The following is a 144179-nucleotide window of genomic DNA, read 5'->3' on the forward strand; positions in this document are numbered from 1 at the left end:
ACAGATTAATTCAACTCCTCAGGCAGCTTCCCCACAGGGATGTTCTTCCTCCAAGCACAGTGCTCATAATTACCCAGGGAACCTGTCTGTTCAAGTCACAGCTTAAAAAATTAAAAAAAAAAAAAAAAAGCAAAAGTTGTGAACTGGGGAAGAATGAAAATTACCCTTGTATATATTGTCTAACAGATGCAGAAAGCAGTTCATCGAAGATTGAAATATAAGATCTGCCTAGTGCAGAAACAGGGTGATTTGGAGGTTACAGAGAATCAGATTAAATTTAAAATGATACATAATACATTAGGAAAAAATCTATGTACTATAAAATAATTTTAAAATATAATTATTTTTAGTCAAGCTTATAGTATCTATTCTTATAAATTTCATATTCCAGATGTCTTATCCAATTCAAATTCAAAGAATTTTATCTTAAAAATCAATTAGAAGTTATGCTTTTCTCTCCCCAGACAAGTATTTGGTTAAAAGAACCAGCCAGTGTTATTTAATAACACTTTCCTGCTATGCCACAAGATGGCAGCACATGCAAGTGTCCTATTTACAGTAATAGTGAATGTAGCCTTTGGTTTTGGGATATGTAAAGAATGATTCAAAAGCTAATTTTCCACCATTTGGTATAATCAGTTTATGTCATTGCTGCGACTGATGTTCTTAAGTTCAAGAGCAACACACAGTTTTCACTCCATAACATCAGATCAAAATTTGTTCTTTTATGAGTTAAATTATCTGGTGAAACTTTTTTTTTTTCTTTTTGGTGATGTAGATGGAACCCAGGATCTTGGCATTCAAGGCAAGCACTCTATCAACTGAGCTATATCCACTGCCCTCAAAAACCTTTTTGACCTTTCTTCTCATATACTGAGTTAAGAGAGCAATACAATAATCTCAATTTGCTGTTGCATCTTAAAGATTTCCCTCAGATTCTATTTATATTGTATTTATATAGGCCTCTGCTGAATTCATTTCCATGGAGCCTTCCATGACTACCTTGTAAAAAATAATGACCTAATAATACTCCTTTCACCTCTGGTATCCTTCCCAATTTCATTTATTATTAACAAAACTTATTGTCAATCAAATGACTATACATTTACTAATTTATTTATTGTTGTCTCTCCTACTAAGATGTAAACTCCACTAGAGAAAAGGTTTTATCAGTTTTGCTCATTGTTGAATCCCCAGCTTCCAGACTAGTTTCCATACACAGTGGGTGTTCTCCAAAAGTGTGCAGAATGCATTGCCTTGGGGGCTTGAACACAAGTACAGCAAGGTGCCAGGTGGGTTTAAACAGGACAGGGGTTGTGAATAGAGGAGCTGTAACCTGAGAATGAAGACATAGAAGTTCACATTCCCTTTCTGCTCCACTAGTGAGTGAGTGCATGCCATTTTTCAAACTTTATAAACCTTGTCTTGTCATTTAGTGAATGTACATAATAAAACCAATTTTTACTCATATCTCAATATAATTTTGAAGTTATGGTTAGATAAATTAGGCAACTGTGAACCAAAAAAAATGATTTTTCTAATTTTTAGTAACCTGAGATCATCCAGAAGAAAATTAGTTCCTTCTCTTCAACAGCAACCATGATTTTCTGGACATTCCTAACCACCAAAGACTAACAAAAATACTTCCCTAGGACACTTTGTTCTCTCCTAATTAAATACTGTATTTCTCTTCTGAGGTTCTTTTGTAGAGCATTTTCCTGAAACTTAACAGTTTTTATTAGGTTACTGGAGATAGCAGAGCATGTGTATAACACAAAAGAAAGGACTACACAGCGACAGACCCTGACCCACGTTTCTCCTCATCTAGAATTTAAGGTAAACTTGGTGAGAAAATATCTTAAGAAATTAATTCACATGTTATCTCCTATTGTATGATACCTCGTCAGCTCAGACAAAGAATCCTGACTACCTCAGGAATCTTTACAGAGTGGAGTAATCCTGCTGCTTTCTTTAGCGTTTAAGATCAAGGAATATCACAGCTCATGAAACTTTTAAAAATATGATGGAGATGTGACATGATTTGAAAGAACAGGTTTATAGTTTTGTTGGCAGGTTAGATAAAGTAACTCTGAGAAGGAATTGTTAACAGGTGGGGAAAGATAAAGTGTGTTCCTTCTGATGGAAGCTACCTTCTGATAATTTCAAATAGAGTATGCCATCATGTAATCACACCACATTCCAGTCTCATTCTGCCTCATTAGCACTTGAAAGCATTCACACATCATCCTTTTGCTAATAAATGTCAACTCATTCAATAAGGTCAAAATGATTTGGAGGTTAATATATGAACACCCAGGTCTTCTTGGACAACTCATTTCATCATAGTTGGTCTCAATTTTCTTGTATGGAAATTTAATCAATTTATCTTTAAGCAAATTTGTATGTATATGTGTAAGCAAATATGCACACACTCTAGATTTATCTCCAGTATTCTATCTTTTGTCATTTCCATTTCTGCTTCTTTATTCTTTGTCTATAGCATGCTCTAGAAGACTCCTTTCCAAAACAAATCCACATTACCTAGATGCCTTCAACCTTTTTCCTTTTCTCATCATCAACTTATTCAAAAGAATTTTCCAGACTTACTGCCTTCATTTTCTCATTTCTTTTTTCAGTCCTAGTAAACTCTAATTGCTTTATAACATCTAATCGGTGTTATCCTAATTGCCAAATCCAAGGATCTGTTCTCAATCTTCATCTTACATGACCCCTTTCGCGTATATGAAATTGAACTTTGATTTCATGTGGTGTATCTTTTCTTGGGTCTATGACATGTCTTTATCCTAGTTCTGAATACATTTCCTTCTTTTTTTTTTAATTAATGGCTTCTCTTTTCACATCCCCCAGAATTTAAACGTCAACGCATCCCAGGTTTCCACGTACCGGTTATGACACACTTCATTTCTTTCATACATAGTGGCTCACCCAAACCAAGGATAGTCATGTAGTCCAAACTCTAGCCCAGGTACCAGTGACTCCTAGTCATTTACATTGCCTCTGGCCATGCTTCCTCACTCTGCATCCACAGATGTCCTTTACTGTCTCCTCTTTATCTTCCTAACTATTAAATACTAGATTTTCTCAGGGCTCAATCATTGGTTTTACCCAATCCTTTGTCTATCTCATCCAGTTTCATAGCTTCAAACTATGTGATTTTTTCCTGAATTTATATCTCTAATCAAACTTCTTCCCTCCCCTCCAGACTTCAATGGCCACTCAAGATCTCTATTTGAAGGTCTTTATAGACTTTTAAAACCTAACATACCTAAAATCAAACTCCTGGCAGTTCTTTCTGACAATTCAGATCAGAACCTTCCTGTTGTCCTTGGCTCCTTCTTCCTTTCACCACCTAACCTTTAATTCATCAGCATGTACTGTTGGCTCCACTGTCCTAATAAGTCCAAATGCTCCATTTTATCTACTGTCAGCTAGGTCCAAGATACTCTCATTCCTAGAGTAGAGTAGAGTAATACCAAACTTCCAAGCTGATCTCCTGGTCTTGCCCTTGTCTACTTGCCCAGATGATCACACTTCAATTCAAGATCATCCAGATCATCTCACACTTTGGCTTGCAAAGAGTAATTAATGGTTTCTCATCAAATTAAAAAAAAGAAGTGGAAGCCTTAAAATTGGCCTCAGTGCTTATGACACATGCACTTGTCCTTACTTCTCCAATCTTTTTCCCTAGGAATACTAGGAAATACTTTTTTCCCTACATCCTGGCCAGTTTTCCCTGTCCTCTTTCATACATCGGCTCCTATTTCTTACATGCCAGGTTTCTTGCTGTTCCTTAAGCATGCCAATAAGCTTCCCATCAGGGTTTTTTCACCTGCCTGGAATTCTCTACCTCTACGTCCCTGCTTTGCCTATGCCCACACTTTGTTCCAATTGATCTCGATTTTCACCTTTTCTCAGTAGCCTCTTTGTCCACCATATTTAAAATATTAATTATCAGTACCACTGCCCTTATTCCCTGCTTCATTATTCTATTATTCATGCTACCACTATCTAATATGGTATATATTTTGCTTCTTAGTTTTACTTATTGTCTTCCTTCTTCTAGTGGGAAATAAATTCCATAAGGATAAAATGTTTCTGTTGCTATATTTAAAATTTTTGAGGCAATTAAATTTGAGTAAAAATCACATACATTCATTCATCATATGTCATTTCAATGGGGCTAGACAGAATTGACATTTTTTCACAGATAATATGTTTGAACTATTTAATAGTTAGGAAAAGAATATCTGTAGGAATAAGGATATTGAAGTATATAATGCATGCTTAATGTTGATGCTTTATACACATATTTTATTTATACATATACATAATTATTTACTTATAGAATATTTTAAGTGGTTTTAAAAAAATAAAATTATAGCTTGAAAGATAGACAGCAATATGAAGGCAAAGAATATACTATAAAAGAGTGCAGATGGAGGGCTGGAGTTGTGGCTCAGTGGTAGAGCACTTGCCTGGCATGTATGAAGAAGCCCTAGGTTTGATCCTCAGTGCTGCATATAAATAAATAAATAAATAAACAAGTAAATAAAATATCCTTTTACAACTAAAAAATATTTTTTAAAAAAGAATGCAAATGGAACAAATAATAGTATGTCTACATTATTGCACAAACATTCTCACATTTTTTTAGTCTCTACCATTGCAATTTTCTCTTTGCATTTCTTCTAGAGAAAGTTCTCTAGTTTGTGATGCAATGGCTTCCTTACTTAACCCACTTCTGTGAGGTTTGCTTTTATAACAAAGCGCTTGTGATCCCGAAAAATGTTAACACTCTCTATTTCCTTCATCTGCCAAGGATAACCACACATAAAACATTAGAGATTCCCTTGTACAGTTGCACCTATAACATTTAATTATAGATTGCTTTACACGCTTATATCTTCCTGGCCAGATGATAACTACTTGAAGTGCTTTATTTCATTTCGATTTCTAGCTATAGTATGGTCTTAGAGGGTGATAGATATTAAGTATTTTAGCTGAAAAGGACCATATAAAAATAAACACATGCATTGTATATGATTGGAAGTAATAGTGCTAACGTTATTAACAAGCACACCACAGAACCTATACAATTCAGAGATTAATTTTAGGGGGCGCTGGGGGTTGAACCCTCCATCTTATGCATGCTAAGTATGCACTCTATCACTGAGATACTCTCCCAATCCCAAAAGGGTACATTTTTATATTCTTCAAAAGTCTCCATTGGAAGCCAGAAATATTGGCATGATTTGCATTGTTGTTTTTTTATTTTCTGTACTTCTTCTTTGTGATTGCCTTCAATATCTGAGCAAATTTTAAAATATCAATGACTCAAATTATCCTTTGAAGAAAGATTTGTTTTGGGGAAATTCAATTTGCAATTCAGTTTAGGAAATAAAGTGGGTATTATTTGGAATACAAAATAAATTGTAGTGATAATATAAGATTATTTTTCTTTCATGTTACTTATAAACTGGCTTTGATTGTAAGTTTCAATAAAATATTTCAAATACGACAGCTAGGTAATTATAGCCTTCCAGAAAAATTATGTGGCAAAAGTCTCCCCTAAACCAAAATATCAAAAACAAAATCCCCAACTTTATTTGGATGTAAATATCTATTTTTAAAATGTTCATGAAAATATCTCAGATTCATTTTGAAATAATTTTACTTTTCCAAAAAGGCAAATTGAGATATCAACCATTATTAGATATTCTGCAATATCATCGGAAGACTACTTTAAAGAAACACACACTGGGAAAAAAATAGTCTAATCAAATCTTTATCTGAGCTGGGCATGGTGGCACATGCTTGTAATCCCAGTGATTTGGGAGGCTGAGGAAGGAGGATCACAAGTTCAAAGACAGCCTCAATAATTTAGCAAGACAATTTGTTGAGATTCTGTCTCAAAATTTATTTATTTTATTAGTTGTTCAAGACAATACAATGATCTTGACATATCATACATTTGATTCAAATAGGGTATGAATTCTCATTTTTCCACGTGTACAGATTGCAGGATCACATTGGTTATACATCCATGTGTATACATACAGTAATCCTAGTGTCAGTTGTACTCTGCTGCCCTCCCTATCCCCCACTCCTCTCCCCTCCTCCCCTCCCACCCCTATTGTCTACCCATACTACTGTGACACTTCTCTCTCTCTCTCTCTCTCTCTCTCTCTCTCTCTCTCTCTCTCTCTCTCTCTTTTTCCCTTCCCTTCTCCCTCACACCATCGTATATGTATTTTGTGAACCCATGAGGGTCTCCTTCCGTCTTCCGTGCATTTCCCCTTCTCCCTCCCTTTCCCTCCCTCCTCTTTTCCTTATTTCATGGTAATCTTCTTCTCATGCTCTTCCTTCCTACTCTGTTTTGAGTCACCTCCCTTATATCAGTGAAGACATTCGGCATTTGTTTTTTAGGGTTTGGCTAACTTCGCTTAGCATAATTTGCTCTAGTGCCATCCATTTCCCTGCAAATGCCATGATTTTGTTATTTTTTTACTGCTGAGTAATATTCCATTGTGTATAAATGCCACAATTTCTTATTCCATTCATCTGTTGAAGGGCATCTGGGTTGGTTCCACATTCTAGCTATTGTGAATTATGCTGCTATGAACATTGATGTAGCTGTGTCCCTGTAGTATGCTCTTTTTAGGTCTTTTGGGTATAGTCCGAGAAGGGGAATAGTTGGATTAAATGGTGATTACATTCCTAGCTTTCCAAGGAATCTCCATACTGCTTTCCAAATTGCTGCACCAGTTTGCAGTTCCACCAGCAATGTATGAGAGTAACTTTCTCCACATCCTCGCCAGCACTTGTTATTGTTTGACTTCATAACGGCTGCCATTTTACTGGAGTGAGATGGTATCTTAGAGTGGTTTTAATTTGCATTTCTCTGATAGCTAGAGATGGTGAGCATAATTTTAAAAAGAATTTTTTTTAAAGTTCTAGGTTTGTGGCTCAGTGGTTAAGTGCCCCTGGGTTTAATCCTTAATACCCCAAACAAAAAACTTTATTGAAGTGAAGATGTGTTACAATAACTGTTTTGGTTTGAGTTGGAATGTCTCCCAAAGTCTTGTGTTGAATGCATGGATCCCAGTGCAGCAAGGTTCAGAGCTTCAGAGTTGCAGCTTTTAGTCAATAATTGGATCATGTGGTTTCTGACCTCATCAGTGGATTAATCCATAGTAACTGAATGAACTATTGCCTGGAATGGTTTATCTGGTCCCTTCCCCCGTTACCCCTATCTACTCCCTCTTTCTCTTTCCCGGTTGGCAGGAAGTGAAAAGTTTCCCTTTGCCTTGCCCTTCTGCCATGGTGCTCTGCCACACCTCAGGCCTAAAGGAATGAAATTGACCAACCATGAATTGAAACCACTGGTAAAAGAGCCAAAATAAATACTTCCTCCTATAAGTTCTTTTTGTCAGGTATTTTGGCTACAGTGACACAAAGCTGACTATTATAACCACATCTGAAAGTAATTTCCTGCTAGTATATATTGTCTGATATTGTCAGAGGTGAGAAACCATTAGCTTTTGCTTTTGTACATTTCTTGTATATTTCTTAAGTAATCAAGAGACCTAATATTATTTCTGATTTCTCTTAGGTCACTGTACTTGATTTTCCTCTACCAACACTCATCCACTTACCAGATAAAAAAAATACCTGGTATTAGAAAACACTTTACTAAATGGGAAACTTTAAGGTCTCATATGCAGCAATGATTATCATCTAAATAACTAATTATAGAAATCATATTAAACTTTGAGATAATAATTAATAAGATATAGATGTATATAATTAGATGCCAAAAAAGAAGCACACAGGAAAGAAATATAAGAATTCAGATGTATGACTGCCTAAGTAATATGTGACAAACAAAAGATCTTGGGCTCAAGCTAAGTTTTTAACATGTTGGAAAGGGGAAAGTGGCATGAAAAATACATGGTAGGTCTTAAAGTTGGAAATGGGACAAAGAGAAGTATTGGGAATTTATGGGATGAATAATTAAATAGTTGGGAATGTGAAGTAGGGAGTATGATATAGTTCAGATATAAAGTTTCCATTCTGTCTTATGAGATCTGAAAGACAACTGAGCATTTGTGGGGATGGTATAACTGGGAATTGGTATTTTAAAAGCATTAACATGTCTACAGAATGAAAAATCGATCTGCGTAGAAAGAAATTATAAAAATAGAATACCAAATAAAAGGCTATTGCTGAAACCATCCAATATTCTTCTCTGACTAAGCCTTTGGAGCCTCCACAGCTATGACTTCACACATTTGGATTTTGTCTCCGTCATAGCTGAAGCATGGCAGAGTCATTTCCAGGGCCTATATGAGATATAACTAGCACAGGTAGATTTTTTAAATGTGTGTTAGATTGAGACAGCACCTCGGACTAGGTCAAAGGGAATATTCTGTGTTGAAGCTGATTCTTCACAATTAAAACTTAAAAAACAAACAAACCAGGACTCATCTTTATTGACTAATTTATTAAAAGGAGCTCATTGTGAGATATATATATATATAGATATATATATAGATATATATAGATATATATATATATATATATATATATACACACACATATATGAATGAAATCAATATATTCAGTTTTTAATGAGATTATTTTCTACAGTCCTTGGACTTACCATTGCCTTGTTATGCATTAAGCCTGATCACCATTTTCATAACCCGAGGCTTATGATTAAATTAACAATGATAAGTTTTAGTAAGAAATAAAAAAGGAAAGAATGTGAGATACAGCAATACTGATTAGATAAGTTGTCAGATAGCTATTAAAATTATAGTGCTTTTTCAGATTCTTACAATTAAACTTGATCTGGTCAGAAAAGATTTTCTTACAGGTCTTTTTTCTTGAGTTTCTCAGATATATCCAACTAATAAAGTGGCCCAGAGATATTATACAAACAAGATTATTTTGTTTTGGGGACTCCCTTCGAACACTTGAAAGTAGTATTGTCTTCATAAATTTCTAATGTTCCCAGTTAATGAAACTTGATAGTCATGTAACATTTTTTTTTAATATTGCTTTTCTAACCCAGCCAGGATTATTTTAGCCTCCTTCTTTGCCAAATTGAAAACTGCAGAAATTTGGCTAAGTTTTTCATCATGGATTAATAGGCCTTGAGTCTGCCTGCCTGCCAGTATGAGGTTTAGATAATGGAGAACCTCCCTCAGGAGGTAATTGACACTGAATTATTAGAAGAATGAGATTAATTATGTTGTTAAAGCATCCTGGGATCCATCTGTGACTTTCAAAACCCCTGGTCTGTCTAGTTCAGTTATGGGATCAGACACAAGGACAGTCCCAGGTGGGTGGCACATCAAGGAAGGTAACTTTCTAAACACAATGTTAATGTACGTGAAAAAGAATGACAAATCATAGGCAGTGCTTCTTAAGATGGGCCAACAGACATGAGAATATGAAGACAGGAGAAACATCGAAATCACCAGTATTAATAATTTTTATTGACAACTCTGACTCACCTCATTTCTTTGGATAATTTAATAGCAGAAGTTCTTTTTCCTAAGAGTGTATAAAAATACGTACCAAGTTTAGACTTGCAAAGCAGTTGTAATATACCACTAATCATATTTTGTGCCTTCAGTGTTAATGAAAATTTCTACAGTTCTTTTTCACTAACTTCCTGACCTAAAATTGGACTTTCTTCATCCTAAAGTTGTATGTTTTGGTAAAAAGCAAATACTGCCTGCTGTATAATATTTCATAGGGTGCCTCCACTGCATTGCCACTAATGATCAGTTCTTCAGTGCCCACATAGCACTGCAATTAATATTCTTTGTAAACTCTGAAATTTTGGGGGATATGGTCCTCATAGATCCCACCAACCTAGGAGTTGCTGTGAATTTCTTCAGTGTGATGAAACAGGCAATGATTTTTCATCAGCAAAGAAGTGAAAAGCCACCACCTGCTTCTGCCAGGACACTACTGCCTCATTCATTCACTGGACCAGTTCACGGCAATCTTTAGTCTCCCCAGGCAAACTGTTCATTCTGCAGTTTCAGCAGAGTCCATTCAGAGGAAATGAGTCAGAGACATTTAGCAAAAATCAAATACAATTCTTTGGAAGTTGTGTTAGTCAGGGTTCTCTAAAGGAACAGAATCAACAGGCAGTATGATTACAAAAAGGGGACTTATTAGGTTGGCTTATGCACCCAGAAGCTGGAGAGTCCACAGTGGCCGTCTGCATCCTGGGGAGTTGGAAGAACCAGTAGCTACACAGTCCAAGAGGCTGAAGCCCCAGAACAAGAAGGATCAATGGTGCTACCCTAGTCTGAGACCTAAGCCTTCTGGAGAATCAGTGTCAGAGTCCTCTTTGGAAGAGTGATGAAGTGAGAGTACAATATCCTCAGATGATTGCTTTAGCAATCAAGAACCCCTTCAAGAAGAATAGAGGGGCTGGGATTGTGGCTCAGTGGTAGAATGCTTTCCTAGCATGTGTGAGACACTGGGTTCAATTATCAGCACCACATATAGATAAAATAAAGATCCACTGACAACTAAAAAATGTTAGAAAGAAGAAGAGCAATGGAACTCGCACCAGCTGCTGCTGCTTTGTTCTTTCAACTTTTATTCAATCCAAGCCCTTTTCCCATTAGTCCATGCTGTCCACCTCAGAGAGGGTCTCCATTTCAGTTGGCTTCCACATGCTGATCGTTCCTAGACGCACCTCACTGCCATACCCATTATCCTCTTCATCCTTGGCATCTGAAACTCAATCAAGTTGACAATTCAAATTAGCCATTAGAAAAGAGGTACCTCTTTCCTTACCACAAATTAAGAGGAAGCTCACACCATGCTCCCTGCCAGCTCTTGAGATGGGAAGAACCTCTGTCACCATTTCTACCTGCCCTTGGACATCTAAGGTGAACAGATACTAATTATAATTAATGCTTGACATTTAGTAAGGTTTAAATGTCATTTTAAAATCACCAATAGTTCAACACTTTCACAATCAGGTAAACTAAAAGAAATCAATTAAAACAATTAGGACAAAGTGCATCTGCATTGATGCTATTTTGCTAAATCTCATTATAGTATTAACCAAAGAAGAACATTACCATTAAGCCAGAGCACTGAAGTTTTAAGAAAAACTTACTGATACCTTTGCAAAATTTATTATCAAAATTGTAAGCATAGAAAGTTGATATTAAATGACATCAATAAAATTTCAAATATCAAGAAGAAACAATTTCTAATTCACCCTCTATAGGAATTCAAATTCCTACGTAGACTATTGTGTATTGCTTAACAATGGGGATACTTTCTGAGAAATGCTATGTTAGGCGATGTCATTGTTGTGTGAACACCACAGAGCAGACTTACACAAACTGAGGCGGTGGCGGTGTAGCTAGTAACCCCACACAGTCCCTGGATGCAATCAAGAGCTGCAGTGAACACAAGACATGTGTGACTGTTTCTGATATAAGATGGCATACCGTTTTACAGTACATTTTTTATTGTTTTTTTTAAACAAGAGTATTTTCTAGAATGATGATTAAAAACTATTAAAGTTGACTCTTGAAAAACATAAGATCACTTACATAAGTATTTTTTTAGATTTGCAGCAATTTGAAAAAAACTGCAGATGAACTACAAAGACTATAGAAATATCAAAACAAATAAGAAAATTTTACAGATCGTGAGTACATAAAGTCCACGTAGATAAGACTGTTTTATCATTTACCACAGAAAATATACATAGATCTATTACAAAGTTGAAATTTATCAAAACTTACCCACCTACTTATAGACCATTCATGGCACCATTCACAGTAGATAGAAATATAAATAATGTAAACATACAATAAATATCAAACATATAATAAATAACTGCATAAATGAGCTGTAGCAATACTTTGCTACTATAATAATTTAGTAGTCACCTCCTGTTTCAATTGCAGGGATTTAAAGGGTTTGCCTGGTTTTTCATCTTCATGAGGGTTTTTGGACCTCTACCATCTGCATTGTTTGAGGGTATTGAAGAGTAATGTGTTTACTGTATAGTACTACACAATCCAGGAATAAGGTCACATATTATCAAGTATTGTTTACCATACATAATTAAATGTGGTAATTTTTATACAACTGGCAGCATGGTAGGTTCATTTTAACCAACATCACCAAAAACATGTGAGTTATATGTTGCATCACAATGATGTAACAGTGGTGATATTAGATAATGTTAGGAGTCTTTCAGTTCCATGATGATTTTCTGGGACCACCATCATACATACAGCCTGTAGTTGTGAAAAATATCAATATGTGGTATATGACTATACTTTGTCCTTTTGGCAACATTGAGTTGCAGCCCTTTGGTCTGTTTATATGGTTAAAAAAATAACTGAATTCTGAAACTTAAATTGCATCTTGTCTTGTAGTCACTCCATGTACCATGAAACACTCCAGTGTGATAATGACCTCAGAAGCTTCTACACCTGAAATACATTCTCCTTTCTGGCTAAGTGAATGGGTAGTAGACAGAAAGTAAGTATTTTGGCCAAAACCTGAAAGCTTTCTTTCAGACAAGTTATTTCATTTACATATGCTCATATACTATATCTTAAAATTTAAAAGTTTATTAATTTCCAGAAAGTAGAAATAAAACCTTAATCAAATTTTCCATTAACTATTATTCAAATGATCTCATTTCTCTCCTTGAGAAAAGTATTATAAAAGAAAGAGACAGATTGTGTTTTCTTTAAATTACTTTTTAAAATATAAATATACATTTCCAGTGAAGCTGCAATCAAGAGATCTAAGATTTAACTTGAATGTGGAAAAATAGGTTGACCAGTGTCGGTGACAGTCAGGAAGAGACCCAGTGGCTTCCAGATAATGAAAGACAAAGGTAAAGAGGCAGATCTTACAAGCAAATGGAGGAAATGGTGCCTCAGGACAGAAAAAGAAAGAACAAATAACATGGTTTTCATTGAAAAAATATTCTTTGAGTTCCAAAAATATTTGAATTTTGGTTTGGAAACTGCATCCTAAAAAAAACACACACACACACACAAATTGACTTCTCTTAGTGCTGTTTTTTAAAATACACATTATTCAAACTATAGAGAGTCTGCACTAATCCATTATAAAGAATAATATTCATCATGGCACAGTTACCAGTGTGAAGAATGCCCAATTACAACTTACCACAAATGCAAAGATACTGAAGTACAAAATGAATCCAAATTAAACCAAAACACACACATACAACAACAAAATCCAAAAAACCAAAGCCTTAATTGCACAATGATCACAATCAAAGGACAACCATATGGCCAAGAGTTCATATTGGAAAGATTATAGTTTAATCTTTAGCTTAGGCACAGCATGTTAAATGTAATTCTCAAAAGGAGCACAACGCCATTACTTCTGTAAGTTGTTTCTGAGTATTTATTTCCTCAGTGACTGAACCTCATCTCTGCTTTTTCAAAAAATCCATTATCTGTATTAATCCCCATACAGTTTAGAAATCCACCTTGGGCCATCAAGAACAGGGCCCCAGATTCCTCACAGTGACCTACTTTTATTGGACTGTTGTTTAGGAGTTTGAGTTTAGTAGCCTTTTCATTTATGTTGTATCCCAGAATGGCTTGTTTATAATCACTTGGGATACAGAAAAGCAACGTCTCCTGAAGGATATTCTGGAAGGAAAACGATATTTGCCCCACTCTCTCCATGACACAAGCACTATATGTTGACAGTTTGGAAATATATTTCTCTCTTTATTCTTAAAGGAGCACTTGCCAGTGTTACTGGTAGGAAATATTACTTGTTCAAATGGTATTAACTAAAGTGTAGAATTACAAATAATCCCAGGTTATATAATATGATTGCCCTAGCCAGAAAACCAACTGGTTCATACATATACACACCTTCAGCACAACTTCATATCCATACCCACTAGGGATAGGCTCATTATAGTGGTTACATCTCCTTTGGAAAGTAGGTCATATCTGAACAAGCAGCATTAACATGCATCTATAATGGAGACAGAAAGCATTTTGAAAGTAAGGGTGAAACAGTAGAAATTCTCAAGGTACTCTTAACCAGTGATTCTTTTATTCATCTGAATATCCTCTAGGGAAAGATGTCAGCCAGAATTTAGGGCAACTGGAATATTTCCCACACACTGTGGAATATTTCAAATTGTTCAGTCTTGTTTATTGGAAGCTATGTATTGATTAGGAATATTGAATTGGGGAGGGGGTTGGAATGTACATTCATTGCTTAGAGCTGTTGTAACATTCCACACACTTGGTTGCTTAAAACTATAGAAATTTATTCCCTCATAGTTTTGGTGGTCAGAGTCTAAAATCAAGATGTGAGCAGGACTTTCTTTCTTTCTCAGTATGAATTTTTATACTTAGTTTGTGCCTAGCTATGGCAGGTATAATAATTTGTTTCTATTAGTTACTTTCCTGTGGAGAACACTATTCTTTGGTGATAATGAGGAATATCTGAGGATTATCTCAGAACACAGTGACTTTGTATGTCTCAAAGTTACTCTTGGACTTTGAAATGAGGATTTTATAGGTGAAGTCAAATGGGCACAAGAAAGATGTCATATATACCTCAACACTGCCAGATCCCTGTTGGGTTATTGACCAAACTTCCTCTAGCAGAATTAGCAAGGAAGCATCTATGTAGCTTTTATAATGGTGATATTAAATGTTTCTATTTTATAAAAGCTTCTACTTAGAACCATTCTACAAATATCCCGTTGACTGGTAAAAATGAGAATACAGTATAATCCTTTTATTATGGCCTGCCAAATTTAACAAAATGCCAGTTTTATTGTATTAGAACTAGTGTCCCTTGGTTTCAAATGTGCTTAGCATGAGCTAAAGGTGCCCTTCTCCCTCTAGGTGGTTTTTCTAACATGAACTTCTTTTAACAAGTCTCTAGGGAAGTTCTCTTGTTTTACTTATTGTTCTGTTTTATCTTTTCCTCAGTTTGTCATTGGTATTTATTTTCCCATAAACAGTCAGTTCACAATATCAAAGAAAACATTTATGAGTTTTTTAAAATTAAGGATGTTGGGGCTAGGGTTGTGGCTTAGTGGTAAAGTGCTTGCCTAGCACATGCAAGGCCCTGGGTTCGATCCTCACCACCACATATAAATAAATAAAATGAAGGTATGTGTCCAACTACAAATAAAAAATAAATATTTTAAACACAATTAAATTAAATTAAAGATGTTAGCCGGTGGTGGTGCATACCTGTAATCTCAGCAACTCCAGAGACTGAGGCAGGGGGATCATGAGTTGAAAGCCAGCCTCAGCAATGGCAAGCCCTGAGTAGCTCAGTGACACCCTGTCTCTAAATAAAATACAAAATAGGGCTGGGGATGTGGCTCAGTGGTTGAATGCCCCTGAGTTCAATCCCCAGTACCAAAAAAATAAATTAATTAATTAAGAATGTTTGTTTTTATATTTACATATACAAAAATTATAGTGAAAAATAATGCTACATGACACCAAAGTAAAGGGTTTTTGTATTCTTGCTATTATATACAGTTAGGAATTATTGTGGATATGTCCAAGGACGTATGAGTCTGAAAGAAGGGCCTTTAGGCAATGAGGAGAACATCCATATTCAACCTAAATCTAAAGATGCTAAATATCATTCCTAAGTTGAATTTAAAAAATCTTTGTTTAGTGGGGAAGGTTCCTATTTTTAATTTAAAGTATTATTAATGTCTAGCTAGTAATTAAATATAAATAGACATTGAATCCTAAAATTTGGGCTAAATTTCTATTTGTTTTATAGCAAAACCAGAGTTATATCATGTAGAAAATTGAAAGGTGCTCTTGACATGGAGGTAGTAGGAAGTATTTATGAGGATCTAAATAATAATAAAGATATCTACTGTTTTCATGATAATTGTTTTATTCCATCCTGATCAGTTCCCTAAGCTCTTTTTGATGTTAATTTTTCAGTGGATCATAATAATTTTGCACATTATTGCATCAGATGATCATAAGACATGTGTCCTCCATAACATCACAGATCAAGTAAATGTCCCCATGAGTCTCCCTTTAATCAGTTTTAATGACTTGAAGAAAGGAAATCCCTTTGAACTAGGGTTATCTGAAAAATGTTCAAGTGCAGTTTTTTAAAAAAATGATATATTTTCTTCTAACCCTTAACATTGTGGGAAATAATTTGCCATTAATATTTAGGTGATATCTTATATAAGCAGAGATGAAGGCTGCTTCATTTTGAATTTTCAGATATCATGCATATCTGGATCTTTAATGACTTGGAATCACATGTTAACAGCATATACTGGCCATCATAAAAATCTTCTTGCTCACTCATACTTTGTTTTTATACCAAACTACAACTGAAAACTTACTTTCCTATAATCTGCCTGTCTCTACTTTTCTTCCATTCTGAATTTACTTGTTTCATAATGCAGAACTCTAAAAGCTTTTTTTTTAATCTACTTCATTTCATTTCCCTTCCCTCTCCTCTTCCCTCCTCCACTTCCTCCCTGAATCTACTGCTCTCCCTTGTATTTATTATCATAAAGAATCCCACTTTATGTATAATTATGATGTACCAATTAAAAGTGGAGCTCTACAACCTTATTCTTCATCTCTCACAGCTTTTAAGAGAAAGAGAATAATTTCCAGGATGATCTAAGTCATGCTTAAAAGTGGATGAATACACTGCCGTGCTCACAAAGCCAAGGCAAAGTGCTCACTAGCAGCTTGGTCCACAGAGCAGATATATTTTGATTTCTGTGCACATTTAAAATATGCAAAGCCTAATACAACTGTTGGGGCTCATGTGAAAAACAAAATTTGCAAGATCCATGCCATGTTTAGCATTTTCCTGTTGAATCTAGCGTAGTTAGAGATGGAATGAAAACTTCTAAGTATGGAATCATCTTATGCTAGAAATGATGTCTTTAAAATAATTTGAAATCTTGAAAATTCTAAAACCATGTCAGTTTATGGCAGTTTAATAACATTAAGATCAGAGCAATTCATTAATCATTCAAGTCCATTTAGCAGAGAAAATTGGTAAAGTGAAATTAATCTTTTATATCTTTATGCATTATCTTAGATTTCTAACTTAAAATGACAAACAATGGCAATGATTTGGGAAGTGAGGGCCATTTCCATGCCTAATTACATTACAATCAAATCACTTTTTTATTTCTGATTTTCTAGACTCTGCTATCACAAATTTGTAAATTAACTTATGTCATGTGGCTATAAGTTGTTGGAGAGGCTGTGGATTTGGAGAGTTAGTCTGGATTTGGGTCCCTATTTAGGTTTGGTTGGTTTCTCGTGCTATAGATTTGGGCAAACTATTTTAACTAATTACTTCAATTCAGAAAAATACCTAACTTGCATGGGAGAGCTAAGAATATATATATATATATATATATATATATATATATATATATATATATATATATATTCTTGTTTATATATACATATATATTATGTGTGTGGATGTATGGCTGTATATATCTTCAAATAGTTGTTTAATTTCTAAAATGTAAGGGCAAGCAAACTGAAGTAAAATATATATTTAGGATAGCAAAATACTCTGTCTTATATTTTCCTGAGTGATTCCTGTGTGTGTGTGTGTGTGTGTGTGTGTGTGTGTGTGTGTGTGTTGCTGGGGATTGAACCCAGTGCCTTAGGCATGCAAGGTTAAGTGATGATTGTTTTTTTTAATACATACAGTGGAATACATTACAATTCTTATTACACATATAGAACACAATTTTTCAGTGTATATAAAGTATTTTCACACCAATTCATGTCTTTATACATGTACTTTTTTTTGCATTACAATTCTTATTACACACATATACCACAATTTTTCATATCCTTATTTGTATATAAAGTAGGTTGACACCCAATTTATGTCTTCATACATATACTTTGGATAATGATGTTCATCACATTCCACCATCCTTGCTAATTCCCTGCTTCCTCCCTTTCCCTCCCTCCACTCTTCCCTATCTAGAATTCATCTATTTGGGGAAGAATTTAAAAAGTGTTTTGTCATATGATGTTTGCTTTTACAGATATATATTTTTTATTTCATTATTATTGTTTTTGAGTGAATAAAACTTAAAAAATACATTAATAAACTGTTAAACCGTTTTAAAGAATAAAATCAGTTAAGTCTGCTGTAAATTGTAAAATAAAAGCAAGTTTTCTAAAGACACTATTTAGTAACTTCATATGTATCAGATGCATATATTGGAGCAGATTGTACTTTTAATTTTTTTCATGAAAGTAGAAAAATGATTTAAAACTGGGTAGAAAGGGATATTTTTGATATGATCATGAGGGAGAGGATAATATTCTCAGTCCTATGTAAGCCACTTATAAACCAGATCGATACAATACGTGGATTATTATTTTATTTCTACTCAGATTTGACTCTAAATAAGTTGGTGGTTTATAGAAAATATAGCAAGAATCTTTTAAATTTCATAAGTAAAATTAGAACTAAAGTTAGAAATTAAAAAAAACAGAGCTCTAGGAATATGAAATTAAGTCAGCAAAAGAATTGATTTTTAGGATGAGAGGAATGGGAAAAGGTTGGTTGATAAGTATTAAGTTACAGTTAGAGGAGATTTTGTTGTGCTGTTGCACAGTAAGGTGACTATCAATAATGATAATATACTGCACATTTCAAAAAACTAGTAAAAAGGATTTTTAATGTGCTTAGCATAAAGAAATGACAGATGTTACAGAAGATAGATTTTAATATGAATTAAACATTGCACAATGTATACATGTATCAAAAATCATGTGGAACTCCATTAATATATACAATTTTCATGTTTTCAAAAGTGTCAGTTAAATACAGTTTATTTAAATGAAACATAAATGTATTTATAAAATATTATATGTTTCTAAAGTTGGGAAAATAATTTAGCAAGAAGTGAACAGTACAAAAATGAAATAAAGAAAGTGATCCTATTTAGAATTTCATCAAAAAGAATAAAATATTTACAGTAAATTTAAACCAAGAAGTATAAAATTTATACTTGAAAAATTAGAAAGTATTGTTGAAAGACATTAAAGAGGACCTAAATAAGTTGAGGAACATTCCATGATCTGTATTTAAAGATAATATTGTTAAGATACAATACTCCAAACCTATATACAGATTAAATGCAATCTCTGTCAAACTCTTGGATGATTTCTTTGCAGAAACTGACAATGTGATCCTTTAATTCAAATGGATGTCCACAGAACATAGAAGTGCTAGAACATTCTTGAAAAAGAACAATGTTGACATATTCACACTTCACAATTTCAGAATTTACCACAGAACTACAATAACCAAGACAGTGTGGTGTTGGCCTAAGAATAAATATATTTAGAGAAGTGCAATAGTGCTAGATCAATATTCACAATTTTAGAGTGGTTAATAATTTACTTGAGATGGCACCCCCAGTACCAGAGTGGGATTCCAGTTGCCATTTTTCTTACCACAAATACCATGACTTTAATGATGACCCTGTATCATAGCTAGTAGTCAGACAGGTACTACTGGGGCTTGGAGATGTTGGAAAGTTCTCCAAGAAGGAAGGATACTTTTCTATGGGTATGAATAAGCAAGAATTCTTTCCAGGTGGTGAGATGGCAAACCATCCACAAATGTGGGGAGAAGAGCACATAGGACTTGTAGAATGCAGTGAATTTGTTTGGCAGGAGTCCAGGATGAACTATATTCTTAGAAGAGGGTTGGAGAATGAGATGTATATTATGATTACTTCGCTCTGTTTTCCATAAATAACTGAGCCATGTCTTCACAGAGTATTCAATTTTTTTTCTTCTTTATATAAGATCTAAAGATCTTCCTAAGTTTCCTAGAAAATATTTTCAATATCTCTTCAGAATGTAAGACAGATAAACATTTTAAAATGGGCTCATGGAGAAAAAAAAAAAACCTTAGTAAATAAAGACTTGTGAAAACAACAAGTTATGTCAAGCTTGCTCCTTTCGTTAAAGACAGAACACAATGTATGCTTATAAGAGATTAGACATATTATTAATTAAAATGTCAACCACCTCAGGAACTTACACACTGTGCCTATACGTGATTAATGGCTTAGAGTGTTTGACCAAAGAGAACATTCTGACCTGACCTCCAGGTACAGAGTGCTTGCTCTGGGAATTGGTTACCATGAAACTTTTTTTCAAGAAAGAAAACATTTTCCAAATGAGCAAAAATCTAACAATGATTCACCAGCTTGTGATTCCACCCAGTCCCTAAAACTATACACATAACCAGAGACTTCAAACCTGGGCATTCACTTTTCTTTTCTGAAAATCAAGGGGTCATCCACATTCCTGAGTATGAATTCTGAGCTGTCCTTACATAAATCTTTACCTATGGCTTGCTTGCTGATACATCTGCAATTCTTTCTGTGACAAATGTCAAGAACCTCTCTTTAGGATCTCCTTGGACCCCCTCCAGTGACAGATGCATCAATAATTCCATTACAGTGCTATTTTATTTCTTGAGATTGGAAACATAAATCCACTTAATATACAGCAGTGAAACTTTTTAACTGTTTTTCTTAAAGGTACACAACTTATAAATAAAGCATCATTTGGCTCCCATAGCTGTTGACAATGAATTGATGAGTAAAAATTAAAAAAGTATACAAAATAATAGACCAGTGACAGAGTTTTCACTTTGTATTTCAAGAGATGATATTGTAAACATGTTAACAAAGCTTAGAGAATAAGAGTAATTGCCTGAGAGTTGAAGCCAAGACAGAAAAATAAGAAGAAAACCCTGTACCTTATCATATATTCAATAGCTGAATCAAATTTTGTTACTGAGTTTAGGACTTATACAGTATTTTTGGCATGTCAGTTTAATTTTTTTCTTTTGTACAGTATGGCTCACATATGAAAATCCTATTTTATTTACATATAAAAACCATGGTTGGTTTTATTTTTCCTTATTAAATGGAAGATACTGTTATTGACCTCTGTTTCCTCAATTAAGATAAACTGTGTCTGTTTTAAGAAGGATGATTAAGTGTAGTTACCATTGTATTAACTTTGTGATGAAATCACATATAAGTGTATCCTATGCATTTATAGGATTTTCCTAGTCATCCAAGCCCACCCTAACATTTTTAATTCCTCTCCCTTTGAATCAAAGTCATTGACAAGTTCTTTGTATATGTTTTCTTAGTAAGTTCCTGCTGTCATAACAAAAATACTATAAACTTCACAATTTAAACAACAAAATTTTCTCACAGTTCTGGAGGCTGAGAAGCTCAAAGTCAAGTTTCCAGTAGATCAGGTGTTTGGTGAGGGCCTGCATTTTCTTGACTCTTCACAAGACAGAGAAAATGATTGAAATAAGCTCTCTCACATCGCTTCTGATAGGGGCACTAATCTAATTTGTGAAATCTCTTCCCTCGTAACCTAAGAACCTGCTAAAATTCCCATCTTTCAAACTCATCTCCTAGGAAATTAGATTTAAACATATAGATTTGGAGGGGGCACAAAATTCAGTCCATAGTACAGCCTTTACCTCTGTTCCATATCTTGTGCTATCTGTGTACTGCAGATCACCTTTCCCTCTGACATAGATCCCAGCAAAAGCTTTGATGTTCACCAGCTATGCCCGTACTTTCCTGTTTCCATGTAGACATCTCAATGTCCCTTTTGCCTAGAGCTTCTAGCTTGAGCCATATTGCCTTACATCCACCTTCTGTCTTCCAGGCTCTTCTGAATGACCATTGGTTCAAGATGTCTTCCTGGATGCATCTCTCAGTAACCATGTTTGCTAAATACAATATGCTCTCTTCTTTATATGCCATTATCAATGAATCCACCATCTTTAGTTTTTCTGAAGTCAGCTTCTGAGGAAAGCTTCTGAATCATTTTTGTGGTATTTTCTCCTAAGTTTTGTGTTTCTATTTCAGATAACACTGAGGATTTGCTCATATGGCAAATTTATTTGCATACCTTTTAACCTCTTTGATTAGAATTTCCCAGAAGTAAGGGATAATGATGATGATTATAGACTCATAATTTGCTTTCTCTTTGTTATTCAAATGTTCAAATGTATTTTTTATGATGCAGTAGAATTATCTCTATTACTTAGCACTGTTCTTAGGTATAAATAGAAGCTCAGATAATTCAAAGTTTTTAGAAGACCTGTAGTCTTATTGGCATGTTGGAAATCATCTTCATGTTTTATATTAATATGAGTTTTGCTTATGACCATTTCCCTAAATGGTACGTAAACAAACAAGATTCAATTTGTACTTTCATTGATCACCTATTCAGTGTAAGGTTATTTTCTTGGTACTGTATGGAATGGATAAAAGGACTGAGAATGTCTGGTTTCAAGGATATAACCACCAAATTGCATAGAAAAGGCAAGAGTATAATGCATTACAGATAATACGAACTAATTAGAAGCACACACAATGTGCTGTGGAATTCAAAGTAAGGAGAATTCATATCCAATTAGAAGTTACAAGAAGGATTTCATGGAATAGTTGACAGATAGTACACAACTATATGTTTGTGTACTTGTCATTACAGCTTTGATATTCACTAGCTATGCCCATAATTTCCTGTTTCCATGGTAGATGTCTCAATGTCACTTTTGCCTGGAGCTTCTAGAAACTACTAGCTATCCACCTGAATATTCATAGGCATTTTTCTTTTCTAGTAATAGAATCCTGAATTTTGGTTGAACACACTGAAAGAAAGCTTACATTTCCAAGTCTCCTTTTATGTTGGGTTCAACATTTGTGAAATTTCTTCTCTCATAACCTAAGAACCTGCTAAAATTCCCACCTTTTAAACCCATCACCTAGGGGATTCGATTTAAATATATAGATTATGTGTGTAAATGGGGAGATGAGAGAGGTTAAACATATAGACATATGAGTCACTAAGGACTGGCCAATGAGATGCCAGCAAAACTACTATTTCAGTGAGTGTTAAATGTCACTGACTTGCATAGAGAAATCTCCTTTATCATTCTGCTTTGTCTGTCTTCTGGTCTGCAACCCAATGTTACTATGGTTTGAATGTGTCTTATCAAATTTCATGCTAGAAACTTTGTCACCAAAGTAGCCATGTTGAGAGAAGTGGACTTTGAAGAGGCAATTGGATGAATGCTGTATTATGAAAAAGACTTTGTTATAAATGCGGCTCTTTCTGGCTTGCTTGCTTCACCTCTGCATGTGATGCCATCTGCTATTCTGTGATGTAGGAAGAAGGCCCTCACCAGATGCCAGTACCACTCTCTTGGACTTCCCAGCTTCCAGCACCATAAGCTAAATAAACTTCAGGTCTTTTTAAGTAACACGGTCTGTGATATTCAGTTACAACAAGAGAAAACAGACTATAACAGACATAATGCTGGAGTTCCACAGACATATTGGGTCATGAGGTGACTTGAAGATGCAAACCTTATTCTAATGTCATAGATCGGAAACATAGGACTTGGATTGTGATGAAAACATGGGATGGACTTCCTACCTCAGGATTATTTTCCACAAGAACAAAATAGCATCCTAATTTATTTAAGGCTATATTACTCAGGATTATTATAGTCTATACAGATAAAGCATCATGCTGTACATGCCCTAGAGGGCTTCACTAAAAGGAAGCAGAGAACACAGATACTGTAACAAAGGTAATGGTACTCTCATGGGGGATTTTACAGTTTTACCTTTATTCTCATTTTGTAATCTCTGCATAGCCTCTGGTAATATCCTGTTTTTTTCCTGTCTTTTCAGCCACACTTCAGCATCGAGAAGCAGTGGAGCTCAGTGATCAAAGATGTGCATTCCGGGATGAGACTACGTGGTTAAGATCCCAGCTTGGTCTCTTCTTCTAAGCTGTATGAGCAATTGTTTAACCTCTCTCCTCTCCCCATTTACAAAACTGGGAGTTCCAGCCATCTGGGACTTGAGCAAATAACAAGAAAAGGAGTGTTCAAAAGTTCTTGGTTCTATATCAGTTCCTGATGACATTTCTCATAAAGCCTTGAGAGTAACTCCCATATTTCCAGTCTTTCTCTCCCATGGATTGTCCCTTTCCCAGGCCACTGCCCTTACTGGGAGAGGAATGATCCACTCACAGATGTAAGAATGTAGTCCTTTTGAGCTGTGGTTTTCAATGTTTTATTGTTTTTACTATGATTCACAGCAATAAAGGCATCTGACATCATAATTAAATAAATATGTCCCTCTGCAGTTACATGTTGAAATAAAACTGATATGCATATCAATATTTTCTATTTCCACTCTATTCTATTAAAATATATTAATCATACCTCACTAAATTGACTTCATGGCTGATTTACAGCTTAAACCCCATAGTTCTTTGAAAGGTGCTTTTTAAAAACTTTTAAATAATGAAAATAAAAACAAATAGCCTGAAAATAACACAATAATTTCAAGTCATTCCCAAAATGTCAGTGTATTGTGCATTTATTTTACTTGGAGTGTTTAGGCTTTGAAGCTTCTTCCTATGAGAAAGTCTCTACTTCATATATTCTGGACACACAGGACCCACTTACACCTAAAATTTCACTGTCTGCACATTTCTTTCTCTAGAAAAGTGAACAATGAGTACATCTTTAAGCCCTTGATATGGAGCAAGAATCCACTTGAGCAGCATAAATTAATTCTGGTCACAATGAGAATAGTAAGTAGTGTATACTCCCCATGGCCAAATGGCTCTGGGTTGCCGATGTCACATCAGTATCTAGTAGGAAGGACAATAGTACTTGCATCCAATGCCATTTAATGTTGGGTTTCAATGTCATTATTGCACTCAACCCCCTTTCATTCTTGCTTTTATTTTTGGTTTAAATTTTTGTTTGTTTGGTTTTTTCTTTCTGTTTAAATCTGCTGTGACACAAACTATTTTCTCTTATTTGCAATCACTTCCAATCAATTTTCTCCAGGTTTGACTACATATTAGGGATTTTATCTTTGTTTATGTAAAAGAAGGCTATCTTGGCAATTCCTTTCAAAATTTACATTGAAGGCCCAGTGAAGAGAAGGATGGGGAACCCTAAGAAGTGAAAGTTGGATTGGGGGATTGAGAACATGAATTGCTGGCAAGATAATAAGTAGAGGAAGATGTCAATGTTTTGGGGTTTTCCCACTTTCCTTCCTTTCTTAACCAGCCTCCTCATTACTTCCCTTCTATTGTCAAAAACCTTATTTGGGGGACATAAAAGACTGATTCAATGGGGAGAAAACAGAAGGGAACACTATTTATGTCATTGACAAAAAAAAACATGTCATCATGGCCCGTTCCTTCTACTTGCAAAACGCCAATCCTGGGTAGATATGAGCAAAGAATCATGTATAAAACAAGAGTACATCTAATGCCTATGAGTAGGCATCAGAAGACCAAGGAAAAGAAGCATGTATTTTAATTCATTAATATCATCATCATTTTATTACTTGTCTACAGACTGAGGTCAAATTTATTTCTTTCTAGTCAAAGGATTAATATCCAATATAATTTTCCTGTTTGATTTATTCAGATGGCACCTTAGTTTCTGCATAGTTTCTAATGACAAAGATTGGAACAAGGGGTCCTTAAAAACAAAGACACAGGTTTGCTGGAGCAAACACTCATTAAGTTTTATTCTTGCTTTCCTCTTTGGAATATTATCTTTTGACAATTCAACCATCCCAAATGCCCAAGAGATTTCAGACTACATGTTTACTGAATAAATCCAGTGCAGAAATGTTGAAAACTGTCACTCAATGTGTCACCAGTTTACCAAACCTGCACTGAGTTAATACACATGAGTAAACAGCATGACTTCTTATGTCCGATACCAAGCCAAGTGAGGACAATTGTGAAATATTTAATGAAACAAACATGAACTACAGTCTGCTAAACAAAAAACAAAAGGAGATATAGCAAATAATTTCATTTAGACTCTAATTTTCTTAGCTGGTGGACATATAGAAACAATTAATGTAAATATTATTTTAATGTCAAAGTATCAATTTTGATCTTAAAACTTTTTGGAAGTCTGATGTTAATAAGCATTGACATTATGAATTTCCACTTAAAAACAAAAACAGAGAAACTTTCCTTGGAAAATTTTCTTCATTGTATTATGACAGCAAGAAATTAATGTAGGTTCTAGATAACTATGCTTTCTCATGTAGTAGGAATTTTAAGCAATATGAGCAAATCAGTAAAAATATTGGTTTCAAATCTGGATATGACTAAGGTTGGGCTGCCTATACTTGTTGCAGTTGAGCTATAAGGGGAAGGATCTTCAATGTGTCATCAACTTTATCCAAATAAGTGTTTATGTTTTAGAATTCTTACTGGTGACTCAATAGTAACATCAGCTTTCAGAAGTTGAGAACAAGAAGGAAAATGCTTCTAATTTTTTAAAGTTAGAAAAAAGAGTTCTAGTCTTTGATAAAATTGCTTAAAAAGCTGAAGGCTTAATGCAGTTAAAATACTATGAAGATGTTAATATTTCATTCACTTTATCATTCATTTCTAAGTGCTACTTTATTTAGAAATGGTAACTCCAGAATCTCAGCATATTTGGAATAAAAAATGGAAAATAAGATCAGTTTCTCCTTCCAGAGGGTCAGAGGTTAACTTTGGGAATAATTTCAGGTGATTGAGTTCCTGTGGCCAACCAGTCTCTCTGAATCTATTTTCCTTATTTAGAGTTCTGAGCCAGATGGTATGACCCTCATAGCTAGTGTGACTAACAATAGCAAAGAAAGCAAGATTAGGTCTTGTTTACTAGAAGATTACAATGTGGTATATGATGATGTTCTTATCTATGTAATCTCATTTAATACCCACGGTAGCCCTTGGTAAAATAAACTATGAAGAGACTGTATCACTTTTCCACACCACAAAACCAGGGGAACTCTTGTGCAAGTGTCTGGCTTGCCTCTGCTATTCAGTATGAGAAAATTCAAAAAGCTCATTTCGAATATCACTTCTTCTAGAAAGATTTTTCTGACTCTCCCAGGCAACTCAAGAACCTTTTCCATGTAATGCATTCAGTTGTCATTTATCTAAAAAAAAATCCATAAAAAATTAAGAAAAATCTTTTCCTTTTGCTGCTTAATATATTTTGTTTATTATATAAACTAGCATACTAGTTTCCCAAGTTCTCCTCCCTTTCCTGAGATGAGACTATGATATTTCATGTTGTCTCCCCAGATTCTATTGATACCTGGTTCAGAGTAGGTACTAAATATATACATTAAATGAATGAATTACATACTTAACATGCTTCTATAGAAATAGAATTCAGTATGTTGACCATTTATATAAATAAGACATGCCATCACTCAATACCAGCAAATTGGCTCTAGTAGAGAATTGGGTTGAGCGTTGATCTGAGGAAAGCTTTTACCTGGTTCAACTTGGCTAGTCCAAGCCCTACATAGATGAAATTTGGTATATTTCTCAGCTGCAGAACAACTGTGTTCCTCTTTTAAAGAGCTCTCAGATACAGGAAGACATGGAAGATCGAAATGCTTCTATGTCCACATCCTGATAGGATATGGACATATGGACATTTTTCTCATACAGAATAAACACTTTATCTGGAAATATCTCCACTTGCTGAGCAAGATGGTCTACCAATGTCAAGTGGCTCTTATTGATTTTCTTAGAAGTTTCCCGTTCTTGTTAAACTATCTTAAAAACCGATTTCCCCCAATATATAGTGAAATGCATCTTATTAAAGCATATAGTATTGCTGTCCCAGCTAAAATTGCCAGTTGGCACAGTGCACATTAGGGCTGATAAAACAAAATAATAATGTTTAATTTGATTTCTTTATCATGATAATGTATGTATAAAAACAGTAATATTTAGGTGAGAAATTAAGTTATATAGAACAAACATTATTTAATAGCACGGTAGTGCATGTCACTTTTAATTTATTTACAACAATCTAGAAAGGCAAAAAGGAAAAATGATAATATAATGACAAACCTAAGGCTTTCATTGAATTGAGAAACTCATGTAATAAATAGCTAAACAGTATGACAAGCTAACAGACATTTTGCTCATTAATAATGTCTCTGATTTTTCAATTAATTCTTCATATTTTACAAAGTATATTTTTACACATCCACTCCTTAAATCTCCACAACTTTGTCCTGTGGGAGTCTTATTCTTATTTACCAGAAAACAATACAGCAGCTCCACGAGGCTGGGTTCCTACTTTATATATATGACTTTCTCACCATCAAAAAATAGAGGCAGCACAGCTGACAGAGCTTTGATGTTCTTAAAAACCTTAAAAAAGTTAAAGAGAAGAATTTTTATAAAATGATATTTCAAGAAAGTGAAAATAGAAAAATAAATTTTACCACATATGCTAAGTAATTATATTGCAAAAAAAGGAAAGTCAATGTGGGTATTTAAGAAAATAACACTATTACATTTAATAATAAGAAATTTACCATATAATTTCCCAACATTATCTTATTAGATTTCCTATTCATCCAAATTTAAATTCCTAATTATAGTAGTCTCTTTATTCTAGAATAAGAGATAAATGATAATCTTATAGAATTTCACAATAAAGCAAGTGTTGATCTTTCTAAAGATCAAGAATTGATCATCTACTGAAGGGCATCTAGGTTGGCTCCACAATTTAGCTATTATATATTGTGCTGCTATAAACATTGATGTCACTGTGTCCCTGTAGTATGCTGTTTTTAAGTCCTTTGGATATAGACTGAGGAGTAGAATAGCTGGGTCAAATGGTGGTTCCATTCCCAGTTTTTCAAGGATTCTCCGTACTACTTTCATTTGGCTATACTAATTTGCAGTCCAACCAGCAATGTATGAATGTGCCTTTTTATTTGCATTTCTCTAATTGCTAGAGATGTTGAACACTTTTTATATATTTGTTGATTGATTGTATATCTTCTTCTGAAAGTGTCTATTCAGTTCCCTGGCCCATTTATTGATTGGGTTAATTGGGTGTTTTTTTTTTTTTTTTGGTGTTAAGTTTTTTTTTTTTTTTTTTTGAGTTCTTTACATATCTTTGAGATAAGTACTCTCTCTGATGTGCATGTGGTAAAAATCTGCTCCCAAGCTGTGGGATTTCTGAGAAGAAACTTTTCGATTTGAATCCATATTGATTCTTGACTTTATTTCTTGCACCCATAGGAGTCTTGTTAAGGAAGTTGGGGCCTAATCCAAAGATGGTGGAATCAGATGGACATCATTACCTTAAGTACATGTATGAAGACATGAATGGTGTGAGTCTACTTTGTGTACAACCAGAGAAATGAAAAACTGTGCTCTATATATGTGCTATGAATTGAAATGCATTCAGCTGTCATGTATAACAAGTTAGAATAAATAAATAAATCTTTTTTTAAAAAGAATTCATCAGCTTTTTGTTTCAAGACTGTGCTAAAGAGAAGAGTGTTGGGGACATTTGAAAGCAATCGAAAGGATTTTGAGAAGGGAAGATAGAATTATTTACTTTATAGCAATGAGAAAAATCATTTTCATCAGGAATGCTCATTCTGATTAACATAGACTAATAATATTGTATTAAAACTTATGGCTGTGACCACTTAGAAACTGGAAAAATGTATGAAAAAATGGTTTTCAAGACACTGAGCATCTGACAATGAAGAACAATGCTCCCTGAGACATATGGAAATAAGAAGTGAGCACTGTAGCTGTGCCAGCTCACAGACTAGAGAAATTTTTGAAACACAACAGAGCAAGAGAACTAGGAGGAATCTGGCAATTTCCCTGAATTAAGGAGTTCAGAATTAAGAGAGCACAGTGTGGCTAGAGGTTGCAAGATATCAGAGAGGAGAGAGCTACTTAGAGAAAATTCTAAACTGTAGAGAGTACTTCTTAAATCTACAGGTAAATTGAGATCAGTGCATGCATGTGAGCAAAGTGCCCATGGCTGAGTAGAATCAACCAATGTGATAAGGAAAGAGTATTTAAAGTTCCCACAGTGGTGGGAATGCTTACCATTCAACACCTAGAGTGGAAACCCTCATCATTTGTAGAGTATAATGTAGTCAGAAAGGCTTTACTCCAGTGTTAAAACACAATTGACCATATACTATTCACTACTCTGTTTCTGCCCAGCAAAGATTTAAAACAAAAATTTTTTTTTTAAAGAGAGAGTGAGAGAGGAGAGAGAGAGAGAGAGAATTTTTAATATTTATTTTTTAGTTCTCGGCGGACACAACATCTTTGTTGGTATGTGGTGCTGAGGATCGAACCCGGGCTGCACGCATGCCAGGCGAGCGCGCTACCGCTTGAGCCACATCCCCAGCCCTAAAACAAATTTAAAAGAGTTAAAATTGTATCCATATATTTTAACAGCATGTCAAAATTGGAAATACTTAAAGGAATTGAAATGTATAATAAACTAAGTAAAATTAACAATATCTAGCATCTGATAAGAATTAGCAGGTATTTGAAGAAGAATATGATCCTTTTTGAGGATAGAAATCGATCCATTGAAATTTACACATAAAGTACGTGTGAAAGGGTTGAGGAAGGACAGTGAAGTAGTAAAGCACAATTGTTTTTCATAGGTTCAAGAAACTAAAAGACAGACTGGGCATAAATAAAAACATTGAATATACAAATGTCAGTATTTATGTTAATGTTATGTTAGTATTATTTAAAAGAAAATAATGTTAGGAAGGTCATTTAATAATGATAAAAGTATGAATTCATCAAGACAGCATAATGGTTCTCAATGTTTATGTATCTAATAACATATTTAAAATACTTGAAGCAAAAATTTGTAGAATTATGAGAAGTAGATAAATGAGCAAATATAGTTAAATATCTCAACATCCTTTCTCAATAAATTATATAGAATATATTATTACATTAGAACATTTTAATAGGGCAATTAGTAAAAAATCAGTAATGCTGTAGAAGATGTGAATTTTGCTACCAACCCAATTGATCCAACGGATATTTATAGAACACTCCACTCAACAACAGAAAACACATTATTCTTGAGTGCCCTCGAAGCATTCATAGACCCATATTCTGATCCATAAAATGAGTCTTAATAAGTTTCAAATGATTTAAATCATAAAAGTATGTTCTCTGACCACAATAGAATTAGATTAAAAATCAATAAGAGAAAAATACATGGAAAATCTGCAAATATTTAGAAACTAAACAACAACTTTTTAAACAAACCATGAATCAAAGAAGAAATAAAAAGGGGATTCTAATGTATTTTGAGCAGAATGAACTTAAAAACACATTTCACAATTTTTAAAATGTAATTAAAACAGACTTCACAGAATAGGAAGGAACGTGAGTCTTCTTTTAAAATACTAAACATAAACAAGACTAAAGTAAACTCAAACAAGCATAGTAAAAGAAATAAAACAGCAAAGGGAAAATTAGTGAAAAAGAAAAAAAAGAATCAATGACACTAAATATTGGTGTGTGGAGGAGAGTAATAACATGGCCACATCTTAGTTAAGACTTTTCAAGAAACAGATTTGAAGATGCAAATTACCAATATCAACAAGGGGAAGTTACATCAATACAGATTCTATAGATATTAAAAAGGCTAATGGGTACATTTGTTTCCTCTTGTCATGATAGATTACCACAAATGTAGTAGCTTGAAATGACATATATTTATTATCTTATAGTTCTAGAAGTCAGAAGTCAGAAATGAACTTTCCTATGCTAAAAGGAAGATATTGGTAGTACTGAATTCCATCTAGTTGCTCTAGAGGAGAATATGGGCCTTTATCTTTTCCAGATTACTGAGGTTGTTGAGTTTCTCAGTTCAGGGGCCCTCCCGCCATCTTCAAAACCAGCAGTGAACTATCCTAAGTCTCTTCTGACTCTGACTCTTTTGCATTCCTTTTTTACTTATAAGGGCTAGTATGATAAATTACATTGGGCCCACCTGGATAATACAGAAATATATTTCTATCTCAAAAATCTTTAACTTAATCATGTCTGCTGTAAAAGGAACCATATTTAAAGGCTCTGGGGATGGGAAGTGGGCATTTTGTGGTGGGCCATTACTCTGCCTACCACTATGCAGGTGGGTAATACTGTGGGCAACACTATCCCAACAAGTTAGAACATTTAGATGAAATGAACAAATTCAATTAAAATTACTAAAGCACATTGATAAAGAAATAGAAAATATAAATAACCTTATGTCTATCAAGACATTAAATATGTAGATATAAAACCTCTTATAAATAAAACTCCAGGCTAAGATCATGTCCCTGATGAATTCTACCATTTAAAGAAAAAATATGCATAGTGATTGTACATAAACTATTTCAGAAAATTTAAGATCAAAGAGTGGTTTCTAATTTATTCTATGAGGGAAGCATTCCCATATACAAAACCAGGAAAGACACTGCAAGGAAAGAAATAAAAGTGTAGACCATTATTCTTCAGAGTAAAAGCAAAAAAATTTTCGAACAAAATGTTAGCAAATCATTTTGATAATACGTATAAAGAATAACCTGACCAAGTGAGGTACATCTCGGGAATGCAAGATTAGTTTTTATTAATGAATATAACTCACAATATGAATTGACTAAAAAGAAATACCACCTAAACAGATGTAAAAAAGCACTTGACATGAAAATCCAACATCACTTCCTGATAAAAACTCTGATCAAACTACATATAGATGAGAAATATATATATATATATATATATATAAAATCTATGGTTAATATGGTTAATATTATACTTAGTGGTGAAAGACTAAATGCTATACCCCAATGTCAGAAATGAAGCAAAGATGTCCTCTCTTAACACCTCTGCTCAATATTGTACTGGAAGCTCTTGCTGACATAGTACAAAGTGAAGCAAATGATAAAAGCATTCAAATTTGAAATGAAGAAGTAAATCTGTCTTATTTGCTATCAGCATGATAATCTGTATAGAAAATTTTTTGTATTATGCAAAAAACACTAATACCATTAACACGTTAGTTTAGCAGTAGTTCTAGGATACAGGAGCAACATAGAGAAATTCATTCTGTTTCTGTGATTTTTATATGATAGAAATGCCAAATCAGATGTTGAATCTAACAATATGATTATATAATAATATATCAATATTTATATAATAGTATATCACTTATAATTTATATAATAGTATATTAATCTAATAAAAGCTGGCCAAATATATGTACACTAAAAACTACAAAAATATTGACACATATTTAAAGAGAATAAGAGAGAGCTATTATGTTCCTGAATGGAAAGAGCAATATGGGCAAAATGTCAATTTTCCCCAAATTAATCTATGGATCCAAAACATTTCTTTCTTTTTAAAATTCTAATGTGTTATATATGACAGCAGAATACATATTATACATATATCTCTGGCTGTATACAATGTATATTTACACCATTCATGTCTTCATACATGTACTTAGGGTAATGATATCCATCTCATTCCATTGTCTTTCCTAACCCCATGCTCCCTCCATTCACCATATTTAGAGTTTGTCTAATCTTCCCTTGCTCCCCCTCCTGACCCTACTATGAATCCCTCTCCTTATATCAGAGAAAACATTCATATTTGTTTTTTTAGGATTGGTTAACTTCACTTAGCATTATATTCTCCAGCTCCATCCATTTACCTGCAAATGCCATGATTTTATTCTCTTTTGTTGCTGAGTAATAGTCAATTGGGCATATATATCACATTTTCTTTATCCATTCATCTACTGAAGGGCATCTAAGTTGGTTCCACAGTTTAGCTATTGTAAATTGTGCTGCAATAAACATTGATGTGGCTGTGTCTCTGTAGTATGCTGTTTTTAAGTCCTTTGTGTATAGACTGAGGAGTGGTATAGCTGGGTCAAATGGTGATTCCATTCCCAGTTTTTCAAGGAGTCTCCATACTGCTTTCAATATTGGCTGCACCAATTTGCAGTCCCACAAGCAATGTATGAGTGTGCCTTTCCCCCCACATCCTCACCAACAGTTATTGTTTTTTGTATTCTTAACATCTGCCATTCTGACTGGAGTGAAATGAAATTTTAGAGTAGTTTTGATTTGCATTTCTCTAATTGCTAGAGAGGTTAAATATTTTTTCATATATTTGTTGATTGATTGTATATCTTCTTCTGAGAAGTGTCTGTTCAGATCCTTGGCCCATTTATTGATTGGGTTGTTTGTTTTTAGGTGTTTAGCTTTTTGAGTTCTTTATATACCCTAGAGATTGTACTCTATCTGATGTACAAGTGGTAAAAATTTAATCACAAGCGGAAGGCTTTCTATTTACCTCACTGATGTTTCTTTTTCTGAGAAGAAGGTTTTCAGTTTGAATACATCCCATTTATTAATTCTTGATCTTAATTCTTGCACTATAGGAGTCTTATTAAGGAAGTAGGGGCCTAATCTGATATGATGGAGGTTTGGGTTTACTTTTTCTTCTACTAGGTACAGGGTCTCTGGTTTAATTCCTAGGTCCTTGATTCACTTTGAGTTGAATTTTGTGCATGATAATAGATAGGGGTTATTTTCATTTTGTTGCATATGGATTTCCAGTTTTCCCAGCACCATTGTTGAAGAGGCAGGCTATCTTTTCTCCAATGTATGTTTTTGGCACCTTTGTCTAATATAATATAACTGTAATTATGTGGGTTAGTCTCAGTGTCCTCTATTCTGTACCATTAGTCTACCAGTCTATTTTGGTGTCAATACCATGCTGTTTTTGTTACTATTGCTCTGTAGTATAGTTTAAGGTCTGGTATAGTGATGCCACCTGCTGCACTCTTCCTGCTAAGGATTGCTTTAGCTATTCTGGGTCTCTTATTTTTCCACATGAATTTCATGACTGTTTTTTCTATTTCTATGAAGAATGTCATTGAGATTTTGATTGGAATTGCATTAAAACTGAATAACACTTTTAGTAGTATGGTCATTTTGACAATATTAATTTTGCCTAAGAACAAGGGAGATCTTTCCATAAAAATTATTGTGAGCATATTTTTTGTTTTACTAGTTTTATAGAAGTTTGCAAAATAATTCTAAAATTCAAATGGGAATGCAAATATAAAAAGCAAAAAAAATTGAAAAAGAAAATATTGACAGTGGAGAACTAATGATACTTTATTTCAAGACTTAGTATAAAGCTAGAGTAGCAAGGACATTGAAAGAGTGGTGTACAAGTAGACAGATCAACAGAACAAAATAGTGCAAAAATAGAACAGCACATGTGTGGACAATTGATTCTAAACAATGTTGCAATGAAAATTTGGTATAGTTTAGAGCTTTTATACAAATGGTGCTGCAACAATCAGATGCAAATTCAATAAACATGCAGAAAGTTATATCCATATATTGTACAATAAAATTACTCAAAATAAATCCTAATTACAAATGTTGATCAAAGACTGTTAGTCATCAAAAAGAAAACCTTTGTCACTTTAGCATATTAATTAGGATATAAAAAAACATGAACTATAAAAGAAAAAAGTGCTAAATAAAACCTTATTAACGTTAGATAGATGTATATAAATGTAATAGTGAAATTTATCAATTTGTATAATTAATGTGAATTAATAATTATAATTTTAAAACATTAAAATAAAGGGATTTTATTTTTTGAAAGACCTTACTTTAAAAAAAAATATGTTTTGGTTGTCAATGGATTTGTATTTTATTTATTTATATACAGTGCTGAGAATTGAACCCAGTGCCTCACACATGCCAGGTAAGTGCTCTACCACTGAACCAGAACCCCAGCCCTGAAAGACATTATTAAAGGAATAATTTTAAAAAGCCACAGAGTAGGAGAAAATGTTTGCAAATAATATATTATTGATAAAGTATTTTATTCAGTATATATGAAAATATTTCTCAAAACCCAAGAAGAAAACAAAAAGAAATTCCATGTAAAAACAGTTAATTTTAACAGACATTCACCAGGGAGTATATATGAGAACTACTTGAAAAACAGCTCAACATAATTACTCCCTGTAAAATGAAAATTAAATCCACAGTGAGATATCACTGCACAGATATCAGAATGTTTAAAATGAAAATTAAATCCACAGTGGGATATCACCGCACAGGTATCAGAATGTTTAAAATGAAGATGATTTAACCTACCAAGTGTCAGTGAAGCTGTGGAACATTATGAAACTCATTTATTGCTGGGGAAAATAATAAAAATCTGAGTCCTTGACCCAGCCATTGTACTCCTAGGTATTTATCCAAGAATTGAAAACATGTCCTCAGTAAATATTTGTATCTCATGTCTATAGTAGCTTTATTGTAATAGGCAACAACTGGGAAGAAACTCAAAGGTCCATTCAAAGGTGAGTGATAAAAAATTACAGATATTAATATTCATTAAATTTCCACTTAATAAAACAGATCATCAACATACCACTTTGGCATAGAATCCTACATAGTTGAAGCTACACATACCTATGCTCATGAAAGGAACCTAGGCAAAAGAAGAGTCCATATTATATGATTAATTTACATGACATTTTAGAAAGTAAAGACTAATCTATTGTGACAGAAATCACTGTTAGGTTTTCCCTGGGGAGAAAACAGGGCAGATGTGGCACTGAGTGGCAAGAAGGAGGGATTGCAAAGTGAGAAAACTTTGAGACATGATGGATATAATCATTACTTATCTTGATTGGGGTAATTACTTCATAGATATATTCCTAAGTCAAAATATTAAATCACACAATTTAAATATGTGTTTTTTTATAGTATAATACATACATATGTATGTGTATATTTATAGTTTGATACATAAAGTTATTTGATAGGACATTTGCAAGACTTTGTAGTAACCAAAGAACACTTCAATTAATAATACTTTAATATCTATTACCTAATAATAATTATTATTATTATGAATACATTACATAAGCTCACTCTGAATACCTTTTAATGAGACTTAAACAAGTAAACTAAAAGAATCCATATTCTATTAAGAATGCCATAGTGTTAGATGCTTCTATATGTGTATATTTATGAATCTCTATTTTTAATCCAGTGAACAAGCCTCATTTTTTTCTGCAATATCTATGCAACCCAAATCTGCATCAAAGCTAAACAGTTCATCAGCTCATATTAAGAGAATAATCTGGCCTTGCCAAAAATAGAAAAGCAGTTGCCAAAGTAAGATAGTAAGTGGGTGGGTTAACTTCAAAAATCATAGTATTAAAATATAAAGATGTAATTTTAATGTAATTTTATTTCCTATAATCTATCTTCCAAACCCTGTCGAATCAGGTCTTATAGCCCTCAAGCATGTTATCAAGTAATTCCAAGGTTATAAGGAAAAAAAATTCATGAAGGCTTGTAATTAAATCTCTTCCTCGTTCTACCTCCATAATGAATCTCAGTAAGCTATAACCCTGTTCTTTTAATTTGATGTGAGAAAATATACCAAGAAAATATTGAGCAATTTAGGAAATTTCCATTTTGGTAAATGAAGCTCCTGCCTCTCATATCTTCTGCTCCATTTTCTAGTTTGATTCTTCAGGTATCCTTCCTGCATGATATTCAAATGTCAGGCTGATTCTTAAGCTGTGTGCAGGATTCTGTTCCTGTAGCTGAGTCTGCATCATCCCTACCTCAGTTGGCAGCACTGCCCAAATAATTTCCCCCCATTTCTGTATTTAATAGAGTCTGATAGACACAAGGGAAGGAGGGAGACATTGATGGCAATAGAAGATGTTGCTAAAATAAAACTAACACATTAAAGAAATTCATAATAGTTCAGCAAATCATCTTTTAGTGAATTAAATTTTGTCATTTATCAAATTGGTCTTTGGCATATGACATTTTAGAAAGTAAAGACTGATCTACTATGGTAAGTTAAGGGTCAAATAGGCATGACGTGGAGAATGACCAGCTGAGGAAGGAAGGAATGGGACAGACCAAGTTACATATGGCCAAAGGCACATCTAGTGAAGCAGCCTCTGAATAGGTTCCAGGAGTAATTTTCTCTCACTTATGGGCTCAGGGTACTTAAAACATCAGGCAATTCTGCTCATCAGTCTTCCAGTAGATGCTGTCTGCTAAATAAGGTCAGATTGGGATCCTTGGTAATCTGTTGATCACATAGAATCAAAGAAATATAATATCATTCATTCAATATCATTCCATTCTTCCCCTTCTACCTGAAACGCCAACTGGCCATTGAGGTTATGTGAGAACCCGATTACTATGCCAGATATCCTCACCCTTTACTCTTTCTACTGAGACTGATGAAGAAAAAGGTGCCACTAGGTGGGACTTTCTGGGATAGTGAGAGGAGAGAATGAGGAGGACAGTGAGTGTTCCAATTGGGGGAGAAGGGAAATTTTCAGGCAGACATTTTCCCAATATATTAGCTTGGACACTGTGCATCAGCCAAAGAACCCCTTTTGTTTTTAGTGGAAGGTCAAAGTAGAATCACTGTAGAGAGATGAGAGCTATACCTTATAGCTGCCAACGCTCTCTGATACCTATGGAACCAAAGGATATTGACTACTGGTTGTGGTTTTTGTATTTTTGATGTAACTGCTTGGATCCTATTAATTGTCATGTTGCTTCTCCAAATCCTGACAAAATCCTGCTATTCAAATAATCAGTGTCAGTGAGAGATATAAAAGCTAGTATAATGAAGAATATCTATAGATTAAATTCCTGAAGATAATTACAGTGTGATAATTTTGTCCCAAGGAAGTGATAGGTTAAGTGATATGGTATTGAAGGTACTCTTCAGTTTATAGGATTCTCTGCATTTGCTATTAACTTGGAAGTGGGTACTACACAGAACCATGTTAAGTACCTGGACTTTTCTAAAAATCTGAGAAGAATATAAATTAGAATTCTTTAGTCTTTTTTAAATTGGTTCTTCTTAATTATATATAACAGTAGAATTCATTTTGATAAAATATCTTGTTCTAATTAGGACCCCATTCTTGTGGGTGGGCATGATGATTAGGTATTTTCATATGTGTACATAGGGAAATTATGTTAGATTTATTCTAGTGTCTTTCCTATTCATATCCCCCTCCCTTTCTTTTTTCCCCTTTGTCTAATAGACTGAACTTCTGTTCTTCCCCTCCCCAACCCTATATTATGGTTTAGCTTCTACATATCAGCAAAAACATTCAAACTTTGTTTGTTTGTTTGTTTGTGGGGATTGACTTATTTCCCTTAGCATGATAGTCCCAAAGATCCATCCATTTACTAGCAAGTGTCATAAGGTCATTCTTCTTGATGGCTGAGCAAAAATTCCATTGTATATATACCACAATTTCTTTATCCATTAATCTGCTGATGGGCATCAAGATTGGTTCCATAGTTTTGCTATAGTGACTTGAACTGGTATAAAATTGATATGGTTGTGAAATATAGTATGCTTATTTTAATTTATTTGCATATATGCCCTTTAGTCTTATGTCATGTGATCTTGGAAGCAAGAGGAAGGAAGAACTGGGTACACAGAACTGGAAATAAGTCATAGCAGGGGTTTGCCTTGAATCACCTTGGATAATTTGAATGTGAAGGCCAATATGTAAGTCCATTGAGACCAGATGCCAGGTTGCTAGCAGGTTGAGAACAGGTATAAAAAACACTGTGATCTGCCTGGTCTAGATGAATCAGTTCTGTAGAGTGGGTCCTTATGTTAAGTGGGCATCACCAAACAACCCTGAAGTCCAGATTCTATATGCTTGATGTAACCAAATGGTTCATCCACATTAGTTAGGACATAGAGTATAAGACATAAGCTTCCTGGGTGAAATGGCACTTCATTAAGTAACATTACCTACAGATTTCTGTCAAACATGGTCCTGAGTTGAAAGATGTACTCATATGTTTAACCTGTGGCCAAGATGACAATAGCTAGGTTCACAGGTGCTTCAGCCTCCTCCAAGAAATTCCTTAGCTAGAGGTTCTTCCTGCATGATATTGCTGGAAGGCATGTCCCTCAGGCTTTTTAGAGAAAGGTGTCAGTTACTGTTTTTATTCTGATTCTGTCTGTTTAACAGGATTAAAGGACCTGGTGTTGACTCTTTCTTAGAGATCCTGCAGATATAATGGAATAGCAAGTTTTCTCCATCTGGCTTTGGATTTCTTTTACTGGCAAAATAATGCATTGATATATTTATAGTGCTATTCATATTTCTACATTGAAAAGGGTCCATTTAGGCTTATATGAACCTTTCTCAGTTTAGAAGCCAGTTGTAAACAGTTGACAGGTATTTCCTGGTGGCAAATTGTAGACATTCCTTGTCTGAAACCTTTAGGTTTTCATTTCATATTATATTATGAAGCTCATGAACATCATTGATTCAATGATCCAAAATTTATATGTGCTTCCTGTAGCAAATCAGGACACACATTCTTAAAATAGTTGGAGAACAATGTCTCTTTGAAGCATGTAGCTTGAATTTTTAGTCCATGTTGCTATCATATCTCTTTTTTCTGAAAGGTTCTGTTTGTTTGATTTAGCTTTTGTTTTAAATTTGTTTTTATAATTTGCTGCACAAGTAGGAAATAGTATTGCAAAAAGGAAAAAACATGGATTTAAATGTATATAGTTTCGTATCAAATAAGATAAAAAATTTGTTCTATATGCATGAAAGATTTTAATAATAGTATTAGAATACAGAATCAAAAGCTTTATACTTGGTAACATGAATTAACTTGTAAAGACATAACTGGATTAAGTATTGTGTGTATGATTCCAGATCAGTTCAATAAAACAATTTACACAATTTTTAGCTTTCCAGTGCATATAAAAGTTATATTAACACTATATTATTAAAAAATTAAGTGTGCAAAATCTTCATGGAAAAAAATAATGTACATTTCTTAATTTAGAATAACTAATTATAACAAATGCTAAAAGTCATCTAATTCTTTAGTGTGTTACAGTCTTCTTTGCTGGTGAAGGATCTTGCCTCAATGTTGATGGCTGCTGCTAATTGCATTGGTGATTGATGAAGGTTGGGGTGACAATGGCAATTGCTTAAAATAAGACAAAAATGAAGTTTGCTGCATTGATTGTTTCTTACTTTCATGAAAGATTTCTCTGTTGCATGCCATGGTGTTTGAAAGCAAAATTTACTCACAATAGAATGTTATTCAAAATGGAGATGATCCTCTCAAGTGCTCCTGTTTTATCATCTAAAATTTTATATAGTATTCTAAATACTTTGTTGATATTTCAACAATGTCCCTGGTATCTTCACCAGGAGGAGATTCCATCTGAAGAAACCACTTTCTTTGTTCTTCCATAAGAAGGCTTTCCTCATTAACTTATGTTTTATCATGAGATTGCAACAATGTAGTCACATTTTTAGGTTCCACTTGCTATTAAATTCACTTTCTATTTCTATCACATCTGCAGTGTCTTCCTCCAATGAATTCTTGAAACTGTCAAAGTCATCTCTGAATGTTAGAATCAACTTCTTCCAAACTCCTGTCATTGTTAATATTTTGACCTACCATGAATCATGAGTGTTCTTAATGGCATCTAGAATGGTGAATTTTTTTCAGAATTCTTTTAATTTATTTGGCCCAGATTTAATAGATGAATTACTATCTATGACATCTATAGCCTTATGAAATGTGTTTCTTAAATAATAAGACTGGAAAGTTAAAATTAAAATTGACCCATGGTTTGCAGGATGGGTGTGTTAGCAGGCCTCAAATGTCATTGTTTGACTCCATCAGAGCTCTTGGGAGACCAGGTTCATTATCAATGAGCAATAATATTTTGAAAGAAATCTTTTTTCTTGATCACTAGATTTCAAGAGTAGGCCTAAATAACTAGTAAACCATTATATAAACAGAGGAGCTGTCATCCTGGTTTTGTTGTTCTATTTATAGAATGCAGGATGGATAAATGTAGTATCTTAAAGACCCTAGAATTTTTCAGGATGGTAAATGAATGCTGATTTCAACTTAAGATGATTAGGAACATAGCCCCTAATAAGGGAGTCGGTCAATCCTTTGAAGTTTGAAGACAAGACATTGACTTCTCTTTAGCTGTGAATGTTCTACCTAGATGACATCTTCTTCCAATATATAGCTGTTTTGTCCAATGTGAAGATCTATTGTTGAGTGTATCATCTTCATGAGTTACCTTAGCTGGATATTCTGGATAACTCGCTGAAGGCTCTGCATCAGCAGTTGCTGCATTACCTTGCAGTTTTATGCTTGGAAGATAGCTTTTTTTCCCCTGAAACCTGATGAAAAGACTACTAGTTCAAACTTATCTCCTGCTGCTTCCCGACCCCTCTCAGCTTTTGTAGAATCAGGATCATCCTATATACTTTTTCTACATTAGCAATAAGGCTGTTTCACTTTCTCATCATTTGTATGCTCACTGTTAATTTGCTTCAAGAAATTTTCTTTGCATTCACAACTTGGCTCTCTGAAGCAAAAGGTCGAGCTTTTAGCCTATGTCAGCTTTCAATGTGTCTTCCTCACTAAGCCTCATTGTTTCTAGATTTGACTTCAAGTGAGAGATGTATGACTTTTCCTTTCACTTGAACATTCAGAAGTCATTTTAGGGTTATTAATTGACCTAACTTCATTATGTTGTATCTCATGTAATAAAGAACCCCTGAGAGGGAGAGAGAATGGTGTGGAAATGGCCAGTGAGTGGACAGTCAGAACACATACAACTTTTATGGATTAAGTTTACCATTTTATATGACTGTGGTTCATGGCACCTCCTATTATGATATTAGCAGTTAAGATCACAGGTTACCACTATAGATATTATAATAATGAAAAAAACATTATATATTGCAATAATCACCAAAATATGATACAGATTCACAATGTGAGCAGGTACTATTGAAAAATGACACTGTTATACTTGTTTGATGCAAGGTTGCCACAAATCTTAAATTTGTAAGAAGAGCAATTTCTGCAAAGTGCAATAAAACCAAGAGCAATAAAATGAGATATACTTTTTACTGATTTGGGGGACCATTTTATATAGTTCCTAGTATTTCCAATTTAGTGAAAAGTAATCCTCTTAGAGACTTCACTTTGTATTTCTTCAATACTATCATACACTGATGATAGGCATGCCAATGGAGAGTATCTGATTATATCTAGAACAATTACAAATATATTTACTCTTTGACTCAGAAATCGCATATCTAGGAAGCTGGTCCTAAATTTCCACCTGCAAAAGTATGTAACATGCACAAACTCATTAATTGTGACATCATTTGTAATGGCAAGAAAGTTGGAAATAAGCCTAAATGCCATCAGTAGGAAGTGAGTTAAATTATGATATTATCATACAATAAAGTATATGCAAACATAAATAAAATGAAGAGGATATTTGTATAGAGATAGGTGTGATCACCAGGATACCCTGAATGGAAAGAACAAGGTGCAAATCACTTATATACAAATATTTATATATATATATACACACACATATGTGTATGTATATGTATATATATATACACACATATGTGTATGTATATGTATATATATATATATATATATATATATATATATATAAGATAAGAAAGAAAATAAGTCAGAACTCATATTTCTTATATTTGCAGAAAAGAACTTATAGAAGATGAACGTTAAAAAAAAGTTTCACTGTAAATATACTGGTAACAAGGGTGGAAAGAATAAGATGACAACCAGAATTTGAGTATATCATCTTTTTTATTATTCTAATTTTTAAATCCAATATATCATAAGTTTGAAATACAATTATAGTTTAAAACAAAATAAAAATGTCTATTAATAACAGAAATTGTTACTAAAATTCTTCACTTTAAATATTGGTTATTGATGAAAAAGAATGAAGAATTTATCTCCTTTTTCTTGCAAACTCTATTTCAGAATAATCATATAGTTCTTATCAATAAAGAGAAGATCTTTCAGAAAAACATGTTAGACGATATGTAGAAAGAATGATAGAATTAAAGAATTATTTTTTCATCTCTGTGAGATAATTGGTTCATGCAAGAATCCACTAACCTTTGCTAAAATAACTGAGTGAAAGATTGATAGAAAACTGAATATTCACAGATGATCAAAATACCACTTTTTTATACATTTGAAGTAGCAAATCACAAGGGGAAAAACATAACCAGGCTTTATCACCACTGAAACCAATAGTCAACTTTATAATCAACAATAGTGTTAAGTTGTCTAATTCACAACGGATATTTTGTTTATTCACTCTGATGTAATGTAATATGAAGTATATAACATCACCTAAGACGTATTCTTCAAATATGTTCAACCTAAGCCTCATCAAGTCTGTAGGTCAAAGTACCAGTTCACATGAAATGCAGGATACAAAAGAACATGTCAAAGGGGAACAGAAAAAGATAGTCAGGTGCGATTGGCACAAAGTGGGACATGCCACAAGTCCTCTGGCATCTTTGCTTTAACAAATGAGACTTGGTAAAAGATATATTGGTTGTAATAGGGACTATTTTGAGAGTAATTTAATGTAAAGCAAGTATTAGAGAAAATATCAGATAATCATTAACTTTATTAAGTGTGATTATGGTACTGTGATTAGGTAAGGAAATGTCCATTTTTAGAGATATGTCCTTAAATATTTAGGGGAAGAATGTCATTTTTCACAATATATTAAAAATACTAAAAAAATAGATGAAACAAATAGTGCATAATGTTAATCATAAAATCCAGGAGATAAGCATGTGGTGGGAGTAGGCTGATATTTTATTACTGATACCATTCCATATGTTTGAAAATTTTAATTTAATTAAAAAATTAAATTAAAACAAAGAAACACCAATTGGTGTGACTTGCCTGATCACCTTCCCCTTCCCTATGACCAGGAGATGACAAGGGTTGGAGCAGCTGCCTTGAATCTGTAAGTAGAAACCACAAGTTGAATTTGGTAGTCATGCCAGCCCTGAACCATCAGCCTACCCAGAGGAAAATAATTATTATAATTAAGTCATTGGAAAAACATCTAAAAATAAGTGTTGTGAACTTGCAAAACATATTGAGATGGAGTATATGCTCTAAGCCTCAAAAGTCCCACACCCCCTATCTATGTCTTTGAGAATAAATCTTAGACTTTATGAGACAAGTAAGAGCAGGGGCTCATGGAACAAGCCACTGCAACTTCCAGAGTATTATTGATTCCTAACAAAAGTTGCTGAAGACTGTCTTTGACGTATCTCACCAATGACTAAGTGTTCTGCCTCCATGTAGGTGGCTTATAAACTAGAAATGAAGCTACTCTAAGGACCCAGTCAACTATAAAAACTTTACATGAATGTTTTCCAACTAATCAATTTTACCAACATGAAAAAGGGGAAATTGTCATAACCAGAAGTATCTGAATATAACAAAGGTGTTCTCAAATACCATTAATAAAATACATTGGTAAAATATCTTCTTGGTAGGAGCCTGACATAAATTTCTAGATATCGTTTGTATTTAGAGGTAAACATGAGAGTTAAGTATTTAATTTGTTTGGGAGTTGCTCCCAAGACTATTATTATGGGATCATTTATTGTGCTATAAATTTTTTTATATTTTAAGAAGTGTTTAATGTATCCAAGACATGTAGTATTTTAATAGCATTCCTCATCTTTAATGTTCAGTTTGCTTCATGAGTCCTCTTGTGGAATAATTCTGGGCAATGATTATTCATTAATACAAATAAACATTAGATTATAGGAAGACTGAGTTTCTCATCAAAACCCAAGTAGGTATCATATCTTAAATGCAGTGATTAAAAACTGAACAAGACCCTATTCCTGAGTAGAATTATATTCAACATTCTCATCCTATTTTTTCCCCTTTGAAATGGAAAGATACAGAAAGATAGTGCCCTATCTCCTGGTGTCTGTGGCGAGAAAGAACCTATCTTTCCTGGTGAGTGCTTTGCTCCAGATTGTAAAACTACTCCCTGCCAGGGAATAGGATAAATTTCACTTTTCCTTTGGTTAAGACCCATTACTGAACATACATGACCTGTAATCCCCTGCAAAGGTTGTATGTAGGAGGAATCCTGCTTCTTTTTCTCTGGAATGAGTCTTAGTACTCTTGCCATTCTAGAAACTTCTAGAAAGTGTGGCCATGGTCCAAACATAGTTGTGGAAATAGGAAGTCAGTAGTCAATTAGGATACCAGGTTAGAAGAGTTGAACAGAACATTCTCATGGCCTCCACAGACCATACTGTTAATTTCTCCAAAAAGGTTTAGGGAGTAACTCTTCTATAGTTCCTGTGGGCCCTTTCATTCAAGAGGAAACTCAAAAGATCCCATTTTTAAAGTCATCTAGCTCCTTCACATATTCCACTCCTCCTGCATCCCTTTTCCCAAGCTATAGCTATTGTCAAGAGAATCAGAAACTCTTGGCCCATTGCAAGCACACATTGTGATGTTTTACAACATAGCATTATTTGAGATCATTCTCAATCTCTTACTTCCTACATAAGCTTCCCATAATCCAAATGGCAATTGCTGCAGAATTGTATCAGGAGACTACTAGAGGAAAGTGATTTGACAGCACAAAATCAGAATTCTTAGAACACAGGGGCAAAATCCTGTGAACGTGAGTTCATGTCCGTTGTATGATGCTATATGTTCTATACTACTTTGATCTACTCCCCAAACAACTCATCCTCAACAGAAATGAGTGTGCAAAGTGGGTTAGAGCAGAAAGGGAAGTAAAAAATGAGAAAGGGGTTGAGGAGAGCATATATAGATTGAAATAAACTTCCTTTTTGCATCAACTTAGTCACAACATTTTTATTTTCAAATTATATTAAAGAAAATATAAAATGTCTGTAACTACCTAAAAAGAAACTTGAGAAATAGTGCACTGTTCTGATCAAAAGTAATGTTAACACAAATATATAGACTATTTGAATGTGTTTATTTCTCTTTATTTTAGTTAAATGATGTATTTATTCACTTGCAGCTATTGCTGCCTTTCCTTATGTTAACTAAAAATTATATCCATTTTACTTCATGATCTTTTATTTAAAAAACCACTCATGGGCTGAAATAGGAATGCATGAGGTATTGTCTTGGGATTTTCATTGATTGACTCTTCCATAGAGAGGCATGAAATTGGTTTGGGCTAATATGCAGTTTTGCAACATATGTTTGTAGTTCTTCTTAATAAATGAAACTCTTGGACTTATGGTGCCAAATATAACCTGCATTCATTTATATCAGTAGTTGCTAAAAATTTAATTCCATTCCTTGGGATTCTGTTACAAGGTTGATGATAAGAAAAGAAAATTGGTGTCACACAATGAGTTTTTCATAAAATTAGTTTTCTTCATTTTAAAAGACTGTCCTTTATTACAATGGTACTATACTTCCTTTCTTCTTTTAATGTTGAAATAAATTTTTCCCTTTATAAAATAATGGTAGCAGTAGGTAGTAATTGTCACATTGTATCCTTAATGTTTTTAATTTAGCAAAATAAAAAGATGGCAAGCCAATTTTCCCCATTTTTTTTCACTGTATGAGGACAAATTTTCCTCATATTGAAAATCCAAACATCTGAGACTAACTGCTCCATATTCTATTCTGACTTAATTTTTTTTTCCCTAGGAAGCAACTTAATTATACCAGAGATGGGTGATAAAACAATTTAACTTCAAAGATACTTTTCAAGTTGTAAAATACTTGATACTAGTATTTTTGGTTTTAACTAAAGATATTTTGAATTAAAAAAAAAAAAACCTAGAACTTCTGAGGAAAATGAGAAAGCTTTTTCTTCATCTACATGAACAAATTTTAAGAGTCAATGTTCATTTAGGGTTCTTCGTTTTGACTTCAAAGTAATCAGGCTAATAAACCATAGTCTGTCTTTGGAATTGTCAGGTTTTTCTTTTGTTGGGGAATCTGAAGACAGCCAGAAACCAGCTACTGATCACAGGATGAAGGGGAGAAAAGCGAGACAGCATGAGGCCATGCTTAATTATATCAATACATACAATTAACCACTCATATACACTTTAAAGTTAAGAGCTGGAATGATAACTTCTGCTAGGGGGAAAAGTGTGATTAAGTATTCCTTAGTGTTTTATCTTTAGTAAGAATCAACTTTGTGCAACATTTTATCATTCTTTTCATTTGCCTGCTTCCTTTTTACTCGGAGTTCTCTTCAGAATTCTCAGTTCAAAATTTTGATGATCTTAAATTGATTTTTAAAGACAGATAATAGGCAGAATTTTATACTTTGTTTTTATTTTTTAACATGGATGTAACTATCAATTTAAGTTTTTAAATCAATCAAAAATTTGAAAACTTTTGTAAAAAGCACTGTGGAGGCACTCTAAAGGCATTAGTTTCAATATAAGTACAAACAACAACCTGTTTTCAAAAATGCGTGTTGCAAATATATATATATATATATATATATATATATATATATATATATATATATATATACTTCTCTCCTCCTCAGTTCTTTTGTCTTTTTTGTTTTTATTTATTTGCAGCCTCTAGTTTTGTTCCCATTAATTGCTGATTTTATGAATGAACTCTAGTGCACTACTCTTCTTCCCCGTGCCTCTGGGACCCAAATTCCAGCAGCCCGGTTCCCCTGTGACTTCATACCACGCCTTTCTGATCCCTGGCTCTCCCTGCGTGGAACTGTCCTGTTTCCCGCCAGAAGTCTGATCCCGGGCACGGTCTGTGGAGTGGGAGCTGGCCAGCGCCTCACGGGTATCCCAGTGACTGTAAGCGCATCCAGAAGGAGTGGGACAGAACGCCCAGGCTGTTGCAGCTGCGGGGCAGAGGAGTCAGGAGGAGTTGGCCTGGAGCCTGGAGGCAGGAGGCAGGCGGGTGACTACCCCGCCGCTGTTGGGAGGAGAGGTACACAGCCCCAAGGACTCTCAGATCCCGAGCTGCGGCTGGAGTGGAGGACAACTTCTTCCAGTAGACTCTGTGGTCACCTGGGAACAGTTGGGTGGACCCGGTGCCTCCCAATGGAGCTACTGGGCACTGGGCGGGGCAAGGCGGCGCTGCGGAGCCCTGGGGCCCCAGGCAAGCTTGGGGGCGCGAGCAGAGGCGGGGCCTCGATAACCAGCCTGGTTGCTGGCTGGTGGAGACGGGAAGCCACTGCATTCCAGTCTTCCCCACTTCTGCTTCTCCCGGTTCGAATTCAGCCTCTGGATCTTAGCCTCCAGAGAAACTACTGCGAGAGGAAAGAGCGTCAGCTTCTGGAGTTACTTCTCCTGAGGGTAGTGGAGTTTGCTTAGGGTCATAGAGGTCGGGGAGCGTGGGAGAGGGCTGGAAAGCACAGTACAAGTCAGCAGGGCGCGGGCTACCATTGAGGGTGGGAGACGAGGGCGCTGGCTGGGCTGGAAGGCAGACTCCCAGCTCCTCCGGGTGCCTGCGTTGATTTATTGTAATATTCGGAGACTTTCTGCTGTACACCCACCCGGTTTTCCCAAGCTTTACCCCAGAATTCGTTGAGGCAACCATCTGGTGCAAATCTCTGGTTCTGTTTCACAGGATCCCTCCAGAAAGGGTGACACGAATTGCAGTTTCCCTCCTTGAGCAGTGAGGACTGGAGATCTTCGCTGAGGGAGCCACGGATCCTGAAAGAGGACTCTGGTAGGGTTGGGACAAGAACTGCCTCTGACCTGTGCCCCCATGCTCTTGTCATGGCTAACAGGAATAGGGGCTGGCATGATCTTTCTGCACTGCGTGCAGAGACTTCTGTTCCCTTATTTCTGGGATGATTTCTGGTTCCTGCTGAAGGTGGTGCGCTTCGGAGTTCAGATCACAAAGTGCAAATGGAGAGGCGAGCAGGTCACTGTGCTGGATAAATTCCTGAGCCATGCCAAGAGGCAACCCCAGAAACCTTTCATCATTTATGAAGGAGACATCTACTCTTATCAGGATGTGGATAAAAGGAGTAACAAAGTGGCCCGTGTCTTCCTGAACCACTCCTCACTGGAAAAGGGCGACACTGTGGCTTTGCTGATGAGCAATGAGCCCGACTTCGTTCACGTGTGGTTTGGCCTGGCTAAGCTGGGCTGCGTGGTGGCCTTCCTCAACTGCAACGTTCGCTCCAACTCCCTTCTGCATTGCATCAGCACCTGCGAGCCCAAGGCCCTAGTGGTGGGCGCAGGTAGAGTATGGGGTGTGATCTGCTTAGGGAGAATGTAAACAGATCTATTTTCCTTTTTCTTAAAAAGTTTTTAATTTGTTCTTTTTAGATATACATGACAATAGAGTGTATTTTGACACATTATACATACTTGGAGTATCCATATATACATAGTATATAATAGCATATATGTATACATACGTGGAATAAGTATAACTTATTCTAATTAGGATGCCATTCTTGTGGTTGTATATGATGTAGTTTCACTGGTTGTGTATTCATATATGATCATAGGAAAGTTATGTCAGATTCATTCTACTGTCTTTCCAATTCCCATTCCCCTTCCTTCTATTTATTCCCCTTTGTCTAATCCAATGAACTTCTATTCTTCCCTCCCCCTCCCTAATTGTGTGTTAGCATCCGCATCAGAGAAAACATTCGGTCTTTGTTTTTTTGGGACCTGTTTTCCTACCTTCCTTTTCCTTAGAACAGTTCATAACTAATAGTTTTAGATGTGTGAAAATGTGTGCATGCCAAGGGCATAAAATAGTTTTAGAATTCTATGGCAGGAGGTTTAAAACCACCCATGCCCCTTTAATCATCCACTCTTTTGTAGATTAGTAAATATCAAGAGAGTTTCAGAAAGCTTTTATGAAATCTCTGCTTAGGATATTGCTTAGGGTGGGGTTTTGCTTAGGGTCACAGAGGCCAGGAGGGGCGTGGGAGAGAGCTGAAAAGTATAGTACAACTCAGCAGGCTGTGGGCCACCTTTGAGGGTAGAAGGCAAGGGCACTGGGCTGGGCTGGAAGGCTGACTCCCAGAGCAGAAAGTCTCAGGATATTACAAGAAATTGACACAGGCACCCACATTTTGGGAGGGGACAATTTTACTGCTCTTGGTACCTTCTGTCTGTACATGAACAGAGAGACAAAGAACTTGTTTGGTTGTAAGTCTTATCAGATCTAGAAAAAAAAAGTTTGATGAATAAGAAAGTTATGTTAACTTCATTGTCATTTTACTACTTGCTTCTAATGGTAAATTTATCAAGGATGATTGCATTTGCAAAACAGATTTGTTTACTCTGAATTTCATGAATTCTTATCTTCATGTCGGCTCTTATTTTATACTGTCTGCAAGATAGGATTTGCCAGAGCAAGGTTGGGCTCTTACCTGCCAGCCAGTGGGCAGACTTTTGGCAGACTCTAAGTCTCTTCCTCTCTAACACTGCTTCCCATGTGTGCATCATTATTATTTTCTCTGAGGAAGTTCTACCCTTCCTTTTCTCCCTATGTAGGTGTTAAGATGGGTTTGGCTACAGTTACTTACACTGAGCTGTGAATAAAAATCTTTGGTGTAGTTATTAATTAACCAAGAGTCTAGGAAGATGGAAAGCTTAACAAAATGAAATTGAAGTATGAAAAATGATACTTATTTGATACAATTTAAATTATTTATGCAGATTTTTCTTGCATGGGCTAGGAAAGTGAGGGAGTAGGAAGAGTGGGAGGATTGGTGGTAAGTACCTTGGTGAAAATAGTTAAGTGTTTTAGATTAATAGATATATACTGAAACCTTATAGATAATTTTTAAATTCACAGAGCAATGTGGAAAAATAATCTAACTTATAATAACCTACATATCTCTAAAGTATATAACTGTATTATATAATTTTTGTATATGACAGAAAACTGAGCTAGGCAATATGAAGAAGGTCAACCCTTCAAAAATTCTTCCTAGTTATCATTGTCCTTCCAGCTCAGCACAAGGCCTGATACAGTGGTAAAATGTTTACTTTCAATATTGTTTCGTTTTTAAGGCTGCAGGAGCTGAGAAGCCAAAGAGTGTCCTTTGGGTATTGTTTGCTCATTTTGTTCTTTACTCCTATCTTCCAAGATTAACCTCTTACCTTGGAAAGAGGTTAACCAGCATGTTTAAGTTTCATTGATCTGTAGCAATAAGTAGAACAAATGGTCATACAGAATGTTGACAAAGTGGTAAAACAACGTCTATTACAGAATGCAAATATGAATGTAGCAGGATGAGTGAACATCTGAGTGCTGCAGGAAAAAATGACCCAAGTTCACTGATGGATACACTGACATTTTGTCACATCTCTCACATTGCTCAACCTGATTATATTGTGGAATTCCCACAGCCAATGTAAACCCCAAGTTATGCCCCAAAAGATAAAGGCATAGTTTCCTTCATAAGAGCAAATTGAAAGGTCACAGTATCCCTAAAAAGATTCATGTGTCCATGATGTTGAGGCCAGTCTGAGAAGCACCCCCAAACAGGTTGTCTGAAACACGGCTTATCTTGAAGTGTATTAGGCTGGTTACCTCACAAAATAAGAGCGTTCAGACTCTGCTGTTGACTGAATTCTTGCTTAATTAACTCTAATTTTGTAATTTTATTTATGTTAGTTTTTGCTTCACGTGCCAGTCAATAATTGTATTATTCCCTTGTTTTTGTTTTTAACACCAACAGCTAGTTATTTTTTGTTGTTGTTGTTTGTTTTCAATATAGAAAAAGATAATTTGGTGCACTAGAGTTTAAAGTCAAGACTACTTAGATGGTTTGCTGGATAAATAGATAGCTGGGACCTCTAGCTTACATCCTATGAACCATTCTTTCTAGCATATCTCCAAGACATAAATTACATGTGTTTTTCAAAGATAAGACCACTTCTTTTTTGATTAAAATTTTGTTTGTTTATTTGTTTTTGTTTTGGCTAGGATGTAGCTTAGATCATACTCACTTCTCTGTATTTAAAGCTTATACCTTGAATACCATATTCTTGACATTTTGAGTTACATCAGTTAATAAAATATGTACATAGTTTTAAAGACTTTACATTTTAGTGTTTTTAGATTCTTTTTTTTTTGAGTATTTCTGATGGAGATATACTAGTAAATCATTATATCCCTAGGGAAAGTATATTGAAGTGGAAAGACAAATCAAGTGGGTTAGACAGTGTTAAGCCAAACAGGTCTGAATTTCATATGTGCTTTTCCACTTCATAGCTGATGATTTATCTGTGAGTGTCATTTTACCAAGTTGCAAAGTATAAATAATACTATCTATTTAATAGCAGATTTTGCAAAGTGACTGAGTGCCTGATATGTACTAACTAGATACTTAGTGAATTAAAATAATTGCTATTATGATTGTAAAGTCACTCTGGAGCTTTTAATAAGTAATCTCATTTGGACTTTGCTGCTACAACCTAGAAATATGAAAGATTAGTATAAAGTTTGTTTGAAATAGGACCTTAAACACATTATGTTTTAGAAAAATTACATTTTTCATAGGTCATATAAAATCAGTTTTAAACAGGTTTTATAGGTCAGACCAGATAAAAACTTTGGTGATAGATGAAGTTTCCATCACTGTCTTCTAGACTAAACCAAAGGAAACATAGCAGCTAAGTCCCCAGGCAAATGTTATTGTTATTATCAAAACTATCCACAAGGGCTAGAGTCATGGCTTAGAGGTACAGCACTTGCCTAGCACATGTGAGGCATTGGGTTCAATCCTCAGCAACACATAAAAATACGTAAATAAAGGTATTGTGTCTACCTACAACTAAAAAAAATTAAAAACAAATAAACAAAACTATCCACAGTTGCCACTTATTCAAGGCTGCCCATGTGTATGGCACTACCAATAATGCTGAGAAGCTAGAGCAGTTCTGTAGTTTGGAAACTGAGATGAAAAGAAATTAAGTAACTTGTTTAAAGTACAACAGCTTAGTAGGTTACAGAACCAGGACTGAAAACCTGGCTTCTAATTTAAGATTCTGCTGTACTATATGGTCCACTTGTTTCTGGGACTGCCAATTCATTTTAATATAATTATGTAAAATATGCATTCAGGTTTCACAAAATTTTTAAATAAATTTATCAATATTATGAAATGAGGTTTTCTATACACAAATAATTAGGAAAAAATCAAAATATTTACAAAATTATCATTGCTTTCCCACATAGTCTGAAGACTCAAAAGTAATAGCAAAGAAGTCTTCTAGTCTCTTATCCCTGATTTTTTACCTCTGATATCTACTGATATCTGTTTATCTACTGATCTGTGCTTTTCTCTTTACTTAGAATGAATAAGGAAGTGTTAGGATGTTTGTATATCATTTATAGATTATATGTAACCTATGTCCTTTAACATATTAAATATATAACATAAAATAATATATAATTATAATGTGTAATTAATTATTATTATAAATTATATGTTAATATATAACATGTCATGTAATACATAATACAATATGTTAATATATGATAATAATAATAATTCCTTCCATTTTAAAGAAATTTATAGATTACAAAGTGTTTTTATACATCTTTTTTTTTTCTTTTTCACTGTAGCCCAAGAGTTAGATAATAGCTTTATTTTAAGGATGAGGGCAGCAAGATTCCTCTGGGTAAGTCACCTATTGATGCTCCTGGGTCTAAGCAGTGCCACATGGGAACTGGAGTCCAGATTTGTCTTGATTGATTTTCTTATGTTAATCAGGATATCCTGCAGTGTTTGTCTTCCTTCCGGCTCTGATTTATTGCCTTATCACCATCTTCTTTCTCCCTTTCCTTTCATTTCCTTTTCTTTCTCACCTTCTATTTATCCACCCACCTTCTCTCAGTACCTTTTTCACTGAACTTTCCCTCCCACCTCAGGTGCGCAGTAGCTATTTACAGTGACCCCGGTAAATCATGAAGTTTCCTTAGCCAACTGCCAAACACATTGGTGTAACCTTGAAGAATAGTTTAAGGACTAAATTATAAGTTCTTGGATATGAGGGAGTTTATTTTGTTTTCTACCAAATTCTCAGGACTGAGTACAAAGAAGATATTCAATAAATATTTATGGCTTGGATGAATATGTGGATAAATGATTGAATAAAAACAACAAATACATTTGAGCACTTAGTAACTTTCTTTTTATTTTTTTATGTATTTATTTTTGTTCTAATTAGTTAGACATGACAGTAAAATGCATTTTGACACATCATACATAAATGAAGTATAAATTCTCATTCTTCCAGTTGTACATGATGTAGAGTTACACCAGTCAGGTTGTCATATATGCACATAGAGTAACAATGTCAGATTCATTTTACTGTCACTTCTACCCCCATACTTTCTCCTCTCCTCTCACTTACCTGTGCCTAATCCAAAGTACCTCTATTCTTCCCTAACTGCTCTCCACTATTGTGAATTAGCATCCACTTATCAGAGAAAACATTTGACCTTTGGTTCTTTGGGATTGGCTTATTTCACTTACCATGATATTCTCCAGTTCCATCCATTTACAATAATTTCATTCTCCTTTAAGGCTGAGTAGTATTCCATTGTGTATATATACCACAATTTCTTTACATTCATCTGTTGAAGGGCAGCTAGGCTGGTTTCATGGTTTAGTTATTATGAATTGAACTGCTATAAACATTGCTGTGGCTGCATCACTGTAGTATGCTGATTTTAAGTCCTTTGGGTATAAACTGAGGAGAGGGGTAGCTGGATCAAATGGTGGTACCATTCCAAGTTTTCTGAGAAATCTCTATACTGCTTTCCCTAGTGGTTGCACCAATTTGTAATACCACCAGTAATGGATAAGTGTAGCTTTTCCCCCATATCCTCGCCATCATTTATTATTACTTGTATTCTTGATCATTGCTATTCTGACAGAAGTGAGATGGAATCTCAGTGTAGTTTTGATTTGCATTTTTCTATTGCTAGAGATGTTGAACATTTTTCATATATTTGTTGATTGATTATATTTCTTCTTCAGTTCCTTAGCTCATTTATTGATTGGGTTGGTTTTTGGTGTTCAGCTTTTTGAGTTATTTATATACTTAGTAACTTTTAATTGACTTTTATACAATTGCTAATAAGTGGTCCACTCCGCTCTCAATTTGATAACTGGTTTTGAAGATAAAGATGTGTTGGGGATTCCTTTTCTGTGTTGTTTGGTATTATGTTGCTAATCATTAGAATCACTATGCCCCAGAGGTAAAAAGTACTTTAGATACCCTAGGCATCCACAAGATTTCAGGTTCATGTGAATACTTTTATCTTGCTTTCTCTCTTAAAGAATGACATGTTAAATCATTATTATAAAAGAATAACTTAAAAATTCATATTGCCCTCAGCTTATTTACTTTAGAATTGATAATATTTTACATCTCAACCTATTTTAAAAAAATTTGGTTTATCTTCTCAAGAAGTAAATTTGAATCTTTTCTATACACACAGGAGTGCACACAGCTGTCCACTGTGAGTTTTCATGAGCTGCTGCACTCAGACTGATCAGGGCAAATGGCTAACAATAGGCCATTGTGATTCCCTAAAGGGCTTTCAGTCATAAAGGCAATTGCCTTATAAAGATCAAGAGTAAGAGTTAGGGGGGAAATAAGACCTTTCAAGTTTTATAGAATTTGAGATTTATATATTGAGATAGATAAAATAACTGGCTTTTGCAAACTTTATTACCAGTGTATTATGATCTTTACATGCTATTTCAGTTTTCAGGACATTTAAGAATTTTTATATATATTTTGTACAATGACAGTATATATATTCCATCTTAGACTAAGCTAGGTCAAGTATTATCTCCACTTCAAAAGAAACAATTGATTTTACTGGTTATAATTTATTTTACTGGTTACTACAGTGTAATCACAAAATTAAACAGAAATTCGAGTGGATGGAGAAGAATTATTTGATAAATCATATTGATAACAACTGATTTTAAAATTAATTATAATGAATAGCAATGTGGTATAGGTCTTAAATATTAGGGAATGAATTTTGGAGCCTAGTACACCTGTATTAAAGCACAAGTTGCACATTTATTAATTTAGGCAGGTCAGTTAATTTTTCTAACCTTCATTTTCCTTCAAATTCCTATATTTGATCTTTAAAAGTAGAGGTAACACACATTTCCTAGTGTTGATATGACAATTAGTCAATACTTGCCAAAATAGCTGTTACATTATTGATGATGAAATGAGTTTTGAGGCCTGATTTTAAGTATAAATATATCTCAGTATGAATTGCTTTAGACCATTGCTGCTTAAATATTAATTTTCTTAGAAACTATAGCCTTGCCTTGCATTCTCTGACATGCCTGTTGGGATTCTCTACAAAGGAGGATGATAGTTATAAGAGTCTGGTAAGATCTATAATTTCATTTTGTATCAGTAAGGAAAGTTCAAGTGAACCATTTATAGTTGATTTTTATATTAGGCTTATTAATGCATAACATTTTGGTCTTTGTTTGTTTTTTGGTAATAGAGATAGAGCCCAGGGCCTCACCCATACTAAGCATAACAAGCCATACTACTAAGCTACACCCCCAACCCTACATAAAATTTGAAAAGTTTAAAATTGAAATATTTACCAGTGTATAAAAACTATAATTGATTGTCTTCCTATACTTTTGAAAATATTAGTCTGTTCCATGTAGAATAAGATAATATAAAGTTTTTAATGCAGCACATTCATAATCAATAACATATTATAGAAGTAAATGAAACTTTTATCCATTGATTTTGTAGTCCCTGAAATGTGAATAGGAAATATAAAACTAATATAGAAACAAGAAATCAAATTGTATAAAAAGTGCTAAAGTATCTTAAGTAAGTATCATAATTCACATATTTTTGTTCTTGTGATCCCATTTAACATAGTGCCTTGCATATGGGAGAAAATATGTGCTTCTAAAAAGAGCATGTTGCTTTTAAAAAGACAGTGAGTTTTGCAGTGTAAACTATTAAAGATAATAAGAAATCCAGATGTCTCATTTTCCAATAGTAGGTTACTATCAGGACCTGAATCCATCCTAGATCCCATGGTGCAAAGTTCAGTTCCTTTAACCAGATTTCTACCTACACTTACAACGTGTGCTTAGGTGCAGTCGGCAGAAGGAAGGAGGAGGCACATGTCAATATTAGGAGGTGCTTCCAGTTCTAGTGCATTTCACTGAAGAGTAAATCTTCATGAAACAAAATCAAATTTCCTTGAAGTATTTAAAAATTGCTACTGTTGCAAGACCTCCCACCTCTTTTTAAACACTGATTCTTATAATCAAGTCAGAAAGATTTCAGACTTATCAAAGCTCAGAGTAAGGGACATGAGTCTATTGAAGGGATAGGAAAAAGGAAAGGGGATACCCTTAAGGGAGAAAGTGAGTCCTGTCAGAGAGGAAAGGGACAGTGTGCTCTCTCTTGCACTCTAGTTTTATTGGGGATCCCAGAGATTTTTCCAGAGAGTCCTGCCAAGGTCTACCTCTTGACTTTGACTGACAACTGTTGACATCAGATTTTCAAGACCCCACTACCATGACAATTCCAGGTCACTTTGGCCCAGGATGAACAGTTCTGATTGGATTCTTAACCGTAAATTCTTACAGATTTTATGATTAGGAGGAATTATCTTTATCTCTCTGAGTTTGGGGATCTGATCTGTAAAGGGTGACGAATGTATCCCTCCTCAGGGTAACTTGCGTTCCCCTTATTGGCATTATTTCAAGCCTGCATTTCTCCTGCAGATAATAGGTTGTTTGCTAAGGAATGTGACATATCCTGTCCAGGTAAGCCATGCAGGGCTCCAGGCATATTGCTTCTTGGAAAAGAAAGAATGTGGAGGTCAGCAGAGTGGGCCCATTTTGTAGAATCATTCCCTTAACCTTGTGTTCCCATCACTTGCACCTGTCTGTCCCCATCACTACTTTGTGTCAGAACTTAATTTTCAGGATTTACCTTTTTTTTTTCAGAATTTACTTTGTTTTTTTTTTAAGAGAGAGAGAGAGAGAGAGAACGAGTTTTTAATATTTATTTTTTAGTTTTTCGGTGGACACAACATCTTTGTTTTGTATGTGGTGCTGAGGATCGAACCCAGCGCCACGCACATACCAGGCGAGGGCACTACCACTTGAGCCACATCCCCAGCCCCAGAATTTACTTTCAAAATAATAAAACTTTTTTTTTCATTTTGTTAAGAAAAATTGGCAGTGATAAGTAACTGGTGACACTTTTTCCTTTATGTGACTTTTCACATTTTTGTTGCAGTTTTCACCATCCGCGTCCATATTTTCTGCCACTGTTGAAGAAATAATTTGGTTAGAAAAAATTCCATTTCAGAATTCTACCTTTTTCTACCTCAGCCAAATCAATTTAATTTTAAGAAAACAGAATTCTATTTCCTCTAATTCATGCTCATTTTCTTTTTACAGAATTTGCTTTTAAGACTGATTTTTTTTTTTTTTTTTTTTTTTGCCGTGCTAGGGATTGAACCCAGGGCCTTTTGCATGTGAGACAAGCCTTTACCAACTGAGCTATATCCTCAGCCATATTCTTTTTCCTTGTAACCATTATCACTGTTTGCAGATCCTTACTGTTTCTTATACCCTGTGATTTCAACCAAAATTGGGGGTAAAAATTAATCATATTATAATTTTTGTTGTACTTATTTTCCAACTTTAGACATTCCTCCCTTTATATGTTATTATTATTTGTGTGTGTATATGTGTTTGTATGTGGGGTGTGTGTGTGTGTGGTGTGTGTATGTGGTGTGTGTGTGTGTGTGTGTGTGTGCGTGTGTGTGTGTGTGATATTGGAGATTGAACCCAGGGCCTTGTATATCCACACAAGCCCACTATCACTGAGCTACATCCTCAGCCCTGGACATTTGTGTCTTTAAGAACATATAAAAGTGTGTTATTAATTTATAATTACCAGTGACAGATTTGAAATTATGATCAGCAAAATGAGTCAGTTCAGAGATTTATGAGTATAAAATGCCAGAAAGAATGTTCAGACAAAATCTAGAATTAACATTAAAAAAAATTTCAATCCTTTGTCCTGCTTTTCCATTTGTTTATGACTTGTCTTTCCTCCCAGGCTTCCTTGTGGATTTTCCTTTCTCCTTGCCAAACAATCTGTATACAGCAGTATGCCGGGTCTGTTAAGAACTAAGCATTTTCTTTAGAGTCTTGCATTTTATTTTATTTGGATTTGTTCTAGAAATAAAAATTAAAAAAAACATTTTAAATTTCTAATTTCCCCAACAATATATAAATTCCTTAGCACTTCTATGTTTCATCCGGCTTCTTACAGGTTTTGAGAACCTCTTAGTCACATTTCTCTTGCTGCTTCTTTATAACCAATCTGAGTTATAGATTTTGAGAGAGTAATTCCCAAATGCATTGCATTATAATAGAACTAAATAGTAACTGGCAAACGACTTTATCACATAACAAGGTACTGATTTATGATTCTAGGAAAATGTGTAATGCAGAACTCCAAATTCAAATTCAAAGCCAAATGTAGATTATGATTATTTTTAGTTTTATTTTTAAAATTAGAAAATATATAATGCTTTAGAGGTAATAACTATATTTGCAGGTATTGAACATTCTGATAGAAGTCTCTTATACATTTAATAGTGTTATTTTTTAATGACTGCCGGTTTTATGAGGTCTATAAATATATGTTTGAGTTAATAGATGGTTAAATTACCAATTCTACTGTCTGCCAACTTGTGACCTTGGTGTAGCTATCTACTAGAGCAGCTAAAATGAAGTTCCCCAATCTGCGTGGCTTAAAACAAGGGAAATGTACTTTCACAGTAATAGAGACTGGATGTTCAAAATAAAAGTGTGAACAGGGCCATGCTCTCATAATGCTCTTCTGGGGGTTGCTGACAGTGCTTGACATTCCTTGCATTAACTCTAAAAAACCAGTGAGTATTATGTTTTAATAACCCCAAGAATATTAATGTAGATTTTAAGATAAGTAACATGTCATTCAGAAGTCCAGTATACTTTAGAAAATTATAACATATTATAGGAATATGGAAATAAAATTGGAGTGCCCAGGTTGAATATAGCAGTTGAACTCTACTATCAGTCTCCCATAACTACTTTAAAGTCAGGCACTGTTAAGTACAAAAGAAATATAAAGAATGTAAGTAGTTGTAGATCTCTCTACCCTAGGGGGCAGGGGACAATACTCAGTTATGCAAAGGACTAGGCAAGAATGATGGCTTTTTGTTTCTTTATCCCATCAGGTACCTTGATATGTAATATTTCCTCCTTAGGGACCCACTCCCACCTTCTATCTTCCTATTTTCCCATCAATACCTTCTTTCTGAGTAGATGACATCTTTCCTACATTAATGGCCAAATTAATGAACTCTGGTTTATGTTTCTGAATAACTCAATGTATTCCTACCTTAATGGTTGCTGTTTTATTTATCTTAGCAGCAGGTGCTAACTGAGAAAAGTATTTTTTTTCTTTCCTAAACATTGGCTATCAACTACACCCTTATCTCACCAGAGTCCAAAGTCTTTAGTTCTTTGGGATTTTCTATTCTTCCTTCTTTCTTTTTGGCTTCTTTCTGCCCAGGGCTGCTTGTGGAGACTCTATTCTCAACTCACTCTCACCTACCACTGTCACATCCTCCTCTGCATTGAGGGTCTTATTGCTTTACCTGGAAGGCATTCTTTTTCTCCTCTGCTTTTAAAGGCTGTTATCTTTAGTTCTAGCTACATAGAGAAAAAAGGAATCTCTAAATCTCCTCACTTAGCTTTTGACTCCAAAACTACAATGAGCTTATGATTCTGGATCTGCCAGGGGATTTTTCCCAAGTATATTTCACCATAGTAGAACTACACAGTGACAGACAGATGGCTTTTTTTGGAATAACCATCTACTAAGTTGCATTTAAAAAAATGTTTAGTGTAGTATTCTGAATTCAGAGTATTAAATTCTATTTAAAAATTGAAAAATATCCATAATTTTGATAATGACATCTCCAGAAGTCAATCTGAATTGGCCTACTTTGCATTGTTCAGTCGAGTGGTAATCAGATTTCCCTTTCAGGTAGTCCTGTTGAAACAGAACCGTAACATGGCACTGATATTACTCATCCCAAATGAGAAGAAAGTCAGCATTTTATATCTTTGTTTCAACAAAAAAAAGTAAACTCACAGTGAATGTTTTGAGGTTTAAGTTTTGTTTATTTTTCTAATCCTTTGTGTTTTTTTAGATTTGCTTGGCATTATAGAAGAGATCCTTCCCAACATCCCCCAAAATGTCAGTGTTTGGGGCCTGAAAGATTCTGTTCCTCAAGGGATGATTTCACTCATACAAAAACTGAGCACATCATCTGAGGAGCCTGTGGCACGCAGCCATCATGTTGCCTCAAGCCTCAAGTCCACGTGCCTATATATTTTTACCTCCGGAACAACAGGTATGTTCCAATTATTTTTAAGGCTAAAGAGGATTGCAATGTATTTTCAGCCACGTATAGGTCTATGCACCTGAGAAAGCATGCATGCAAGAAGACCTAAAGTTCTTGGATCTCAGAACTTGCAAACAGGAATGAAAAATGAATTGCTTTGGCTTTCAAAAAGTTCATTGTTTTGACTTTGGAAAATAACATGTTCATTGACCTTGGTCTCATTTGAAAAGATTTTCTTAGTTTCATAGAATAAAAAGCACTGGAATGTCTGAAGACCTTCCTCAGCCTGTTGCTCAGTGTCAGATACTAGCTTTTGTGGCAAGACCTTTGCCAGCTTCTCTGATCCTCAGATTCCTGGTATCTAATATGAAGAGATTAGTTTAAATAGTTCCTAATCATTCATTTGTATTTAAGCAGTCATTAACTAAATTGAAAACAGTTCTATTTCTGTGAAAATCTTAAATCCTAAGCATAGTCCAGTGATAATTGCAATTTAAGCACAAGTAGCTGCTCTCCTAATTTTCCTAGAATAAATATAATGTAAATAACAAAATCTGGAGGATATCCAAGGTTTAGGAAAAGATAAATAATCAAAAAGACAAAAATATCAAAATTTTAAGCTTTTTTTTTTCAGGGGCTGGGGGCAGTAAGCAATAATGATAAGAAGGAAAAAAAGAATAATAAATTGCTTGAGAATTTAAAAATGCTTAATTTTGATTTTTTAAGGAAATATAAATAGTATTATTGATTACAAGCTAAATAAGCTTTTGTGATTAATTTAAAGATGATTTAGGCAGGGCATGGTGGTGCATGTCTGTAATCCTAGCAGTTCAGGAGGCTGAGGCAGGAGGATTGTGAGTTAAAAGGCAGTCTTAGCTAAAGTGAAGCATTAAGCAACTCAGTGAGACCCTGTCTTTAAATAAAATACAAAATAGGGCTAGGAATGTGACTCAGTGGTTGAGTGCCCCTGAATTCAATCACTGGTACCCCCACCCAAATATAAATAAATAAATAAATAAATAAACACATATAAATACATATAACTTATATATTTATATATATATACACATACACACATATATGTATATATACATGTATAATTTAGAATTTAATTTGCATATATTAAAATATTCTGTTGCTAATTTCTTATGTAAAGGTAGTACTGTAAGCACCACTATTGCATAAGAAAAGTTTTTCTTTATTTTAATGACCTATTTGATACCTAAATGCAATCTCTTTCTTGACTGTGATTAGAACAGCTTTGATAAATGAACTGGAAAATGCGAATGTGTATTAGACTGTCAGCATAAATTCAGTCTGATTTTGTACTTTGGAAGAGAGAATAAAATTGTGGAAATGATGTTCTTTAAAAACTTCCAAAAGTGCTAGCCAGTTTGTCTTTATACTTATATTCTTGTGAAAAGTCAAAAGTGAGTCTGGTCTTCAAAACAGTCCTTACTTCTCCACCCTACAGAACATAGACAGATCATAACAGCTTTGTTCTTCAAGAGTTCAATACACTATGATGTATTGGGCCTGTTGACAACATTCTAAAACTCTCCTCAGTCTGGAAGTAATTACTGTTTTTGTCTGTTTGATTGCTTAGCTTGCTATATGACTATGACTATGCTTTTCTTATATTTGGAGCTTAAAGTCTCTTTGTTGAGATCGGCTGCAGGCCAAGATAGTTTACACTCTATGGGATCCTGATTGGGGGATGTTTTAGGTGTGTGAGACACCATGAAGTGGTGAAAACAAATTGTATGAAAGAAAAGAAATTTCTTATTCTCAGGTCCTTCAGAGGTTAGGGGTGCCAGTGGAAGGTCCAGAGGCAGCAGGGAACTCCACCAGAAGGTAGGGAGTGAGAGGGCACCATGGGGCTCGTTCTTTCTATGGTCCATGGACATACCTTTGCTGCCTTTTGGTGGGGACTTTCTTACATAACTCCAGGGCTGACCATTAGGTTTTTCATGGTCAGTAACCCTGGAGTGTTGAGTCAGTGAGATGAGGGACAACAAGTGTCTTATGTCACAATCACAGGCAGGGAGAAAGTGTTCATTAAATCTGACAGGGTACAACTGGGTTTCAAATAACTTATGACAAAGCCTAAAAATTGATACTGAAATAGCAATTATATTAAACAAATTCATGGTACTCACCCTTGTCTCAAAGAGATAACTTACCTTTAGATATAGGAAAGATAGTGCATATTTGGTCAAATCTATCTTCTTGGCCTCTTCTTTACCACAGACATGCTCTCTATTTTTTTTTTTTTTTGATCTTGACCTCTTGGTCTTGGTCCTCTTGCTCTCACCATCATCTTGGAAACTTCACTCAATCCTTCTCTTGTTTTGATCCTCCAATTCAGGGATCCTTAAGTTGCTTTACTTTTCTTTTTTCAGTGTGCTGCTTTCAGTTGTTATCTGATAAAGAGTGTTTGGGAAGTATGTTTTTTTTAATTGCTCACATGTCCAAATTATCCTTTTTCTATCCTTACACAGGAATGATAGTTTGTATAGAATTCTAGGTTGGAATTTATCTTAGTGGGATCTCGAAGGCATGCTCTATTATTTTTAGACTTCCACTCTACATATTGAAGAAGTCTTTCTGCTTTCTTATCCTTATGTAACTTATCTTAGTTTTTCTTTTCCTTTCTTGGAATTTTTAGAATCTTTTATGAATCTTCATGGGTCTTTAATACCACACTGACATATACTGGTCTTATTTATCCATTTTTTCTAGAAATTAGTATGCCTATTTTAATCTAGGAAGTCATGTCCTACAGTTCTAGGAACTTTTAAAATATTTATTTCTTTAGTTTTAGGTGGACACAGTATCTTTATTTTACATTTATGTGGTGCTGAGAATCAAATCCAGTGCCTCACGCATACTAGGCAAGCGCGCTACCATTTGAGCCACATCCCCAGCCCAGTTCTAGGAACTTTTTAATTTGAAAAATGAATATTCTACATCTCCTTTTCTTTCTTCCTACTTCTGTTCTTTCTGCCCATTTCCTTATTCTATTACATTTGTTTAATTTTTTCACTTGTTCATCTTTGGAACTCTTACATTTTTGAAGATTGATCTTCCTGGAATAATTCATTAATTTCGTAATCTTTAGTATCTATTTTCCTTTCCTTACCTTTTGATATTTTTTTGAGAGACTTATCTTCCAACTCTTGTGTTCTCTGAAGATTTCTCTTTTGGAACTGTATGTTTGTATTTTAAATACTTTATTGTATCATTTCTTTTAGAGTATTAATAAAAATACTTTTCTAAAAATTTCTCCTCTCTACCTTATCTGCTTTCTCCAATATCTTTTTTATCTTTTGATTAGCCTCTATCTTACATGCTAGAGAATTTCCATGTATATTTTAAAATACAGACAGGAAAACACACACACACACACACACACAGAAAACAAACAAAATTATGACTAGACTCTCCATGAGCCTGAGTGGGACTTATCTGCTAATTAGTTTCATCGTCAAGGACATTTTTGGAAAGATCCATGATTATCAGTGTCTTTCAGTTTTTACATGTTCAGATTCCTCAGGTAGGAATCTTGAAGACTAGAGCCAATTGAGTGTTAAAGAGGAGTTGGAAGTACTTATATGCTTTTCTTATCCCTCTATCAACCTCTCTTCTTCCTGATGCTTCCTGAAGTCCATATTTTTTTTTCTCCAGAGAATAAACCTTAATATTTTACCAGGATGGAGGAAGAATTGTTTCTTATATATTACTTCTCATAAAGCTACCTTTAATAGTTCCATGTTGGTCTCTTAGTCTTGAGGAACCGGGTTCCCATATCTCTGAGCTTTTCTGAGGTTCCATGAGGGCAATTCAGCTGTCTTCAAGGCTTCACCTAAGTTTAGCTTGAATGTGCTGTCACTCACCACACTAATCTGTCACCCTTAATACAGCTTGTTGTCCCCTCCAATCCCATCCTGGTTGTCCTGATGTTCATCAGCTTCTAGTCCTGTCTTACTAGGTGACTTGATTAGGTGGCTCCAAGAACCTATAAGAGAGGCTAAGCCTTGACAGAGCAATCATACATTCAACCACTGCCATAAGTAGCAGGAGGAAAATGAGGCTTCTGCCTGTTGTGCTATGCCTGGAACCAGTTAACCATCACCATCAAAAGATTTCCTTTCATTTCTCCTTCTCCTTCCTATGGATTCCATATTTCTTTAACTATTGCTCCCCAATTTCCAAAATTATTGCAGAAAACATCTCTGCTTCTGAATTGAATTTGTCTTGGCATTTTCTATCCTTCCTAATCTACCTCTAATCCCCCATCACTGGACACATCCCTATTCTCACTTTTCTCCCTGGCCCCATCTCAATGCTCCATTCAAATTAAGGGACATGTTAAGAGTTCCAACATCATGAAACCATCAAAGGTTAGAAGAACCAAAGACTCTGGAGACCATTCAATGTACTATTTCTCAAGGAATTTTTTTTTTCAAAGAAATGCAATAAAGGTTTCAAAAGGGTTTAATGGACATGCAAGTTTGAAAGGACATTGATATAAATACTGATGTTTCTGTACTGCTTGACTTCTTGAGATCTTTATTGTTAATATACTTTCTAAATATTTTAAGTAGGTCTGTAAGATGTAGTTTTATCAAACTTAATTTATTCTTCTGGTATTTTTTTTTCCTTTAAAGCTCTAAACTCTATCAACTTTTGATCACTTCCACATGTTGCATAAGCTCATGTCCATTGTTTCTATCAAAAAAATCTATCAAATACCTTGTACAATTTATAACAAATTAGTGTTACCATTATTCATTTAAAATTAAGCAACCTAATTTAGTTTATTTTAATCAAAAAGGACCGTGCCTAATAAATTTACTAAAGTGCTTTAATGGGGTAACATAAGCATGTGGGAGAAAGCTGGATTGAACGTCCTTCTTTTCTTGACCTGCTTCCAAGTGAAAAGTTATTATTTTAAAAGTTGAGTTGCCATGGGATCCAGGGAAGAAAACTAGAGAGGAAAGGAAAGCTATGTTTGGTTAATGATTGTATGGAAAAGCTTCACCATTGTTTACAATGGAATCTGATATGCTATGATGATCACGTTGTAGGATGGGTTAAATGTGACAGAATGAAAGACTCCTACTTGGAGCTGAATTGTTCTCTAGAAAACTTCTACCTCATGTATAATTTAGATTTGTATTGTGATTTGCCTCATCTTTAGAGGTTTTTTTTTTTTTTTAGTTTTATAGCAGATATGGGTCCTTGAAAATTACAGTATCTCAAACTATATAATTTTGTACTTTGGTCTTTCTATACAGATATAAGATTCTATAAGATTCTAGAAATTAATTATGAAATAACTCACACTTTCCTGGCCCCTTTTATAAAGCATATAGAACACTTTGATGTATTTTGTCTCAATTTTTTATATAGTTCACACTGGCATAGGACTTCTTTCATGGCATAGGACACACACACACACATACACACATATATATATATACACACATATTCTTTCATATATACACACAAATACATTATATTCTTTCACATATATGTATATATCAGAGTTGTTATTTTATGTCAGTTATGTATGTGTATATATCACATTAATATGTGTGTGCATATGACATTAAATAACAACTCAGCTTTAATAAGGAATAAAAAAACACTTTATTCTGAGTCAAATATGGTGACCATGGCCTGGGAACACAGATTCAAGTTACTCTACATGACAAATTCTGCCATAAAGAAGATTACATGGCTGGATGTGGTGATGCATGTCTGTAATCCCAGCAGCTTGGGAAGCTGAGGCAGGAGGATCATAGGTTTAAAGCCAGCCTCAACAACTTAGTGAGGTCCTAAGCAACTAACTCAGTGAGGCCCTAAGCAAATCAGCAAGACCCTGTCTCTAAATAAAATACAAAAAAAGGGCTAGGGATGTGGCTCAGTGGTTAAGCATCCCTCCCTGGGTTCAATCCCCAGTACAAAAACAAAACAAAACAAAACAAAAAACACGTTACATGAAGATTTATGGATAAAAATTATAAATAAATGCATTCAACAGATACATTGGAGGAGGCATTAGGTAGGCAGGCTACTACAAGGTGTAAAAATCTCTTCTGTAGGTTTCAGATGTTATCTCATAACATTCTTAGCTATAGGGTTAGTGAAGGCTGGAGATCAGTTAAATTTAACATGATATCCCAAGATTTTACCTAATAGATATGATAATGTTAAGTCACAAGTAAAGATTAAAAATCAATGGCTATTTTTATAAAGAGCCTAAGATGATTTTGGCTATCTATCTTCAGTATTGCATCTCTATATAACCATGATATTTTACTTAGCAGAGGTCCAGCAGTCTGCAGTATCTTTAATGTAGAAGTGGCTTCTTTAGAGTGCTTCAGCTTCACAATGTGTGTGTGTGTGTGTGTGTGTGTGTGTGTGTGTATACCAGATATGAATGTCTGTTGTTTATAAGTTCCATAGCTTATGGTATTTTATTATAGTAGCCCAAATGAACTAAGATAGTCAAATATTATATGATTCTATTTATGTCCAAAGTCGAGTCGGTTAACTTGTAGAAAAAGAAAGTAAATTATATACATATCTTTTTTTTTTTCTTGTCTTCCAGGTCTACCAAAAGCAGCTGTGATTAGTCACTTGCAGGCATTAAAGGGTTCTGCTGGATTGTGGGCTTTCGGTTGTACAGCTGATGACATTGTTTATATAACCCTTCCTTTGTATCATAGCTCAGGATCTCTCCTGGGAATTTGTGGATGTGTTGAGTTGGGTAAGTTTTTTTTTTTAATAAGTTTTCAAAATATCTAATAGTTAGAACTTGTGTTCAGTATAATTTAAAGTTCTCAGTAGAATTCAGAGTGATTACATGTCTGTTATATAATTATAAGAATAATTAAATAACCATAATATTTTTATAACATAATACTTATTATGACATAGAGTAATTCCTGAAGTAGAAAAGTCAAAGTCCTGGGGGATTTGTCCATGTGGTGGAGCTAGCTCTTGATTGGGCTTCTTTCTCATTATGGTTGCTCATTCCCTAATGGTCTTCCCCCAGATTCCTTAAATGGTGGTTCTAGTATTTCAAGGGGTGGGGGGGGTGAGAGTCAAAGAGATTATTTTATTCACATTCTATTGATCAAAGAAAGCCCCAATTCAATATTCAAGGTGTAGAAAGATAGAGCCCACCTCTTCAAGGGCAGAAAAGCAAATTCACAGTACAAAGGTAAGGGTGGAGAAGGAATTGTTGAGATCATTTTTGCAAACACTCCATACTAAACACCCATGAAGTCAGCCAGTAGAGCTTGAGACTGAGTAGCTCCCATTCATAAACATACAAGATTACGTGTTCTTTACTAGCCCTAAAATAATACCTACTAATCGTTCATTACTACTTGCATATGTCTAAAATACTAAAAAAATAATTATTTAAAATAGCATATTTAGAATATAATCAATACTTCCCATAAATAAAGATTAAATACATTAAATTTTTCTGTATATGTATGAATATTTATGTGTGACATGCATTGTTGTCAAAACTGGATTGTTGGAGCTGGAACAAGATAGCAGCTGAGTAAAATTCTCTGGTGATTGTTTCCCCACAGACACACAAAATTGAACAGCTAAACACACAACAACCTATCTTCAAAAGAGCTAAGGAAACCCATTGACAGACCATAGTGCCAGTTTTTAATATAACAAAAAGAAAAACATGCATAACAAACTGATGAAACCTAACAGTATGGGCAGATTCTAACAGTCTCCACCCATGGCCTGCCTGTGGATAGAGCTCCTGGAACAGTATATGTGCCAGGGAAAGACATGTTGCTCTGGTTTACTGGATTCCAGTCAGAATCATCTGTGACTGATCACTGAGGTCTTGGTCTGTGAGTACACTCCAGCAATAGACATCCCATAGCAGTATGGACCATGGCCCTTTCTTCTTGAAATGCTCGTCTTGGACTGTGGGCTCAGAATGTGACAAATCTTGGTGGCCTTTGTAGCCACATGCATGGCATAGGAACATGGAGCTAGTCCATCCATGGTTTTATCTGCCCCGAGATGAGCAGAATTCTATACTGCCTGACCACATGTGACTGGGCCTATTCTGGCCCCAGAAACAGGCTTGTTGGGATTTACCTCACCTTCTAGGTACCCTCTATTTTTTTTTTCTGAAAAATATATCATGTGTGGATTTGGAACAAACCTGGATCACCCTTTAGTGCTGTAACAGTGACAACACACCAATAGCAGATTCTTGATAAGCCTAGATATGCTGAAATAACAGAAGTAAAAAATTTAGAGAAAATAAGCAGCCTGCTTAGAGTTTGGATGGTCACATATAAAGCCAAATTAGGAAGAACTGAACAAATAACTAAAGCCCAACAACTTCGGGCTAGGGTTGTGGCTCAGTGGTAGAGTGCTTGCCTAGCTTGTGTGAGGCACTGGGTTCGATTCCTGGCACCACATAAAAATAAACAAATAAAATAAAGGTATTGTGTCCATCTACAACTAAAAAAAACCATGACTTCACATAGCAATCAAAATGAGGTGCCAGAAACTTCCCAAATTACTATCAGTAATCAGTATGAGAGAACGCTCAGAGAATTAAAGGCAGACTTAAAGAAAAAATAAAGTACTAAAACATGCTACAACATAGATAAACCTCGAAAATATCATGTTCAGAAAAAAGGAATTTGACACAAAATGTCAGATTTTATATTATTTCACATATCTGAAATGTCCAAAATTAGAGTCATAAAATATATAAATTGTTGTCTTGAGTGAGGGAAATTGGGACAACAGAATGACTACTAATGGGTGTGAAATACTTTGGGGAATGATGAAGGTGTTCTGGAATTAGTGGTGATGGTTACAACTTTCTGACCATACTAAAAAAACTGAATTATACACTTTCAATTGTGAATTATATGGCATGTGAATTATATCCCAATTTAAAAATTAAGGCTCTTTGTTAAAAATCAGGCTGTTAATATTAGGGTCTTTATTTATTAATGAACTTTTTCATTGGTGCTATTTTATTCACTCTACCTTATTACATTGTGACCTCAAGATGCATTGAATCTGCATTAAGTTTTTAAAAATAAAAGTAGGTATGTAATCAAGGTCAAACATAAGTGAATATTCTCTGTCTCTATAAAGACATATATATTTGGACTGGGGATGTGGCTCAAGCGGTAGCACGCTCGCCTGGCATGTGTGCGGCCCGGATTCAATCCTCAGCGCCACATACAAACAAAGATGTTGTGTCCACCGAAAACTAAAAAAAAAGAAAAAGAAATATTAAAAATTCTCTCTCTCTCTTTAAAAAAAAAGACATATATACAGTTATGCTTTAATTCTTGTAGCTGTTCTACTTATTTTGACTGTTGCTTTCATCATGTGTGTGTGTGTGTGTGTGTGTGTGTGTGTGTGTAGGTAGGTAGGATGTATATATGTGTATATATATATACATATATCTTTCAATATGTATATGTGTATATAAATATGATTTTCAAAAGATATATATATATATATATATCATATATAAATATAAAAGCAAAAATATTTGCCATCAAATATATAACCACAGTATGGATATTTTAAAAAGAATCACTGAACTATAAACTCAATATTTTTAAAATGAGCCTGATATAAATGATTAGAGATGAACTGTAAAAGCCTCAGAAGTGAACAAACATGTTTAGACAGAGAAATGCCATTTGGTTTTATATTAATTATATCCTTGAAGTTTTTCCCCAGTCCCTGTTTTTACCTTTTCTCATAGGTGCCACTTGTGTGTTAAAGAAGAAATTCTCAGCAAGTCAATTTTGGAATGATTGCAAGAAGTATAATGTGACCGTGTTTCAGTATATCGGAGAACTATGTCGCTATCTTTGCAAACAACCTAAGGTAAGACAACTTATCATTAGAGAACTTAAGTTATTTCAGAAAGAACAAGTGTATATATAGAAAAGGTAATTTGTATTTTTTGTTTATACTCCACATTCTTCCAGAACTAGTTTAGCTGAAATAGAAAAATGTGTGCAATATACCAAGATAAAATAAATATAAAATAGAGAAAATAATAAGAGATATATCCAGAAATATACTAATGTGCCTGTATTATAGCAAAACAGAACACATCCATGATTCAGTGCACTGGAGTTTAGGCTAGTTCAAGTATCTATTATAAAATTAGATGCATGATATGTTTACAGAAATCAGCTATTCCAAGTATAAAATAGATAAATCTTTTAAATGTTGTTCTTAAAAAAACTAATGGCACTGATTATGTTTGCTTTTTCTACTTTTTTTCTTTTGACTACATGATTATATTAGAATATATTTTAGTTTTGCTTTACTTTACAGATAAATTTTGCTCTGATTCTTGCTTTTTTCTCCACCTAAGGCAGTCATTTCCATATTCTTTGATCAATCACCACCACCTAAAAAATAGACACACAGAGAGTGCTTCAAGAGCTTGAAGTTTGTCTTTATTGGTTTGTTTGCTTTTTTTTTTTGCCCTAGGAAGATATTTTCCTTTTTCTAGTCTCATTTATCTTTCCAAATACTTACTTTTTAACTTTCTATTTTTCTAAACATTCCCAAGGCTACAACTAACTGTCCTCCTTTATCAAATTGACATTATTGTCTTCAAGATTGGCAGTGGAGGATGCCTCCCCATTCCACAGGTGGGGCAGGACAGCAGGATCTTGGCCTTTGAGATATACCTTTCTAGGTTGGGGCTGTCACCATCTTTGCCACCATCACACCTGCTTCCTGCAGAGTTGTTGGACTGGGATATCTTTTCTCATTTCCTCTGGTTAAAATATGGACACATAATTCTTTCACTAATTATTCACAACATAGCTGATATTATATTGGAGGCATTTAAGCAAGGCTTTATTAAAGATATGGGGTTACACAGAGGAGACAAATACAGAGAAGACTATGAAATTGGCTAGTTAATCTGACTTAAGAAAATGTTTTTCATTTTGAGCTTGCAGTTTCCCACGAAGAGACCTCCAGTCTATCTCCTGACCTCCTCTTTGGGGCAAGAGAAGCCAGGTTCTTCTTTCTTTTCTATCTTCTTCTTTCTTTCTTTATCTTGGTTAGAAATTTTCCAAATTACTATAGACACCACATATCCATAGCTACGTCATGAAGTTCCAGAGAAAATTTTTGTGGTTTTTGAACTTTTCTCTCTTCAAGAATACTTTTCTTTAGATAAGGATGTGGTCTTACCTGAAGTGTCCCACCCACTATAACAATAATACCCTAGCTTCATATATTTTCCCTCCTAGTGTTCAGTGTATTCTTTGGTAATGTGAAATCTGCTAGTTTAATTTAGGGAATCAATGCCTTCCAGTAAGATTAAAGCCACTTTCAATGGTGTTTCATTACTATAAATAATACAAGACATAGGTTCTAACTAATGATACTCTTTATCTTCTTTATTAATCATCACCCAGCCATTCTGATTGCCTCTCTAACCTCTTAATAGCAACATCAGCTCTTCTAAGGTAATTTGTTGAGCTAAGTATTAATAAATAATTAATAAATTTATTTTTTTTTAATTTTACCAACCTAATGCTGTAGTTAGTGTCATTGTGCAATTTAGCCAGTACAGAGCCTCAGGAATGAAAGTAAATAGTTAAAGGGTATGTATAATTTTTCTGATTTTTCTGGAATATTCCAAGATTTCTGTTCAAGGTGGGCAAAGTGATTTAGAATCCCATTCACCACATGGGAGTATGCCTATTACACAGTTCTTTGTTAGTACTGGGTGCTATTAAAATCCGTGCTTCATGGAGAACTAGAAGTCCTTGAAGCCCCCTGAAAAGTCTCTGAAAATCAGAGCAGAGGAGCGCAAGCAGGCCAGTCTCCATGCCGACACTTTTGAATATTGTAGATGAAACCCAGTTACTTCAGGCTTCTCAAAGGACATTTAAGGTTTTTTTTTTTTAATTGGGAAAATGATTACTTAATGTCATTTATGTTTTTTAGACTAAAAAGAAGAATGTATTATTTTTCTCTGTTTAGCTTACAAAGCAGATAGCTTTCTATCTCTGTTATCTTTTCTAAAAGTCTCTTCTGAGTCTTTTACCCACTTATCTTTTGGGCACAGAATGTTTTATATCTGTTTGAAGTTTCACTTTACATAATAAAGGTATTAATAGTGTGTCATATTGGCTAAAAATCTTTTCTCAGGGTGCTTTCCTTTGAATTTTTAATGAACTGATATATCTTTTTTAATCTCTCTGAATATGTATTGCACTAGTTTTAGGAAAATATTTCAGCTGCAGATGATTTAAGGGAATTAAGAACTGAAAAAGAATTCCTGGTTGTCTTTAATCGATTTTATTTTAATTTCTAATTTTAATTCTTAATAAATCTTTTTTGCATAAAAGATAATTTTCATGAAAGAGGAGAAAATGGAGATAAATATAGCTTTGCCCAAAGGAAAACTTGATCATTTTTTTTTTTAAGGAAAGAAGCTTTGCATTACCTAATCTGCTTTTGTTGATTCCACACAAAAACAAGTACAGGCAGTTCTTGGCATTAAAGATTAGAAAAAGGAGAAAGTCATTTGTTCTGACACATCCATTCAAGGAGATCTTGCTTTTTTGCTGTCCACTGTTCCTTTCAATGAGCATTTCTCGAGGTGAAGGGAGTATCTACTGTGTAGCCAGCTCAGCAGTGGATTCTGGTAGGGCCAGAGTGAACAAACGGGTAGGGTCTCACCTAAGAGAACTAAAACTAAGCATCTCATAAGCCATTGTTTGAAACCTCACATGCACTTATTTCAAAGGAATCTTTAAATAAAAGAAAGCAGCACCAGGGGTTTTCAAAATAAATCCATTTTTGTTGACAATATCCACATAAATAGTAGATTCTAAAAGAGATTTACCTGCAGTCAAAAGTCTCAGTCTGAATTGAGTGTTTACATGGATTTCCATTAAAGTTTCTTAAGACTGGCTTTCCCTGACTGGCAGCCTTTATCCACCGCCATTTTTTTTTTAAATTCAAAATTTCAGTTACCAAAGTTCCTTCAGTATAAACATTAGATGCCTCTTTACAATGGTTCGCAGCAGCAGTAGGTGTACAAAAAGCCAAAGGAACCAATTCTTCTTGGTTATGCAGAGATGGTCTAATAATTTACCTTTTTGCTTTCATGATGAATTTGTGTTTCTTTTCCATCCCTCCATCTGTTAGTATTCTCTTCTCAAACATTCTAAAAACTTAAGGTTGATACAAAATTGCCTGTATTTAAACCTATGGAGGTTGTTTCCTGTTTTGTTTTTGTGTCTGTACAGGTGATTCAGCTACAATCTTTTTTTTTTTTTTTAATTTTGAGTTAGGGTCTTGCTAAATTACTGAAGTTCTGGCTAAGTTGCTGAGGCTGCCCTTGAACTTGTGATTCTGCTGCCTCAGCTACCTAGGTCTCTGGGAACATAGGTGTGTACTACTTGGAAGGTCACTTTTCTTGGGTATTAAAAGAGGCTATTCAGCCTGTGTGTATTTGGGATTCTCAGGAATCCAGCCCATGTGTTGGAAGAAAGAGGCTTTGTTTCTAGGATGGAGATGTTGATCTGGTAGGAAGAAACTTGTATTCAGTCCCTGTCTCATTGCATTGCAGTTCTGCTTGTACTTCTGAGAGTAAAAAGCTCCCAAAGAGCCTTTTGAAGAAAGCAGGCCTTGGTTTGGTGTATGTGACTCCTTTGCTGGTATCATCATATCAAGCTGAGACATGGTACTGAAAGCCAGAGGGAAACAAATGTCTATTGAAATCCAAGACCTTAGAATTTCTCTGTGTTAAATGCTCTGACCCCTTCAGAAAATTCTTTTTTACATTTTAAAAGGAATTGTAAATGGGTGAAGGTGAAATGACTATTATCTGTTTATTGGGAGTGGCTTACAATATGTGGATGTGCAGACTGTATTCAACATTAAAACTGCTGAAAGATTCAATTTGCTTTTTGAGATTCACTAAGGGCAAAACTACTGGTATTGATGGCTTTCTATTACTGAAACCATGAGGACAGGGTTAGAAAAATAGAACATGGGTTTTGAAGCATTTTGGAATTGGTTTCCTTCCTTTTCCCCTCCTTTCCTTTTTTCCACATATGTGCTGTGAACCCCTCTTATGCACCAGGCCCTATTGCAGGCATTACGGTGGGCACTGTCATAGGCACTGCAGTGCAGCCAAGCACAGAACAGGCATCCATCCCTGCCCTCATAGAGCGTATGCTTATGTAGTTCAAATTCTGTCTCTTTATGGTATGTGCCCTTGGACCTGAACTTCATTATCCCAATTTGCCAAATGGAAATAATGATTATTTTATACAGTGACTCTGATGATTGAAATGAACTAACACAATAACCTGGATTTGGGGGCTCATACGTGTTTGCCACCTTTGCTTTTCTTAATATGCTGCAAACAGCTTTTGTTCCTGACCCCTGTTCTCTCTCTCTCTCTCTCTCTCTCTCTCTCTCTCTCTCTCTCTCTCTCTCTCTCTCTCTCTCAAATGTCTCTCTGCATGTGTCTTTTCTGTATATCTCAGTACTTTTGCTTCTGTGTGCAACTCTAAGTGTCTCCTTATTTGTGTGTCCCTGTGTGTGGGCACTTCTGTATCTTCTTTGTGTATGTTTCTGGGCCTAGTTTGTACTGTTTTCTCTGTGTCTCTGTCTCACTTTGTGTGTGTGTGTGTGTGTGTGTGTGTGTGTGTGTCCATGCATATGACAGAGAATTTCTCTGTGCATACATCTCTGTCTTTATCCCTCTGTGTGGCTCTGTCTCTGTGTGAAGGTGTCTTATTTTGCACCTGCATATGCTTGTGTGTCTGTATCTCTCCATGTGGGTCTATCTGTGTATGTAATTCTGTGTCTATGTTTCTGTGTATCTCTATTTCACTCTTTATTCTTTGTTAATTTCTCTTTCTCTCTCTATCCCCCTCCCTCTCCATCTCCCTATCCCTTTCTTTCTCCTTCACACTCTCTCCTTTTCTCTCTTTCCCTAGCTCAATCTCAATCTGCTTCTCTCTCACTTTTTTGTTTTGCTCTGTGTCTGCCTCCTTCTGCCTCCCTCCCTCCCTTCCTTTCTTTCTTCCTTCCTTCTCTCATTTTCTTTCACTTTTACTCTGTCTTTCCTGCTGTCTCTGTCTCTCACGCTTTCTCTCTCACCCAAGCTTTTCACTTGTAGATGTACATATGTTATTCATTGAATTATACTCATTATGATCATGCATGCTCACTTCATTCCATTCCCAGCATAGTTTAGATATTCAGCAATATTTAGTAGCACCCTCATATTTAGGAAGGGTAAAAAGGAATAGGAATTTATTTTAAAGAAGCCTTAAGAAGAGACTTATGAAGAAAGGACTTATGAATAAAGTAGATATTTTTTTAAAATTATAGATGATATTACTAAGATTTGGTTGCATTTTAGGTAACACCAATAGTTTCATAGTATCTCAAAACTGACACATATAAACCAAATCTAAATAGCAACATTAGACTCTTCCCTCAATGTCTGGATATTTTGGGCTCACACTTAAGGCTCCCTTTGTCAATTCTGATGACTTTTTTTTCCTTCCTCACATTTGTCATTCCTCTGACCCTGCTTTTTGCATTTCTGTGACCATACCTGTGTTTTTACCCTCTGTGTCTATTCTCTAAACCATATCACCTACTGACCTTTGACCCCACCAACCTCCCAATCCATCATCCACTTGATGCCAGGTTAATGTTATTGCATCAGTCTTTACTTGATGGCTTCCTGACTTCCAGGTGTCTTCCAGGAGCCATCAGTAGAGGTTCACAACATAAATAACTGGGTCATTATTTTAAAGACTCACCTGATTAGTGCTTTGTACACCTAATAGTTTGTCCAATGTGCATAGGAATCTAAGTCACTGAATACTACAATCAGGCTATTCACCCCCATTTTAAAAATAAAGCCAGCTCCCAGTAATTTCCAAGGCAATAAAGCCCTTTGGGCAGAGGAGGCATAAAATAAAGATAGATAGGACTGTGGATGAGAAAATTAAGAGAGCCAAAAATTATAGCATCAGTGTGTGGTCCAATTGACCAGATAACATTTAATGTGTTCTAATAATAATAATAAGCTTTCACTACTGGGATTTATATTAGAATAGGTGTCAGTAAGCTTTTTCTGCAAAGCACTAGATTAGTAAAAATTTTGGGCTTTGTAGGTCATAGTGTCTCTCACATGTGCTTTTTTCTGTCTGTGTGTTTCAAAAGCAGAAACAGATGATCCGCAAATAATTGGGAATAGCTGTGCTTTAAGGAAACTTTATTTATTAAAATAGGGGTAAGCCAGATTTGACTCTTGTAGGCCATGGTTTGTCAAGTCTTAATTTAGACAACATATGAATATTATACATTCCTTAAAATAAAATTTCTATTCCTGTGTAAACTAGTTTCTTAAAACTGCTTCTTCTCCTATTTTTCCCTTCCTCCACATATGCATGTGTGAGAACATATATGTGTATATACATATGCCCCAAATAAGGATATCCTCTGGGCTTGCTATAGGGCTTTATATGATTTCTATGCTATCATTATTATTTTAAATTTTATTTTTGTCAATGGATCTTTATTTTATTTATTTTTTTGTGGTGCTGAGACTCAAACCCAGTCTGTCATACGTGCTAGGCAAGCACTCTACCACTGAGCCACAACCCCAGCCCTGATTTCCATATTATTATTGTAAGTAAATGAATAATTTTATCTTCATTTATATATCTTTCCATGTTCATCTTTGACTCGAGGAAACAAATATCTGAATACTGTTACTGGCAACATTTGATAATTTTCTCGATAATTTGTAATAATATTTGTACAATAATTTGTATAATAATTATAATTTAATCATTTATGCAGATTAATTTACTATGCTTAACACTTTGAAGTGCTTGTGTTTGGATTCTCGGTGACATTTCAAAGAAAGATTTTAGAGAATTGGTTAAAAGTACTTTGTGTGCCTAATGAGTCAACATAGAGATGCTTGTGAACATTTAGACTTTAATTAATTGATGACCTTCTATTTGCAAGTCTTTGGATAAATGTACTTGAACAAATTAGAAATAGAGTAAAACTTTCATGGAATATAAATTGACCATAAATGAGGTGAATCCTCATGTGAAATTTAAGAAGTTCATCTTTTTCATAAAGTTAATTTTAGATAAATATAATAGTTCAATATAAAGAAGAGAAGAAGAAAATAGTTTTTAGGTTATTATTCTTGCTATTTTTGCTTATGGGATGGGAAAGTATATTTTTAATCACAAATTAAGTAGAAATATTAACATCAGATTAACATATATTTAACTAAAGAAATAAACACTGAATATAATACTAAAATAAAATACAGAGCAGAAAATATTTGTAAATTATTAAACAAAGTTTAATCTTCTGAATATATTATTAAATGACAAGCATTCTATTAGTTGAAAACAAAGTTATTTAAATAAGATACACTGTATTTCTTATTAAACTGATGTTTTAAATTAATTGAAAATCCCTTAGTATTAGTTCATTAAAGAGGTAGCTACCTCACCCCTCTCAGTAAAATATAAATAGGAATCTTTAGATGTTAGGTAACTAAGTAATAAAAATATTTACAGCTATTAACTTCTTCCAGGAATCTATCCTAATGAGATATAAAGATTCATAGACAAGATGTTAATTCAGTATTATTTATAGTGGTGGACATTTAAAAACCATGTTGAAATCCAAAAATAGATGAGGAAATAACTTTCGGTATAATTATATGATTATAATTAAACCACGGAAAATTATACTTTTGAAGAATAATAGCTAATAGTTTAAGAATCTTTAGAATATATTTATAAAGTAGACAAGCAATATTCAGTATGATTTTGACTTTTAACATATATACATATATGGATATGTAAAATATTAACAATACTGTTATGGTGATATAGATATTTTATTTTTCTTTATTATATGTTTTCTCTGATTTGTGCATAATTGACTATCAAAAGAAATATACATTTTCTTTACCCCCTCAACATTATATAATGTATTGGTTGATCTTTCCTCACATTCCTCAAAGTATCTCTTAAATCTTGATCTTTATTTAAAAGAAGAAAATAGAATAAAGCCATTTTGAGATAGAAATTAATTTGATAGTTTTGGACACAAGCCTTGATCCTATTTTGATCATTTGATTTTCTAGATCAATGGAATAGTTTAGGGCAATTATTTATTGTTACTTAGTAAACTGGTATAGCTGCAGCCCACACAACTTAAAGCCAGTGCAATTTGGTTTATAAAGAGTTCATATTGTTTGTGGAACACACTGATACCTTTTCATCAATAAAACTTGCCAAAACTCATCTCTGACCTGAAAAGCATCAAAGAGTTATGCCACATAAAAGATTGTTCTCTGTTCAATCAAAATAAATCACAAGATTTGCAACACTATAGTTCTTTTTGGGGAAAAATAGCAACAAATAATCCAAGAGCTAGTTCCATGTCAGATAAGCTATACAGTTGGGATCCAGGACAGCACTATTGTGTGCTGTGTTTGGTAGTAGAAAACAACCAACTCTGTCTTGGGAGGAGCCGCTCTCATAGTGAGTGAGTTTCTCTATCCTCATGATAGTTTCCTTCAACCCCTTTGTCACTGACTCAAATACATTAACAGGTGGAAGTGTTATTTCAGACGATTCCACAATCTTGGTTCTTATTTTTTAATTGAATTTATTTATATCAAAGTGTACTTTTATGCACTAAAAAACAGTAGTCTCAGGAATATTCTACACTATCAACACTTGATCTCTAGAAGAAAGCACCTTTAATTCTTTTAGGGTATTTTTGGTTATTATTTATCCCTCTATTCCTCAATAAAATATGTATGCTACTATTTCTTGACTTTTCAGGTTTTTAAAAAAGTCTTTTTAATAGATACATAAAAACATAAAATTGTACACATTAGCGGGCTACTATGTAATGTTTTGATAGGTATATATTGCATAATGCTTACATCAGATTAAATGTATTTCTCTCTTCAAACATTTGCTATTTCTAGGGTTGAGGGTATAGCTCAGTAGTAGAGTATTTGCTTGGTATATGCAAGGACCCAGGCTCAATCCCTAGCACAGTAAAAAAAGAAAATGCTATTAATTTATGGAGAAAATTTACAAAATTCTTTCTTCTAGCTTTTTGGGATGTACGTTGCACTATTGTTACCTACAGTTACCGTACTGTGTAATAGCACACTGATGTTTCAGTTTTAACTTTCTTCTACCTGACTTCATACTCACATACATATGTCTTTCCTCTCTATGGTACCAATACAATTACAATAATTTTTAAATATGTTGATAACCACTTTAAAAACATTATCAATATACAAATATATAAATTTTGTTTGTAGCTAAGATAATTTTTAATATAATTACAACATGTTTTTTCAACTTATTATTTCTTTGTAAGTAATAATTAGCATGTTTTTATTTTTTTAATTTAGATTTTTCATGCCTGTCATTAATTCATCTCAAACTCTCTATTATAGTTGAAATTTCTCAATGAAATTTCACAATACTAAGTATTTTTAGTAAATTTTATTTTGCTTTTTCTTCAGCACAACCCCCAGAGTTGTTATCAGTCATTTCATCTCAAGTATGAACAATATTCTGATTTCTATCAGCATAAATTAGTTTTGCCTGCCTTTACAAAACTAAATCTAAATAAAAATAGAATCCTTCATATGCTTTTGTTGTTCTTGCTTCTTTCACTCAACACTATCTGTGAGTTTTGTCTTTGTTTTTGTGTACAGTAATAGTCCTGATGAATCCAAATTTAAAAAGTTTAGAGTAAAAAGGGTGATTTTAAGTTTATCTTTGGGGGATATATACCCCTTTCCAATTCCCTCCTTTTGTTTTAATAAGTACATTTTAATAGTTTGATGAGCTCTTTCAACTATGCCTTGTCCTTGTGGATTGTATGGAATTCCTGTTATGTGAGTAATGCCAAATGATGAGCAAAATTGTTTAAAAGAGGTGGATGTATAACCAGGACCATTGTCCGTTTTTAACTGTTTTGGAACACCCACAGTGGCAAAATTTTGTAAGCAATGAGCTATAACATCTTTAGTTTTTTCTCCGGCATGAAGGGAGCCCATCAAAAATCCGGAAGAAGTATCAACTGTAACATGTAAATATTTTAATTTTCCAAATTCTGGCAAGTGTGTGATGTCCATCTGCCAAATATGGTTAGGTATCAGTGCTCTAGGATTGACTCCAAGATTAACTTGTGGTAAAAATGTCACACAATTTTGACATTGTTTTATTATATGTCTGGCTTGTTCTTTAGTTATTTTAAAACGCTTTTGTAAAGTATTAGCATTGACATGGAACCTTTTATGAAAATTTATAGCTTCTTCTATTGTGGAGAAAATATGTATGTCATGTGTAGATTTATCTGCTAGTTCATTGCCCATACTAAGGGCTCCAGGCAATCCTGCATGTGCCCTGATATGTCCTATAAAGAATGGATCTTTTTGGTCCCAGATTAGACTTTGTATAGCGGAAAACAAAGAGAAAACAGTAGAAGAAGGTGAAATCCTACCAACATCTTCAAGGGATACTATAGCATTAACTACATACTGACTATCAGAAAATAAATTAAATACAGAATCTTTAAACATCATAAAAGCTTGTAATACTGCATTAAGCTCTACCTTTTGAGCTGATTGTTTGGGTACTAAAAATGTAAAAGTTTGATCAGGAGTAACTACTGCTGCTGTACCATTGTTTGACCCATCAGTGAATATATTTGGAGCATTTATGATAGGGGTTTTTCTTGTCATTTTTGGGAAAACTACAGGATGCTTAGACCAAAAAGACAACAAAGGATTAGATGGTAAGTGATTATCAAATGAAACACTAGTTTTACACATGATTATTGCCCAAGTATTTAACTCATTAGCTAACTCATCAATTTGATCCATAGTATATGGAGTAATAATTTTATTGGGAGAAATCCCAAACACTCCCTTTGCTGCTTTTATTCCTTTGAGTATTAATTGTCCTACAGCCTCAGGATATCTAGTAAGAATAGTGTTAGGAGAATAAGATAAATGTATCCACAATAATGGACCTTCTTGCCAAAATACTCCTGTAGGAATATTTTTTGTTGGTAGTACAATAAATAATAAAGGCAAACTTATATCAATTCTATCCAAATGCATATTTTCCATATATGTTTCAATGATTTTTAATGTTTTTCTTGCTTCAGGCGTTAACATGCGGGGTGAATTTGGATCTGATGGACCTTTTAGAATATCAAATAAAGGTCCTAACTCTCCTGTTGGTATGCCTAGATAAGGCCTTATCCAATTTATGTCTCCCAATAACTTTTGAAAGTCATTAAGTGATTTGAGTTGATCTACTCGTATTTGAATTTTTGGTGGACGGACCATGGTTGAGGATAATAGAACTCCTAAATAATTAATTGGAAGATTTAATTGTACTTTATTTATTGCTATCTCTAGATTATAATTTTTCAATAAGTTTGTAAGTGTGGCATAACATTCTAGCAATGTGTTTTTATCTTTATGTGCCAATAACACATCATCCATATAGTGAAATATTTGTAGTTCAGGATTTTGATTTCTAAGTGGCTGGATTGCTTTATTAACATAAATTTGACACATAGTTGGGCTGTTAGCCATCCCTTGAGGGAGTACTTTCCATTCATATCTCTGATCAGGACCTTCATGATTCAGTGCAGGGATAGTAAATGCAAAATGTGGACTATCCTCGGGATGAATTGGAATTGAAAAGAAACAATCTTTAATATCTATAGCTAAAACATGCCAGGTTTTTGGTAAAGCAGACAATTGGGGAATCCCTGATTGAGCAGGTCCCATAATAACCATCTCATTATTAATGGCTCTTAAATCTTGTAATAATCTCCATTTACCAGATTTCTTTTTAATGACAAAAATGGGAGTATTATGGGGGGATACGGAAGGTTGTATATGTCCTTCCGCTAATTGTTGTCTGACCAAGTCATGGGCTACTTGTATCTTTCCTTTAGTCAGGGGCCACTGAGGAACCCACACTGGTCTTTCTGATTTCCAAGTAATTTTGATTGTCTCAGTGGCCCTTTCTGAAAACCCAATCCATGTCTATTTATTTCTTGATCTATTTGAATAGGTGCTGTCATACCTTGTTCTTGTTCTCTTAATCTTTTTTCTTTCCTAAAGCCTTGTTTAGCCCTAGTAGTGGGCGCGTTAGGATTGATGTTATTTGTTAATGTCAATCCTAATTGATCTAGGACATCTCGTCCCCATAAATTTACGGGAAGATGATCCAATACATAGGGCTGTATAGTTCCTTCACATCCTTCAAGATCCCTCCAATCTAATACCATAGCACTTCTATGGGGATTTGTTGCCACTCCTAGGCCTCGAAGCGTTTGAGTGGCTTGTTGTAATGGTCAATGTTTTGGCCATTCTTGACGAGATATGATGCTGAGGTCAGCTCCTGTGTCCAGCAGCCCATTAAAGTCATGTCCTTGAATATTTAATTTTTGCATTGGGCGAGAATCTAAATTTAAAGACAGCATAGCCCAATCTACACCTGTGGAGCCTAATCCCTTGGAACCTCTTTCTACATTACAACTGGAAAATTTATCATGCAGGCTGGGTATTATTAATAACTGTGCTATTCTATCTCCTGGTGAAATTACTGATATACCTCTGGGAGAACTAGCTATAATTTTTATTTCACCCTCATAATCGGGATCAATTACCCCAGGACTTATCATAAGTCCTTTTAGTGTAGAAGAACTGCGTCCCAATAATAAGCCTACTGTTCCCTGGGGAAGAGGTCCTTTTACTCCTGTGGGAATGATTTGAACTTCCATCTCTGGAGTTAGTACTGCTCTGGCAGAGGTGCAAATGTCCAACCCTGTGCTCCCTCTAGTTTGTCTGATGAGGGATTTAATGGATAATGCATCCTGGGCACTACCTTGATGGTGCTGCTGGGTTCCTCTATTGCCCCATATATTTGTGGTTTTGGGCCCCGGGGCATTGGGCCCTTTAGTCCGTTTTTTGGCAATGGAGCTTGATACCTTTCTCCACGATATCATGGGTAAACACTTGGTCCTTGTCCATTTTTTGATAACGGAATACCCTCTATGGTGGTTTGAGAACGGCATTCCTTAGCCCAATGTTTCCCTCTATGGCATTGTGGGCAAATACCCGGTATTCTATTCCTTTGATACCCAGCTTTGTTAAACCCTCCTCTTATGGGGCAACTCCTTTTAAAATGTCCTGTTTGATTACAATTATAGCATGTTTTTGGCCTGGCATCTAAAGCCTGTTGTACTGCTGCTAAGACTTGCCCTTGTTCATTAATGTCTCTACATAATTTAATATATGTGTTTAAATCTTCATGTCTCCATGGTCTAATGACCTCTCTGCAGCAACGATTTGCTTGGTCATAAGCCAGTTGTTTTATAAATGGCATTACCTGTTCTGTATTTCCAAATAATCTAGAGGCTGTCTGGATAAGTCTATCTACAAATTCAGCGTAAGGTTCATTAGTTCCTTGTATTACCTTAGATAATTGACCTTGTAAATCTCCCTGCCCCTGTAAAGTTTTCCATGCCCTAACTGCATCTACAGCAATTTGTGCGTATACGCCAGGGTCATATTCAATTTGCTGTCTTTGACCCTCATAAGGTCCCTTTCCCAATAGCATATCTATATTTCTTTGAGGGTAACTGGCTTCTGCATTTCGCCTAGCTGTCTCCATGCAAAATTCCTCATTGACAACCTTCCATAACAAATATTGTCCTCTGTTTAGCACAGATCGACACATGTTAGCCCAATCTGCTGGTGTCATGTCCAAGTTGGTAACAGATTCGACCATGCTTATCGTGAAGGGAGCTTGCGGCCCATAGGTTGTTACAGCCTCCTTTAATTGCTTTACTCTTTTGAAATCTAAAGCACGGTGAATTTGTTGCCCTCCTGCCTGCTCAAGTACAGGGCATGCTAATCTTTGGGGTCCTGCCTCAGAATTCCGTCCATCAACTACGGGAGTTGAGGGCCGCTCAGCGGTAGATGGAGCTGTTGGTTGAATTACGCCCTCTGGTGATAGAACGGAGTTAGTAGCAACCTCCTGTTGTAATTCTCCACCTGATGGCTGTTTTTCCTCTAAGCTTTCTTTCTTTAAATTTTCCTCTGTCTGACTAGCTTGAGAGACCTTCTCTTTTGCTTGACTTAGCGTTTTTTCTACCATAGTTTGGACCTCTAACAATTTACTTAACAGTTTTTTGGTTTGTTTTTTATTAGATTCTAATCTACTATAAAGGTAACGTAACCCCATAAGATAGGATAAAACAAAGCCGAAGCAAAATGAAACAAAAACGGAGCAGAGAATGGTTATATCAATTTTCTCTTTCTCAGGGCCGAATAACTTCAAACCTTGAGCCAACCATTTTTCCCAGTTCGCCTGAGAAAATTCTAGGGCTAGGGAGCTTGAAATAAAAACAAAATAAATCAAAACAAGAACACATTGTTTTTTGAAATGGTCACCCATTCTGTCGCCTTCCCTCAGGGGCGAGCAATTTTACTCACCTCTAAGTTTCAGGCATTCCCCGCACGGGCCACCAATTGTTGCAGTCTTGGCTGGGCACAGAATCACGAGCCACTCAAGCAGGAACAAAACTTTATTTTTGAAAAAGCCGCCAATACTCCGTAGGTGCCAGCAAGCCAGAATCGGTCCACCCACGAGCGTGTCTACCGGAACCAGCTGGCCCCGGAACCGCCCCCCCCCCGACCTCCCCCGGAATTCCCTCCTACTATCCTTCCCCAACCAATGGGAACTCTCCAGGAGTCCCGTAACATGAGTCCCGTAGCAGGCCAAGGTGAACAGCAGGAGTCCAATTTCCATATGAATGTAAATCTTAACATAATCATATCATCTCAGTGGCTAGCTGGCGTCGCTTTACAACCAAAGGTGCCATGCATCATATTATTTGTTTGTGGCTCCTAGCAGTTCTCTGTTGGTGTTTTAGAGTTGTAGGAGACAGAAAAAGGGTCTCACTGAAGATGCTCATCCCTTAATTCCTGGAACATGTGAATATGTGGGCATTAGGGACAGTTGCAAAGGGGACTTTGCAGATGTAATTATAGTTCTGGACCTTAAAATATGGGGATTAGCCTGTTGGATGTAATCTAATCTCATGAGCTTTTAAAACAGAATTTTCTTTGACTGTAACCAATGGATATGTAAAATAGAGGGAGGTCAAAATTTCCAAAGCATAAGTTTTGAGGCAATATGTCTTTCTGGTTCTTATATATAGAGGAACATATGAAAGGAATATAATGATGTCCTAGCTCAAGACATCCTCCAACCCATAGCTAGCAAAAAAAGAGTCCTACAACCTCAAGAAACTAGACTGTTGAGAACCTGAATTAGCTGGGAAATGTAGAGTTTCAAGAGGTCCTGATAAGAGCCCAGCCAGTTCACACTTTCATTTCAGCTTTGTTGAGTACAGGATTACATACATCAATTGAGCATCGTGGACTTCTAACCTACAAGAATTATGAGATAATAAATTTGCAGGTTTTATAAATATTTCTGTACTTGTTGATGGACCTTTATTTATTTATTTATTTATATGTGGTGCTGAGAATCAAACTCAGTGCCTCACACATGCAAGACAAGTGTTCTACCACTGAGCCACAAACCCAGCCCATACATTTGCTGTTTTAAGTTGCTAAATTTGAGGTAGTTTATATGGCAGCAATAGAAAACTAATGCAAGCATATTCTATTGCTATAAAGCAACATTTTAAAAATCTATTTTACTATTGATGGATTTGGATTATTTCCATTTGAGGCCTGATATGATTAACGATGCTGCATATATTCTTATATATGTCTTTTGGCAAATATACGTACATGTTTCTCATGATAATTAATCAAGAGTAGAGTTCGTAAATTATATTATATGCATATATTCAGTGTTAGTAGCTATTGCCAAACATTTTATCAAAGTAGGGGTACTAATAATATACAGTCTTTACCCTCTGTGAGAGTTCCAATTTCTCCGAATCCTTGCCAACTTGTTGGAAGATTTATGATGCTGAAAAAGAAAAGGCCATTTTTTTATGTTTATTGCCATCATATGACATTTTGATTTATGTTTCTCTGATGACTAATGACTTTTTTCACATACTTATTGGATACTTGAATATTTTCTTTGAAGAATGGGTGCTCAATATTTTATCAAGCTGTAGCAGGAGCACTGCTCATCACACTTTGGTGAAACTGACTGTAAGGAAACAGTGAGCCCAGATGAATTTCTGCAGTTAACTACTTATAGCTCAGAAGGTATTAGAAGCTTCTCTTCACATCTCATGTCTGCCACAGTCTCCCTCCACCCGCCAAGTCCCATGGGGACAATGCAGAGGTGCATCCAGGTGCATACAATGTTTGTGGCATAGATCTATGCCTCAGCAAAAAAATACTACCCTTATGAATGTTCCAGTCACTTAAGGGAGTTCTGGTGACCCTTGACCTTCTTTTACTTCCTACTTCCAGGAGATAAGGGAAATATTATTATCATAAAATGTAAATAAAGTTTCACTGTGACCCAAAAGCTATGCAACTTCCAGGCTATTTGTTATGCAAGCATTCTTGAAATGATAGTCTGATGTGTGTGTGCACATATACAGATATGTATATGCACATATAAATAATTATAAATATAATATTAATAATTTAATGTACTTATAATAAAATATGCATTCATATATGAACATAGAAACCTATATTTGGTTGTTTATATGTGTACTGTGATTTTTAGTATCATATATGCTATTTGCTCTATAAATGTCCTTAAAAAGATAGTCTATAAATTTCAGGCTATATATCAGATCATAAACACTCACATACACATACACACACATACATTTATTTATATATGTCATGAGGGATTGTCTCAGTAGACTTTCATTTATTTTTCTGTGTGGTATTTATGTTTTTTTTTAATTTAATTTGAGAAATGTGTGCATCAGGGGAGAGAGAGAGAGAGAGACAGGAGAAGGAGGGAGCCCAATCATATTTTTTCAAATATTTATTTTTTAACACAATACATTTTCCTTTAATTTTTATTGTCTTATTTTCCTAATTTCTGCCAGGTTTGGTCGTGCACTCCTGTAATACCAGCAACTTGGTAAGATGGAGTAGGAGGTTTGCAAAGTCTAGTCCAGCTTCAGCAACTTAGCAAAACCCTTAGCAATGTATAGCGACCCTGACTCATAAAAACTAAAAAGGACTGGGAATGTAGCTAAGTGTTTAAGCACCCCTGTATTCAATCTCCAGTATATATATATATATATATATATATATATATATATATATATGCAAATGCTGTATCCTTTAACATAATGAAAGTACTCAAGGGGAAATAGAGAAATAAAAGAAAAATGTAAGAATGTGTATCTAAAGAGCAACTTTTTCTTCAGCCATAGGTTGTTTAAAATAATGTGGATTATCATCCAAACATTTGGAGATTTTCTAGTTGTCTTTTTGTAATTGATTTCTTACTTCATTTTGTTGTCAGAGTACATAAATACATAAGTACTCTGAATAAATCTTAGAGTTTTTAATTTGATTAAGATTCATGATAGGAACCAACATATGATTGATCTATTTTACTAAATGTTTTTTGGGCACCTGAAAAGAATGTGTATTCTTTAGTGGTTTATCATACTATCTGTCCACATAAATTAGATGAAGCTGATGAATTTTCTTCACATTTCTCTGTTCTTATGATTCTTTTCCTGTTTATTTTATTGGTACTTAAAGAGATAAGTTAAAAACAGATTTATCTATTTCTCCTTTTAGTGCTTTAATCTTGCTTTCTATATTTTGACTCTTAGGTGACTAGAAATACAGAGTTGTTATCTTTCTGATGAATTGGACCTTTTATCATTATTAAATATCCTTCTGTATTTGCAGAAATTTGTCTTATTTATAGTCTACCATGTTTGGCATTAGTATAGTCGTAATAGCTTGCTCTTGGGTTCTGAAGGTACTAAATGTTTTTTTCCATCCATTTATTCTTAATTTTTCTAACATCTGATACTTAAGATGTGTTTCTTATAAGTAGCAAATAGTTAAGCTTTATATTTTTATGTATTTGGAACATCGTTTATATACAGTATTTAGTACAATTATGTTTATCTATTTACTGATATATATCAGCTTAAATCTTCTATCATGTCTTTCTACTTGTTTTTATCCATCATTTGTCCTTGCTCACGCTTTTCTTATTTCCTTTTAAAACTATATTTTTATTATTAAATTTTTCTCATCAACTCTTTAGATACACGTTCTTACATTTTTCTTTTATTTCTTTATTTCTCCTTGAGTACTTTTATTACTTTAAAGGGTACACACAGCATTTGCTTATTACATTCTATCTTAAAATAGCATTTCTCTATTTATTTGACATTGCAAAGATTTTATAACACTTTAATTTCATTTACTTACCTTTAATCTTTTAATTTTTTTGTTACCACCTATTCTATTTCTACATATTTAAAATTGCAGGAGTAATATTAACATTAAAGTATCAACATTCATTCACATGTACCATATTTGCCTTTTCTGATCTTCCTCATGCCTTCCCACTTTTTAAAAGCATGTTTGTTTGCTTGATTCTTTATAATATTATTTATTTTTCTTTTGTGCTAAAAATTTATGTTAGCATTCCATATAGTACCCCTCTACTAAAAAACGTAATTTTTAGTGCTGTTTTTTGGTGGTTAGTTGGTGATACTACTAATGAGCTACATACCTAACCTAAGTTTTAGAGCCTCAGATATGCTAAGTAAGCACTCTACTACTGAGCTATATCTCCATCCTAATTTTTAGTTTTTATTTATATTAAAACATGTCTTTTGTCTTTAGTTTTGAATGATACTTTCACTGACTATAAAATGCTAGCTTGACAATTATTTTCTTCAGTATCTTAAAGACACTATCTTATTTTCTTCTAGGTTTTGTAGTTATTGTTGAAAGGTCAACCTAAATCATCATGATGTCCCCTTTGAAATTGAAAAATCTCTACCTGCTTTTAAAATCCTCTGACCTCCCTCTTTCTCTCATTTTTGCATTTTTTTCTCCTTAGAAATTTTACCAGAAAACGTCCAAGTGTATTCTCCTGGCATTTATTCTATCTGAGGTTTTAGATCTTGAAACTATAGCTTGATGTTTTATCATCATTTTGAAAAATTATGTAAAAATATTTTGAGATTTTTTTTCTCCATCTTTCTTACTGTTTTGTAAGACTCTACTTGTATGGATTTTTAAAATTTTATTGTTATGCATATATCTTTTAAGTCCTTTTATGTATTTTTACCCTTTTTTTTAAAAAAAAAATTCTATGCCTTGGTTATATTTCAGAATGGAGTACTAGAAACCTGACTGCTCCTGAATGCTATTTGTTGACAGAAGGGTTAGGTTCTGAGATGACTGAGGTAGCATCAAACCATTGTACTAAGGTACTTCCCAGGAGTCACTTTCTTGGAATGATTGGTTTGTGATAACAGCTCATCAGTTTCCTGCTCTGGTTTATAATTCTGAGTACAAGAGTTCTGAGGTCAGAGCAAGAAAAACAACAACAACAACAACAAAAACCCTTTAGTTATCAAATCCTTTGGTGCAGACTTCTTTTTACTCTTCTGTTGTCAGAAGGTCCCTCAGCAGGAACTGGTGTGTGTCTGATTGCTTTTCTCCAGAGATTAATTCTTTAGTATTTGGCGAATACTCACATGCAGACTCATGCTTTGTCTGAATTAGGATGCCTTGTGGTTCTGAAACAAATTCCAGGCTGTTTCCTCATTCTTTTCTGATGTTTGCTTAACATTTTTCAGGATCACTTGTTGATGACTCACCTCTAGATTTATATGTCAATCTTATGCATTCTGCTTAGTTATGTGCCTTTTATCTGTTTACTTTTTATTCCTGAAAATTACCTCTTACTTGCTTATTTGTTCTTGAGAGTTCATAGATTAAAATATTTCTTTTAAAGTAGGGTTAGTGTGGTCAGAAAATAAATTGAGACAAATAATGTGATTAATTTATCATTTTAAATTATAAACACCAGGAACATGATTTCTCTATTTTACTATAGATGCTGATTATCATTACTTCTGATTATGTTGTATTACTTTTGGTGATGATGGAGTCGCTCTGAGCAAACTGTGGATTTACTATGGCTACCCTGATAAGATATTCTTACTTTAATTTTAGGACAGCGTATAATTCATGGTAATCAACAGGATTTATTGAATTAGGACAAAATATAGTCTATTTTTCCCCTTTATTTCTAAAATAGGAATTAAATATACAATTTGAGACTATTGAACATTCTAAAGTAATAATTGCATGTAGCTGTCATGATATTTGCAAGCCAAATATTACATTGATTCTGTGGCCTAGATTTATTATTTACTCCATTCTAGGCTGCAGTATATGAGTAAGAAAGGTATTACTATTTATTTTGTTTTACACATAAATATGAGAATTAGAATAGGAGTCAATACCTTATTCAATATTATGCAGCTGATAAATGTACAACTGGGAGAATAAACTCAAGTATATTTCATGTGTTTATAATATCGTAAAAGAAATACTTTTTTTCTGAAACATCCTTGCTTTCTTATTGGATACTTACCAAAAGAAAAAATAGCCTTCAGCAACCTGGAAATTAGAAAGAGCTTTTCCCAGCTATGGGGAAATACAAGCTATATTACTCTTTGCCAATGTTATTTTCTTTAGCGGTTGGACACTATTCTGCAAGAGACTTACATGATTTTATTTTCACTTCTCTTCCACTGTTGCTCAGATACAGCTTATTGCTGGAATATTTGCCATTTACATAATAATGATAATGAAAGAAAATTTGGTAACTGGAATTGACTATAAGTAAAACCTTTTCTTCTAACAGAGAGAAGGAGAAAAGGATCATCAGGTGCGTCTGGCAGTTGGAAATGGTATACGGAGTGATGTATGGAGACAATTTTTAGACAGGTTTGGCAATATTAAGATGTGTGAACTTTATGGAGCTACTGAAGGGAACATTTGTTTTATGAACCACACTGGGAAAATTGGATCTGTTGGAAGAACAAATTTCTTTTACAAAGTAAGTACAGCATTTTCTTTATAAAAGAGATATATTGAAGTCTGCTCTTTTCTAGAGTCTGTGCTTGTAAATTATGGTAAATATTATCATCTCTTTTAAGTTGGGAGATTCTGTAAATAAATGGTGGCTGTAGGTGAACTATGATGTTACAGATTATGGAAACCTCAGTCATAGCCTGTATTTTCACCCTATAATATGAGGTTAATGCTAGCAAATTTTTTGTTCACTTTTAAGTTTAATGATATAATGTCTAAGTAGTAAACATAGGTCGTGAAATAACTAATTTTGCTCTTTACATTTTCCTTAAGTATTTTTGTTCTACCAGTTCTACTTATCTTTAATTGCTTATGCTTCTTAAAAATTATATGTAGTCTTTTAATATACAAAAATAAAAATTTATATTAAGATGCCACTAAAACTTAAAGGTAATCAATGTCAATGATGATTGCTCAATATCAACAATGAAACACAAGATAGTGTCATAGTTTCAACTGGCCTGGAGAAAATAACTATCAAACTAAACTAGAATTTATACTCAATAATAGTATTTTTTAAGAATAAAGGTGAAAATAAAGAAAACAGTATCAAAATTCATAACACCAAAATTGATAAGACCTCAAGGGGAAATAAACAAATCTTCAATCATGTAGAATATTTGGATAATACAATAAGCAAACTACTGGAAAGCAACATATGAAGGTCCAGGTATCTAAAAACTATAAAATACCCCTTGTTTTCAAGCACTTATGAGACTTTAATAAAAATTACAGGGCCACCTAGGAAATCCCAACAAATCTCAAAAAGTACTCTGGCAACAGTTTAAGTTAGAAATAAACCTTTAACGGGACAAGTAGATAATCTAGGTATTTGGAAATACAATGGTTCTAAATTGCCTTGGGTCAAAGAAAATATCATAGAAAATATAAGATGTTATAAGACAAATTATAATGAAAATATCAATTTAAAAACTCACAGACTCATTTAAGAACAGCTGAAAATTAGTTGGAGGGAGCTAAATATATGTTAATAAAAAACAAAATAAACTGAAAGAATATAAAAGGAAAGAAATAATAAATAACAGAAATTTATGAAATAGGAAATAATAAATATTTATTATTTATTTCCATTCCTAATAACCAATAATAATCAGAAAGGGATAAATATAAAATCCATACAGGGTCTAATCTTGAAAAGGTGGAGAGAATAAATCTAAATAAAAGGCAACTGAAAAATATGAATGCACATCAAAATAGCAAGTACTTCAAAATGGCCAAGAAATATTTAGGAAAACATTTTTTCCATAGGCTCAAAAAAATAACAACAACATTCTCCTTAAAAAATAAAAGCTCCAAAGAGAGGAAGTTTTATGGAAAACAGAAATCAACAAAAGAGGCCGAAAAGCAAATATACTCAGTTCAAAGAAAAAATAGAAGAAACTAAAAATATTACAAAAGTGAACACCACATTAAAAGCATTAAAAACAAAATGGACTGTAAACAATGTTAGGAAGCAAGATGGATTGGATTAGAGTTGGCCACACGCATAAATAATAAAAAGGAAGCAAATAACATAAAGCAAAAAGAAAGATTTTATAAACATAAACAAGAATCTGACATGTGCTTACTTAATGTTCTTGCAGAAAAGATCAAAGGGAAAATAATTGAGTTATAAGAAAACTTTCTTAAAGACTTGCATATATAGGGAAATAAACATGGTACAGAATGATTATCAGACAAGGATATCTCAGTAAAATTATTGAACAAAAATTAAACAGAGGGAGATGCTGAAGTACAAAAAGTAAGGTCGTACAAAGTGGTAACTGTTTTAGGTGAGAAATAGCTCAGGTGTCTCACGTGAACACAAGAGCAAAGTCCTCAAAGCCTGATAAAAAGTCATGTCTTCACCTAAAGGTTGTAGTTCTGCCAAGTTGTTCTTTAAGTGTAAAGGTAGCAGAGGTTTTTGCAAAGTTTTAAGAAATCAAAGAATGCAATACTCATGTGTTTGCAGAAATGCAATACTTCTGTGGGAATTCATTGAATGAAACATTCTGGTCAACCAGAATAGAAAAGTGAACTTAGAAAGAATTACCTTCTGTTAAATGGTTGGATAGTCAGCTTTTAATCTATTTATATTCAATTCTTTATATTCAAAGAATTGAACAGCTCCAAATTATGTCTACCAATGGAATAGAAATATGTAAAACCTGACAATATAAAATAATTCTAATGCTGACATTAGGTTAGGTGAGATGAGAGTAGGAAGCATAGTGGCAATTTTCTCATCTTTTATAGTGCTAACTCCATAGACACAATATAAAGATAAAATATAGGAATTATGAAAAGGCTCATTTCCTTCGTATTTTCATTAAGCTTTTTTGTTGTCTTAAAAGTAGGCATCTTAAAAGCGGCTTAGAAGCCTGATGCAGAAGGGTAACCAATTTGCTTAGTTAGGTCAGTCTGAAAAACTTAGTGAGACTGTCTCAGAAAAAATAAAATTTAAAAAAGTCCAGGAAAAGTACTTGTTTAGAATGCACTAGGCCCTGTATTATGCATATACACATGCAGAAAATGAAAATAGAATCCTTTAGGGACAAGGAACCTTAACCCACTGCAAAATTAGGGAACATTTCACTCAAGACCACTTTCACTTTGATATCAACTGCAATTCTGGACTCCCTAAAACCATACCTAGATTTGATAATTTGCTAAAGGACTTGTAAAACTCACCGAAGGTTACTATCTCATGGTTATAGCTTATTATAACTAAAGGATACAGATTAAAATCAGCCAAGGAGGAAGTACATAGAGCAGATCCTGGAGAGCCCTAAGGGCAAAGCTTGTAGAAGTCCTGTCTCATGGAGATGCAATCACATTTCTCTCCTGGAAGTGATGTGTGACAGTGTGCCCAGAGCACTGTCAACTAGGAAGCTCACCTGAGCCTGGTGTCCAGATCCTCTGGGGGCTTGATCATATTCGTCTGGTTCACTGTTCACATGACTGTCCTCCATTTCCTGCTTCTCAGGAGTTGAAGCTGAACCGTGCAAAGTCCCAGCTCCACATTATCATGCATGTTGGTGTGGCTTAGAGACCCCATCATAAACCATTTTGTTACTATGTTGTTGGCTTAAGTGTCTTAGACAAATGAATACTTTTCTATCAAAAATACCATTGCAAGGACTTAGAGATTACCTTCCAGAAGCTGAGAGGGAAGGTCAGACCCCTTTTAGGGTAAGATCAAATTCTTCCCTACACAGAAGCCCATATCCCAATTCTATCTCAGCTCTGCTTCACCTATTTGACTTTGTGACTTTAACAAGTTACTTTTCTCTGGGCTCAGAGTCTCCTTGAGTATTAATAAATGAATTTTGTTTACCTTTTCCAATGTATACATTTACAAATCTGAATATGTCCAGACATATAGGGATGTGGGATAACTCCCAGGCCATTGTAGATATGTGTGTGTGGACTCAGTGGTTCTGGGGGAGCCATTTACAGAGCTGCTATGAACAGGAGTCCCTGCCACTGTGTCTGGACGTGTACAGACGATTTTAAAGTGTGGCATCTCCTTTTATTCTGTTATAATAATATAGTAATTGTAATCTCATGGTGACTTGTTGAAGGCAAGACAAAAAAAAATGGAGATGCTTCTAGCTGAACGTTAATGATGGGCGTAGGCCACCTCTAGAAGATGCTGTAATATGTTTAATTTCACTTGAATTATAAAATAACCCAGTGTTTAACCATCAAGTACTCTATATCTGATAGCAGTCTCATTGAACAGTGATTTGCTGTAGAGTGAATCTCACCCATGCACATTATTGCCAAGTGAATCTAAAAGAAATAACACTAAAGCTGATATCACAAGGTGTTAGGGAAATGATCCAAAATATAAAGCATGCTGAAACAGGAGAGAAAAGAATGAGTAATGAACAGAGCTCTATTCTTATTTGACCAAGATGATAATGGCAGTTCCAGTACTTCTCTTACTTCATTTTATTTCTTCTATGTTAGTTGACTATTATCTAATTCAGTATAAAAAATTACTTGCTTTACTGGTGAGTAAAACCTCAGTTCTTATATATAAAATGAGGGATTGAACTGAACCAACCTGTAGTTCTCTCCCGGGTCATATTTAGTGGATGTGTGTGTCCGTATAGCACGGTAACATGGACATTGCAGGAGCAGAGTAGGTAGAAATATTGGAAATGAGGGGAGACACCAGTGTGATGACTATGTCCTAACAAATTGGTCATCTCAGACCCAAATGGTATACCTATGTACCCAATGTTAGTTTAGGGGTAGTAGTGTGGAAGGCCTTTGGGAAAGTCCAGTGCGATTGTCAAGTGGCTATACTTTTTAGGCATTTGGTCACCTGTCTAGAGACTATGAAGAAAAAACAAGCAACAAAATCCTGGCATACACATAATTCATATTTGAGTGCTGTTGAATCTTTTTTTTTAAATTTCAAAAGGTGTTTCAAATTATCACACAAATGATACCTTCGCCTGCATAAGAGTATGTAATTAAATGCACGGACTGCTTCTGTCTCTTGACATCACCAATTCATACTTAAAATCTAGTAGTAGTTTCTAAGGCAAAGTGAAACTCAAAGGAAATGAAAGTCAAAGCCAGTGAAGACATGCTATTTACTAATACCTTCAGTTGTAATATTCAAATATTAATTTAATTTTCATCAATAAAAGTGGCCTGTTTGATAAATTCACATTCTAATTATTTATTTCAACTGAGGATGAGATCTACTACCAGTGAATAAATATTTTCTGTTTGCTTAATTTTGTTTTTGCAGCTTTTTTTCAATTTCCACTTGATAAAGTATGATTTTCAGAAAGATGAACCTTTGAGAAATGAAAAGGACTGGTGTAGCCAAGTGAAAAAAGGTAAAACTCATATTTGAAGAAGTCTCATGAAGGAGAGCTTTCAACTTTCTGTGTAATGATTATTGAAGTTAGGAAAAAATCATTAGTTCTAATGAGTAGTTTTACTTATTTGGAAATTCAAGACAGGTGGAATGGTTCAGTGATTAGATATTAAGAGCCCTCACTAGGTCACTCAGATGAAAAATTGTTAAAATTGAAAAGTGGTTACTATTTTGTTACTATTTGGATTATATTTTTCTTAATCTGTCACCTCTAGTTTGTAATATTGGCATATGTCTAATGTCCTAAACCACCCAATAATATAAAAATTGATGAATTTATCTTTCTGGACATACTGAAAAGTCAGACCGGCTTGGATTCAAAATTGGATTCTTACACTTGGAAACTGTAACTGTGGGCAGATTAATAAAGCTGAGTCTGTTTCTTCCTATGTGAACTACAGATAGCAATGTCTATTACATGAAGCTGTTTTTTGTCAACTAAATGAGATGGATGTGTAAATCCCTGTGGTTATTACCTTCTGCCTCTTCCCTCCCTTTTCTTCTCCTCTCCTTCTCGATTCTCCTCATCTCCCCCTCCCCATCTTTTCTCTCCTCTCTTGCTTCCCTCCTCTCCCAAGATAGAGTTTCTTATAATTTTAGGTTAGAAGTTTTAATGAAAGCAAATGCCCCAATTAACTGAACAGAATCAAGCTAGAAAACAATGTATAAATGTGTACTCAGAATTGTTTAGTTATCTAAATGACTCAGTCCAATATTACTATTTTCTGCCTCAAACTACATTTCAGAGATAACTTTCTAAATGTTCACTTCAAATGTGGAGAGAAAGGTAACAAACCTCCCCTACCTACCCCCCTCCCCATATTTCTGGTAATTGACAGATTGAAAAAAAATAAGATTTACTTATTAAAAAGAAAACCTGGAAAATCTATAAATTTCAAGCCTGAGGGGTATTTATCAGTAAGTTTCTCTAATTTAACTCTTATAGACAGTCCATTTTAGAAAAAAAAGGAATTTCTGAAGAGATTATAAAGAACTTTCTTTAGTATGTTTTATTACAATTAGTACAATATCAGGCATTGGAACTTAAAAAGCCAACTGGCCCCAAATGTCTACTTCACTCTTTTGGAATTCTCATGAATAGTTACTTGGTATATTTTTCATTAAGGCAGTATGTCTTCACAATGCAAATTATGCCTAAACAGGGAAGATATAAATACACTGTAATCTACATAAAAACATGCAATAATTAGTTTTTCAGAGAAGAAACTGACACCTGTGTCCTATAGAAGACAAAAAAAGGACATAAGTTTTATGGTAAATATGAGTCTTGTAAAAGCCAGAAATATAGGGCATATAGACTAACAGAATAGAGGTTGGAGATGAAGCTTTACAGTCTGAGGGACCTGGTTTTAAAAGCAAACAAAACCCTCCAATGCCTACATTTGATAGCTGTATGACTTTTGGCAATTTACCTTTTTTGCCTCAGTTTATTCACCTTTAACATGAAGGCCTTTCTTGCAAGTTTATGATGAGGATTAAATGGGGTATGTAACACTTTCAGAATGGTGGCTGGTACTCAGAGTGTGCTCATGGTAATGATTATAATTTGATGATGTTAGGGCTAACAATGATGTTGTGAATGAGAATGAAATGGCTGCTGTTGGAGCAGAGTAGAGGGGTAACAGCAATGAAAGTGATATAATGCAAGAAATTTCTCTACACTTTGCCAAAAGACAACCCTTTCTAATATCAGGTGACTCTGCATTGATTTATAGCAGGCAGAGCAAGCGGGCAATAGCCTTGAAGACTTCTGGGCAGTGATTGATACTTGCATCTTATTTTCTTACCAAACTCTTTTAGAAGCAGCTTTTACCTTGCAGATTGCTGAGCAAAATCTTGATTCATTTAAATAATTTTTATTTGAAAAATTATTTCAAATAATGTGTCTAAATACAAGTAGAACTAAACATGTCGTGGGATGGAAAATCTTTTTGATCTTTCATTTCTTTTCTACCAATGATTTCCATAATAACATCCCAGAGGAATAAGCCATTCTCTTAAATTTAAAATAGCATAGTATTAAGATCAGAGACGGTAATTTACACAAAAACTTTAGTTTGAGTTCTAGATCTATTTCTTTCTTTGATTTTGGTAACCTCATTCCTCTGGGCTCTAGTGCCTTCCATCTGAAATAGAAATTATGACATTATTTCAAAAGGTTTCTGTAAAAAATACATTAGTTGACCATTGCAAAAAGCTCATGGTAAGAGTACAATAAATATTGCTATCATCATTTTATTAAAATGATTAGTAGAGTTTTATTTATATTGTCAATATTATCTGTATTGAAAGCTATGTAATCCAAAGAATAGTCTTCTGTCAACCCAGAATGTAAAGAAGTTTTAAGCATCTTTCCTTTGTATTCAGCTCCCTTTTCATTGTTTTTTCTAAAGTGGTGTGTTTGTGGTAATCTGAAAGGATGTATAAGATGCAGATGCCAAGAGAGTGATGTCAAGTAGAATAAAGTTCAAAGGAAAGCCAGATGTGCAACACTGATTGTGTTAGCCAGATGTGATTTAGATGTGTTCATAGTGTATGTAACAATAGTTTTAATCAGATGGCTGCAAAATTGCCCTTTTCTCTTGCAGGAGAACCTGGACTTCTCATTTCTCCTGTGAATACAAAGAATCCCTTCTTTGGTTATGCTGGGTCTTACAGGCACACAAAAAACAAATTACTCTTTGATGTTTTTAAGAGGGGAGATGTTTACTTTAACACAGGAGACTTAATGGTCCAAGATCAGGAGAATTTCCTTTATTTTTGGGACCGTATTGGAGACACTTTCAGGTATGAACTACCTTTAGATGCCCGGCTTGTTCTATAATTGTGAAGCATGCTTCTTTGGAGATATCAGAGACCACATGCTTGGAGCTTTCAGGGAAGACTGAGTCCTTTCATTTTCATAATGCATAATGCCTTCCCATTTAAAACTTTATCAGTTATTTGTTTCTAGACTAAACTGTAAGTTCAATTTTGATATAAAATTTTGTAATTATTTTAATGAATCCGTTAAGTCCAAATCCATGAGCTCTCTTTTGGAATAGAAAACTGACAGATGTGATATCTAAGTGGTAGGATTAAAACAGAAAAACAATTTAGTCAAATATGGTCTAACTCTGATCTGATGATAAAATATTGAAAGAGAAATTTCCATTTCTTCTATTTTGTTTCCTGTTTTTGATTCCCTAAAATCATTTTAGGCCTATAACATTAGTTTGCTTTATTAAACAATGACTATAGAATAGTGAAGGCATATAGTGAGTATTTAACAAATGCTTGAATAGTGAAGACATATAGTATTTAACAAATATAGTTATATTTAATATTATTTCCTTGCCTTCATGTGCCATGTTATAAACTCACTTTACATAAAATTAGTTGCATTAAAATAAAATATTTATTTATATGAATTAAAGGAAATTAAGGAGTTAGTACTTAGAAATTAAAGTTAGTATACTAAAAGACAGCTATAACTTTTCTGTCAATTCTTTATATAATTGACCTTAGAGATGGGGAAGATTTTATGCTTGTTATTTTACCAAATAAGATTTTTGTATTGATAATCTTTGTTATTTTTTTTGTTTTGATGACATATTATAAAACATTGAATAATGATCAACTTATACCAAAAAGACCTAAAGTAACTTTAACCAACACACAGATGCTGACTTTGTTGAATTATGATCAAAGTGCTTCTTCAGAAGTATAGCAAAAAGTATAGCAATTTTGGTTCCTAGGTGCTTGCATGGAGCCAAATACAAGGCATTAAAATTAAAACTGGGCACCTAGTTTTTCAAATATGATGCATTAATTGAAATTTGTGTTTCATTTAGATGGAAAGGAGAAAATGTTGCAACCACAGAGGTTGCCGATGTTATTGGGATGTTGGATTTCATACAGGAAACAAATGTCTATGGTGTGACTGTGTCAGGTATGAGTATATCAAGTTTGGAAGGACCTTCAATAGTGTGTACAACTGTTCTTTAGTTTTAAAATTATTTTACTAATCTGATTTTCATATGCTAAAATAAATATCCTTTGTCCTAGCAAGTGATACCCTTGATTAAGCTAACAAATTCCACTGACACATCAGGGGAAAGTTACCAAGTGAATTTTGATGTCTGTGTGCATTTTTAAACAGAGTTTGAATGTTCTGGTTAGTGACTCCCTGCTTGAATATAATTGAAGCTTCTCAATAGTCTTATTTTTCTCTTAATGATTGCTATACAGGTGGGTCTCTGTAAGAATTATTTTAAAATTTGTGTGGCCTCATTGTCTTTATAAGTATGTGTATGAGGATCTTTTTATGGTGGTGAAAACAGCACAGAAAAGTGACAGGATTTGGAGTCATAGAACAAACATCCACCTTCAGTCTTTTAATTCTTTTTTTCTTATAAATGACAATGACTTCTGGATAACACTTGTGGTAGAGAGGATACCAGGAGTGGGAGTGTTTGGCTGGCAGAGCAGCGGAGGGGAGTGTTTATTTAATAAATGGCCTTTGGGTATTGAAGAAAGGCTCTGGCACATTTTGACCCCCTATAAAGATCTGTAGATGGTTTGATAAGCAGTATACGGTATATAGAATTAAGTATGAAAATACTAGTTTCTGTTTTCTTAAGTTAAAAATGTGTCCTTAGTTTTTCTGAGTTCATATTTAAAATGTATATTTCTGCCAGAATACTTTCACCTTCAAATGAATCTTTCTTTCTTTTTCTTTTTTTGAAAAAAAAAAGGTATAAATATATTTTTGAGTTGACTGGAAATGTCACATCAACAAAGATGACATAAAACCATACAATGCCAAATGGGGACACCTATGACAAACTGGTTAGTGGGTGCGTGTTAGTGATACATGACAGCATAGTCAATTTTCACAATTTATACCAACATGGAGTGCATCTTATTATAATTAGGATCCTAGTCTTGTGGATGTATGTGATGTGGAGATTCACTGTGGTATATTTATATGTGTACAAAGGAAAATTCTTTCTTAATACTTGTGTTATTGTTGGTAAGATGCAAATTATAGATATTTTATGGTATTTTCCATTCTTTCTCTTTTGGGAGGAGGGGGGTACCAGGGATTGAATCCAGGGCTGATTAACCACTGAGCCACATCTCCAGTCCTTTTCTGAATTTTATTTAGAGAAAGGGTCTCCCTGAGTTGCTTAGTGTCTCGCTGTTGCTGAAGCTGCCTTTGAACTCAAGATCCTCCTGCCTCAGCCTCCCAAGCCTCTGAGATTACAGGCATGCATCACCCACATTCCATTTATTTTATTTCTGTAGTGTAGACAATTCAGGATAAATTCTAGCCTTTCCTATTCTTTATTTATTTCTAGAGATTGAGCCTAATCTCAAAGAAGGACATAGCCTCATTCATGCTACTGTTGCATTGTTATCACTACAATAGATTTAAGTCTCTTCATATGGATAATATATAACAGGTCTATTTTTAACAATTTGTCTAATATTTATATAATTGATTATAGCTCAAACTTTTTTTCAGGTTATGAAGGAAAAACTGGAATGGCTTCTATTATTTTAAAACCAAATAAGTCTTTAGACTTAGAAAAAATTTATGAACAAGTTGTAACATCTCTACCAGCTTACGCCTGCCCACGATTTTTAAGAATTCAGGTAATTTTACAAACTAAATTTACTATCAAATTTGAGACCAGGAAACCAAGAGGTAGTTAAAGAGCAAAAATCATATTTGTAGCCTTTACATAATATGTGCACTTTTATATTACAAAGTTTCAATGAAAAGCTTAGGGATACAGAATTGATGCTAATCAATGCCATATTTGAAGCCTGAGAAAGAAGAAATCATGGTGAAATGCTAGGATGTATATATCTTTATCCTAATTATAGAATTGTTCTCTTCCTCTTCATTTGGGACCTGAGAGCCAAATGTAGGTCCCAGCAAAGGTGACAAGCAGAAACCACACCTTGAATATATCTTATGAATGCATTCAGTGTCATTTACTTAGAATTAGTTTTCACCAAGCTGACATCAAAGTGCCTGCAGAATGTGCACAGAACCTGAAGGAAATTGGCTTGATGCAATCCTGCTTTTAGTTTTATTATTCTGTTCAGAACCCCACCTTCTGTTTTGGAGAATTCTGAGTTCATTTGTTTTAGGATGAGTGTGTTTTTTATTGGGCTACCGGTATAAAGAAAAAATAATTTACCAGGCTACAGGTAACTTCACTTACCATTAACTCAAGCATTTTTTATTTAATATTATGCATCAAATACAATTTCCCAAAGTTAGTACATGCAGTCACACAGACTTTTTTTTACAATATTTATTATATCTGTATTACATCCATATTGGAGAATAACAGAGAAGTAGGTATATTATATTCTGCTTTTCTTTCTTTCTTTTTTCTTTTTTTTTTTTTTGTATTGAGTATTAAACACGGGGTGCTTAACCACTGAGACACATCCCCAGCCCTTTTTTATATTTTATTTAGAGACAGGGTTTTGCTAAGTTGCTTAGGATCTCACTAAGTTGCAGAGGCTGGCCTTGAACTCACGATCCTCTTGCCTCAGCCTCCTGAGCTGCTGGGATTATAGGAGTGAGCCACCACACCCAGTTCAAATTCATTTTAAGCATTTGCCAAGAAATACTCACAGCCAAGTCAGTGTATGTCCAATAAGACACTCATCTGGACTCTCATGAGGACATAATTAATTTATATATTTTTTCATTTTTGAGAGTTTAACATTATCTCAGATTATCTCCATAAAAATCCATTCTCATACTAAATGCTAGTAATATGTTTTAACTGAAATTTTTATTAAGATAGTTGTATATTCCTATCCAGTTTTAAGAATTAATGGAGAGAGATTCTGTATCTTTTGTCCAGTTTTTACCAAGTCACATCTATCACAACCAGAATACTGACATAACCAACCTATGCTATTAAATTTCTCTTATTTTATTTATACACATACATGTTGTGTGTTATTTTCTACCCACTCTTATTACCTTCATAGCTTCATGCATCCATGACCCCCAGGAAGATGTGAATAATCCCAACATTACAAGGTTCCTTCATGCTGTCCTTTTATAACCACACCTAGCTTCCTCCTGTCCCTCTACAACATACCCCCAAAATAACATATTTTGATGGACTAAAAAGTTTATAGTGCAGATAATATAGGTAATATTTTAAACAGTATTCCTTTAGGGCAACTTAAAAATCTCTTTAATTAAGCTGAAGAAATATTCTGGTGTAGGACTTCTTCAGAAGACTCAATTTAGAAAATATTTTAAAATCATTAACTGTCTGAAAAGAACACAGGCCATGACTGTTATGTCTATTACAGTATTTGCTATAGTTAGCACAAAACCAAATATTTAGTCAGCAGTCAAAATATCTATTAAATTAATCTGATAAAAGTAGTACAAAAGTTAAGTTGCCTCTGAAAATTCATAAAACATTATTTATCTTATTAAAAATCTAGCACAGGTTTTTTTTTAAAGAGGACTCTTTTTTTGCCAATAATTTACTTTTTATTTTTATTTTTCATGCTAGAGATAAAAGGACCATCCAAATGCTAGGCAAGCATTCTACCACTAAGCAATGCCCCCAAGCCCCCATACTTCTAAAATATGATAATATTCAGTAATGTGGGGACAAAATTGACTTGGTTCTTTCAATCTACTTGTGGAAATATGAAGCGTGACCTCTCTAGAAAGTTATTTGTGGGGCTGGGGATGTGGCTCAAGCGGTAGCACGCTCGCCTGGCATGCACGGGGTGCTGGGTTGAACCTCAGCACCACATAAAAATAAAATAAAGATGTTGTGTCCACCGAAAACTAAAAAATAAATATTAAAAAAGACAATTATGTGGTAGTATATGACTCTTTTTAAGAGTTGTCAAATCTTTTGATTTAGTGATTTCACTTCTGGAAATTTATTTCTAGAAAGTGATAAAAGATGTACAAATGTTACATGTAAGGAGATCTTTCAAAGTATTATTTATAACAGTAAAATTCTGTATTCTCTACAAACTTAAGAATAAATGCAAAAATAATTAAAACACAATAATTAGGTACAACCTTATAAAAGCCATTTTAAAATTAATTTTCTTACTAACAGATAAAAACATGAAAATATTACATTTTAACGGAATACTATGTGATGTTTTGATACATGTGTACATTATGTAATGTTTAAATAAAGTCAAATATATCTATGACCTCAGACATTTATCCTTTATGGTAAAACCTTGAAAATTATTTTCTTTTAACTTTCTGAAGTGTACAGTATTGTTATATGTAGTCACCCTAGTGTACATGAACACACCAGCACTTCTTGCTCTGATCTAACTGCAACAGCTCTCTCCAGCCTTGCTCTCTCCCCATCCTCTGGTAACCACCATTCTACTTTCAACTTCTAGATAAAACTCTTTCAGGCACTACATATTAATCAGATCATGTGGTAGTCTCTATATCAGGTACGTTTCTCTTAACATAATGATCTCCATGTTGTTTAAATGGTAGAATTCTGTTCATTTTTATGGCTAAATCATAATCCATTGTGTGTATGCCATATTTTCTCTGTCCATTTGGTTAATGACACTTTGGTTATGTCTATCTCTTGGCAATTGTGAATAGTGCTATAGTGAATACAAAAGTGCAGCCATCTCATCAACATACTGATTCATTTCTTTTAGACACATGCCCAGTAGTATGTAGTTCTTTTAATTTTTTTGAATAACCACCTGTACAGTTTCTATAAAAGCTGAACTAATATACATTCTTATCAACAGTGTGCAAGGGTTCCCTTTCCCATTTCTTCTCCAGTACTTGTTATTTTTAGTCTTTTTGATAACACCTATTCTTGGTGGTTTTAAAGTGTATTTGTCTGATGATTCATATCTTGAGCATTTTTCATATAGCTATTGGACATTCACATGTCTTCTTTTGATAAGTGTCTATTTACATCTATTGTCCATTTTTAAAAATCAGATTATTTGTTTTGCTGATATTGAGGTTTTGGAGTTTCTTATATATCTGGATGTCAACCCTTTTTCAGATGTATAGTTTGCAAATATTTTCTTCCATAATGTAAGTGTCTCTTCTCTATGTTGGTTGTATCCTTGGTTTCTCTCGAACTTTTTTCAATGTAATCCTATTTGTCTATTTTTGCTTTTGTTTCCTCTGCTTTTACAGTATTGTTCAAAACATTCTTCCCCATTCCAGTTTCTTGAAAGCCAATTTTTAAAGTATTAATTTGAAGAAAATTACATAGCCTAGGAAAATACACCTTGTATAATATTAAATATTTTTGCAAGGCAGAACATTTAATTGTATAATTATGATGATGTTGTATTTTTTAAAAAAAAAAAAGAAAGAAAAAATGACATGTGTTTCTATAGCTGCATTTAATTCTGGAAAGACAGTTTTTGGTCGGGGCAGGGAGAGGGATGCAAGAAGAAGGCTTGAAGTGCAGTTGACTCTTGAGTTAGTCCTTATGGATGGATAAAATGACCAAATTGCTCATAGAATACTGCTTGGGTTATATGTATCTTGACAGATCATCTCATTTAAGCAGGATTGTTTTCCATATTGGCAACTCTCTATAAGGGATGCACTCATATCCTTTAAAACTTTTAAAGCAGAGATTCTTAAAACTTTCTACATTCGTAGAACCTGGGATGTCTCAGTATAATTTTGTTAGGCATTCTTGGGTCAAAAAAGAAAAAAAAATGCCTAAACACTCATTTATTGACTAATTAGGTCAAAATAAACTTACAAGTATTTAGGTTTAACAAATTTGTAGTCATTTAAAACATAATGCACATTAAATTAAAGAAAAAAAAAACTCTTTCACATTACTTCCAAATAACCACAATTAATCATTAAGATGTAAGTTGGGCACTACACAACTCTTTAAACTTAAATTGTACTAGACAGAGTCAGGCTGGTTCTTACAGTATTCTCCTCCTGTAACATATTTTGTGTATTTGTATCAGAAATTGCTGTCTGTATTGCTTTTAAATTTTCTCTTCTGAAAGTCTTCTTTGTACATAATATTGTACTGGCATTGAATTAAATGCTAAGCTATGTGTTTTGAGCATACCTGTGAAAAGCTTATTGGTTATGTTCATGATTTTTATATATTGAATGAGTTAACATTTGAATAAAGTTTACATGTATATGAAACTAAAGTTTTAAATATTAAATCATTTAAAAATTTTAACATTAAATTAGTAGTAAATATATACAGAAGATATTAGATATAAAATGTTATAATTAAATATTATAGTCTGTGGTGATAAATATTTTTTGCCTTTAATACCTATTATAAATAGTAATAAATATTCCCACTCATCCTGACAATTATTTTATAGGAAAAAATGGAAACCACAGGGACATTCAAACTACAGAAGTTTCAGTTGGTGGAAGAAGGATTTAATCCTCTGAAAATTTCTGATCCACTTTACTTTATGGATAACTTGAAAAAATCTTATGTTCCTTTGACCAAACAACTTTATGATCAGATAATATTAGGGGAGATAAAACTTTAAGCTTTTGTATGCAGGGGATTTTCATGTGCTTGCCTAGGAAGACTGAGAGGAGAGTACAGATGCTTCTTGACTTACAATGGGACTTTGTTCTGATAAATCCATCATAAATTGGAAATAAATAAAAATACATTTAATACATTTAACCTATCAAACATCAGCTGGAAACTGTACATATGTGAATCTTTACTCTGGTTAAAAGGAACTAACATTAAGCACATGCTTTGTTTCCTTAATATGCAAGGTAATTTAATTTAGTAAGATTTGTTTTGCTTTAATTAACTTTAGCTGATTTTTACCTATTTGGGGATTCAATGTACAACTAAATAATTGTCATAATATTAAATATTTTAAATAATAAACAAGCAGCTAATCATTTAGACAATTTTGAAAAGTATTTTCTAATGTAAAGTTTCTAGTTTTTAAACTTACAAGTATTTTATTCAAATATTTTATTTTTATGTGTCCTATCGCTCAATAAAACCATCTTCATTAATATGTGTTTTGAGTCTTTGTTTTAGTTAGTATTAATTGTAAACTTTAAGTTAAAGGAAACTCATGTCTCTTTTATCTTAAAATCCCATGAATGTTATAGTATAAAAGTAAAAATACAAAACAACAGATCAGGAAAGCTGATATGAGAAATAGAAAGTCTGGTGGTCCATTTTCAGAATATGATATTCAGTCTTAACTGGATCCAATTGTAGCTCTGCCCGCCCTAATTTTAAAATTAGCCAATCGCATAATTGGACACCCCTGTGTCCTTCAATCAGGGTGAAGGGCACTCAACCTTAGGTTAGAGATATAAGCTGGTGGACTGCCAGCCCAGGCAGGCTTTCTAACACAGTTCCCACAGCCTGGCCTTTTGCCAGAAGTAAAGGTGTGCCTTGCCCACCCACTTTCAAGCACAAGTTTGATTTCTTGCCACATCTCGATATTTCTAACACTGGTAAGCCTAAACATTTAGGATTTTTTCTGAAAGTACATAAATGGGATCAATTTAACAATAAATTCCAACAGAGCTTTAGGAACCACTAATAATATAGGGAAAGAAGAGACCAGAATAGAACACTGGGAGTATCAACAAGATCATAGACAGAAAGGGCTGCAAGTCTGAGCAGGTTTGCTAGTAATTAAATGGAAAGTCCATCAAAAGTGCAGTGTAATGAGTGCAGCTGTGGTTTGATTTGTCCTTCAAAAGTTTGTTTGCTAGGAGGTTGGTCCCTAGTGGGGCAGTATGGAGGTGGTCAGTGGGGGGGAAACCTTCCTCAGAAGGGATTAATATAATTATCATGGGGTTAGTTCTTGCAATAGCTGGTTGTTGAAAGAGATCACACCACTCTCTTGGCTTCTGCATAAAATCCTTTCCCTTCCCACCACTTTGCCATGTTGTGATGCAGTCCTCATTAGAGGCTAAATAGGTGGAGCCTCCTAATCTTGGAATTACAGTCGTCAGATTGAGCTAAATAAACTTATTTACAAGTACACAGCATTAGGTTTTTGTTATAGCCACAAATGCATTGGCACAAAGACAAAGGGCATTGTGGAGCTGGACTGAGAAATGCAATAATACCTAGCAAAATCCCCTGTATCCGAAATACTAGCTCCCTGTACAACCAAAAGAAAAGTTTTCCTTACTTCACATTGTCTCCTACATGCTTAAAGCCTTACTTTGTTTGGAACCAAAGTTGGAGGGAGTTCATTTTTATCTTTGCTTGGGAAGCATATGTTATAAAATTTAAAAGTTTTAAATTCAAATTTTAACTACAAGTAGCATATAAGTAGAATGTACAACTTTAGAATGAAGAAATATTGGAAAATACAATTAATTTTACCAAAATCAGGAAACTTAAATGTGGAGCTACAAACACTATCATAAATAAAATTTAAACATGGGCTGGGGCTGTAGCTCAGTGGTAGAGTGTCTGTCTCGCATGTGTGAGGCACTGGGTTCAATCCTCAGCACCACATGAAAATAAATAAAGACATTGTGTCCAACTATAACTAAAAAAATTTAAAAAATAAATAAATAAAATAAAATTTAAACATACAGGAAATCTAACTATTTCCATGTGTCAATAATATACCCATATTCCCATAATACAAATTAGAATATACTAATTTCTTAAAATATATTAAGTAAATATATAAGTTGATATTTGATTTTCATATTAGTGATTTGACCTATTCCATAAGAAGTTGTTTTGTCTTTTTGTTTTTAGCCTGTAGGTGTTCTTTAGTTATTAGAAATGAGCTACTGTATTTCTACTAATTTCTAGATCTTTAAAAACTCAGTTCATGATAGTAAACTGGACACGCACATATCAACCCTTTACCACTACTTCTTCCAAATCCATTACAATTAAAGGCAAAAGATTTTGAAAAGAACCATACATTTTAAAAGTGTATGTTAGGAGTATGTGAGAGGTATAGTAGGGAATCTGTCATAATTGGATGAAATATTGTGTGAAATCACTGGAAAATAAAAAAATACAAATGAGATCATATTACCAAAGATACAGTGGAGGAAGGGGGAGAGAATAAAGCATCAAAAACAGGCAGCTGAAAATAACTTCAAAGGCAAAAGAAATGCCAACCACAACCACATAATAAACACACATAATGACCAACTTGGGGCTGTGTGTAATTATCAGGATACTTAATTACAGTAAATTGAGGCCATGGCTTTCATTTCCTTTTCTCTGTTTATTGAAAACTTCTATTAGCAGACAACATGAGTTGTAAAATAAAACAACAAAAGTGAAATTAAAAGTTTTTAAAAGAAAATAAAGATTAAAGTTTCCAAATAGGTAGACTAATGAAAAATATAGATACCAGGAGAAATAGTTATCACATTTTTAATATATAAAGAACACTTAAAGGTTGGTGCTATGGCATATGCCTGTAATCCCAGCTACTAGGGGGAGGCTGAGACAAGAGGATTGCAAGTTTGAGGCCAGGCTGGGCATTTTAGAGAGACCTGGTCTCAAAATTTTTAATGCAGGTACATCATGAGGATGTACATCAATGGTAAAGTACCTCTGGGTTCAATCCCCAATACCAAAAAAAAAAAAAGTAAGGCAAAATAATTTTATGGAAAAATATGAAAATATGCAATATAATAATACAAAAATTAAAAATTCATTTTGCCCACTTAATATACCCCCATAGATGTAGGTATTTTATAGATAGATAGATGTGTCTATATATGCATGTCTATAACATGACAAGTACTAGGGATACACTGATGAGCAAAATCAGTTCTACAGACTGAACCATATAAAATCTGGACTTGCAAATGTGACAAATGTTACAAAAAGATATTCAGCTTCACTGGTAAATAAAATTAAAATTAACTAACAAAATCAACTTTTTTCCATGAGGAAATAATTATACACATTAATAATCAGTTTGGCTAGCTTGGATCTGGGGAATTCATAACTCTACAATAAATCTAGTTAAGTAAAAATTAGTGTAGCTACGAGGGAGAGTAATATGGCAGTATTCATTAAAATATATATGCATATACTACTCACATGGCATTCTACTTGTAGACAATATGTAATATCTCCAAACCTCATACACATTTGCCTAAAATCTTAGAAGATATTGCTAAATGAAGTCAACCAATCCCCAAAAAACCAAATGCCAAATGTTTTCTCTGATATAAGGAGGCGGACTCATAATGGAGTAGGGAGGGAGAGCATGGGAGGAATAGATGAATTTTGGATAGGGAAAAGGCATGGGAGGGCAAGGGAAGAGGCAAGGGATTAGCAAGGATGGTGGAATGTGATGGATATCATTATCCAAAGTACATGTATGAAGACTTGAATTGGGTGTAAACATACTTTATATACAAACAGATATGAAAAAATTGTGGTGTATATGTGTATTAAGAATTGTAATGCAAAAAAAACTAAGTACATGTATAAAGGCATAAATTGGCATGAACATACTTTATATACAGAAATATGAAAAATTGTGTCCTATATGTGTAATAAGAATTGTAATGCTTTCCACTGCTGTCGTGTATTTTAAAAAAAAGTGAATACTGCTAAACAATGCATACAGTACAATAAGTTTATATAAAAGTTATACAAATTGAATTCTTTTGTGCATACATATGTGTATAAATACAAGAGTGTCTGAAAAATATTACACTAAAAACAATGATCACTTCCAGTGAGAAAAGTTGTATTTTAGACGATAGGAAAAGTGTGGGCTGTTAGAATAGAGGGAAGATGGTGGGAAATGAAAGAGGAGCTTAGCTGTTATACCATATACCTTTGTAGCATTTGTTTCAGATTAAAACTTTTAATAACCAAATAAACTTAAAGTAACAGCATATTATATAATTACATGTATAATTATAACATCATCCTGATGCTTTATAATATCTTCATCATTTTTTTAAATTTAATTTTTAAATTTTAATTTGTTATACATGACAGCAGAATTCAATTTATATTACACATACAGAGCACAATTTTTCATATCTTTGGTTGTACAAGTAGAGTCACATCATTCATGTCTTTATACATGTACTTAGGGTAAAGATTTCCATCTCATTCCACCATCTTTCCTATGCCCATGCCCCCTCCCTTCCCTTCCCTCCCCTTTGCCTTATCTAGAGTTCATCTAATCCCTTGCCCTTCATTGGATCCCTGCCCATATTTCCGTCCTCTGCTTTACTGGTCTTCCTTCTATTTACTTATTGCTTTTAAAAATTCATACATTATAGTTATATATAATAGTGGAGTTTATTTTGATATATTTAAACATGCATATAGTAAAAGTTAGTTAATTTCATTCCTTAATTCTTCCCCTTTCCCAACACTTTCCCTTCCCACTGATCCCCTTCCTCTACTCTATTGTTCTCCCCTATATTTTTGTGAGATCCCCCACTTTTTTTAATCCTTAATCTTTCTCTAGTTTTCTCATATGAGAGAAAACATTTGATTCTTGACCTTCTGAATCTGGCTTATTTCACTGAGTGTGATGTCCTGTGGATCCATCATTTACCAGCAAATGATATAATTTCCTTTTTCTTTCTGGCTGAGTAGAACTCTACTGTGTATATATACACCACATTTTCTTTAACCATTCATCCATTGAGTAATACTTTGGCTGGTTCTGTAACTTGACAGTTGTGACCTGAATTGCTATAAATGTTGGAATGCAGGTATCATCATGGTATACTGATTTTAGTTATTTTGGATATACGTCAAGGAGTGAAATAACTGGGTCATATGGTGGTTTTATGCTTAATCATTTTGAGGAATCTCTATATTGTTTTCCAAAGTAGTTGTGCTAATTTACAGTCCCACTAACAATGTATGTGTTCATTTCTCCCCACATTCTTAACAGCACTTATCATTTATCTAATCAGGGTGAGAAGAATCTCAGTGTAGTTTTGATTTTCATTTCCCTGATTGCTAGCAATGATGAATATTTTTCATTGTTGGCCATTTGCATTTCTTCTTTTGAGAAGTGTTTGTTTAGTTCATTTGCTCATTTATCGACTGGGTTATTTGTTATGTTGGTATTTGTTTTTTCATGTTCTTTATATATTCTGGATATCAATCCTCTGTGAGTAGCTGGCAAAGATTATCTCTCATTCTGTAGGTTCCTTTTTTATGCTCTTGTTTACTTTGCTGTGCAGAAGCATTCTGATTTTGTGCTATCCCTCTCATTGATTCTTGGTTTTATTTTTTGAGCTTTAGGTGTTTTATTAAGGAAGTCAGTCTGCACATATATTTGGCTGTATTCCAAGGCATGCAAGGTTGATTCAACATATGCAAAACAATAAATGTAATTCATCACATAAATAATATTAAGAAAAAAATCACATGATCATCTCAAAAGATGCAAAAAAACACCCTTCAACAAAATTCAGCACCCATTCATGTCAAAACATTGAAAAAACTAAAAATAGAAGGAATTTATCTCAAAATCATAAAAGTTAGTATGACAAACCTAAAGCCAGCATCATGATGAATGGAGAAAATAATGAAAGCTTACTTCTAACAAGAAGTAAGATGTCTACTCTCACCAGTCCTACTCAATTTAGTTCTTGAAATTTTAGCTAGAGAAATTAGGCAAGAGATGGAAATTAAACAGATTCAAATAGGAAAATAAGTCAAATTATCTGTACTTGCAGATGATATGATCCTATTCACAGAAGACCCAAAAAATTTCACCAGAAGACTTCTAGAGTTGATAAACAAATTCAGCAAGGTAGCAGGATACAAAATCAACATACAAAAATCAATGTATTTTCTGTATAATAAAGAAAAAGAAATTGGTAAAACAATTTCATTCATAATAACTCATTAAAAAAGAAAAGAAAAAGAAATATCTGGGAATGAATAAAACCAAGGAGCTGAAAGACCTCTGCAATAAAAACTATAGGTCACTAAAAAAAGAAATTGAAGAGGACATTAGAAGATGGGAAGACCTCTATTGCTTCTGAAAAGTGAAAATTAATATTGTCAAAATGGCCATACTACCAAAAGCAATACACAGATTCAATGCACCTCCCATCAAAATACCAATGACATTCTTCACAGAACTAGAAAAATTAGTCCTATAATTTATATGGAAGAATAAAGGACCCAGAATAGCCAAAGCAATTCTGAGCAATAAGAGCAAAGCTGGAGGTATCACAATACCTGCAAATTATGCTACAGAGTTATAGTAACGAGCACAGTATGGTACTGCCATAAAAACAGACAGAAAGACCAATTAAATATAATAGAAGACAAAGTGACAAACTAACAGATGCAATTATCTGATTCTTAACAAAGGTGTCCAAACATGTTGGAGCAGATATATTTTTTTAACCAATGTTGCTGAGAAAACTGGATATGCATATTTAGAAGAATGAAATAAGATCCATACCTCTTATCCTGCACAAATATTGACTCAAAATTAATTAAAGACCCAGGAATTAGATCAGAAACTTTGCAACTGTGGGAAGAAAATGTGGGGTATTTAAATTAAATTTTTAAAAAATCAAAGTAAAATGGTTTTTTAAGGTTGGGAAAATGAAAGAAATATTGCTGTATAACTGTATTACCATTACAATAAGTAAATCTGAAAAACTGAAAGTGAGATTAATTTTCATATATATCAAATATTGTTAACTATAATGACAAAAATCCAAGAGTCATGGTATTATTTTCTTACAAAATAGAATAAAAAGAGAAAACATTAAACTAATATTTAGCAATTAAAGTTGAAATCCCTCAAAATTTTCAGGCATAAAATATTTCATTAAAAATAAAATAAAGAAAAATTTCAGAAAAAAATTTAGAAAACTAATATTATAAATATAATTTTAATATATTTACATGATCTATATGTATGTGAAGGAAAGAACTGAGGAGGCAGGAAATATAATCTAGTTTCCAAAGATTTATTTTCAAATTTCCATGAAATATTTATCAAAATGTATTAAATACCAGGTAACAATTATGTCAATAAATTAATATATGTATATAGGCCACATGAGAGAACAACGATTTCAAATTATACCACAGAGCTAAAAATATAAAGTTTGAAATATATTTGATTTATCAAAACTGTGAAGTCTAGAAGAAAATGAAAATGCTAAATAAACAAATGTCAAGCCAGAATTCTGTATGTAGCAAAAATATTTTCTAAGCATGAAGGTCAAATAAAGGCTGTTGGAAAAAAACAAATTCATAGCCAGGAGCCCTGTCTAGAATAAATGCTAAAAGTTGTTTCTTTAGACAAAAGGAAAATAATACCAGATGGTATCTTCCAGAAAAAAAATTCATTTTTTGAAATGGTACATATTTGGGAAAATATACAAAATTATTTTGTTTCCCTTAATTGAAAAATGAATATAACTGTTTAAAGTAAATTTTATAATGTTGTTTGTGGGTTTATGGTTCATGTAGATGAATACCAATGACAAATATCACATAAAGGATGGGAAAACCAGTGGAGAATACAGGTACTTATTAAGCATTGGGAGAAATAACAAAAAACTCAATATTTTGAAAATAAAAATTAAAGTAAGTATGAAATGTCTTTCTATAACTGAAAACATGTCAAAATAGGACTCATAGGCATTATGGGTGGGATAGATACAACTCTCTGATAGTTATCTATCAGAACATTCAATGCACATAACTTTGACTCTATAAGTCTATTTCTAGGACTAAGAAATAAATACTATTGATAGCCAGAATTTATATAAGTGTTTTCTGTTCAGGAAAGCATTATTAATAATACTGAATAATGAGAGAGTACCTGAAATGGAAAAATTAAATAGTGGTAGAATCCATGCTTTGTTATGCTCTGCAATGATTACATCAGGTGACTGACATGCCAGCATAGAGTGACAGTAAATAATACTGTTATGGTTTGGATCTTAAATTTCCCTCAAAGGCTCGTATGCTAAAGGCTGGTTTCAACTTGTTGACTAATGAAAGACGGTAGAATCTTTAGGAGGTGAGGCTTAGAGGAAAGAAATTAGTTCACTGAAGGCATGTCTTTGAAGGGGATACTGGACCCCCAGCCCCATCCTGTTTCTCTTTATGTACAACCACCATTAGATAAGCAGCTTTGCTCCACCACATGCTCCCTGGCCACCAAGTTCTGCCTCACCATAAGCCCAAGAGTAAGAAATCAGCTGAACCCAGATGGAAATCTCTGAAATTTAGTAAATTTATAAGTGACTTTTTAACATGTACAGTAAAAGCCAAATGTGAACCACATTCCAGATGATCTTCCTTTAAGGTTTCTGTGCATATCATACTGGCAAAAAAAAAAAATTTAGTAGTGAATCTCTAGTTTTAAAGAGATTTTGAGAAAATCTTCAGTAAATTAAGTCAAAGTTAAAATGCAGAATGAAACATGTCAATGAATTTTATTTTATGAACTTCTTTCAGTGCTTTTCTTATTCAGAATACTGGCTTCCTGTTACAAGGTAACTGATACATAATCTATGTAAACTTTTTGGTTCTAATCCTTCTAGAGATAGGAGCATAGCTTTGTGATGACCATCTGTGTACAATGGCACATTTCAACCATATGGTGAAGGGTTTAAAATGTGAATGAGTTTCTCAGTCAACAAATCTGACCTTGTGAAAAAATGATGGCACTTCCTCCTCCATCAAATTACTACATAAAGGCATTATCATTAGTGCCCTGCCTCCCAAGAAAAACAAATGGATTTCAAGTCCAGAGTGCATAAAAATCATTTGTGCAACTCTTGACCTGCAGATTTTTTAGGTGTCACCGAGATCTATTGAATAAGAAACTATAGTGTAAGATCTAGAACTTAAATTTTTAACACCTCCAGGATTCTGAACCATGGCTATTATTATATTCTATTTCTTCATTTTCATGGCATAATTTTTCCTGACTCCCAAACTTTTCTCTAGGTCTTCCAGAACTCCAAATAAATGTGTATTCACCAAATTCTCTATATGTCTTCAGTGTCTTCCCAAACTTATCTGATATGGTTTGGATCTAATATGTCCCCCAAATACCATATACTAAAGGCTTGGTCTCCAGCCTGTGACATTATTGGGAGGTAGGGTCTAATTAGAGAAAAGCAGATGTCAAGAGCAATGGGACTTCTGTCTAGAGAATGTCTTTGGCTTAGAGAAGGAGAGATAAATGAGAAGTGATGAGAATATTCAGAAATAGAATGATTTCCCTAACTCCAATTTTGGTAGAAAATAAGAAAGCCATTGGGTTTCAAGAGGCCTATGGGGCTGGAAATGAACATTTCAGTGGTTAGCTGCATAGATCTTTGGAAACAAAACAAAACAAAAAACTTTCAGACACAGTAATTTAACACTCTCCTTCTCTTTAAATATCTTTAGCATACTCTCAAGAACTTGTACCTAGTGTTCAGGAAAATGGTGGGAGAAAGAGTGGCCAAGATTGTCTGAAATTAAATGCCCCTGTCTTTACTTTCAAAATTGAAATTAAACTGACTGCAATTAGAACTGAAATTTAAATTCCTTACAGGTTAACTTTTAATTCTTAATATGCAAGAAAAATTTCAAGGAGACCCAACATGGCGGCCGGGGAGGAAGCAGTATTTTCAGGATCTCCACAGTAACGCGATCAGAAAGACCCATTAATACACCTAGAATCTACCTACGGAGGAACCTCTAGCAAAATTCCGTGGAAAGGAGACCTGCCGGGAATCAGTAAGTTTATGAGAGGTGACAGTTTGTCCCAGATGAGTGAATCTTGGCCACGCGGTGCAGAGGTTCAGTCTCCCTGCCAGCCGCCGCCAAACGGCCGCCAGCGCCTGCCCGGTTCTGCAAACGGCCCCCGGCGGCCGGGCCCGGCGCGGCAATAAGGGTCCCCACCTGCACGGCAAACAGCCCCCCCGCCCACCCAGCTCAGGAGGCGACGTGAAGGGAATGTAACCAAGCCTTTATGAAATAGCGAACTGTGCAGCGTACGGGGGTTGCTGAACTGCTGAAACTGGTGCTCAGAGTAGCGGCTTTAATAGAGACTTTGCACAGCTTGTTAGAGCTCCTTTCACCATTAGTCTGTAGTGGACCACCCGGCCAAGCAGCAGAAAAAACAAACAAAAAGATTGAAAAAGAGACGCTTGGCTCCCAGACGCTTTCCTGTTCAGAGCCGCGGGCGCTTTGCGCCCATATGCCTCCTCTTTCACTTTGCTCCCTGCAGAGAAGCTGAATGGGTAATCAGCAGTGGATCTTAAGTACCTGAGGCAAAGAAAGCTCAGTACACCCCGCCCTTTTTTTTTTTTTTTTTTTGAAAATTGTATATACAGGGAGAGTTAGTGGACTGAAATTGTTGGCTGGGCTGGGGTTTCGGGCCGAAAATCCACTCCGCGGGAGCCACCATTTGCTTTCGGCATGCTGCCTTGATGGCCCTGTCTACACTGTCCAGCAGCCACATCTAGAGACTGGAACTGGGCTGCGTGCCGAGCGCTGTCCTCTGAAGGCTGGACCACGGCCTCAAGCGCCTCGGTCGCCTGTTCCCTGCTGCACCTTGGGGCAGAGCCTGCTCTGGGGTCGTTGGGCACCCCCCTGCGAGGAGACCCGTGCTCTGGAGGAGGGGGTTGGAGAGCCGCGGCAGCAGCCGCTTGGGCCCTGGGAGCTAGGCACAAGGCCGAGGAGCAGCGGAGGCCGCGGCGGCGCTGCTAAGGTCGTGAACAAGCGTGGCACCCAAGAGCGGGGTTATCGCTCCCACCAGGGCTGACAACAGAGGTCCCTTGCACCAGCTACCAGGGGAGTTGCTACCTGAGGGCAAACAAATTCGCTGGGGGTCCTCAGCCCCAAGCCCTACAAACGTAGGGTCCGAGGGAGGAAAACAGAAAGGGTGTGCCCAGGCATCCTTGAAAACAGGGCTCCCAGGCACTCAGGACTGGAGACTCGCACAGTATGGGAAGAAGAGCTGAGGCACAGTGATTGGTTCCCACCTATCAAGAGGAGAAGCCTGGCCCAGTGGGCATAGCTCCACCTACTGGAAGAGAAGTTAATCGAGCTCTATGACTGCATTTATTATTATTATTTTTTTTAATGATTATTATTAGTTTTTTTTTTTATTTTCACTTTTTGTAGTTGACGTTGTTGTTGTTCTTTAACTTTCTTATCAATGGTTTCATTTTTTTTAATTCTTTTTATTCTATTATTATTACTTTTTTTTTAAACTTTAATTTCCATTTTTTAATACCATTATAATTTTTTTTGTTTGTTTTAAATTTTTATTTTTTCGTTTTTTCTCTCTTTCTTCTCACTTTTTTCTTTTGTCTATTCATTTCTTTTCATCTTTCTTATTCCCCCTCTCTTGAACCCCACCTGCCTACACTCACTCTCTTTAGTGACTTCTTCCCTTCCCCTCTAATACCTCTCCTCCCAAGCATCAAATAAATTTATAAGAGTAAACAGTAACTCAGCAGTCAAACAGAATAAGAAGTATCATGAGCATAAAAAAGCAAGGAAGAAAAGGAGTACAAACAATGCAGGACAGCCTAAATATTCAGGAGGACCTGGAGTCATCAGAAAAATGGCCATATAAAGAACTCAAGGAACACCTTAGACAGATGGAAAGGAACCTTAAAGATCACATTGAAAAGGAATTACAAAAACAGATAAAAGAAGAAGTTAAACATCTTTATCAGGAGATAGAGATTATTAAAAAAAATCAAACAATAATTCTAGAAATGAAGGAAACGATAAACCAAATTAAAAACTCAATCGAGAGTATCACTAACAGAGTGGAGCAAGTAGAAGCCAGAACGTCAGATAATGAAGACAAAATATATCAACTTGAAAAGAGTCTAGCCAACTCAGATAGGCTGGTAAAAAATCACGAGAAAAACATCCAAGAGATTTTGGATAACTTAAAAAAACCAAACTTACGAGTCATTGGGATAGAGGAAGGCACAGAGATTCATGCCAAGGGAATGAATAACCTGCTGAATGAGATAATTACAGAAAAATTTCCAGAAATAAAAAAGGAAACAGATATACAAATTGTAGATGCATACAGGACACCGAGCACACAAAATCACAGTAGACCAACGCCAAGACACATTGTTATGAAGCTATCCAATATACAGAACAAGGAGAAAATATTAAAGCTACAAGAGAAAAGAGACAGATTACATTTAGGGGTAAACCAATAAGGCTGACAACGGATTTTTCATCACAGACGCTGAAAGCGAGAAGATCCTGGAACAACATATTTCAAACACTGAAAGACAATGGATGCCAACCAAGAATTCTGTATCCAGCAAAATTAAGCTTCAGATACGACAACGAAATAAAAATCTTTCATGATAAACAAAAGCTAAAAGAATTTGTAGCCAGAAAACCAGCATTGCAAAGCGTCTTGAGCAAAACTCTACACAAGGAAGAAATGGAAAACAATAACCAAAACCATCAGCGGGAAGTGCCTCGGTAAAGACAGAGGAAGGGGGGAAAGCTAACCATGGAGAAATAAACTAAATTAGGGGGAAAAAAAAAGATAAATAATCAAACATGGCAGGAAGTACAAACCATATATCAATAGTAACTCTAAACGTTAATGGCTTAAACTCTCCAATAAAGCGACATAGGCTGGTAACATGGATTAAAAAAACAAATCCAACAATATGTTGCATCCAGGAGACTCATCTGATTGGAAAAGACATACACAGACTCAAGGTAAAAGGTTGGGAAAAAATATACCAAGCACACGGTCCTCGTAAGCAAGCAGGAGTGGCCATTCTCATATCAAATAAAATCGACTTCAAGACTAAGCTAATCAAAAGGGATAAGGAAGGACATTATATACTGTTAAAAGGAACCATTCACCAACAAGACATAACAATTATCAATATTTATGCACCAAATAATGGCGCTGCGACGTTGACGTTCATAAAACAAACTCTCCTCAAGTTCAAGAATCAAATAGACCACAACACAATAATCATGGGTGACTTCAACACACCTCTCTCACCATTGGACAGATCCTCCAAACAAAAGTTGAATAAAGAAACTATTGACCTCAATATCACTATCAATAACCTAGACTTAACTGACATATATAGAATATATCAATCATCATCAAGTGGATATACTTTTTTCTCAGCAGCACATGGAACCTTCTCAAAAATAGATCATATATTATGCCATAGGGCAACCCTCGGTAAATATAAAGGGGTTGAGATAATACCATGCACTTTATCAGATCATAATGGAATGAAACTGGAAATCAATGATAAAAGAAGGAAGGAAAAATCCTACATCACATGGACAATGAACAATACGTTACTGAATGATCAATGGGTTACAGAAGACATAAAGGAGGAAATCAAAAAATTCTTAGAGATAAATGAAAATACAGACACAACATATCGGAATCTATGGGACACAATGAAAGCAGTTTTAAGAGGGAAATTCATTGCCTGGATGTCATTCCTCAAAAAAAGGAAAAACCAACAAATAAATGAGCTCACACTTCATCTCAAAGCCCTAGAAAAGGAAGAGCAAAACAATAGCAAATGTAGCAGAAGGCAAGAACTAATCAAAATCAGAGCAGAAATCAATGAAATTGAAACAAAAGAAACTATTGAAAAAATTAACAAAACAAAAAGTTGGTTCTTTGAAAAAATAAATAAGATCGACAGACCCCTAGCCATACTAACAAAGAGAAGAAGAGAGAGAACACAAATCACTAACATACGGGATGAAAAAGGCAATATTACAACAGACGCTTCAGAAATACAGAAAACAATTAGAAATTATTTTGAAAACCTATATTCCAATAAGATAGAAGAAAGTGAAGACATCGATAAATTCCTTAAGTCATATGATTTGCCCAGACTGAGTCAGGAGGAAACTCACAACTTAAACAGACCAATATAGATAGATGAAATAGAAGAAGCAATCAAAAAACTTCCAACCAAGAAAAGCCCAGGACCGGATGGGTATACAGCGGAGTTCTACAAAACCTTTAAAGAAGAATTAATACCAATACTTTTCAAGTTATTTCAGGAAATAGAAAAAGAGGGAGCTCTTCCAAATTCATTCTATGAGGCCAACATCACCCTGATTCCGAAACCAGACAAAGACACCTCAAAGAAAGAAAACTACAGACCAATATCTCTAATGAACCTAGATGCAAAAATCCTCAATAAAATTCTGGCAAATCGGATACAAAGACATATCAAAAAAATTGTGCACCATGATCAAGTAGGATTCATCCCTGGGATGCAAGGATGGTTCAATATACGGAAATCAATAAATGTTATCCACCACATCAATAGGCTTAAAGATAAGAACCATATGATCATCTCGATAGACGCAGAAAAAGCATTTGACAAAGTACAGCATCCCTTTATGTTCAAAACATTAGAAAAAATAGGGATAACAGGAACTTACCTCGACATTGTAAAAGCTATCTATGCTAAGCCTCAGGCTAGCATCATTCTGAATGGAGAAAAATTGAAGGCATTCCCTCTAAAATCTGGAACAAGACAGGGATGCCCCCTATCACCACTTCTATTCAATATAGTTCTCGAAACACTGGCCAGAGCAATTAGACAGACGAAAGAAATTAAAGGCATAAAAATAGGAAAAGAAGAACTTAAATTATCACTATTTGCAGATGACATGATTCTATACCTAGAAGACCCAAAACGGTCTACAAAAAAACTACTAGAACTAATAAATGAATTCAGCAAAGTGGCAGGATATAAAATCAACACACATAAATCAAAGGCATTTCTGTATATCAGTGACAAAACTTCTGAAACGGAAATGAGGAAAAACACTCCATTCACAATAACCTCAAAAAAAATAAAATACTTGGGAATCAACCTAACAAAAGAGGTGAAAGACCTATACAATGAAAACTACAGATCCCTAAAGAAAGAAATTGAAGAGGAGCTTAGAAGATGGAAAAATATACCCTGTTCATGGATAGGCAGAACTAACATCATCAAAATGGCGATATTACCAAAAGTTCTCTATAGGTTCAATGCAATGCCAATCAAAATCCCAATGGCATTTCTTGTAGAAATAGATAAAGCAATCACGAAATTCATATGGAAAAATAAAAGACCCAGAATAGCAAAAACAATTCTAAGCAGGAAGTGTGAATCAGGTGGTATAGCGATACCAGATTTCAAACTATATTACAGAGCAATAGTAATAAAAACAGCATGGTACTGGTACCAGAACAGGCGGGTGGACCAATGGTACAGAATAGAGGACACAGAGACTAAACCACAAAGCTACAACTATCTTATATTTGATAAAGGAGCTAAAAACATGCAATGGAGAAAGGATAGCATCTTCAACAAATGGTGTTGGGAAAACTGGAAATCCATATGCAACAAAATGAAACTGAATCCCCTCCTCTCGCCATGCACAAAAGTCAACTCAAAGTGGATAAAGGAGCTAGATATCAAATCAGAGACTCTGTGTCTGATAGAAGAAAAAGTTGGCTCCGATCTACAGATTGTGGGGACGGGCTCAAAATTCCTTAATAGGACACCCATAGCACAAGAGTTAGTAACAAGAATCAACAAATGGGACTTTCTTAAACTGAAAAGTTTTTTCTCAGCAAGAGAAACAATAAGAGAGGTAAATAGGGAGCCTACATCCTGGGAACAAATTTTTACTCCTCACACTTCAGATAGAGCCCTAATATCCAGAGTATACAAAGAACTCAAAAAATTAGACAATAAGAAAACAAATAACCCAATTAACAAATGGGCCAAGGACCTGAACAGACACTTCTCAGAGGAGGACATACAATCAATCAACAAGTACATGAAAAAATGCTCACCATCTCTAGCAGCCAAGGAAATGCAAATCAAAACCACCCTAAGATACCACCTCACCCCAGTAAGATTGGCAGCCATGATGAAGTCAAACAACAACAAGTGTTGGCGAGGATGTGGGGAAAAGGGTACTCTTGTATACTGCTGGTGGGACTGCAAACGGGTGCGGCCAATTTGGAAAGCAGTGTGGAGATTCCTGGGAAAGCTGGGAATGGAACCACCATTTGACCCAGCTATTGCCCTACTCGGACTATTTCCTGAAGACCTTAAAAGAGCACACTACAGGGATACTGCCACATCGATGTTCATAGCAGCACAATACACAATTGCTAGACTGTGGAATCAACCCAGATGCCCTTCAATAGATGAATGGATAAAAAAAATGTGGCATTTATACACCATGGAGTATTACGTAGCACTAAAAAATGACAAAATCACGGAATTTGCAGGGAAATGGATGGCACTAGAGCAGATTATGCTTAGTGAAGCTAGCCAATCCCTAAAAAACAAATACCAAATGTCTTCCTTGATATAATGAGAGCAACTAAGAACAGAACAGGGAGGATGAGCAGGAAGAAAAGATTAGCATTAAACAGAGACATGAGGCGGGAGGGAAAGGGAGAAAAAAAAGGGAAATCACATGGAAATGGAGGGAGACCCTCATTGTTATACAAAATTACATTTAAGAGTTTACGAGGGGAATGGGATAACAAACATGGAGGGAAATGAATTACAGTAGATGGGGTAGAGAGAGAAGATGGGAGGGGAGGGGAGGGGGGATAGTAGAGGATAGGAAAAGTAGCAGAATACAACAGTCACTATTATGGCAGTATGTAAAAATGTGATGTGTAACCGATGTGATTCTGCAATCTGTATCTGGGAAAAAATGGGAGTTCATAACCCAACTGATTCTAGAAATATGATTTGTCATGAGCTTTGTAAAGTTGTGAACATCCAATAAAAAAAAAAATTTCAAAAATAGGTCTCTACAGATAGATACTCAAGGGATCGCTCATTTTAGGGTCTCCTTAGGGTCTCCTAACGTGATGCACAAGATAGATTTCTTAATATTGATATAGTTGTTTTTTTTTTCCTTTTTCTATAAGTTTGTGAATTAGCGCTGAAATAAGAATAGCCATGAGATGACACTGATTTCAGTGAGCATTATTCGTTAGAGCACAAAACTCATGGCAGTGGAAGATGGGTCACAAAATAGTTATGCTGACACAGTTCTGCCAACTTGGGAATGGCACTAGTCAGGTAGTTCATTTGCTATATTTTTTACCATAGATTTTCTTTCTGTAATTTTATTTATGTATTTGGTACTGGTGATTGAACTCAGGGGTGCTCTACCACTGAGCTTAAATCTCCAGCCCTTTTATTATTATTATTTTTTATTTTGATACAGGTTCTTACTAAGTTGCTGAGGCTGTCTTCAAACTTGTGATCCTCCTGCCTCAGCCCCAGAGTTGCTGAGCTTACAGGTACGTGCCAGTATGCCTGGCCTTTGTTTCTTTCTTTCTTCTTTATTTATTCTAATTTGCTATATATGACAGCAGAATGCAATTCAATTCACATTACACATATACAGCACAATTTTTCATGTCTCTGGTTGTACACAAAGTAGAGTCAATCCATTTGTGTCTTTCATACATGTACTTAGGGTGATGATGTCCATCTCATTCCACTGTCTTTTGTGTTATTTCATGGATGTACTGTTACTTATAGTGGATGGCTGAGCCAATGCCATTTTCAATAGATAAGATTTTACAAATTTTTATAACATAATGGAAACTGAAAGCAAATAATATATTAAGAGCTGAGGTATTCAGGTCAGGTATCATATACTCATACAAACAAGCTAAAAATATTGATGGCACAGCTTATGCCAAAAAAGCCATAATATAATGAACACATTTTTCTTAGACTGAGTTTAGCAAACAAAAAAAACATTCTTTTTTGGTATTATCATAGAAACCCAGTAGGAAAATAACATTAACTAATTCATTTATAATATAGTCATCACACCTACTTCTATAACTTGGTCATTAGATAATGATTTAATTTTAATTTTAACCATTAAAATTTAAAAAGAATTCTATTAATAGTCAATGTCTTTGATCATCATCAAAATATGATTTTTCTAGTTCCTTACCAGCACAATATATTTAAATGTTTAAAAAACCCACTATTTGAAATTATTATAATCTAATTGTGTGCTATGTGAAACATAAAAAGACATTTAGATCAAATAAAATTGGTGGTAAAATCAGTCAGCTTTTTCAGGAAATGGGGAAAAGTTTTATATATGAGAAGAGCAAAACAGAAATACAGATTTCCAACATGCTTTTTTTTTTGTTTCGTTTTGTTTTGAACTTTATTGACACTGGTCTTAAAAAGGACAAGACAGCAATCCATAGATGACCCCAGACTTGCCATGAGAAAAAACAGCAGACAAATTCCAATTGAGAACTTTCTACAAATTACCTGACCAGCACTTCTGGTAATCTTCAAGGTCAGTAAAAACAAAACATGAAAACCAAATGTAATATGAGATCCTGGATAGGATCCTAGAACAGAAAGGACATTAAGTTAAAACGAAGGACAACTGAATTGAAACATTCATTAGTAACAAGGAATCAATATTAATTCATTAATTATAATATAACACTCCAAGATGTTAAAATAGGGGAAACTGGATGTGGGGCATGGGGAATATAGAAGCTCTCTTTATGACCTCAATTTTTCTGCAAATCTAAAACTATTCTAAAATTTAAAAGTTTGTTTTAAAAAAAATCCTATGACTCTCTTTAGTCTATTATAGTAGAAAATGATTTCAGAGAGTAAGCATTTCATAAATGTTGTCTGTATGACAATTCAATGAATCAAACCCCTTCTTTGGAGTTTAGGAGCAACACTACAAACTTTTCTGGGCTCATCTTATGTGTCAATTGTCTCATCAGCCCTTCCTGTTTCCTTTTACTGGAGAATGGAAGAATCCAAGGTCTGGGTGGCTACAGGAACATTGCTGCTTCTGGGCCCTGCCAGCTGTCAGAGCAAGGAAATGAGTGTGTGTGGTTTCACCTGTGCATATGCACATGGCCATGAGTGTTTCTAGATGTAGCCATATCTGTCTATGTTAACCTGATGTGAATTCATTCTTGTGGTCTCCAACTCAGTCATCACCGTGTGGGGTGCTCTCACCTTCTGCCCTTGTGGATTTGCAGCCTCCTGCTCTATAAGATATTCCTCCATTGGGCTATCCTTCCCTCAGAAGTGTTTCAAGGGTGGTATAAGCATTTTGTGATTCTGCAGAGGTGTTCAACATACTAATATTCAAGTATTTATTTTGTATGATATTGATTTAAAAATATCAAAAGGTTTAATTAAACTGTTTAAAATTGTTACAATTACAGACAACTTTTTAAAGCATGCACATTATTAAATAAGTTCATATTTATAATTGTAATTTTAATTTTATGCTGCTTACTGCTTCTATGTTGGGGAATTTTTGAAAATTATTGTCTGTGTGGTAGAGATATTACTTTAACATTCTATAAATGCTATAGAACAGAGAATAGCAACCCTGTTTGTCTGTTAATCTGTAGTGAGTTTTTTTTTTTTTCCTCTTTGAGACTTTTCTGGTCACAGTGCATCTGTCTACTGGCTTACACTGCAGTTGGTATATGTTCCACATGTGACAAAATATATAAAGAAATGGTTTCTGAAATTAAATTCACTGCTGCCTTGACTTTTTTCTAGCTGGAATGTAGTCATTACTGCTATTTAAACTCATATGTTGTTTTACCTTGTAAATTTCATAAGTGAAATGAAACTGGAGTCAGAATTACTGGACTCTGTTTTATCACAACTTTGGCATTTTACTAGCTGGGTGACCTTTGCAAGTCACCTCTCTGAGCCTTTTCTGTATCCATCAAAAAGAGATTATAAATCTATCTTGAAAAAATGTTGTAAGGATAAAACAAACAACAAATATAAAGGTCCTGAGTGCCTTCAATTACAATGTTTGTTGAATCTATCTACAGAATGTACAAAATTGTATGTAGCTTTCATTTTGAAAAAGCAGAGATGCCCATTTTTCTACCTTCAGGATAATATTACCCAAGGCCATTTCCACTGAGAGAATGGACACATTACTTAGAAAAAAAAATGATATTTTAACAAATAGCAATTTACTAATTTAGATAATTATTGAATTGATGGCAGTGGAAATGATGAAATATAAACTTATTTTCCCCTAGAAACATGGTTTTCATAAAAGAATTACACTCCTAAAGAGATGGACACCACAAATTATTAATCAAATCATGATTATTATTATAATTAACACTGTGAATTATGTCTGTATATTAATCATCACAAAGGTATCTACAGTGTATATCAATCAACAGAAATTAGCAACATACATGATATTTATTTATCTTTATTTAGCAGACTCCAAGGTGAGGGAATGCCCTTGGTTTGGAGAGGCCTGGAGGAGGGCATGAGAAGGAAAGTGTAGGATGTAAGAAGTTTAGAAAAGTCTACTTGAGAATCCATGCTGCAGAAACATGTCATTGGAGTGCAAGGAGTGGAAGTCTCTCAGAAGAAGGATGTTCACAAATGAAGGCCAACATGCTAATTAATTAAGCCCCTCCTAAGTGATAATGGTGATAATAAGGACGATGATTTCACTACCTTCCGTTCTTAAGGAAGAATAGGGTTTACATAACTGACCTCAGCTCAAAGGTAGAACTGATTGATCTGGGTTTATTCCCTATACCAGGGACCTGTTAAGCATGGGAATGAGCCTCATATTCTGGTTAAGGAGACACCAGGGTATATTTTCTAGGAGTTTCTGGGAAGGAGGGCAATAGAAAGTCAGCCTCTGAAGGAGAATGAGAATGAGGAAGCACATCACCCTAATTGTTGGTGGCAGCTATTTTACCTTTTCAAGGAGTCAAGCTAGAGAAAAGCCTGACACTTTGAGAAGTGCAGAGTTGATAGCACTGCAGAGAAATGGAACAGAATCCCTAATTGGACTGTTCCTGCAATGTGTTTTTCATCTGGCCTTCTAGATATGAGATGCAATAAAGTCCCTTTAGTTTGATTAGGGCTCCTGTTGCCACTTCCTGAAAGCATCTTGATGTGCTTACTGTCTACTACTGTCAGAGACTTTTAGGGGAACAGCAAAATTGAGTTTGTATTGTCAGTCAAGCCCAAAGCCTGACAGTATTTCCAGCAGCAGACATCAGCAGAAGGGGAAAAAGAGAATAAAAGGAGAAATAGTCATTATTATTAAAAAAATCATTTATGAGAACAAATTATGCCAAACATTACCTTATATAAATAGAACCTTGACAGATGAATTAAATAGGTTTGAAAATGCCAGAATAATTAGGTGGTAAGGATGTATCTATGTGACCTTACTGCTCTCCAGTTATCAGAAGCTGGCTGTCTTGTTCCTGAGTGTCCAGCATGTGCTAGTGTGGGTCTGTGTGACCCAAGCAAGCATGCCCCAGTGGCCAGTTATGGATGGCACTCCCTTTTTGCTGATAGTGGTGGTGTGGAGCCGAATACCCATTCTGCCCCATTACTGGAGTCCTTAATAATCATAGCATCTCATGTTCCATAGGACAGAGCACATTATTACTCATACCAAAAGAATATAACATTTTTATGGGCTGGTGCCTGGATTCTTTTTCTGTTACCATATAAAAAATATTTACATGGTACCTTAAAAAATATAGTTGTTGAGCAAAGACATTCTTATTACTTCAACACCAAAACAAATCATCAATTTAAGGAGAAGAAAGAGAAAGAGAACTCATAATATTTGGTAACATCTAAGGCTTAGGACTGACATCTTCAGTAAAAGACAGGTTGATGAGGACAAGTTAACCAAATTTTTATTCCACATTTTCCTGAACTAAAATTTTTCTATCACTATGAAACTGAAAGAAAACAATTATAAAATCATCAGTGAATTATTTTTGCCCCAGCATATTACATTCCTCATAACATTTTTAAAAACCTATAATTTAACTTACATCCGAAAATTTTCAATAAATAAAGTTACAAATACAGAAACTAAGTGGCTAATTATGGAGCACTTTTTTTTTTTCTCTTGTACCTGGGTAGATAAGTTTCTATTCTCACCTGGATTTCATTTAGATATTTTTCTCTGATATACAGCCATTTTACTTCACAACTCGCCTAATTTAAAGAATTCCACATAATTTAATGAACTTCCCCTCCAAGTGCTCATTTTCATATTTGTCATTTCCTTGTTTATGTGAGTTTGAGACTAAAGTTCTGCACTTGTATCTCTCCCTCAGTTATCCCAGAATGGCCCCTTTTCTCTACTCCCAGTTTCCTTTCACCTTGTTAACCATTTAGGACAAGCCGCTCTCCTTACCTCAAGGTAGGTATGTTAATTAAGCAGAACATAGAACATGAAATATACATAGCCTCTGAGCTTAGGAAGCTTAAGCCTCAAGGTCAATCAGAGCCAATATTTTCTGTCTCTGGAGAAAACATTCAAGTTTGTCAGTCTAAAAGGGGAGACAGGGTTAGACATTGATGCGATTCCCTTAGAAGGGGCTCTGTACCCTGTCTGATGTCTCAGGCTAAATAACAGGAAAGAGAACAGAAACAAGAATCTTAATTAGAGTGGAGTATTTAAGTACTTTCCTAGGAGGCAGCAAGATTCCCAGGGCCCCTGCATTCAACATGGTATATTGGGATGTGTGGAAGAAGTTGCTCTTTTTTAGGTCTAGAGAAAAAAAGGTCTGAGCTAGACAAACAGAATTCTTGAGCAGCATAATTTGGGAGTACCGCCAAGTATTTTTCCAAGACCTCTAGAGGGACACTGCAGTAATAAAGGAATAGGGAAAGAAACATGAAGGTTGGGGAGAAGGAAGAATCAGCTGCTAGTGACATGGAGTAGTGGACCAGATGGGAAGATGGGATAATGTGCAACTCAGCAGATGTCAGCATGAAGCCATCACAGTGATCCAGGACTGAGCTCCTGTACTGTGCACCTGCCCGTGAGTCTGGATAGTCACCATCACTGCTTGATTTTCACCTCCTCCCCATATTATTGTTGAAGGGGAGTAATTAGTGCTTCTTTGATATAAAACATTTAACACAAATAAACTTTGGCTGATTATTTTTCAATTCATTATTTAAGAATATGCATATATCTGAAATAATGAAACAGGAAATTTGAGCTTGATTTGTAGAAAAGTTTTATTAAATTTAGAGTAATAATTACATATATAGTATTCTAAAGTTATTTTGAAACATTCCCTTCTGTACTAAATGATGTACCACTCTTCCTAGAGTAATATGTCAAAAGTTTATTTAAAATAATAATAGGATATAATTCTGTAAGTGTTTTTTGTTCATAGTAAAAAATGTTCAAGAGGAATATAAGCAAATTTTTTTAAATAAATTATTTTCAACTGTTGCTGGTGGTGATGTTTGAATATTTTGATAAGCAGTTGGTTCACCAAATTATTATAAATACATTTTGCTAATAAATCTGTATAAGTTACAATAATTCCAAAATAATATTATATGATGATTTTACTGAGTTTAAAGTTTAGCCCTTTTCCTTAATTGTGATGTGATTTTTCCCAGGTTATACAAACCTAAAAATAATAATTAACACAATAATAGTACAAAGTATAGTGTATCTCCATTATCTAGCCTAGTACCTGGCACATAGATACTCTAAAAATAATCTTTAAAAAATGAATGACTTTACTCCTTTTCTAAATATTATACTATTATTAGTGCAATTTAAGACTGTGTTATTTTAAAAACTAATGTTGAACTTGAAGTCAACCAACTACCCACAACATTTTATTTTTGACACTATTTCTGTGAAATCAGATCTCTCTTATATATTCATGCTTTGTTTTGTTTTTACCCTTAAGAACAAGAACTTTTGATTGATCCTGTATCATGTTGTAAACTGTTAAAGTAAGCTGCCTACTAATTTTTCTTTATCTAGTTTTTAAACATTGGTCTCAAAATACAAAGAATTTGACCAGATTTCCATAGTGTAGAAGTTTAATGTTAGAGAAGTAGAAGGCACAGTGAAAAGAATATTATCCTATGGGTATAAGCATCTACATATAGAAATTTTTCACATTTCATGGAGTGACTATTAGAGCCACTATGTCCTATCAAATATTAGAAGTTAAAAATGCTGGGCTGGGTTTGTGGCTCAGCAGTAGACCACTTGCCTAGCACGTTTAAGGCCCTGGGTTTGATCCTCAGCACCACATAAAAATAAACTAAATAAAACTATTATGTCCAACTAAAAAATAAATATTTAAAAAAGTTAAAAATGTTTCACTGATATTCATGATTATTATTAAATTTATTTGAGTCATGTTGAAAGTAATGATAATTAGCCCAGAACTGTAGTAGAGATAATAATGTGCCCAGAACTGTAGTAGAGATAATAATGTGCCACCTTCCCCAAGATGTCTATGTTCTAATTCTCAGAACTTGTGAATATGTTACTAAATGTGAAAGGAACTTTGCATCTATGATTAAATTAAATATATTGAGATGGGAGGAAATGATGTTGGATTGTGCAGGTGGGCCCAGAGTAATCAGAGGGGACCTTATGAAAGAAAGAAAGAGGCAGAACATCCTAGTCAAAGTTGGAGATATGAAGATGAAAGCAGAGGGATAGGCAGATATCAGGCTGTTGGTGAGAACAGAGGTGAACGTCATAGATCAAAGAATATGAGGCAGCTCTAGAAGCCAGAAAAAGTAAGGAACAAGATTCTTTTCCTAGAGCTCCAGAAGAAATGCATTTCTGATTTCCAGAAATAGTACCTTAGTCTTACTATAAGCAGCAACATTTGTGGTCACTGTCACAAACTAATACGGATGCTAAGTTTAGGACAAAAGATGATTGTGGGAAAGACAAACTCTATTAGGTCAACAGGGGCTAGCCCCATCCTGTTTCTGAAATATTCCCAAAAGTAAGTCTTCAAATCATAGGATTGTGAGAGGGCTCACTCAGCCATAAGCAATGAGTATGTTGTGCCCAGACAAGAGGTTCTTAATTTGGAAAACAGATCCCTGAAGGAATCCTGTTTCCAGCAAATTGCATGCATTTGCACAGAAAAGTATTCATTGCTTTTCCAATTTTCCCAAAATAAGTCCAGGGTTTTTTTAAAGGTTAATAACCACAAAATTAGCAATGGTTTACTCAACTTCATTAAGTCATCTATAAAATTGATAAAATGGTTATTTCAATAATAGATTAAATAAATAGGGGTGAGTTGACATATTCAGATGTAAAACACTGGAGCCTGTCAAGTTCCAGACAGATGAGTTCTCCCAACCCGCTGGCCTGATCAGTGTGTCTAAATTGTACACACTTCAAACTTGGGGGACACTCTCCTGTATGCTACATATCTGGTCCCAATGGGTATTGTATTGGTAACCATTGACCCGTAAGGAACCATTTCACTTGACATTTTCTGGCTTAATTTTCACAAGATTCCCCAGATGGTCAGAGTCTTCTGAGGCCATGACTAATTAGGGATGACCTGAGATTTCAATGCAGGCCTGATTTTTCACTGAATCTAGGAATGAATCTGTGTGGTAGGGGAAGGATGAATCAGAGTTTCTCAAGTACCACACAAGGGAGAGGGAAATATGAGCAGCTGCCTATTGCTAGGCAGTGATTCTCAGGTATGGCCTCGGACTAAGTGACATTAGCATCACTTGGGAACTTGTTAGAAATGGGTTCTCAGGTTCTACTCCAGAACTACTGGATCAGAAACTCTGGGCTCAGGGCAGCAATCTATGGTCTAAGAAGCCTGGCAGGTGTTTCTAATGCCAGGACTCCCCGTCTGCCTATAATGCATTTTGTGTTTATTTTATTTCAGGAAACAATACTCAAATTAAAAATCAGTTCTCCAGGAATGAGAAGGAGATAGAGAGGGAAAAGAAGGAAGGCAAAGCCACATCACAGGGAAAAAATAAGTTGATTTGATTTTTCTTCCCTCCCCCTTAAAAATTGTTAATAAAATAATTTCCTGCTCTTTTGTGGCTGAAAACAAATATATTTTTCTAGGGAACAGAATACTCTTTGTTTTAAATATGTTTTTAGTTGTCAATGGATCTTTATTTTATTTATTTATATTTAGTGCTGAAAAACTGAACCCAAGACCTCACACATGCCAAGTAGGTACTCTACCACTGAGCCACAACTCCAGTCCCACCCTCCTTAAAAAGTACTTATACAATCATTTCCTGTTCATTTGTGGCTGAAAATAAATATGTTTTTCTAGAGAACAGATTTCTCTTAATCTTGAAATCATTAGGTAGGTATGAGAAAGCTTCCAGGAGTTTATGAACCCCTGTGATTAGATTTTTATCATCAGGTGAATAGTTCATCCTTAGCTAATTTACTATGGTCTTAACGGCTAGTTTATAATATCAAGTATGAGCATCAAAGTCAAATTAGATGAAAGCAGAATGCATTATCTGGGGCTAATTCAAGCAAATGCCAGTGATATAGTACTTTGATTTAAATACTTCTTAGCTATTCCAACTCAACATTTTCACTCAATTCCAGCATGACCTTCTTAAAGTTCATCCAGGTATGCCCAACCTCAGATTACAATATGGTAGGTGCTAAATGGGGTGGGAATGTGGTGACATGTGTAAATCAGATAAACATGGATATGCAATCTCTGTCTGAATTCCAAAAGAGCAATATAGGTAAGAAATTACCAGGTGCAATGAATTGCCTCAAAACTCCTCTTTCATCTGTTATTTTGCCTCATGTCTTTAGGAACATCTTCTTCTTTGACTCTTGTTCTCTAAAATGTTAATCTATCCTGACCGCTGGCATTTACCTTGATAGAAAGACTTCAGCATGTCCTTAAAGACTAAGGGCAACCATACTGATGAGCAGATAGGCTTTGAGGAGTATCAGCAATGCCCTTCCATCCCATCATCATAATTCAAGCTTGGTCTTTCAAGCATGATTCTTTTCTATAGATCTCATTGGATTTGTTCACCAAATAATTTATCATAACTTAAAGTATCCATTATGTGGATGACTAGGAAAAATTGTTTTCTCAATTAAGATATTTATATTAATATCAACTTTGAGTTTTTTAGGATGCAGTTTAATTAATGTATTTTTCATATATAGTTTGGGGTCTGATAATGCCTCCTCTACTTGGCTAACCTTTTACAAAATATTCACATGTGTAACCCTATGTGAATTTTTGCTTACTTTCTGTTGTTTAAAAATATCCTGTAATTCTATGGCCAACCACTTGTATTACTTTCTGTCAAAATTCCTCTTTCTCACTTGGTATTAAGCAGTTAATCAACCTTTTTTTCTCCTATATTTATCCTACTAATTCCCTTTAATCTTTCTTAGTGTATAACTTCAGTATCTTCTGGAAGCGCACACACGTGCCCCGGGCCCCCCACCCCCTGCCAAAACCTTGACCTGGAATTCCTTTATAGTTACCACCCCATTTCACTGTAGCCAAAGTTCTTGAAAGTCTACTATGCCCTTGTTTGCATTTCCTTACTTCCTTTGCATTTTAACTCTGAAATCTTATTTTTGGTGCCACAATAATGTTAAAATTTCTCTCTAAAAGTCCATAAAGATCAAAATGTTATTAAATCCAATGATTTTCAGTATTCTCCATTTAGATTCAAAGTTGTTATTTAACATCTTTAAACATTTATTTTCCACAAAACTCTCTAATCTTGATTTCTGGCATATTTATTACTTTCTTCTGGTGCTCCTCCCTTCATCTCTGAGTCCTTTACTCCTCCTTTTCACCTCATTTACCTTTTTCCATTATTAACTTAATACTTTCCAATATTTGCTTTTCCAATATTTATTTAATCCTAATTGCTGTACATATTAAAGCCATTTGAAGGGGTATCTGTGCCCGAGCCAGGCCTCAGATTTTGGATCCCATGATGAGGGATCCAACACCAGGAGGAAGAAATATTTCCTCCTTTTAATACTCACCCTAATTGATAAAAACAACTAAAACCAAAAAGCATTAAATTTTTAAACTACACATATTCATTGTTTTAATTAATAGATTTTTTATTATTTCAATGCATTTTTATGTGCATTAAAGGATTAGAAGAAAAAAGAGATTTATTGGCAGGAAGCAATACAAAATAGTTTTTCAATATCTGTTGTATTTATAATAACCAAATTTACCAAATACCAAATCATATGATGACCCGGTTTACCAAGCTCCAAATTGGGAGATGCAGTAGCAATTTATGCTAATATGTAGATAATATGCTAACTCTATGAATTTGAGAACAACGCCCAAGCAAATCAGATTAATAAAGAATAAAACTACCTAATAAAAATAAAGGTAAACAATTTCCCAATGTTTCCTCGAAGATTTTTCTAATTATGTTTACAATTTCACATTGATTTACACATTTTTTTTCCCCAGAATCAGCCTTTAAGAAACATACATTTTGGTACATGGTTTGTTTTTTCTATACATGCTTAGAGTCATTTTCCTACCATTGCAAGGGCTCTTGAAGAGCAGACTAGATTTCAGATCTGATAAATCACAGTGGTATAGTCATACACAATTGTGTGCACGCGCGCGCGCACACACACGCACACACACACACGCGCGCGCATGCAGAGGAAAATTTGGTCATTCCATTATTTCTCCCTTTATGCAACCCTCCTCCCTCCCCCTCAATCTCCTTTCTCCACTGCACTGATCTCTCTTTTATTTTCATGGGAAATTTTTTTTTTCTTGTCCTTATTTTTGTCTAGCTTCCACTTATTTTTTTTTCTTTTTTTTTATTTTAAGAGAGAGTGAGAGAGGAGAGAGAGAGAGAGAGAGAGAGAGAGAGAGAGAGAGAGAGAGAGAGAGAGAGAATTTTTTAATATTTATTTTTTTTAGTTCTCGGCGGACACAACATCTTCGTTGGTATGTGGTGCTGAGGATCGAACCCGGGCCGCACGCATGCCAGGCGAGCGCGCTACCGCTTGAGCCACCTCCCCAGCCCCTAGCTTCCACTTATAAGAGAGAACATTCAACCCTTGATTTTCTGGGTCTAACTCCTTTTGCTTAGCACAATGTTATCCAGTTCCATCTATTAACCTGCAAATGCCATAATTTTATTCTCCTTTTTGGCTGAATAAAATTCTATGTATATTTATCCCACATTTTTTAATCCATTTTTCTGTTGATGGATACCTAGACTAGTTCCACAGTTTGGCTATTGTGAGTTGTGCTGCTATAAACATTAATGTGGCTGCATTCCTATAGTATGATGGATTTAGATCTTTTGGAAATATACCAAGGAGTGGTATAGCTAGGTCTTATGTTGGTCCCATTCCTTGTTTTTTGATGAATCCCCTTACTACTTTCCACTTGTACTAATTTGCAGTCCCACCACACATTGTTGATGTTCTCTTTTCCCACATCCTCATCAATATTTATTATTATTTGTATTCTTGAAAAATGTCATTTTGACTGGAGTGAGATTAAACCTCAGTGTAGGTTTTATTAGCATTTCCCTGATGTTGAAATTTTTTTTCATGCACCTATTGACCATTATGTTTCTTTTGAGATATATCTGTTTGGTTCTTTTGCCCATTTATTAACTGGGATATTGTGGAGGAGGGCTGTTTTTTGAGTTTTTAATATATTCTGCATATTATTCCCCTCTCTGAGGAGCAGGTGGCAATGATCTTCTCCCATTCTGTGGGCTCTGTCTTTTGACTTTTAATTGTTTCATTTGCTATGCAGAAGCTTTTTAATTTGACATTGTTCTACTTATTAATTTTTAGTTTTATTTCTGAAGCTTCAAGGGTCTTGTTAAGGAAGTCATTTCCTGTTCCAGTATGTTGGACTGTTGGGTCTATATTTTCTTCTGGAAGTTGCAGAGATTATGCTTTAATTCCTAAGTCTTTGATCTGCTTTGAGTTGACTTTTGTGCAGGGTAAGAGTTAGAGGTCAAGTTTCATTCTTCTGTATATATGAATATACAGTTTTCCCAGGACCATTTGTTTAAAAAGGATATCTTTTTCCCCAACATATATTTTTGGCACCTTTGTTAAGTATCAGGTCACTGACTGCATCTGCGTGGGTTTGTCTCTATGTCTTCTATTTTATTCTATTGGTCTTCATGTCTGTTTGGTACAAGTACCATGCTGTTTAGTTAGTACAGCTCTGTAGTATAATTTGAGATATGGTAGTGTGATGCCTTCAGCATCACTCATTCTGTTCAGGATTATTTGGGCTATTCAGGATTGCTTGACCTGCTTCTTTCTAGTTCTGTGAAGAATTTCTTGGTAGTTTGGTGGAAATTACACTACATTTGTGTAACACTTTTGGTAGTAGGATCATTGGATAGTCCTAATTCAGCCTATACAAGAACATAGGAGGCTTTTCCATCTTCTAAGGTCTTTTTCAATTTCTTTCTTCAGTTCTATGGTTTTCATTGTAGAGGTCCTTCACCTCCTTGGTTAAATTTATTACTAAATATTTTCCTAAATATTTTGGGGGGATGGGTTATGGTGAGTGGATATATTTTTCCTAGATTTTTAAACACATTCATTATTAGAGTATAGGAAAGCTATTGATTTATGTGTATGTTAATCTTGTATCCTGCTACTTTGCTAAATTTGTTTTTCAGATGAGCAAGCCTCTTAACTACTCTGCCTCAGTTTCTTCCATACTTTGGATGAACAACAATGTTTCCTATATATTAAGTAACAATGAGGATAAGACAAAATTTACAGAAAAACAACTATTTGAAAAAGAATTAAGAGCTAGGAAATATAAAGTATTATTATCAAATGGTTGCTCATTGTTAAGGTGAGAATAAAAACTCAATAGAAGTGAGACCATTATGGTGCAGGAAGGGCAGTGCTGGTGAGGAGGCTTCTGCCTGATTTTTAAACATTAACATATCTCTGGTGTTCAGCCTGCTACATTTCTGCTCACAATAAATGTCATCATTATCTGTCTACCTGATCACTAAAATCAGAAATTGCTCCTGTGCTTCTTACATGATTAGGCCTTAAAATAGCTCTCTTAATTATCTCTTACATGGATTGCCCTTCTGAAACATCCTTCTCTTCCTTGCTAACGCCCACTTATTATCCTATAGTCATCAAGGACCTTTTTTGTTTACCAGGAGGTCCTCCCTACTCTTGAGTAGCTTCCAAACAGATCTGCATTAAGCAAACTTTGAAGTGTTGAAGTAACTGAGTCCCTCTTTTATCTCTGACTGAACCTTTCTCATTCAAGAAAAGCAACTAACCCCCTTTGAGTCATTTAAGATTTTAGTCTCATTTGAGTTCTGGTGGCTGTCTCTTAGCATACATTACCATATGGCTCTGTTTTCCTGATCAAGAACAACCAAGCATAACAACTGTGAAACTGAGATGGGAGGAATATTCACAATAGCCTCCAAATTCAACATTATTTGCATACTAGGAAAAGTGCCAGCTGTTCTAGAAGAGATTCAAGGAGCCATAGTAGATCTTATGAAAATAGAGAAAAAAAATGGCATTTGTCTTCTCTACTTATTGACCTTTATTGCTGCACTTTCAGCTTTATAGTGCTCTTGTCTCTCCCATGTTTCTGAGGTTCTAAATGTTTGTGGTGCATCTGTCCCATGTCCTTAATATACTTGTTGCTACTAGTTTGTTTGTTTGTTTTTTAGGATCTTTTTTAAAGGAAGATCTTAATCATCCTTACACAAAACATATGCTCATTTTAATATTGATGGAATTGTATTCTGGGAAAATACATAGAATGAATTTATTAAATACTTGTAAATATATAAATATAATATTAATAATTGAATTAGAGATTTCATGACTTTAGTGATATTTTATACTGTTATTAAAATTCTTATTTTAAAAAATGCTTTAGAATTGGAGAAACCTTCTTAATTAGGATAGAATGAGGTAAAATTATTGCCTTTATGCATGTTAAAAGAGAGAGAGAAAGAAGGATAGAGACAGAGAAAGAGAAGGAAAGTTTCTCTTTATTGGCAGCAGCAAAGTCTAATTAAGACCACATTACCACTGGGAAACCCTGCATAAAATAAGTTGTAAAAATTTATTTGAAATGATCAAGATCTTAACAAGGTAGTATAGAAATAATGGATGAGGAGGCAGGAATGCTGATAATAAATTCAGACATTTTCAGCTCCTTGGCACAGGGCCTTTGATAACTCAGAAGTGATGGCAGGGAGTGTTGCAGAAATTTTTGAGATTTGATACAGAAGATAGACTCCACAGCCCACCAATGGTAGGGACCCTTCTAAATCTACAATACTTCCACTTAGAGATCAAAATATTTCAATATAGGAATAATGGTGAACTGGAAATGAACCAGCTCTTGTACAGAATATATGATAGCTTTAAGTCATCTGAGAAGTTGTAACAAAATCCCCATTCCAGCACAAAGAGCATTTACAATTAATCTAACCAGGATTTGCATTTGGGGGGGTACTTACCCCAAAATGGAATTGCTGGATTTATGGTAATTTTAATATTAATATTTAAGGAACCTCTATACTATTTTCCTAAATGCCTTTACTCACATTCCCACCGATAGTGTATGGGAGTTCCCTCTTCTCCACATCCTTGCCAACACTTGTTATCATCTGTCTTTTTGATAATAGCCATTGTAGCAGATAAGGAATGTTATCTCACAGTGGCTTTAATATGCATTTTCCTAATGATTAGTGACCATGAGCATATTTTATTTGTTGACTAAGTTATATGTCTTCTTTTAAGGTATATCAGATCTAAATTGGGTTATTTTATTGCTATTGAGTTGTTTGAGTTTCTTATATATTGCGGATATTGCCAACTTATTAGATATACAGTTTACAAATACTTCTTCCCATTCTTGGCTTATCTTTTTACTCTCAAATTGTCTCTGCTGCTGTGCAGTAGCTTTTTAGATTGATAAGATCCCATTTGTCTTATTTTTGCTTTTGTTGACTGGGCATTTGAAATCTTAATCAATAAATCATTCCCCAGATCATTGTCCCAGAGCTTTTCCTCTTTGTATTCTATCAGCTTTAAAATAATAGGTCCTACATTTAAAATGTTTAGAGTTGACTTTTGTATATGTGTGAAATAAGGATACACATTCATTTTTTGGCAAGTGCACATCCAGTTTTTTCAGATACATTTACTAAAGAGACTGTCATTTCCTGATTGTGTATGCCTGGCACTCTTGTGGAAGATCAGTTGATTTTAAGCGTGCATGGTTATTCCTGGACTTTCTAGTTCCATTTGTCTATGTGTCCCCTTTTATGCCAACACCATGTTGTTTTAATTATACTGTTTGTAAAAAAATTTGAAATCAGGAAGAGTGATGCCTCCAGCTTTGTTTATTTTGTTCAAGATTGCTTTGACTATTTAGGGTTTTTTTCTGTCTCCATGTGAATTTAGAATTGCTTTTATATTTCTGTGAAAAAAAATGACACTGGAATTTTGATAGAAATTGCATTGAAAATGTAAATGACAGGACTGGGGCTGTGGCTCAGTGGCAGAGCACTTCCCTAGCATGTGTGAGGCACTGGGTTCAATCCTCAGCACCACATAAAAATAAATAAATAAAATTAAGGCATTCTGTCTATCTACAACTACAAAAAATTTTTGAAAAAATGTAGATGGCACATTAGCAATATTAATTCTTCCAGTCCTTGAACATGTAATCTCGCTTAATGTATTTGTGTCTGTCTCAATTTATTTTTCAACGTTTTATAATTTTCAGTGCACAGAGCTTTTGCCTCCTTTAAAAATTTTAAGAAGTTGCACGCTGTCGTAAATAAGATTTTTATGCTGTCATTAATAAGATTGGTTTTTAAATTTTTTAGATAGTTCATTATTAGTGCACAGAAATGTTCATGATTTTTATGTTGATTGTATAACCTGAAATTTTGCTGAATTCGTTAGCAGTTTGAACAGTTTCTTTGGTGGATGCATTAGGGTTTTTTTTAATATACAAGTTCATGGCATCAGCTAACAGACCATTTCACTTTTTCCTCTCCTCTAAGGATACCTTTTATTTCTTTTTCTTGCCTAATACCTCTGGGTGGGACTTCCAGTACTACACTGAATGGAAGTGTCAAGAGGGGGCGCCCTTATCTTGTTCCTGACCTCAGAGGAAAAGCTTTCAACTTCTCACCATTATGTTAGCTGTGGGCTTGCCGTATATGTCCCTGATCATGTTGATATTCTTTTTCTGCCATTTTTTTTAGAGTGTTTGCCACAAACAGCTGTCAAATTTCTTCACATGTTTTACTACTTCTATTGAAATGACCATGTGATTTTTGCCTTTTATTTGGTGGCATGATGTATTACATGTACTGATTTATGTATGCTGAACCACGCTTGCACTCCTGGGGTAAATCCCACTTAATTATGTAAATGATATTTCTAATATGCTGTTGACCATTTCTCTTCTTCTAATTTAAATTTTATCTTGATTGAAGTGTGAGTTTCTTTTATCTATGGACTGCTTTCTTTCATTAGTTTTGGAAATCTCTTAGATGATTTCTCTTAAAATATTCTTCTATCTGTGCCTGCCCCAACCAACTTTTCAGGACTTCAGTTAAATGTATGTTAGACCTTCTAGAAATATACAGTTTACTTAAACTGATA

General features: G+C 34.5%; 1 protein-coding gene across 1 annotated transcript; it reads left to right on the forward strand.

The window, feature by feature from the left end:
• Positions 1 to 48784: 48784 nt before the first annotated feature.
• SLC27A6 (solute carrier family 27 member 6) lies at positions 48785 to 109475 on the forward strand. The gene is made up of 11 exons (XM_081281459.1): positions 48785 to 49308; positions 49583 to 50204; positions 62243 to 62446; positions 69057 to 69215; positions 72237 to 72361; positions 93481 to 93675; positions 98482 to 98572; positions 101223 to 101421; positions 102468 to 102565; positions 104144 to 104274; positions 109006 to 109475. The coding sequence occupies exons 2-11, from the start codon at positions 49724 to 49726 to the stop codon at positions 109180 to 109182; spliced, it is 1860 nt and encodes a 619-aa protein (XP_081137585.1). The 5' UTR covers positions 48785 to 49308; positions 49583 to 49723; the 3' UTR covers positions 109183 to 109475.
• The last annotated feature ends 34704 nt before the right edge of the window (positions 109476 to 144179 follow it).

Source organism: Spermophilus citellus, assembly GCF_964194105.1.
Source record: "Spermophilus citellus genome assembly, chromosome: 1".
Lineage (NCBI taxonomy): Eukaryota > Metazoa > Chordata > Mammalia > Rodentia > Sciuridae > Spermophilus > Spermophilus citellus.

What these genes read in the sequence shown, in the direction of transcription:
- SLC27A6 (XM_081281459.1), top strand. Translation starts at nt 49,724, where the DNA reads ATGCTCTTGTCATGGCTAACAGGAATAGGGGCTGGCATGATCTTTCTG. An exon ending in ATCTTTGCAAACAACCTAAG is followed by an intron (nt 72,362 to 93,480) that starts GTAAGACAACTT and finishes TTCTTCTAACAG; the next exon opens with AGAGAAGGAGAAAAGGATCA. An exon ending in GAACAAATTTCTTTTACAAA is followed by an intron (nt 93,676 to 98,481) that starts GTAAGTACAGCA and finishes TTGTTTTTGCAG; the next exon opens with CTTTTTTTCAATTTCCACTT.